The 144,179-nt window shown below is 40.6% G+C and overlaps 1 protein-coding gene and 1 long non-coding RNA gene across 5 annotated transcripts; one reads left to right on the top strand and one right to left on the bottom strand.

The window, feature by feature from the left end:
- The first annotated feature begins 66,502 nt into the window (after nt 1–66,502).
- Nucleotides 66,503–131,435, top strand: emcn (endomucin). 4 transcript variants are annotated; one of them, XM_062982343.1, is made up of 14 exons: nt 66,503–66,768; nt 83,316–83,360; nt 91,956–92,000; nt 93,702–93,746; nt 97,877–97,948; nt 100,188–100,256; nt 106,451–106,552; nt 116,430–116,465; nt 117,611–117,643; nt 121,195–121,290; nt 121,614–121,638; nt 125,298–125,359; nt 126,316–126,389; nt 126,691–131,435. In XM_062982343.1, the coding sequence occupies exons 1-14, from the start codon at nt 66,675–66,677 to the stop codon at nt 126,694–126,696; spliced, it is 804 nt and encodes a 267-aa protein (XP_062838413.1). In that variant the 5' UTR covers nt 66,503–66,674; the 3' UTR covers nt 126,697–131,435. The 4 variants fall into 4 exon arrangements, with proteins under 4 accessions (XP_062838413.1, XP_008116479.1, XP_008116480.1 ...); XM_008118273.3 differs by having other exon boundaries at nt 66,506–66,768; nt 100,185–100,256; XM_008118272.3 differs by lacking the exon at nt 126,691–131,435 and having other exon boundaries at nt 106,466–106,552; nt 126,316–126,607.
- LOC103280188 (uncharacterized) lies at nt 123,950–131,926 on the bottom strand. Its single transcript, XR_010006681.1, has 3 exons — nt 131,562–131,926; nt 124,614–124,747; nt 123,950–124,481 (listed from the first exon to the last, which is right to left on the bottom strand). It is a non-coding gene; the product is annotated as an uncharacterized LOC103280188 (long non-coding RNA).
- Nucleotides 131,927–144,179: the final 12,253 nt, after the last annotated feature.

The raw sequence follows: 144,179 nt of genomic DNA, 5'->3' as shown, positions 1-144,179 counted from the left end.
CATACACTCAAATGACTGTGAATAATAATCAGTGCCAGTGAAGACATTTTGCCAAATGAAATAGGGAATCACAAACATACTTCACTACACACTGAGCAGTAAAAATCTTACATTGCCTACTTGGTTAGGAATCCATGGTTAAGTAATATCTTCAAATGCTACACACCCAACCCACTAACAGCTATCAACCACAGTGAAAGATTGATATCTATTGTGCTGCCAATTGGGAAACTAGGAGAGTAATATTTCCAGCCCTTTCCTGGCAGCAAAAGAAGCTGCAATGATCAGGTGCAGCCTTCTTGTTGTGATTCCTTGCTTGCTTGTGGGCTGGAAACATTCTCCTCCTGTGCTCCAATTGTCAACCAAATAGATATCCACCACTCACTATGGCTGCTGGCTAGTAATGGGTGGCAAGTATAATGGTGACAATAGTATATTATTGAATTCAAGGCAGTTACAAATCTGTAACTCTAGGTTATGATTCATATGTTGAATACAGGATGCCAGCTTCTCTTTGCAGCCTGTCAATTGGCCCTTAGACTGAAGCATCTCTAAAGGCCATCTCACAAACATAAGGAGCATTTCTTAAACAATATGGCCTCTATTTAGGACCACCTCTTTAACTTGTTCTTGTACTTTCAGATTAGAAATAATAGGATAGGACATGATGTATCAGTGGCATATAATTTCAAGAAAGAGAATGTTCCATTAGACAAAGCCATAGGCTGATATTGGGTAGTTATTTTGTTCCAATGGATTTGAATTGGGTGGCTAAAACAGAACAGAATAAAATTATGGCATTTAGACCTTTGCCTTTTAGAGAATAATTTCTGTGTGTTTCACCTTTATGTGCTGAAGTGCAGCACAGCAAAAGAGGAGTTTTAAAAAAGCCAACCTGCAATTATTTCTAAAATACAGAACATATGAGAACTGTGTATCATTATAATCTCTACAAAATGAATGGGAAAGCATTTACCTGGGAACACAGTCCACATAGAGGCCAAAAGACTGCAAACTGCACTGCAACTGATAGAGAAAACAAAAAATCAACTTATCATGTATTAAGAGGACTACATGGGTGTCTGGTATCTACCAGGGTTTGGTTAAAAGGCTCCCATGGATACTAAAATCTATAATGCTCAAGTCTTGTTATGTTCAATGGTATAGTAAAAGGATGTCCTTTATATAAAATAGAAAAGTTGAAGGTTTGCTTTTAGGGGTTTTGTTTTGTTTTGTTTTGCTTTGTTTTGTTTTTTGGAGGGGAGATTTTCAAGACGTGGGTTATTGGATCTGGGGATGTAGATTTGTGGATTTGTGGATTTGTGGATTTGGAGGGCTGACTGTATATGATAAACTGGACAATTTTCTATAAGCAGTTGAATATTTGAAAGGAAGCAGGAGGAATATCTGCACTGTGTTAACTACTTTTCATTTTCAGACACTCAATCCTGAGATTACATTTTGTCACATTTTCTTTGCTGTGTGCCTTTAACAGCCTCCTGTCAGGCAGAGATTTGATAGGTGAAATATTGACCAGCTACATGATAAAGTGATGGGGAAAGTTTTACTTCCTAACATTTTTGCTTGCTGGAAATGCCTTTAAAAATTGCAGGTGCTAGTTGGTAGAAATTTTGCTGGTTACAGGCATTTTTGTGTGGTAAGAAACTCATTTGCCTCTTTTTGTAACTGAGCTGTGAATGTAAGGTCTCCCAAAAATTTCACCCTGATTGTAACAGAAAGGGGAGTGCTAAAGTCACCAAATACTGCCAGAGGTAGAAAAATATCTTCAAACGTTTTTTAAGGATGGATTACACTAGCAGGGCAAGTAGTGATAACATAGCTTCTTTCTCTTTTCTAGTAGTTTCATTAGTGGGGATGTGGGGGCAGGGTATGAACTACACTGGGTAACAGAGTGGGAGACACCAAAATGACTCTCTATACAATTTGTGCAGTGTTTCAGCAGAAATTTATTATTTTTAATAAAAAATATACATGTATTTAGATGTAACCACAAAAACATGTTTGTAAGCAGTTTACATGTACCATATCAATATACCTAAAAGGCTAAAACACTGTGATTTACTCTTTGAACCTCTTAATGCATATGTGCTTTGGTCATTATTACAATGGGGCTTCAAATCATGTTTTTTTGTTTGCAAACAGTCCAAGCTCATGCTGTTGTTCTTGTTGTTGCTGGGTTTTCTTTACAGTCACTGATTTTGGCCCCTTCTACACTGCTTTGAACTGGATTATATGGCAGAGTAAATTCATATAATCCAGGTTAATGCAGATGTGGATAATCTGCTTTGAAAATCTGAATTATATGATAGTGTAGAGGGGCCTTTGCAAAGGATCATTACCTTGACGTGGTGCTGGGGCTTGTGTGCCTCGATGATGCCATGAGCTAAACCATGAAGGGGCACCCAAGATGGGAAGGTCATGGCAGAGAAGTCAGACTAAATACGATCCCTGGGGAAAGTAATGGCAACCCACACCAGTATTCTTGCCATGAAAACTAAATGGATCAGTACAACCAGAGATATGTTGGTATACCTTCAAAAGATAGGACTCCCAGGTCGGAAGATAGTCAAAATGCTACTGGGGAGGAACAGAGGACTAGTCCAAGTAGCCCCAGAGGTGATGACGTAGTTAGCTCAAAGCTGAAAGGAAGGCTAACGGCCGACGGTGCTGGAGGTGAATGACAACTTAGATTTTCTAAAGATCAACACACTATAGGAACCTGGAATGTAAGATCTATGAGCCAGGGCAAACTGGACATGGTTATTGGTGAGATGTCAAGATTAAAGACAGACATTCTGGGAGTCAGTGAACTGAAATGGACTGGAATGGGCCACTTCACAACAGATGACCACCAGATCTACTACTGTGGACAAGAGGAACATTGAAGAAATGGAGTAGCCTTCATAGTTAATAATAAAGTTGGTAAAGCAGTGCTTGGATACAACACAAAAATGATCTCAATTCGAGTTCAAGGCAAGCCGTTTAACATCACAGTGATCCAAATATACGCCCCAACCACAGCTGCTGAAGAAGCAGAATTAGATCAGTTCTATGAGGATCTGCAGCTCCTACTGGATAATACACCAAAAAGAGCCATTATTTTCATCACAGGAGATTGGAATGCTAAGGTGGGTAGTCAAATGACAACTGGGATCACAAGCAAGCATAGTTTGGAACAACAAAATGAAGCAGGACGTAGGCTGATAGAATTTTGCCAGGAAAACTCACTGTGCATAACAAACACTCTCTTCCAACGACCTAAAAGACAGCTTTATACATGGACTTCACTAGATGGTCAACACTGAAATCAGATTGACTACATCCTTTGCAGACAAAGGTGGCGGACATCCATCCAGTTGGTGAAAACAAGACCTGGAGCTGACTGTAGTTCAGATCATGAACTTCTTATAGCACAATTTAGAATCAAACTAAAAAAAATGGGGAAAATACACAGACAAATTAGACATGATCTCACAAATAATCCGGGACTAGATTTAATAAATAGAGTCCCTGAAGAATTATGGACAGAAGTCCGCAACATTGTTCAGGAGGCAGCAACAAAGTACGTCCCAAAGAAAAAGAAAACCAAGAAGGTAAGATGGTTGTCTGCTGAGACACTGGAAGTAGCCCAAGAAAGAAGGAAGGCGAAAGGAAACAGTGATAGGGGGAGATATGCCTAACTAAATGCACAATTCCAAAGGTTAGCCAGAAGAGGCAAGGAACTATTTTTAAACAGGCAATGCATGGAAGTGGAAGAAGACAATAGAATAGGAAGGACAAGAGATCTCTTCCAGAAAATCAGAAACATCGGAAGCAAATTTCAGGCAAAAATGGGCATGATCAAAAACAAAGATGGCAAGGACCCAACAGAAGCTAAAGAGATCGAGAAAAGGTGGTGAGAATATACAAAAGATCTGTATAGGAAGCATAATAATATAGAGATAGCGTTGACGGTGTGACGAGTGAATTAGAGCCAGACATCCTGAGGAGTGAGGTTGAATGGGCCTTAAGAAGCATTGCTAACAACAAGGCAGCAGGAGACGACGGGATCCCAGCTGAGTTGTTTAAAATCTTGAAAGATGATGCTGTCAAGGTGATGCATGCCATATGCCAGCAAATATGGAAAACACAAGAATGGCCATCAGATTGGAAAAAATCAATGTATATCCCCATACCAAAAAAGGGAAACACCAAAGATTGCTCAAACTTCCATACAGTGGCACTTATTTCCCATGACAATAAGGTAATGCTCAAAATCCTGCAAGGAAGACTCCAGCAATACATGGAGCGAGAGTTGCCAGATGTTCAAGCTGTGTTTAGAAAAGGCAGAAGATCGAGAGACCAAATTGCCAATATCTGCTGGATAATGGAGGAAGCCAGGGAGTTTCAGAAAAACATCTTCTTTTGCTTTATTGACTATTCTAAAGCCTTCGGCTGTGTGGATCATAATAAAATGTGGCATGTTCTTGGTGGTATGGGGATACCAAGTCACCTTGTCTGTCTCCTGAGAAATCTGTATAAAGACCAAGTAGCCACAGTAAGAACAGACCACGGACTGGTTCAAGATTGGGAAAGGAGTACAGCAGGGCTGCATACTTTCACCCTCCCTATTCAACTTGTATGAAGAACACATCATGTGACGTACGGGGCTTGACAAATCTAGGGCTGGAGTTAAAATTTCTGGAAGAAACATTAACAACCTTAGGTATGCAGATGATACCACTCTGATGGCTGAAAGTGAGGAGGCGCTGACGAGACTTATCACCAAGGTGAAAAAAAGAAAGTGCAAAAGTCGGGCTGCAGTTAAACATCAAGAAAACCAAGATTATGGCAACTAGACTGATTGATAACTGGCAAAAAGAGGGAGAAAATGTGGAGGCAGTGACAGACTTTATATTTCTAGGCATGAAGATCACTGCAGATGCAGACTGCAGCCAGGAAATCAGAAGACGTCTACTTCTTGGGAGGAGAGCAATGGCCAACCTCAATAAAATAGTGAAAAGCAGAGACATTACACTGGCAATGAAGGTCCGCATAGTTAAAGCAATGGTATTCCCCATAGTAACCTATAGATGCAAGAGCTGGACCATAAGAAAGGCTGAGCAAAGGAAGATAGACGCTTTTGAACTCTTGTGCTGGAGGAAAATTCTGAGAGTGCCTTGGACCACAAGATCCATCCACCAGGAAATAATACTCGGCTGCTCACTGGATGGAAGGACATTAGAGGCAAAGATGAAGTATTTTGGCCACATCATGAGAAGACAGGAAAGCTTGGAAAAGATCATGATGCTGGGGAAAATAGAAGGAAAAAGAAAGAGAGGCCGACCAAGGGCAAGATGGATGGATGGGATCCTTGAAGTGACTGGCTTGACCTTGAAGGAGCTGGGAACGGCGACAGCTGACAGGGAGCTCTGGCGTGGACTGGTCCATGAGGTCATGAAGAGTTGGAAACAATGGAGTGAATGAAGAAGAAGAAGAAGAAGAAGAAGAAGAAGAAGAAGAAGAAGAAGAAGAAGAAGAAGAAGAAGTAGAGGGACTTTAAAGAGGATAGTCTCCTCCTTTATTTTTGCTAGTCTGTCTGGAGAGCAGGCAATGTGACCCTTTCTTGTGTCTATGAAAACACCTAGGTAAACTAATCTCTGAGTTGAGAAGAGATGGTTTTCTGGCCTAGAACTCTACTCAGTTCCAGAGCAGGACACATCCAACAGCATTTGGAAGACCACAAGATTCTGTCATATAAACTAATAGTAGGGTTGTCCCTGATGGTCAGTTATGCCATACGGACATCCATATAAAATCTTTATATGGAATTTCTTGAAATTATCTGTATCTTATTGTATGATTTCTATATATCAATAGTTTATAATAGAAGGACAAGATCACAATGCTGGTACTTATGACAATAGACGGCTAGTTTTTTGTGGTAAACACAACAAATGTAAAGACCTACACACATACACAATTGTATTATTCCTTAGCAATCAAGAGCAGGAGTTACCAGGGACTCTGAACCCACAGAATCACAGTCAAGCTGCCTACTATAGCGTCTACTCACCACAGAGTAATTGCTTCCTGCAGTGCCTTGGTCCCAGAGGCAATCTAACATGAAACGAAAACCCGTTATGCCAATCAATACACAAATCAATACACCTAATTTTCTTTTACTGTTTGTTAATGGGGGAATAAAACAAGTAATTGGATGCCAATGCCAACTAACTGAGCTTATGGCTGCTGCATCCGTTGTCCTACTCTTTATTGTTAGACCGCAAAACAATGTTCTGCTTTTATTGTGGTTGTTGATCAAATCATTTCAATGCAAAAGCACAGAAACACGTCATTAAGAGAGGGGAAAATCCATACCCACCACCCACCTGAAGCCAGTTCACACTTGCATATACATTACTTTGTTAGTCATTGTTTGCTAACTCAATACTTATTATATGCATTGTCAATTAAAACTGAAAGCTGTAGCCTTTGCTACAAGGGAGCTACTCTTAATAAGATCTTGAACATTCAAAGTGTGCCCTTCAGAATTCATTTGGAGAAGCACATACACGCAATCTCTGTAATAGTCTTTTTCTTTTTCAACCTGGCAGGATTCTGGGGCATAGGGCAGAAATCACATCTATTTTACATGGGCCATAGCACTTGTTTGCCACCTGACATCGAAAGTGCAAAATTTGATAGCACCTAGTGATAGTATCTTACACCTGCCGAGATAAAGGACAGCAGCCTTGGAAAAGTTACTGTCCATCAATGAGTTTTTATGCTCTTAAAGGTCACCTTATTTTTGTGTTAACAAAGCTTGACATTTTACTCAGTAAAATAAACTACAGTAAGTCCTTAGTATCTGCTAAGGTGTGGTTCCAGGATGCCCATGGGCACTAAAATACATGAATGTTCAAGTCCTATTACAATTGTATAGTAAAATGGTGTCCCTTATATGCAATGCCAAAAATTAAGGTTTGTATTTGGGAGTTTTTCTCTCTCTCTCAAATACTTTCAAGTAATGGATACAGAATCTGTGGACAAGACATAAAATGCTCTTTCCCAGCTGAAGCAAGAAAGCAAGCTGCTCATGTGATATTTCATCTCTTTTCTCTACACACTGAGAACCACTACTCTAAAAAGTAGTGAATTAAAGCCACAGCCTTTGAAGACAAAATAGTAACTCTATTCTAGGTTTCTGCTGTAAAAGATAGCAAGTTACTAAAATAACGTATTAGAAAAACAGGTCATCTGAAACATCTGAAAACAGAGTTCTCTGTGCGACAGGTTTAAAGTAAAGGAGCTAATAGCCCATCTCTTTCAATCCAAGTCAAGGTTCACAACTCCCAGTTCAGACCCATTACCAGTATTTTAGTATGTGAGACACAGAATCTCACAAAGAACACTACCCACCCCATACAGAAAACAAAAACAATAACCACCAGTGAATAAGCTAATAATTTGCTGCCCTTTCACAACACCCCAAATCTGCTGCCTGGGGCAACTGTTCCTGTAAAACCAAGTCAATATTTGCCAGAAGACTTCATTTTTCATCCCTTTTATAATAAAGAAAGCCATTGTGCAGAACCCCCTCCAGACAATTTATGCTTTTTTATTTCTTTGTTGTGGCTGCCATTTCCTCCTCACAATGTCCTGGAGCAACATTAGGTCTGTGGCCTTTTGTGGAAAGGAAAATAGCAGCCATGCCACCAATATAATGATTTCTGGTGCTACTTGCAACAGAAAAGAAAGTCTGAATCTGAGAGAGAGGGTGAGAGAGAACCATGCAACCAGTCCTTTCCTTGTGGCACCATTTTGGAAGGGGGGGGGGGTCAGGAAAGAGCAGCAAATTGTTAGTTATTTTATGTGTGATTATTGTATTTTCCTGCTAAGAAATGAAGTGCTTGCTGGTTTTCTCCCTCATGTGTCTGGACAACTTAACTGCTTTTCAGTACTCCGTACCTGGACTGAGTGAGTTGGGGACCCATTTGCTCTTCTATTTTGAGCAGAAAAATATTTGTCTGTCTGCTGATGATAACTAGACTCATTGGAAAGAGACAAAATATTTGGTACCCCCAATTTCATGGCCCGCAAATAGACACATCCTATCAAAGATGAACATCTGGACTGTTGTGATCAAGCATCATCAGAGTGTGGTCACAGAGGCAAAAACAATTAACAAGGAGGAACACACAGGCTAGAAGAGAATGTAGCAGTTTACTTTTACTGGAGCCTACTGGGAAAGGCAAAGCTCAACACTCCTCTCTCCTCTTCCATCTTGAGTGCAATCTACCATAGGTAAAGGTAAGGTTTTCCTCTGACGTTAAGTCCAGTTGTGACCGATTCTGGGGGTTGATGCTCATCTCCATTTCTAAGCTGAAAAGCCGGCGTTGTCCATAGACATCTCCAAGGTCATGTGGTCGGCATGACTGCATGGAGCGCCCTTACATTCCCGCCGGAGCGGTACCTATTGATCTACTCACATTTGCATGTTTTCGAACTGCTAGGTTGGCAGGAACTGGGGCTAACAGCGGGTGCTCATTCCGCTCCCGGGATTTGAATCTGGGACTTTTGGTCCGCAAGTTCAGCAGCTCAGTGCTTTAATGCACTGTGCCACCAGGGCCCCCTGCAATCTACCATATGAATCCAATATCTGTGTAGGATATGTTTCTGGACTTACCATGGAACATGAAATTACCGATAATAGCTGACCCTATCGAAATAAATAAATTCAAATGGAAGCATGACATAGAATCACAGCAGAAAATCTGGGACCAACCCACTGTCCCAAGACTTATCCAACATGGTGTATACCAGATCAGCTCCAGGATAGTGGATCAGACAAGCGCCCCTGCCCCTGCAGAGGTGGGAGGGAGTCCCAAGCACCCAGCAGCGCCAAACACAAGGGAAGAGGAGCAATTGCCCCATCCTCTCCTCACTCTTTTCCCCATTCACCCCAGCCAACATCTCTACAGAGGACAGCTGACTGTTAGGACCCACTGCTGCAACATGGAGGAGTGCTGTCCTGTGTTCCCAGACCACCCATATCTTGGAAACACAGGATAGTAGTGAAAATTACATATTTACTTGGGTGCAAATTTGGGGGATATTCTGAATTCTGGGCCAGAATTTGGGCTATCCCCTGACTTTAGTTAATGCAGAACCAGGTCACATTAAGGTGACTTTCCCACACATTACATCAATCAGTTCTGTGCCATTTAGCTGCCAAGGACTATACCACAATAGGTTTCCCTAGAAAGTGCCTAAAGAGAATGATTTTTTTGTATGTGGATAGGTGAAACCATGGATGTTTTCCCCATGGACATGGAGATAATACTATACTTTTGACTTCAGACTGCAGCAACTGAAATAAACTAAAGGCAAAGATGGATGGTAGAGAGAGAATCAAGGATGTTTTAAACGGAGTTTAAAAATAGGATGACAAAGAATAAACCAGTGCTTTTCCTGCCAAACTTAACATTTAAAGGGTATGGATAAATATTTTTGGAGAACCATTTTTTTCCAATTGAAGTCTTCATACTGGCTGTGAACAAAACCATGATTCCAATCTGCAATCATTGATTTTTCCAAAGCACAGCAACCCATTTTAAAAACTCTGGTCCTTTTTCCTGAAAAGGACTATATATTGAATTGGAATGGGAGAAAACCATTGATTATAGGCTATATTAGCAGTAATACTACAGTTGGTGTCTCTTGGAATCTTCAAACACTGAACACCCTCAGCTTTGCTTTCAGCTATTAATTACCCAACCAGTCATTAACTGCTGCTAACAGTTGATTTACAGGGGATTATTGCTTAAATAGCGGGAGGTATTTAAGAACAAAATAAATTAAAACAAAGAACTTCACAAACTCGGGCGTGAATAGGGGACTGCTAGTAACAAAGGCGTCATTGCTACTGCATTGCAATTATATGCTGATAAACAATCATTGGGATATGTTTTTATTTGGTGCCAATGGCATTATGTAGCATGGACCCACTGGCTGTTAAATAAACAACTGGAAAAGAACTATTACAATGTTATCAGAACCCTAGTGGAAGCTACTAGTTTTGCCCTAATGCGTTATCTTTCTTCTGTGCTTCCAACAAGACCTTGAACTGATTCATTCTCATAGAATCATAGTCAGAAGAAACCCTAAAAGGCCATCCAGTCCCACCCTCTGACAAGTGGGAACACAAAACCAAAGTGCTCCCAACAGATGGCCATCCTGCCTGTTTCCAAATTTCTGGAGCAAGAGACTCCACCACTGTTGAACAGCTCTTACAATAAGCATGTTCTTTTTCATATTCAGGCAGAATCTCTTTTCCTGAAGTTTGAATCCATTGCTCCATGTCCTAATCTGTATGTAGACCAGCAGAAAAAAATTCTTAAGTCAACAATGCTTGTTCACTTTTCTTGTTGATAACACCCCAGTTACAGAAATGCATCCAGTTTTGGTAGCAAGATTCAGTTTTGAACTCAGCTTTCAGTGAATGCAAAGACTCAGCCCAGGACCATGTGGCATTAAAATATTGGCTGCTTCACGGGGAACACAGAGGAATGCCCCCTTGCCTTCTAGTGTGACCTCTAGACTTTTATGATGAAAAAGGAGGGCTTCTGAGACTTCCACATTTGTTTAACCACAGTAATGAAATAGCTATCTCAACCACTAAACTGTCCAGTAATAAAGTTTGGCCATAAACCATGTCATCTTAAAGAAAGAGCCACTATAATACAGTGTGGAGTGTAAAAGTCTTCTCTCCCCATGTGATCCTTATCCAAGCCCCCCAACATTTAAGAAAAATATCAGAGACAACAAAGTTTGCTCCAAAAGGCCCAAATTAAGACCCAAAATGCCTCCAAATGTGGGGAACTACCCAATCCCCTGCTTCCATGTAAACATTTAATTTATCGTATCAGAAGCGAATCGAGGGTACATCTGTAATGTGTTTAAAAATACAGAGTTTAAAACTTGGCATTATACTAAATTTCCTTTGACCAGTAGCTGGCCACTTGGAGTGCCTCTGGTGTTGCTACAAGAAGGTCCTCCATTGTGCATGTGGAAGGGTTCAGACTGCATTGTAATAGGTGATCTGTGGTTTCCTCTTCACACTGTTGTGGATTCCACTTTGTGAACTCATTTCTTGAGGTTGATTCTGTATTTCGTGGTGCCAGAGTGCAGTCTGTTCAGTGCCTTCTAAGTCGCCCAGTCTTCTGTGTGCCCAGGAGGGAGTCTCTTATTCGGTATCAACCATGGATTGAGGTTCTGGGTTTTAACCTGTTACTTTTGGACTCTCGCTTGTTGAGGTGTTTCTGCGAGTATATCTGTAGATCTTATAAAACTATTTCTTGATTTAAGGCATTGGCATGCTGGCTGATATCCTAACAGGGGATGGGCTGGAGATGTCATTGCCTTGGTCCTTCCATTATTGGCTGCTACTTCCCGGCAGATGTCAGGTGGTGCAATACCAGCTAAACAGTATAATTTATCCAATGGTGTGGGACCACATCCACTATTTTAACATGGTGAGGTTTGTTTCACACTGGGTATGCATACTCAGCATCAGAGTAGCAAAGCGCAAGGACAGATGTCTTCACTGTATCTGGTTGTGATCCCTAGGTTGTGCCAGCCAGCTTTCGTATGATATTGTATCTAGCACCCACTTTTGCTTGATATTCAAGCAGTGCTTCTTGTAGGTCAGAGCACAGTCCAGGGTAATTTCCAGTTATTTTGGTGTGCTACAATGCTCCAGTGGGATTCCTTCCCAGGAAATATGAAAAATATAAACAGGGGGTTAGTTTTGGTGTGCCCCCCAACTATTTTTGGCTAAAGGCACTGCAGACCCACCACAGTTATGGATCTATTACCAGTGTGATATATTACATCCTCTAACTGTCTTGATTTGGCAGGAAGAATCCCAAACTGTCCCACTTTTTCAGCTGATTTTCTATTGCTTTCTACCTTGCCAAGCATTATTCTATTTTCTAGAATGTCACATCTTCCTGTGGTATGTACAAAGTACAAGTTACAGTTTACTATAGTCAAATTGGCTTTTAGGGAGAGTTTGGATTTGATTTGCACTAGGGGCCTCATCATAAATGCCACTTTGCCTGGCATTTGGGAGAAATGAGAGGGGCTGTGGGGCAAATAATATCTTGGTGATGCTTTCCCCATCAAATGGCTCCATTGGAGCCAATATAATATGGGAAGCCTCCTATGTGATGCTTTCACCCCAGTTGGGGGTGGGGCCTCTGCCAGAAGTCACATGATGACTGGCATGGGGCTCCATCCATTAGATGGGCTGATAGTGTCCTAGGACACTAAATTCACCCTGTAGACTCAGTGATTTATCTTCTTAGCACTCCATAGCATCCATAGAATTGTTCTCCAGTATCACATTTCAAATGAGTTGTGTTTTTTTTCTCATCAGCTTTCTCCCCAGTTTTTGCAACCAACATTGATATGGGAAATGTAATGATGTGGACAATCCTAATCTTAGTGTTCAATTATCTTGACACTTTAGGATCTTCACTAGTTCCTTCATAGGTGACCTTACAGGTTCTAGTATTTTCCTGATTTCTTGACTGCGTTCTCTATTGTCATTAACGACTGAGCCAAGGAATGAAAGATGTTGAACCATTTCTGTGTCTTCATTGGCTACTTTAAAATTATGTCCACTATGCTTAGCCATTATTTTTGTCTTCAAAATGTTCAGCTGTGAGCCTCTCTTTGTATTCTCTTCCTTGACCTTATTCAGTATAGTGCATTACAATGATTCAAATGAGATAAAGCCAAGTCAAGTGTTTCTGTGGCCAGGTCCAACTTCTCCAGTAACAAGAAGAACAGAAAAGTCAATAAGGTACACACCATGGAATCCTAAATACTATTTTGCACCTCTACTGGTGCCTGTACACACATACTCCAAATTTCTTCAATTCCAGCTATTCTCACCACAGCCACTAAATATTATTTTCACTGGAATGCCCAGTAAGCAAGATATCAAGTTTCTAAAATGCCACCTTTCTGTTACTGAATGTGCAAAGAGAAGTAGCCCAGCTCTCTCCTGAAGCTGTTGTCCTGAGAATGAACCCAGAATCACTATATGTAAAGGCAATTAAAAGGGACGGAAGAGTACATACCGAAGTAGAAAGTTTGGTAGGCTCTGTTTATCTGCCCTGATTTGACTATCCTCAAGGTCAAATGAGGTCCACGCAAGGGGTAGGACATAATCATATCCAGACCACTCATTAGCATTTATAAAAGAGCGATTGAGAGAGCGCTCACATAGCCTGCTCTAATTACATAACAACAGAGGATAGCTCTATTACCCACTGACCATGCCGTATGTCCACACAATAATATCTCATTTAGGCAGATTAAGAACACTAAAGTGCAAATTAATATTGATTATTAATCTGAAAGGATGTCACCCCAACTAAATGTCATGTCAATTTTAATTTTTATTTCATCCCCCCCTCCTTGGCTTTGGAAAAAGCCAATGCCCAGAGGGACGAGAGTGAATGTTTTCTAGAGGCAAGCTCTGTGATGTGATTTCCATAAGGGTTGCCTTTCAAAATATATGCTGATAATGGAGTGATGAATTCCATGAAATTAAAGTGAGGGGAATTACAGGAGACACTCAAGTGGGTTTCTTCCCAATTCCCTCCATCTTTTGGAGGCATGTTGCTCCAAACTGTGCATTCATTGTCTTGGAGGGGAGGGCAAGTGGGGAGGAATCACTAAAATCTACAGCTATTTCTATTACCATGGTAACAGCTGCAAGAAACGCTTGCGATACAGTCAGATATAGCCTGAGCCAATGGAGCAAGCACCATTTCTCTTGTTTTTTGTTTTGTTTTTTTAATATATATTTTAAAAAACCTCTGCTACAGATGGATTTGCACAGTCAGCTCCTGATCTGGATTCTCAGGGGTGGGGGAGCACTGCTGGTTTTTCAGCCAATCACTGTAGCTGTGCTTTTAACAGCACTTGTCAAGGGGCCCATCTGGGCAGGTTAGCCTGGTGTAAACCTGGCCTAGAACAGCATACATGCCGAATCTGGGGCTGTTGTCCAGACAGTTTGGGACCACATCAGCTCCACTGGGTGGTCACCTCCTCTGTGTCACCACCATTGCCCCTTGCCTGCCATGGAGCTCTGTCTTACACCTGTGATGTCAGAAAAGGAGAAGAAGGAAAGGCCACATAACTGACAGGCAAGGTCCATACACTGACATGGAATTCTGTGGCTATCTAGGCGTGACACTGGCGGTGATGTGGGATGAGCCATCTTTATGGGGCATCAGGCTGAATAAGACCTAATATTGTTGTCCAGAATGCCCCACAGCCCCATGATATTCCAGATCCAAGCAAATTCCAGAGTATCTCCAACTTTGCTTAAAGCAAGCAGAGAATGCCCAAAAAATCCAGGACACTCATCAAAAGCCACTGTATCTCATGAAGGGTGCCAGCAGTCCATTCATTGTGAGTATGGGTTTTGGTCTGTCTAGACAAGCCCAGAATTAATATAGTATTTGGCTGAGACCTATGGAAAGTTTATTCTACTATTTTCTGTATATTTGAGTGGAAAACCCAAGAGCAGGACAAGGCAATTCTGGTCAGTGGGAACATGACAGAAAAAGTGAGGAGCAGACAAAATTTAGGGCTTGTCTACAAAATTTAAAAAAATCATACTCATTTCATAGCCATTGCAATCTGGATGCACAATGTTCTTGTTTATATGCTTACAATGTAGTTTTCAAAACCTTAATCCAGTTTTAAAAACTTGCCTGTTACAACTCAGTTTTCCAGAAAATCTAGATTTTGTGGCCAGCCCTCCAAATTATAGGCACTCCCCAAATTACAAATGTCTCATAGTTAAGAACAGGAGTGAGGCAACGGGGAGCGAGAGAAATCCACCCCATGAAGGGAAATTCACTCCTGAAAGAGTTATTATGGGGAAAAGGTGTCTCCGCTGAAGCCTTGTTTCTACAACAATCCTCATTTTTCAAAATCCAATTATCACAGGGACAGAAAGTGGGGTGAAATCTCACAGCCAGCAAAACAAACACCGCAGGGATATTAGTATACACACATACACGCACACACGCACGCGTGCACACACACACACACACATACATATACGGCTGGAGTTACACTTAAAAATATACCTGTTCTAACTTACATACAGGTTTAGCTTAAGAACAACTCTACAGAACCTATCATGTTCGTAACTTGGGGAGGAATTAGTGGTGCGTGGAAGAGTTTCATGGTAGGTGACTGGGGCTGGTAGTAACCTGATCATTCCGACCAGGACTTTGCTCTATCCAGGTGTGAATTTTAAAAAAGTTTACAAAGTGTGTTTGCACGGATACTTTCATATCAGTATTAGCATACACCCCACTTAAAAGAAAATACATATATTTGCATGCAAGATGTGATGACAAAGTGGAGCAGCCATGTGGTGTGGTCAAAAGTAAGGTGATTGTTGACTGCCCCTTACACTTTCCCCCTTTCCCATTCTCTCTCACCAGGGGGAAATGTGTGGCCAGTTGTGTGAGATGAGTGTGGCATTAACAGGCATACTTTGGAGTCCATACGGACCAGAAAATGTAGTGCAAAATAGGGGTTTTTTTTGTCAGAGTGGACAAGCCCCATCTCTAGTTCCTCTGCTAAAAGTATCCTTTTTCATCATCACCAGCAAGCAGAATAATATATCTCAGAGAGAGCAAAGCAATGGGTAGAAACAGATTATAACTGACTCTACATAGCCAGGAAGCATTCAAGTGGTGCAATGTTTCATGCTGTGTAGTAATTTACCTGCCACCAATGTACCCACCAGCTGTGTTCCCCACGCATTGTATTTCCAATCCTTTCAGTCCCTAGCATGTAAAGAGGCATAGCTGTTTGAGTGTTGGGTGATGGCTCTAAAGACCAGAGTTCAAATAGCTGCTTAACCATGCAAACCCACAGGGTGATCTAGGGCAAGTCATCCCCTGTCAATGATAGAAGAAATTTCATACGAACAAATTGCCAAGAAAAACCTACCATAAGTCAGGAATTACTAGAAGGTCCACAGGCACCACAAACATCCATATAAATATGGGTGTGCATCTTGGTCTTCCAGGCAATGGGGAATTTTGATTGGCCAGTGCATCATCTTTATAGGTGAGGGCCCATTGGCTTTGTGGCTTTAAATAGAGGAAACAAGAGCTAGCCGGTAGAGTCCTGCGGCATCCTCATGTAATGGGGTGAGTAGAACAAACGCATGCATCATATGTGTCCTGCTAGTGTAGTGATTGAATGAAATGGATAGGATAACTAGATTAGGATTACTTTGATTAGCTGATGAGATAATGTGGATAGCTGTAGCCTGTAGCTCTGTTTCTGCAACTCATACATTTCTTAGCCATCTCACACTGCACCACACTACAACCAATCGCATGACTCATCAGTGCTGCATTCATTCCCTCCTCAGCTAGACCAAGGCAGAAAAATGAGAGAGAGAATGAGAAAAAGGGAAAGTTTAACCACAGTGGAAGGTTCACACGTCTCCAAAATGTAACAAGACATGGAGCAACCCCATCCCACATTTTGGCAATTCAGCAACCTACTTCACATGGCTGCTGCAGTATGATTAGGAAAAAACCTCTGCCTGAAGAGCTACTTCTGATCAGAATAGACAGCACGGGACTTGATGAACCAAAGCTCTGACTCAGTATAAGGCTGTTTCATACATCAGTGTTTTAATTATAACCTGGGGAGAGAAACAAATGGGAAGAAAGACAAGATCTCATTTTTATGGCATTTCAGACTTTATTTTAGACTAAAATGAGGGTGGGGTAGGGCTGGCACTGCCTTTAGGCAGGGTGAAATTGTTGCCTCAGGCTGTAGGAAGAGAGAACCATCGGCCTTGTAATTTGCTTTGTGTGTCTCCCACTAGTTCCACAGATAGTGTCCTGTCACCCAATGGGCTGGAGAAGGTTGTCCAATCACCAGTCCCAAAAATGATCTCATTGCCAGTGTATACTGGGGTTTGGTTCCAAGACCCCCATGGGTACTGAAATCCATGGATGCCCAAGTCACATTATATACAATGTATATAAGGGAAATAATGGTATTCCTTATATAAAACGATCAAATCAAGGTTTGCTTTTTGGATTTTAAAAAATTATTTACAAGCTCTGGGTGGTTGAATCTGTGGATATGGAATCTGTGAATACGGAGGGTTAACTATATAAAAATGTATACTAAAACAACAACTACAGGCACAATAATGCCAAGAAAAAACAGGAGCAATTGTGGGTTTACTGTTTTCAGTAAGGAATCCCCACTATTTTTCATATAAATTAGCACTGCTTTTTATGCTTAATTATTTTAAGTGTATTTTTACATGTAATACAATAACATAGGAAGCTACCTCTGATTCAGTAACATAGGAAACTATTTCTATCTGAGACAAAACACTGTTCCACCTAGGCCAATACTGTTGACTCTGGGAGTATCTCTTAAGGATATCAAGCTGGATTTTTTCTAGCTCTACCCTTGTGTTCTTTGTTAGTATTAAATCCCAGTACAGTGGAACCTCTACTTAAGAGCATCCCAACTTAAGATCATTTTGACTTAAGACCTCAGTCACATAACACATTAAACTCTTAAGTCAAAGCATGACTATACTTAAATTGCTTAAGTTGCTGCCCTGAAAGCTGCCAGGTTCGAATCCAACCCGGGGAGAGTGCGGATGAGCTCCCTCTATCAGCTCCAGCTCCATGCGGGGACATGAGAGAAGCCTCCCACAAGGATGGTAAAAAAAATCAAAACATCCGGGCGTTCCCTGGGCAACGTCCTTGCAGACGGCCAATTCTCTCACTCCAGAAGTGACTCAAGTTGCTCCTGACACGGAAAAAAAAAACTATACTTAAATACATCAAACATGCTTCGGATCAGATGAGATGCATATTTTGGTGCAACATATGCACACCTAAAGTCCATTCACCCCACCTCATTTAGCCCATCTAGGTGGGCCCTCTCTCACTTTTTCTCTTCGAATAAAAATAATTTTAGAAATAGAAAAATACATCCAATTGCACTTTCACAACTCCTCAAAGGAAAACAATCCTTTGCCTCAATATGTCTACTTGACTTCAATTTTTTTAGACTTTCTCAAATATATATAAGCATACATTCCATTGGTTACTCCTAATTAGAGAAGGTTAATGGTGAGTCAATATATAGTGGATCCCATTTATTCAATGGATCTGTTTTAGTTGAGAGTTCACAATAGGATTTAGGCCATTGTTGCCTCTTCTGCATGAAACATCGCAGTAAAGGAAAAACAAGTTGTCGTTAGAGATCAGTATATATTTGTTTTCAGTTCTAGCTATTACAGTAGTTAATGTCTGTCCTGTCCAGAACTGTCACCCTGATTATCTCAGTAATGTGTTAATTTCATAAAGATGACAATTTAACAGGCAGTTTTCATTGGGAGTGGACATGTTAGAACTGTCTAGGAAAACATTACTTCCCATCCCACAGTAAAAGCATTATTTAGTCTTTAACACCATAACTCTTTAAAATCAAGTAGATTTAAAAGGTGTGTTTAAAGCTATTTCTCATGAGACGTTTATATCAACACTTCGTTAGATATAGGTGCAGCCCATACCTAAAACACATCCTCTCCACCTATAGGCTTTTTATCATAGAAAGATGGAGGGTTTTTTTTAAATGCAACCCATACCTAAAACACATCCTCTCCACCTGTAGGCTTTTTTAAAAAATATTAAAACAATTCATTTTGTTAGCATACAGTACGACCCCGATATCTATGGATTCAATATACACGGTTTCCATGCTTCAAAAATATACCCTCTCCCAAAGTGTCTATGGAATTCGCTAAGACTTTCAGAGAAGTCCTATGGCATGCATCTGACCCAGGTGCAATCAAAATATAGGGTTCATTATTATCCATGTAGACACTTGGGTTGTATTATATTGTTTCATGTCATCCTTCAATCATAATCCTATGACCTCATCATATGAGGCTTTTTCTCCATCTTAGGATGTTGCCAAAACGCAGCCAGGGTGGAGCCCGTCACTTGACATATGACTACTTCTCATGGGGCTCTGTCCCGGCTGTCTCAGCAGCATCTTGGTAGCATGTTCAGAGGCTGCCCTGAGAACACAGACGAGAACTACCTGTGTTCTCAGTGACTTAGCCAGGGACAGCATGGGACAAAGACAGGGGCAGATAGTTCAGAAAATTTCCAATCATAAAAATATGTTCTCATGTGTTTGATTTTGTTGTTATTATTAGCTGATGTTTAATATGTATTACGCTTGACAAATTCACCAGGCCATGTCCTCATTGATACCCCCATAACATCACTGGATCATTTTCTAGTTTCCTGAATGTATATTATTCTGACCATGAATTAGATTGTAAGTGTATGTGTGTATATATACATCTGTCTATCTATCTACCTACCTACCTACCCACCCATCCATCCATAGGTGATCACTCATTGCTGAGTATGATAGTCTTTCATGGGTAGCATTTTTGGTTTGCATGGAAGATGCCTGTGTGAGTTTGTTTTATGTATGACCAACACATAGTCTTCACAGAAAGAGGTTATGATCCAATGGCATAGTTACCACGATGACTGGTGGCTTCTCAACTGTTGTAGCCTTTATGTGCCATCACAGTAGTTGTAATATGTACCATGTTATAATCCGCTTGCTCCGGCATTAAAGTCTTTGGATCTTTCTTTATCTGATTATTCCCCTATGACCTTGCCGTCATGAATGGCCTTGATGGGAGTACATGATTCCTGACGACTTCACTTATAGGTTCACTGGAATAATATATTGTATATACATATAATATTAATAATAATATTATAATGGAATACAATATTATACTACTAATAATACAATATAATAATATTAATTATATATTACATATTAAATGTAATATTACTAATAATATTACCATATAATGATATAGTACAATATAGTAATTTAATGCTTATATTGTGCTATGCTAATAATATATTGTATGTGTTGTCGAAGGCTTTCATGGCCGGGATCACAGGGTTGTTGTATGTCTTTCGGGCTGTGTGGCCATGTTCCAGAAGTATTCTCTCCTGACGTTTTGCCCACATCTATGGCAGGCATCCTCAGAGGCTGTGAGGCATGGATAAACTAGGCAAGGAAAGGAAAATATATATATCTGTGGAGAGTCCAGGGTGTGGCAAGAGTCCTTTGTCACTGAGAAGCAGCATTAATGTTTCAGTTAATCACCCTAATTATATATTGTATGTTATATATTGTATATTATTAATATATTGTATGTTCATTTGATTTGTAAGCCGCTCTGAGTCCCCTTCGGGGTGAGAAGAGCAGAATATAAATGTAGTAAATAAATAAATAAATAAATAAACACACAAGCCTGCTCACCACGACAAGGTGATGATCTGGTAAGTGGCTACACACACGCACGCACACACACACACACACACACACACACATCTATATTGAAAAATAGGAGTTGGAAGTTAAACAATTGGCAAATGGGAGTTAATTTTACTAAGGCGGAAGTGTTTCTTCTCTCCCCTATCTCATATCTTCCTCCCTGGATGTACTACTGCTTTAGTTTTGCTCGTTTGATTATTTACTTATGTAAAGTATGTTTTTTATTGTTTTAGACATTTTCATTTATTATTATAATTGGATTTTTTTGTTGAGTCATTCTGATTTTTCATTAAACAAGAACAGGGTATAAAATAGTGGGAAGACAAAGATGGAGTAGGGAGGGTGCCAGCAAAAAGAAGCATGCTTTCTGCTTCAAGGTTATCATCTCAAGACTTATCCAGGAACTCTGAGAAAGGGGGACAAAATGTCAATATTATGAATGATATCAAAAGACAAGGGAGACCTAGGAAGCCAAAGCATTAGTTCCACCCCTCTCGTTGGACAAAATGAAGTAACAACAGTGGACAGAAAATTACTGAATGCATTTGCCATGTGTCAGGTGTCCTGTGGCCAGATCTGATAATGGAAGGTTATCCAGGTGGATTTTATGCAGGGAAAGAGCTGCCATTTTGTTCCAGGATCAGGCAGCAAAATATCTCAGGCTGGCCTTGCAATGAACCAACAAAACTTTACTAAATTTTATTTCCTCAGTTCTCAGGCTTATCAGGGCCAATAAGACATTGATCTGACTCTCAAAGTGGGGAGTTGCAATGTCAAAACAGACCTTGAATTTTCTAAGTTATCATTCCCATTAAGCCATTCAAGAACTATTAATTATCTCTTAGGCAACTTTCTTCCTAGCAGTTCATTTTCTCCTGAAGGCTGTTTTGCCTGAAACTGTAATCTCAAGTCCTTTTTACAGTCAGAAAACTTGACAGGCAACTGAGCATGTTATTAATATATGTAATGGTATCAAATGTGCTGCTTGGCTTGGGGTTTGTCTAGACGGGTGCTTTTATTAAACAGCAGATGGTTTCGAAATGGTTTGCAAGGACAGGGCTAGCTAACCAGTTCTGACTCCTCTGTTTCTCTAATCAGAGAAAACGCAGTGTTTGTGCTGTGTGTATACAGTTTCCCCAACTCAATTAACAAATTCTCTTCCTAACAGAGATGTTATTGGTTGCATTAGGAAAGTAGGTCGATGTTTTTCCTTTGTCTAATATTTGTAAATTTGTCCAAAGAAAAATTAAGCAATCGAGTCACACAAATTGCATTGATTCAGAATCCAGTATCAGGTAATTGGGTCTCGCCAGTTTTTTCAATGCAAGATGGGTATGTGTTATTTAGACAGCTTGATTGCTTGAGCATCCTGTTTTGAGACAAGCGAAGAGAGGGAATCTAGCTATAAATAATAGTAAGAGAAGTAGCTGCACAAACAAATCTCTGTAGTGAATACAGATCCCTCCCCCTCCCACCCAGATTGTATTACTCTAGTCTGAACACTTCAAGGTATTACTGCTTAGTTTTCCAAGTAGGCTGTGCAATGCAAAGCCTTCACTCTTTGTATCTCATCTAATCCGGGCATGTTTACTTGTTAGCAATTGAAATGGTATTCATTAGAGTTGGCTCCTGAGTAAATAATAAGTATGTGTAGAAAGGGAGTATCCCTTATCCAAAATGCTTGGGAGCAGACCTGTTCCATATTTCAGATTTATTTATTTATTGGATTTTGGAATATTTTCATATACATAATGAGATATCCTGGAGTCTAAACATGAAATGCATTTCTGTTTCACATACACTTTATATACCTAGCCAGAAGGTAATTTTACACACCGTATTTTTTAATAATTTTATGAATGAAATAAGTTTGTATCATCAGAAAGGAAAGGTGTCGCTATCTTAGCGACCCATGTGGACAATTTTGTATTTCGTATTATTTCAGATTTTGGAATTCTGGATAAGGGATAATCAAACTGTGCTGGACTGAAGACTTTCATGATCCCTTTTGACAAGGTTGAAAGTTTAGAGTCTGAACATATGAGCTGGAATATTGAATATTGCTTATGGAAGCAAGGGAAGAGAAGCCAACCATATCCCAAGACGTTCAGCTGAATAACATTTGAAAGCAGTTGGATTCCTAAACTTTATTCCTATAGTGTGCACAGTATGCTTCCTTCTGGTGTGAAACATTCTCATTAATTTCAATGGATACAAGCTGACAAGAGCAATTTTTCTGCCATTTCACCTACCTTGAAATGTATTGAAGACCTTGGCATGAACATCATACTTACAACTGACCCGTGCCCCCTCAACCTGCCTTTATAGCCTGGCAGCACCCACGAATATAAAGATGATGGCTAAAAATGTACAATTGCATGATATAAAAGAGTGATTGAGTAACCTTTATTGCCTTCAGAAAAGATTTCAATGTCCTCCCCCCTTTTAAAAACATGCCTCGATTCATGTGGGGGGAAAGGATAAAAGGAAAAGAAGTCGGTAAGAGCAACCTGTGAATTAGCATCATCTTTGTAAAGAAAAAAAATCCATTGTTGCTGAATTTTAAAATCTTGGTATAAGCAGATTAACAGCACTAATTCCCAGCCAACTCTAACTCTCCTTCTGGATTCCCCCACTAGCCGTTACTTGGAATTTATAACGTATAGCTAGTGATGAAGTGTAACATTAACCAGACAATGATACAGGACAATCAAGCACTCTGGAGTTAATACTAGTAATTTATTTAGCACACTTTGCCAGTATGAGTAAATAGATTTTTTTTCCTCCCCGTACAGTAGACCCTAATGACTGATGATAGTTGTGCATTGCCATAGAAACTAGGAAGAGCTCATCCATAAATCAAAGGTTGTAAAGTGAATACACTCAAACTATGTTGTTTGATATTGAAGTCATCCTCAGACCAATTCCTTTGCAAAATGCCCTGTGTAAAAAAAATCAACACATTTTTGTATCTGGTGTTCACTGAAGGAGGATTTATCTGCATAGTGTTCAACAAGACAACTGACTAGATGATGTGAATTTGTAGTTATTTTGCAAATGACAGCGTGAATGACAGCCCAGGCTCTCTGTGGGATGGAAACCAGAGCACCGATGAGTCATTGTGTATTGATGCTGTTTCACACTGGCGTTGTTTGCTGAACATACTGAGTATATGTGTAAATCAATAAAAGAGACACAAGGAAGGTGCGTAACAATTGCCCAGTGTGTCACATCCAGATTCGAAGGATCTCAGGTTCTTTTATCACTCCCTGAGCTTGGACTTGCTTTTATGTTATATTAATACATTTCTATGATCTGGACAGAGAACATTTAGGGCAGTTTTTCTTAGTCATCTTATCAATGTCTCCAAATTCCTATTCATCACTAGCTAGGCATGATGGGACCCATCGTCAAAGATATGTGGAAAGCATCTGGTTGGGTAAAGTGATTTGTGTTTTGTTTTGTGTTTTAAAAAACAGATTGCTCAGACAACAAATATATAAATATACAAAATACTGATTTTTGGAAGTGTGAAATTCTGTGTGCAATACTGAAGGTTTGGGGCTCTCACACAAGGAGAAGAACCCTTCTCTGCTAATGGAAATAAGTCAACCAGGGACTTCATTCCACAAGGGGGAAAAGCGGGAGGAATCATCTTCTTACTGAACTGTTTCATTCCACTGCATTTATAATAAAAATGGATAACATATTCACCCTCATCGCAAGCGGTGTACTTTTGTCCCTTTCTACAGTAATGCTCCGCATTCTGAGCTACCACATGAGTGAGTGTAGTTCCCGCCCACACCACTTCCCTCTTTTTTTTAATTAAAAACCTCAGAATTGTGGAAGTCTAAAATCTAGGTCTAAAAAAGGGGGAAATACAGCAACAGCTAAATGACAATATATTGAAATTGTGCGATTCCTGATAAATAAATACATTTTTAAAATTACGGGAAAAGAATCATCCAAGAATATTACTGGCAAGAGAAGGAGCATCAATGTTCACGTGGAGGCCATGCACAGGAACACCCACTCTTCAGTGTCACTAAAGCAATCTAACATGAGAAAATCTGACATATCCCATCACATGTTAAATTAAGCACCTTCAGCCGTTTCCATAGGAATCGGGAGCTCTTAAACCAATTGCTCCTCAACTCCATAATCCCACATTCTACAGTTTTGAAACAGTTTACAGGTGGAGTCCCATGGGCAAATGGCTGAAGTAGTTTTGCATCATATGATGGGCTCTGTGGGACTCTGTCTGTAAACCATTTCAAAAATGTGTAGAAACCAGTGGGGGGCGGGGGGGGGGGGCGGGAGAGAGATGGTGGATGGGGCCCTGAGTCTGATGAGGTCCCAGGAGAACAGGTCTTCAGCCTCCTCTAGTTTTACCTGTAATACACTTGCTCTGAGGTCTTTTGAGAAGAAGGAAACATGCAAACATGGTTCCTCCCACACTACAAGTAGATTACAGTAAGGAAAAACTTTACTAGTTGAGTCCATTCAGTGCATTATAGAGCTCTTCCAGAGCTCTTGGGTTGTATCTACCTGACTACAAAGAAATAGTTTCTTAAAAGGAAAAATGATAATCTTTTTCTTAACAGTCCCTCCAAAAGGCTTGGTTTAGAACTTATTTTGAGAAGGGAAAGAGGTAAGAGGTCTTCCTAACCACAGTGTTTCCAGCACATGAAACTTCATTAGGGAATGAATATAGTACAACTCACATACCTGTGGTTTAATTCTTCACATGAACTTTCTTGGATTATCAGGCACTCAGAGAGGTCCTTCTCTCTGACCTGTCTTGTTGGTGGATCTTCCCAGCCTCTTTTAGGCTCACTGCACATTAATGCAGTTTGGCACCAGTTTATCTGCCATGGCCTCATGGTATGGAATCCTGGAATCTTAGTGAGCACTCTTTACAGAGAAGACTAAAGGCCTTGTAAAACTCACATGATTCCATAGCCTTCAACCATGGTAGTTAAAGTGGCATCACACTGCATTAATTCTAGTTTCGATTCATACTTTTTTTAAAACTTGAAACACCAATGAGAGTGAGAAAATATAAAATACATAAAATAATAACCTTTTATTTGTAATGTCCACTGTGGTTTGGTTCTAGGACCTTTTGTGGATCCCAAAATCCATGGATGCTCAAGTCCCATTATAGACAATGGCATAGCAAACTGATCTCCCTTATAAAAAATGGCAAAATGGTTCTTGTAAGCCGCCCCGAGCCCTAGGGGAGTGGCGGCATATAAGTTTGAAAAATAAATAAATAAATAAATAAAATCAATGTTTACTTTTTAGAAAAACATTGAAATACTTTGAAGCTGTAGTTCGTGAAATCTGTGGATACAGAGGACTAACTACTGTCCAGTATTTGACCCGGAAACATAGTAACTAAGAATGTGTATGTCTGCTCAGTTTATTGTCTAAGCGATAGCTTTTGAGAAGCAGCATCAGGCGTCTTTGATGCCCGTTCCTTTGGTTCTTTATTTTTAAACTGGATTTGAATTGGGCAGCTCTTTAAATAGAGAATGCCTTCAAAAATAAGACTGTCCTGAGTAAAGGAGAAGACATGCCCACCCTAACTTCCAGAGACCTCTTTTGGCATGTGGAATTGGATCCATTTCTCGATTCTGAAGAAAATGACACTTCTCCAGACATCCATCTTTCTTTGTAGTTTCAGCCCAAAGTCTTTGATGGATTTCCCTATGCTGTTGCTAGGAAACTATGAAGCTGTCTAACAAGGACTGCATTGATGGTGAATTATTATTATTTCCCAGAAAAGCCTGCTTTGTTATGGTAAATGTACTTTCACTAAAAGTGGATGTGAGATTCATTAACAGATTGATAGGAGGGGCAAAGATGAATGCATGTAGTCTACCTGTCAGTCTTTCTGTCCTTTTAAAGAACCGAGTCTCCCATTGCTATAGCCTGATCAGCTAAAGGTGCTTCAATGTGGAGCTCTTTTTGGTCAAATACCAGGAAGCCTGGATTGTTACATTTCACACTTTAAAATCACAGTGTGTGTGTGATGATCCCGATCCAAATCATTTAGGAAAATAAGGACAAAGATAGCACCATCCAAATAAGTGAAACTAACCAAGACGTCATGCCCAGCCCAATAGTGGTAGCAATTCTTTCCTTGAATCTTGATACATGTCATAGGTATTTATTACTTTATGGTAAATTGTTCCAAAAGATCTGCAAAATTATAATATAGAGTAGGAAAAAGTGCAGAAAAGATCAATCAAAATAAATGATCAAGGGATGGGAGCGACTCTCCATGCACATTAAAAAAAATGACAAATTTAGGGGAGACATGACAAAAACATTAAAAAGTTAAGCATTGTAAGGAGAAAGTAAATTAGGGAAAATCATTTTATCATTGTGCTAGAACCCAGGACAAAAAAATGTGTGTGTGTGTGTGTGTGTGTGTTGCATGCTTTCAAATAATTCCTGACTAATGGTGACCCTCAGATGAACCTACCATGGAGTTTTCTTTGCAAGATTTGTTCGGGCAAGTTTGCCATTGACTTCCTCTGAGGCTAAAAGAGGGCTTGTCCACGCTAACTAAAAATATTCCTTTTGGCATCTCATTTTTCTGGTTCACATTGACACTGCAGTGACCCTGTTAACTGCACACACATATCACATGGATTGTGGTAAAATCGGCATAACTGGCCAAAGATTCTCCCCTGACAAATTTACTTCGCTGTTAGAGGGCATTCCACATTTCTAGTCCTTTGCATTATTTCCAGTCACATGGCTATGGATGCTCCGCTTTTTTTCTGTGAATTTTCTATTAAGTGGAGGTGCACTAATACTGGTATAGTGATATGCAGATATCTGCACACACACACCTTCTACCAAAAAAACTGGGAAAGAATCACTTTCTAAAAGGAATAATTACTTCCCACCAACCAGTTTCACTGACCACTAACTTTGCCTACCCAGCAAAGAAATGCCACCTACAGGATCAGCCACATGCTTATAAGTCTCAATTTTTTGTAAAACCTCAAGATAAAAGGCAAGGTATTTTTTTAACAGATTAAAGCCCAAAAATTGCATTACAGTAGAGTCTCACTTATCCAACACTCGCTTATCCAACGTTCTGGATTATCCAACGCATTTTTGTAGTCAATGTTTTCAATATATCATGATATTTTGGTGCTAAATTCATAAATACAGTAATTACTACATAGCATTACTGCGTATTGAACTACTTTTTTGCCAAATTTGTTGTCTAACATGATGTTTTGGTGCTTCATTTGTAAAATCATAACCTAATTTGATGTTTAATAGGCTTTTCCTTAATGCCTCCTTATTATCCAACATATTCGCTTATCCAACATTCTGCCGGCCCGTTTATGTTGGATAAGTGAGACTCTACTGTACAAGTTAATTGTCAAGAATGTCATGTCAGGATTGCAGTGACCACAGTGAATGCAATTTTTTTTTAGTCCATGTTGAACAAGCCCAGAGTCTAGGACCAGTGAGAGTAACTCTATATACCCTGTTTCCCCTAAAATAAAACATCCCCAGAAAATAAGACCTAGTAGAAGTTTTGCTGAATTGCTAAATATAAGGCCTCCCCTGAAAATAAGACCTAGCAAAGGTTTTGTTTGGAAGCATGCCCACCGAACAGAACACCAGAGCATGCAGGATCAGTAGATGTACGTACCATGAAGTGTTGTCCATGGAAATAATGCTAATAACAAGAAATTCTTGATAGGATTCACAGTTTGTCTGGTTATGCTGGTTTGTGATGACAACTACTGTACAGTATATAATGTTCATTTTTTTTGTTCAACAATAAATGTGAATTCTTCTTCATTGAAAAATAAGACATCCCCTGAAAATAAGACCTAGAGCATCTTTGGGAGCAAAAATTAATATAAGACACTGTCTTATTTTCGGGGAAAACACGGTACCTATTAGTAGGGAATTGAGTGGTAGAGTGTAATTGCACTCATGTTGTTTTGGTGGGTTTCCTGTTGGGGCCTGATGTGATATTGTTTGTGAACAGAAGGGTGGGCTAGATAGACTTTTGTTCCAATCTAGCTCTTGCATTCTTATCCAGGTAGCAGGTCGTGGGTGTGCTGACAAGTGGGAACATTATACGCTCAAATCATTCCTTTCTTTTCATAGTCACAACCTAGCTCAGAGGTGCATGTTTTCTGAACAATCGGCTGTTGTAGGAGCCCTTAACATGCTATTATATGAACATGTGAAGAGCACTTGGGATAAGAGAATACCCAGTAAGAAGTATGCTCATCTCCCCACATGCAGCTGAAAATCTGAATTGGCAGATTCAAGGAAGAGGTAGGTTCTTGGACTGTGCATGCATTCACCACTTATAGTCTTAATGATTTTTCTTTGAATTGAAGATATCTGGGCAGGTTTAGTGTACATAACATCTGAAACAGAGAGGAGAGCACAGCTTATCTGTAAATTATGTACTTTGAATCCCCACCGCGAAATAAAGAGACCAGACACAAGATGTAGAGAAATAAATGGGCCATTTATTGACCTAATTATAAAACTGGTAATTGAGATAATTGACTAGTTGTGGGGGAGAGCACTGCGACATGGGTAATGGTGAGGCCAGGTATCTTTTGGGACCACCTGCCAAGCCAACCCCTGGGCGAAACACCTGATCCCGGGGGCACTCCACATTGATGGTTTGCTGTCCCGGCCGGTCATTACTGGAAGGCCGTCCCTGGGCACCTCTCCCCCGGACCATAAAGCCCTCTAGGAGAGAGGCGAACCCCCCAAGGTAAGCCCTAAGGGAGATATTTTGGGGAACCCCCTAAGCCATAGAGCCTACAGAGAAAACCCAAAATCCCCCCTTCACCCCAGTATGGAAGGGTGCCAAGGTGTACGCCAATCTGTGCTGCAGGGAAGTGAATGCAAAGAGGAAGGGGCTACCTGAAGCAAGGTTCCTTTAGCCCCTCCTCTTTGCCAACTGGCGGGAATGCCAGCCGGAACCAACTGGTCCTTCGCGGGGGGGGGGTTCAATTGCTCCCCTCCAGCCCTTCGGTTGGCTCCTTCTGTCTGGAGGTGCGTTTTACATGCACATGCAGAAGACCACAGATTCTAATCCCTGGCATCTCATTTTTAAAAAAATAAAAATCAGATACTAAGTGATGCAAAATATCTCTGCTAACAACCACTGCCAGCAGTGTTAACAGTGCTGCATTAGGAAAGAAAATAGTCTGGACTTAGATAAATCCAATTATAAAGTTTGTCAGTCCTGAGGGAAAGGGTTGTTACTTGTTAGCTCCTTGTGCAGCATCGTTTTCCTAGAGAATCATAGAATCATAGAATAATAGAGTTGGAAGAGACCTCATGGGCCATCTAGTCCAACCCTTTTGAAATCGCATTCAAAGCACCCCTGACAGATGGCCATCCAGCTTCTGCTTAAAAGCCTCCAAAGAAGGAGCCTCCACTGCCGAACAGCTCTCACGGTGAGGAAGTTCTTCCTGATGTTCAGGTGGAATCTCCTTTCCTCTAGTTTGAAGCCATTGTTCCGCGTCCTAGTCTGCAGGGCAGCAGAAAACAAGCTTGATCCCTCCTCCCTATGACTTCCCTTCACATATTTGTACATGGCTATCATGTCTCCTCTCAGCCTTCTCTTCTGCAGGCTAAACATGCCCAGCTCTTTAAGCCGCTCCTCATAGGGCTTGTTCTCCAGACCCTTGATCATTTTAGTTGCCTTTCTCTGGACACCTTCCAGCTTGTCAACATCTCCCTTCAATTGTGGTGCCCAGAATTGGACACAGTATTCCAGGTGTGGTCTGACCAAGGCAGAGTAGAGGGGGAGCATGACTTCCCTGGATCTAGACGCTATACTCCTATTGATGCAGGCCAAAATCCCGTTGGCTTTTTTAGCTGCCGCATCACATTGTTGGTTCATGTTTAACTTGTTATATACAAGGACTCCAAGGTCTTTTTCACATGTACTGCTGTCAAGCCAGGCGTCCCCCATTCTGTATCTTTGCATTTCATTTTTTCTGCTGAAGTGAAGTATCTTGCATTTGTCCCTGTTGAACTTCATTTTGTTAGTTTCGGCCCATCTCTCTAGTCTGTGAAGATCGTTTTGGATTCTTCTCCTGTCTTCTGGAGTGTTAACTATCCCTCCCAGTTTGGTTTCGTCTGCAAACTTGATGATCGTGCCTTCTAACCCTTCGTCTAAATCAGGGGTCCCCAAACTTTTTAAACAGGGGGGCAGTTCACGACCGTTCAGACCGTTGGAGGGCCGGATTATAGTTGGCCACTGAGCAATAATAATAATAATAATAATAATAATAATAATAATAATAATAATAATAATAATAATAATTTAAAAAAGATGATTGGAAGACGACACCTTGGGCCATTTAGTCCAACCCCTTTCTGCCTTTTTGCACCAAAAGCACAAGCAAAGCATCCCTGACAGATGGCCACCCAGCCTCAATGTTAATAATAATAATAATAATAATAATAATAATAATAATTATTATTATTATTATTATTATTATTATTAATAATAATAATAATAATAATAATAATAATAATAATAATAATAATAATAACAATGGTTGTAAGAGAAGAAGAGACCCCTTGGGTCATTTAGCCCAACCCCCTTCTGCCCTTGTGCCGTGGGGGCTGGATAAATGGCTTCGATGGGCCGCATCCGGCCCCCGGGCCTTAGCTTGGGGACCCCTGGTCTAAATCGTTAATAAAGATGTTGAACAGAACTGGGCCCAGGATGGAAACCTGCAGCACTCCACTCGTGACTTCTTTTCATGATGAAGATGACACATTGGTGAGCACCCTTTGGGTTCGTTCACTTAACCAATTACAGATCCACCTAACTGTAGTTTTATCTAGCCCACATTTTACTAGTTTGTTTGCCAGAAGGTCGTGGGGGACTTTGTCGAAGGCCTTACTGAAATCCAGGTACACTACATCCACAGCGTTCCCTGTATCAACCCAGCTTGTGACCCTATCGAAAAAAGAGATCAGATTAGTCTGGCATGACTTGTTTTTGGTAAATCCATGTTGACTATTAGCGATGACCGCACTTGTTTCTAAATGTTTGCAGACCACTTCCTTAATGATCTTTTCCAGGATCTTGCCTGGTATCAACGTGAGGCTGACCAGACAGCAATTATTTGGGTCGTTCTTTTTCCCCTTCTTGAAGATAGGGACCACATTCACCCTCCTCCAATCTGCTGGGACTTCTCCCATTCTCCAAGAGCTCCCAAATATGATTACCAGTGGTTCTGAAATAACTTCTGCTAGTCCCTTCAATACTCTTGGATGTAGTTGATCTGGCCCTGGGCACTTGAATTCATTTAGAGCAGCCAGGTGTTCCTGGACAACTTGTTTCTCTATTTTGGGTTGGATTTCTCCTAATCCTTCATCCATTCTATGTTGCTGAGGTTGAAGACAGCTTTCTTTTTGTGAGAAGACCGAGGCAAAGAAGGCATTAAGCAGTTCTGCCTTTTCCCTGTCCTCTGTCACCATCACCCCATCTTAGTAGATGGGGCTAGCTAGGAATCACTTTTTGGGGGGCTGGCTTCACTTTTGTGAATCTCTGAATTCCCTGTAATTTTTATGCCTTTCTAAAAGCAAACATAAACGTTGAAATAATAAAAATCAGCAGCAAATGTCTCCCACCAAATGTAACCTTAGACCCAGACAAATGTCATGGTCAAATGAGCCACAGTTGTTTAAGGTTTCTAGCAATAGCTAAATTTGCTGCAGAAATAGTCTTTATATACCCTTGATTCCTTATTATAACTGTATACATACATATGCACACATATGGAGCAAACTCCACACACTTAGAATGATTGATTCTGCTGTTTGCCAAAAGAATCACCAGACAGCAGTAGGAAGACCTCCTTGGCTATATCATAGCTTCCTTCCATCTACCATTGAGAGGAAAATGGAGAAGGGGATTCTTGCTTGTGGACCTCCGCCTACACAGTACCATTGATTTGCTAGATACTTTTGCTCAGTGGTAGATCAGAAGCTGGGGAGTGGGCAGCTCCCCCAAGAGTTATCATTAAAAGCTCTCACTGAAGAAGCCAAGCAATGAATCATTTGCCATTAGAAAGTTTCCTTCTTGCAAATGGTGGGAGTACTTGGCAGTTTGATTTAAAAAAAAAAACATACACAGAGAGAGAAATTTAATGTCTGCCAAGACCAAAAGCTCACCAGCAGGTCATACAAATCACCTTGGCAAGGCACTTATTCTGCCCACACAAAATCCAGAACAAAACAGTTTATTATTTATTTTTAAGCTCAGCTAAGTACTAGCACCACCTGGTGTTCTTTGGATGCAGAATGTGTGCTGCACTTTAAAAGGTTTTATAATTTTTTTTTGTTTGCTTCAGCTAGTTCCATTTATTTCATATTTATTGCAAGTGATGCTATATCACTGCCCCGGAGCATTTGAGGAAATTAGAATAGCAGCACTCTCTTGCTAACCGTCCTAAGTCTCAACTACCATCAGAAGAACCTCTGGGTATTCATTAGTGCTAAATGGAATAGCATTTGTCTCTGACCTCCTTCAAACCAGGAATTTGCTCTGCAAAGGTCCTACTGAGTTCAGTTGAGACTTTCTAATAAAACCTCTTCACCATCAAGAACATCAGCAGGGAAAATTTCTCCTTTTTTGTTCAGACATATTATTCTATTATTCTATGACTTTTCTTCTCTTATTTTTATGGCTATTTATACTATTCTAGGAAAATAGTCTTTGCAAAACAATTTATGGCACAATCAGGTTTCAATATAATATAATGAAAAATTATTATAAAAGCTTTTGAAAATATAGCATATCTCAATCTAGCTCAACAAAGACCAAGTACACTTAAAAAAATAACAATGCAATATCAGAAATTAAAAACAGAGTACAATGAAAAGGCCTTCAAGGTCCATTTTGGCAAAAAAAAGGGAAGGAGACTGTAAAACTACAAAACCCATAATTCCATAGCATTGAGCCATGACAATTAAAGTGGTGTCAAATGGCATTAATTTTACAGTGTAAATATGTCCCTTGAACCATAATTAAACCCCAAATGTCTTTCAACATATAACAAAAGCAGTGCTGGAACTGCTCATTACTGTAAATAGTTAATAGAGCCTTATCCACCATTAATTCTTCTAAGCCTTTTATGAATTATGCCACATTATCAGCCGACATTACAAATTCTTCGAGTCCAGTTTATGTTTGGTGTGAAAGGTTATTTATTTATTTTGGCTTGAGGCCTATTGCACGTAATCCTGCTATAAGCCGGCAAGTAAACCAGGTCAGCTTTGCTTTCTGCAGCATGAAAGTGAGCGAAGAGGTATTCCCTCTTTGCTTTTTCACTTTGATCAGCAGCATCCTAGATGAGTCATCTGCATTGGCAAGGAATCAGTCAGAATTGTAATTGTCAGTGATAATACCCCCTATGCTGCGATACAGATGGTGAAGCCACTGACTAGTGTTGGCCAAATTCTGTTCTCATTAAAGTTAAACAGAATTGCATTATGGAACATATGAAATCTTTATCCATAAAATGGCACACCCATGTAGTGCTTTGTTTGAAGAGCTGCAAAATAAAAGAAAGGAGCAGCAAACATGGCATATAACAAAAAACTTGGGGATTTTACACAGAACAAAAAGAAAACAAAGACCTAAAAACAAAGGCAATGGAGGAGTGGGTTAAAGCCTTGTGACTTGAAGGTTGGGCTGCTGATCTGCAAGCTGCCAGGTTCGAATCCCACCCGGGGAGAGCACAGATGAGCTCCCTCTATCAGCTCCAGCTCCTTCCGGGGACATGAGAGAAGCCTCCCACAAGGACGGTAAACATCAAAAACCATCCGGGCGTCCCCTGGGCAACGTCCTTGCAGACGACCAATTCTCTCACTCCAGAAGTGACTTGCAGTTTCTCAAGTCACTCCTGACACGAAAAAAAGGCAATCCAACACAGTTTCTCCATACTCCGATCATGTTTTGTTAGGACTACTCCTATGTATGATATGAGGGGCAGCTTTTGAAAACTGCCCAGTAATGAGTTAGTTCAACTCAAAATACAGCAGCTATTTTGGCCTTCAAGACCAAGTATGTAGATCAGTAGTCCTCAAACTTTAGTCCTCCAGATGTTTTGGATTTCAGCTTTTAGTGAGCATTGCCAATGGCTAGGGTTCCTGAGGATTGATGGCTAAAAGAAATCAAAATTGAGAACTGCAGGTATACTTTTTCCTCCATTCTGGAGCCTACAGACAAGCTCTCCATCCAAACAAAATATAAGACTTGAGAGAGCCTTATAACCAGATATGTCACTTCTATTTCCCCCATAATACTGGTATCTGCCAGAATCCCCCCTTTAGTGTAAATGGGGTTTAAGTTTATTGGCGATCAGGTCTTTGGCATTCTAATGCTCCACCTTTGGGATATTAGCCAACATAACATCTCCTGGCCTGGACCCACTCCCCTTTAACCCAACAGAAATGTTATTCACTGTGTTCCACTCACTGGCAGAACGGACTTCCTTCTCCCCATACAGCTGGAGCCTGGTAAAGTTAGTTAGGAGAGTTATGACCATGGTAATAATGTCACAATCATGACAAAACAGAGATTGTGACTATGGAACAGCTTGTGACGATCAGAATACAGAATGACATTTCCATCAGGTTTAGGAGAGTTGGACCAGGAGAGCTGTAACTAAGTCTGCTTTCTTTTTCGTGGCAAATTAAAATAATTTTCCCCCCAGACATTCAGATCTTTGAAACTATTATTTCTACTTACGGTTCCTTGACTGTTGCCTATCAACCATAGTGATTAATGGTTTATGGCAGTGGTTCTCAACCTGGGCCCCCCAGATGTTTTTGGTCTTCAAATCCCAGAAATCCTAACAGCTGGTATACTGGCTGGGATTTCTGGGAGTTGTAGGCCAAAAACATCTGGGGACCCCAGGTTGAGAACCACTAGTTACAGTAACCTTAATACTGTTACTGCTATCAGTGGGGAAATGCTTTTAATACACAAAAATATTTGTCATTATAAAATCATATCACACACTAACATGTTTGTTCTACATGTATTTTCTCAGATGATGATGATGATGATGATAATGATTAGTAATAGTAGTATATATATATATATATATATATATATATATATATAGGACAGCAGGTTGATCACCAAACTGTAATAATCTTGCCAACTAGAAGGTTGAGAGTTCGAAGCCCGGGTCAGGGTGAGCTCCTGACCTTTAGCCCAGCTTCTGCCAACCTAGCAGTTCGAAAACAAATTTAAGTAGATAAATAGGAACTGCTTTAAAAGTGGGGAGGTATTTATTTAGGCTTGGCATTTCGATCAGAAAAAAGGCGGAAGTTTACGAACAAGAAAGCTCTTGGCAGGGAGATGGAGTAACATCACCGCCCAGTAGCTGAAACCAAGCACAGCCTCCAAAGATGCTGAAAGATGGGAAAGCTTATATACCTCTATCTATATGTTCCATGATCTACCCTGAGTCCCCTTCGGGTTGAAATGGGCAGAATATAAATGCTGCAAGTAAACAAACAACAAAATAAATACATCCTGGTTTTTCTCTCCAAAGGAGATTCAAAGTGGCTAACACTAAAAACCATAACAATGCATAAATTAAAACCTAAGGCATATAAACATTAATATAGAATTAAACACAGAGCTAAATAAATAGTTGAAAGCAATAAAACCATGAAAAAAAATCTGTGGCATGCATTTTCTCATAAGAATTTAATTTTGAAGGAATTTTTCTCAAAAACATATATATTATATGTCTTTTCGAAGTGCTGAACTGCATTGAAAAGGTCAGAGAAACACACAGACTGAAGAGTGACTGTCTACTGATGTGTGTATGAGTTTAGGAAGTGCAAATTAAGTTGGCTCACTTAAAAATGCAGGAGGAACAACATTTTCCAGCTTTATTTTGAATAAAGCACTAACTAGGGAGAAGTAGACAGGATACTCAAGCAGAATGTGCTAATCTTTAAAGCAACTTCATTTCCCCCAAAGCAAGAGTATGCCTTCAAAGTTCCTTCCAAGCCAGCTGCATAAATCTAACTTGGATTCCTGCGCTAAACCTCTTCCTTTCTTGCCTCCTTCCCATGCCAACAGAATTCTGATTGCAACAAAACATAGCTGGTAGGTGTTTCCTAGCTGGTTATAACCTGTGACCTTAATGGCTGAATCTGGAAACATCTACAAAGAAAGAAACACTGATCAAGTGGCATTCTGCTAATATGTACATTTATACTGGCAATCAAGTAATTTTCTCTTAATACTGTACCAAAACCTCCAAAGTTTTAAAATGTTTCTTAAGTGTTTTTTAAAAATATAGTCTGTTTTATTCTAAACTACCAAAAGTATAAAGTTTGTTTGGATTAAAGCACAGACTTTCATCTCCATCTTAGTACTATTTTTCTACCTCACTGAAAGGTTCAGTTTGCCCCAATGTCACTTGTGTTGTAAACAACCTAATGAATTCCCCCATTGCTGTACGCCACTTTGATTCCCATCATGGGAGAAAAATGGGATAGAAATAAATAAGTCAATAATAATACCTTTCTTGCAAGACCCCACATGCACACCAAAGTCCATGAATGCTCCAGTCCCATTATATATATATGTGTGTGTGTGTGTGTGTGTGTATATATATATATATATATATATATATATATATATATATATATATACTCGTACAATGCTATATAAAGTGGCAAATTCAATGTTTGTTTTGTTTTTTTAAAAAATAAAGATTTTGATAATTGAATCTGTGGATGCAGAATCCATTGATATGGCGGGGTTGACAACTTGATTGTACTATCTTCTGTCTTTAAGAAACAGACTGCCTTAGATTGAAAGGTCAACAGTAGGAGTTACTGTACGTCCATGTTCCATTATTAGTGAGAAAGGCCAGAAGTTTAAAACAGCCTGGTCTTCTGGTGTCTCAACTCAAACCAGTTTGCATGACCTTGAACCAAACCTTTAAGAGCTTTCTGATTGTACTACTTCAGAGTCTCTTGACTGCTTCCTAGTGAATCCATGACTTGAGTCCTATTTATAGTACTAACTTCAGCAGATCAATTAAATCAAACATTGAGTGGTGAATTACCAGTTATACAATCCTATTGCTTTCAACTGAAGTTTTGGAGATTCCCAATATGATTCAGATCAGTGTCACCTAGTTATTGCAGGCTATAAATAGTTTTTAATTAATTAAAAACAATTAGTTTTAAAAACAAAATATCCTTCAGATGCACACCCCCAGAGTATCCATAATACGCACAGCAAGTTTCAGGGATCTAGGTTTACTGATCTTCAAGCTCTAGTGGAAAGCAACACAACAACACTGTCATTATTGTCAATTGTTTTGGGAACTCTGTGGTCAGAAAAGTGAATAACTACAAGTATAAAAAACAAACAAATATCAGTGTATTTATCAAACAGATGTTAAAAGCCTAGGACCATGAAACAAAAAGACCCGGCCGCTCTATTTGTCAGTTATACTTGACTCTTTTACTGAAGGCACAGTGATTTACATATAGGTTAATTATAACCCTTCTTTCACCTTTTTATTTCTCAGAGAGGCTAGCAAGTTCTTTTTTTTTAAATCAAAACACTGATTATATTGACATTTTAATGTGACTCTATCATTAAAACTGTGACTGCCAAATGCATATTAAGACATCCTAAGGTTGTGAATTGCATAAAATTGAAGAGCTCCTGTATTATTGTAGAGAAAATAACTGTTGATCTTCAAATTGTTTTCATAATCTACAGACTTACATTGTATATATATTTTGCCCTCTGCATAAATTTGTAACTGGCAATAGATATAAAAACAGGTAAGTATGTGCATGTACGTTTAAACAAAATAGTTGTTTTGAAAATGATTTTATTTTTTAAAAAAAACATAATTCACACAAATGTGACAATCTTTTTTAAACCTTGGACTTTTGCCCTTTTCAGAGATTTTAAAAAAAGATTTCCTGACACATATCTATAGGAGTCAGATCAGAAACATGACAAGTGTTGAAGTATAAGTTGACACTTTTGACAAATGTTTTGGATTTGGGTAGGTCAGCTAAATGCTACGGATGCTCACCAAGCTATCTGAAATTTCCCAGAAGACATTGCTTCTAAGAAATTAATTAGATTTTACTTTTTCTCATACAGCCAAAAAAGGCTATATTGAAAGTGGTTTTACCCATATTCTTTCCTGACAGTATTTTCAATTTTTACCAGCTATTACTCCCAAGGCACTAGGAAAGATCAAAACAGATCTACACCTTCCAGAATCTTACAGCAACATGGCCTATGGGCAGGCGGGTTGGGATCTTGTAGGAGTTGTAGATCAAATAGATAACACTTCCAAACTCTGCATAAACACATGTGAACATGCTACACATTTGACCTGCCCCAATATAATATACAGTACTAATTAATCTTCTATCACCCCCCTTTTTCAGATACCTTGAAAAATGTCCTAATTTCTCTCTTCTCCTGTGTGTGATCTTAGAAACTAACCAGGGTGAGAACTAGTTAGTAACTGTACATCCAGAAAATGCCAGATTCTGTCAACTTAGTTCTACTTTGATCAGAACTCAGCTGGTATACTGTGTTTACTACTGAAGAAGGATTTTGACAAGCTCAAATGGCCGGTTAAGATGATCCTAAGTCTAGAACATGAATGAATTTATTCAGATGGCAAGAAAAAGGATTCTACTTAACCATTAGGAGGAACTCTTTTAATGCACAAGCAGTTTGATGGTGGAAGGTACTGCTTTGGAAAATGGTTGATCTCCTTCTTGGAAGAGTCTACAATCTTATCCTAATGACTGGTGGAGTCGCCACATATTGTGGCAGATACGGCAGTGCTCATCAGGGGCGTGGGGAACCTATTGCCCCACATCGCCCGACTTACCCATAACCTCATCCCATCAGTGATTCCCCCCCCCCCAATTGTTGTTGGTGCAACATGGGAAGCCTCCTGTGTTGCCGCCGCCACATCATATGTCAGTTCTGCTTTAGTTTAGCCACTAGAAGTAGTTTTACATCGTGGAATGGGAGCTGGTGTGCTCTGTCGCTAAACTATAGCTGAACTGGTGTATGCTGCTGACAAAAGCCCCACCTGATGAGGTAGAGATTCGATGGCCACAGGAGGGAGTACTTTAGTTGTGCATTCCTGCATGGCAGAGGTTGAGACTAGATGGCTTTGATCCCTACCTGCTCTATGAGTCTTTGCAAAGGAAAGACCCTGGTACCTGACCCCGGGTTTGCCTTTGACCAGGATGAAGAATATGTTGATATTTCTCCGAGTCAGTAAGACCCGACGAATTTGCAGCTGCCACTTGTTGACGATACACAGCCAGCTCTAATTGAAAGGGAGAGTGTTGCGGATAACTCTACTCCCTTGCCAGATGTCTTTAGCTCACCGGAGTCTGTGTGATGACTTATGGGCCATGTAGTCCCGTTCCTAGTACTGTTGTGACAGACGAAGAGGAAAACTTGGGTTTCCCACCGTTTCTGCCAGATTTGGAGCCTTTGCAGCTGCAGGATGTTTGTCCACAAGAAGTCAGCCAAACAAGCCTTGTGGAAAAATCTCCCCCATTTTCTCGCCGCCTTTATTATAATCAAGATAGGCACGCTCGGGAGGCGACTCGCCGAAGTGCCCGGATAGCTGCCAGGCAATTAGATGATTAAGTCTATTTCCCTTGGGAAAGTTTAAGGAGTCTCGCATCTGGACAGTATAGGTTTCGGTTCTTGTTCCCCAGAGAAAGTGTGCTTTGGCGGGAAACAAGATCCTATATAGATGTTGGCCACAAAGGATTCCTTGCGGAGTCAATTCGTCAGCTTCGGGAGTAGATTGTGTGTGGACTACGCTACTCCAGCTTCCAGGACCTTGCTCTCGTTCCAGCCCTGCCTTGTTCCCCGGACCTCGCCACGGATTTCGCCACGGACCCTGTTCTTGCTCCTCGCTTCTTGTTGCCTTGAATCAAGCCTTGTTTGCCAAGAATCTAGTTTGCTCCCCAGCCTTGCATCAAGCTCCATGGACTAAAGGACCTTGTCATTTCCCCTCACTTTGCTTGGCAAAGTGTGTGTTTCGGTTATTGGATTACAACTTTGGACTTTAATATCTCATATTGGACATTGTTTTCCTGGACTATATTTGACCTTTCCTGAAAGGTCTTCTTCTGAACTATATTCTACACTTGTTTTTATTAACTTTATATATTCCCTCAATAAAGATATTAGATAGATTCTGGCCTCTGTGTATGGTTATTGGTGCTCTGCAGCCTGGGTCCTGACAGTCTGTGTCCTTCAACCAAAGAGAGTATGTAAACAAACAGAGATCTGAGAAACAAGCGCGGAGAAAAAGTGCCCACTTGGCTGGGCGTAGAGACTCTCTCTAGAGGCCTTTCCCTTGGGAACTTTGGGGAGGAAGGCCCCCCCTTTGGGGGGGGGGAGACTCTGCACTTCAATAAAAGTTTCGCTCCCAGTAGTCCCCTTGCGGGGTCAACATTGCTCAACTCTAAGAAGGTACATTCGCCTCCAGTTTCCAGCCCCTTGGCTCAAGCGGCTAGCAGCTGCCTTGACTCACGAGTAGACCCAGATTTAAATCTGCTTTCCTGTCATTTCTTGAACCAGGTTTTATTTCCATGATCTCAAGTTCCTGCCTTGCTTCTAAGAACTATTCTTGAACATTTGGACTCCGTTCATGTGCCTAGCTTGTTGGTTTGATTCCCCGCTCAAAGGCTATCATTAGTTTTGAGTGTGTTTTGGTTTCTAGACTTTGGATTCTAATACTGGACATATTCCTCGACATTTCTGGACTATCTTATACCTTTTCTTAAAGGCCTATTGCTTGCTCAACCTTTCCACCATTTCATTTTTGGATTACTATTTGCTTTAATAAAGATATTAAAAGATTATTAGTCTCTGTGTTGGTTTTCAGTGCTCTCGCTGCCTGGACTGCAACATTGCCTCTGAATAAAACTTGCCAAAATGTTACAATAGGACACCACAAGTCTGAGCTGACTTGAAGACACATAACAACAAATACAAATGTTGTAGCCAGCCCAGTCCCAGGCAAGGAATTCCTTTCAAAAGATGGGAGAACAGATGACAGTGATAGAGTGACCAACCCAAGTAGCTGGTTCCATACCAGCTTCTTATTTTGCTATGCTACAGACACACATGTATTATGAAATACTGTTCAAAGCACGTTTCACAAAGCTTTGAGCTTCTTTTGATGTATATTTGTCTTGTACCTTAAACAGAGGATCTTTAGGGGTTTATTTCCAACATAAAATATTTATCCTCCAAATATCAGCTAAGAATGAATTCCTTAAATGTGAAACGATATGGGGAAAAGGCACAAGGCATGAAAGAGAATGACAAATATGAGGTTTACATGAGGAACCAATAGCTAGCAGAATGCAGAGACTTGTGATGGTGAATAGAGAGAGGAGATGGGAAATTAGCAGAATCTACAAAATGGATGCATAATACAAGCAACTAATGTGACCTTTTTCCTATTGAAATTATATTAGCCCCCCCCCAAAAAAAAATTGGAGACAACGCACATATTTTCAAATCCCCTCCTATCACTATATCCTGTCCCACATATATGGTTCTTAAGAAACAAGCCAATCTTAAATTGATGGCAAAATGGGAAAAGATTACAAGGGCAAAGAAGTCAAAAACTGAAGAACTTATTCATATTGGTTTGAAAAGACGCCAAAAGATTAATAGTGCATATCAGGGAATGCAAGCTCAAAACCGGAAGCATGGAATAAGCATAAGGAACACCAACTGAAAGAGCATCACACCATCCAAGGCCAATTTATTCCCTCACTATTGATCATATGGCTGGCTGTTTCATTTTGACCTCAGAAGAAGCAACCTTGCCAATATGTGCATTGTCTTTTTAATTGTGAGGACCCCACTTATCTCCTGCCTAGGCTCAGCTGGGAAGCAAGTGGCAGCCCCAATGCTCTTTATTATTAATGAAATACGGTAATAACTGGAATCAACAAATATTGAAAATACACCTCAGCAAGTAGCACAGGATGTTTTTTTCAAAAATGACAGTGCTTGGATTCATCAATCTGCCACTCATCAAAGTCTTCTCCTCTTCCCTGTTTTTGCTTTCTACTCTTCTCAAGCTCTAGAAATGGTGACATTGTTTTCTTTTATATGAATGAAACTTTCCAAGTGATTCTGTCACCTGCCATTTACTGATCCGGCATTCAACAACAGTACTTTCAACCTACAGTCCAACGACATAGGCCACATGCTTCTCACAAATGGCTTGGCAGCCTTAAAAAAACTCAACAACTGGTGTAATGTGGGAGTATGGACTGAGACTACACCCTTCAAGAGTATCAAGAAAAGTTCTACATCATTAAAGGCAGATCTATCCAGGTTGCCCTGTGGTCTTTAGAAGCATTGATCCAAGGGTCACAGAATATAGCATTTTCATGCTAGCTATGCTTACCTGGCATGGAGTCCAAGCAAATTCAACAGGATACGTTTCTGAGTATTGTTCCCTAACACTACATTCCTTGTTTTGTAATTGTGATTGTTTACATGAGTATTTTTAGCAATCTACTAACCTGGAGTCTGTCTGTAAGTTATTCTGGTAGTTCCTTCTTAACTTCATTGCGAGTATGTCAAATTGGGCAGTGGACACATGACCCCAGCCTGTTTCTTTTTGTTACTGGATTAATTATCTGAACAGGGAAGGACATGACCTTCACATTATATTACTGAGAGTTGTTGTTTTCATCAGAGCTGCCATAAGAAGAAATAAACAACTTCCTCAAAAATGAGAGGAAGTGAGATGAGTAAAAAAAAAAAGAGTTTGTTCCTAAAAATATTTCAGTGTTTATCAGGCAAATGTCTGTTCAATATTTTTATATAAACAATTCTTTATTATTGAAAATTGATATTATAAATATGGCCTACAATTGTGTACAGCAAACACACATTTCAATGGGATTTGAGTGAGCTAATATGAATTAAGTTGTGACCACGTTTTTGTTCAGAGCTTAGAAAGTTCTGCTTTGGGCTACTATACCCACAATTTCTTAAGTTTTGGTTTTGTTACTGGTTCTGCTGTTTTCTTAAAATCCATGTTGACGAAATGGAGGACCAGTTTTACTACCTCCATAATTGGTTTTGCTATATTTTCTAGGCAGTTTGGGGTTTGTTTGTTTGTTAATGTATATTATGTTCCAGGCCAAAAGCTTCTTTGGACATGACAACTTCAATGCGACACAATTCATTATTCAGTTCAGAAATGGAAACTAAACTATAAATGTATATTCCTTAAAACCAGATTCGATTAAAATAATTATTTAAGGTCCATTCAAAAGCCCATAAAATTGAAGCCATGCCTACATCTGTAGATATTAAACTATACAAATATGGCCACCCAAAAGAAGTCCCTGCTAATCAGTCTAATTCACTTTGATGGTCCGTTATAACTTATTATATGTATGTTAAGACCCTGGCAGATTTACGATAGTGCATACCACATTCAAGCATATTATTTTAGGCACCCCATGTGTGAGGGGATACAGCTAATGATATTTTCTCCATTTCTCAATGTTGTGCAGGGTTGAGATCCCTGAGTGCCTTTATAATTACATGTATTCTTCAGATTCTGTTCTGTGCAGTGCTCACACTTACTAACAGCATTGATTAAATGCCTTTCCATAAAATGCTGAAGGCAATACATAACAAAATCCAAAATACATGAGTACACAGTAAAAAATACCAAGATTATGTGACTCATATATGAGTACAATAAAAATGGAAACCAAATTAAGCTATGCTCATTAATTATAAGGTGTACTTAATAGATGTGATTCCTTTATCTGCCAATTAAACACTGAGGGTGATGAGAAACTATTAGTCCACCTAAGGAGGAATACATTTTCTAGCAAGTGAAGCAATAGACGATCATATGAGATTGAACTCTAACTCCCCCCATTCCCTGCCAGCATAGTCAATCTTCAGGTTTGAAGGGAGTTGTATGACAATATATTGAGCCCCAGATGTTGTCCATCTTTAATATAGTGGGTGGTGCTTCTACCGTGGATGTGATGCGTTGTATACTACTGGGACATGTCACACCACAGAGTGGAATGAAACAAAGATAATCATGCTGTATTTGAAAGCCTGAATAAGGAATGAAATGGTATAAACAAATATTCGAAAATTCACAGAAAATGCTTTAAAATGCCTAGGCGGGGATTTAATAGAACATGATCACCATTTTATAAAAAAAAAACCTTAATTTAGTTTTGTTATAATTGTATGGAAAATATTAAGTTAATGTATAAATTAAGAATAGTAGCAAAGTGTCTGAACAACAACAACAAAAGTAAAAAAATAAGCAGAAAAATGAACAGTAAAGAACATAAGACCACAATAGCTGGGAAATATGTTCTAGGCACATAGAGTCATTTTGAGATCCAAAATGGATTTTTCCAATATGTAAGTTGAGGAATCTGTGGGCAGTGAAGGGATGCTTCTTCTATAAGCAAATAAAACGAATGGCCACCAAATTGTCTTAAATATGTCCTTTGCAATGTGTCCACATGTTGTTGTTGTTGTTGTTGTTGTTGTTTTAAAAAAACTGATTTTGATAATTATATTCTTCTCCATCACTACCATGATGTATTTATACCCCCATCTGTGCAATCAGGCCTTCAATGAAAAGTGTCTGAGGTGGGGTTTTAACACAGTTCAGTGCTGTCCTTTAATGAATTTTCATGTTTTTAATATCTAATGTTTTAACTTTAGACATTATTTAATCATTTTAAATAACTTACATGTATATTTTTATTAGTGACCATATAGTTTCAGCTACAGCCAGTGTGGTGTAATGGTTTAAATTGAAGACAAGGATATTAGGATGCCAGGGTTCAAATTCCTGCTTCGACATGGAAACCTTCTGGGTGCCCTTTGGGCAAGTCATACTCTCTCAGCCTCAGAGGAAGGCAAAGTCAAACTCCCTCTGAATACATCTGGTCAAGAAACCACATGAGAGGTTACATAGGTCAGAAATAACTTGAAGGCATACAACAACAGCAGCAAAATGGGATCATGTTCTGTGTGTTCTCCAGTCCTCTATCCAAAGCTCAACCATACGGTTCACAGCATGCCTAGGTGTCCACCAAGGAGCCTCTGTGCACTGCCCAGTTGCGTTATCAGGAAATGAGCCTTCAGCCAGTGGAAACGTGTGTCGCCAAGTATAACATTCCTAAGTAAATATGGAAACAGAGATCATTGTTTATGGCTCACCTATTCACCCATCCTAGTTACAATGCCCTGCAACTTCCAAAACTCTGGGAAACTGGAGGTGAAAAGTACACAGGGGATTGCACATTTTTGTCTTTTCAGCTCCCAACGAAGTCGCAGGCTGGATCAAACCCCAGTTTCATCCAACCCAATGGTTTTCAAATGTGCTGCACTAGGATGATAGGGGTTGCTTTCTGACACATCTAGATAACACCAAATCCATGCCAACAAGCACACATATATACTTTAGCACAGGAGTGAACAAAGTAAGGCTTCCAGGTGTTGGACTGTAATTTCCACCAACTCTTTCTAGCATTGGGCAAGCCACTCCTGCTTTAGTGGACGAGAATGGAGTGATAATGGGGCCAAATGATTTCCCTTCAAAGAGGAATGAGCTAATGCCCTATGTCTTTCCTACCATGGCCTCTCTGTTATTTTCTTCAGCTTCTTTCATGCAGCTCTGTGGAGAGAAACTCGTCCGAGAAAAACAGGAAGTATAGGAATAGCTGTAAATATTGTTATATTTGGGAGTGTACACTGACTCTAGCAGAGTGTGGAAAAGTTATTTGGAAAATGACTCCCTGTATACACTAACCAACAATGGTCAGTAGGTATAATTACTTTGATGGTTGCAAACTAAGTTCAAAGTGTAAAAGCAGTAGCACTGGAGATTGAACAGGAGCAGGCAAGATCTTGCCCTTTCCACTATACTCAGAGAGAAGCAAACCGCAACAGCTTTTCTTAGCTTCTGTGTTCTTCCTCATTCATATCTTTTGCCATCTTGACTATATTCTGATGTTAATTGTCCACATGGGTCCTATGAAATGTTGGAAGGTATTTTAAGCTGGAGAGGCTTTGTGTAGCACCTTAGTGGCAGACTGCATCTCTGTTGTCTGTGGACTAGCCTGGCTAATAGAAAGGTTTCTCACCAGAAGGTTGACTATCAGGTAATGAAATGGCCATTGCCACTGCAAATGTGTGAAATAGTTGAGATCAGAACCATCCCACCAATAGAACAGCATGCATTTATTAAGTGTTCCTAAAACATCGCTCCATGCAGTCATGCTGGCCACATGACCTTGGAGGTGTCTTTGGACAACGGCGGTTCTTTGCCTTAGAAATGGAGATGAGCACTAACCTCCAAAGTCAGACATGACTAGACGTAATGTCAAGGGAAACCTTTACATTTACCTTTTAAAACTGCAGCCCCAGCCTCCATCTTTTTAAAAGTTAGTTTTTTAAATACAGGTTGAGTTGCCTTCAACTGAAAATCTGAAATACTTCCCAAAACTGTTTTGTTTTGTTTTGGGGTTTTTTTTTGGGGGGGGGGGGGGGTTGCTATCAGTCAACCACTTCCACCATTGAGAAAAAGGGGACTAGTCATACATACTATACCTGCTTAGTTTTTTCTGCAAGATGCCCTCATTCCACTGTCAAAAATTTCATGGAGTAGAAGAGGGTGAAGGAGGAGACTCTGCATACACAAGGCCCCTGTAAAAAGCAGATGTCCCAGATGCTTCCATGCGTACCTTCAACCTGATCAATGGCACCCTCGAAATGTCTGTGAAGGCAAGTGACCCTTGGCTTCTTCCCGTATAAGCATTTTAAACTTGTGCCCTTTGTTTAATCTCTGTTTTGTGTATTTTCATATATATTCTATACAAATACATTTTAATACGTATCTTTTATAAAATACATTTTCATATGTGTATTTGTGGTATTTTTACAATGTGTATGTTTTAATTATTCTGCAACCCACCTCAAGCCACAAGGAGAGGCGAGTAAAAAATAAAATTATCATCATCATCATCCAGCCAAGAGGAAACAAAAAATACTTTGGTGGGGGCAGGATTTCCCCACTCTTCCTGGCTACTCTACTAAAAGGCTAGGAAGTATATTGAAAGTCAGCAAAGAATCTGGGATGCCTGCTTTTTATAGGGGACTTGAGTAAATGGCATCCTCATCCCCTTCCTCCTCCTCTCTTTCATCATCAAAAGGGCCATTCGCGCATTCAAATTTCTGACATTGGTGGAGCAAAAGCTCCTTGAGGAAAAAGCAGGCACTGGATTTATGACTAACCCTCATTCTCTGCACCTTCCCCATCTCTCATTCAATATGTATATGCAAATACAGCTACTCCAAAATCCCCCCAAAAAAGAAATCCTAAAAACTTCTGGCTGCACGCATTTTGGATAAGAGAGACTCAAGCTGTATCTAAAAACTGTGCTGGGCTTAGACTTTGTAAATGAATGTGCAAACCCGGACATGATTTAAGTTCCTCTTGCAAAAATGTGGTACACGACTGCAATACTGGAACCCAAGAGTGATCTTAGCAGGTGGGAAGAAAGCAAATCAGTAAATCAGAGAAGCTTTACTGTCCTCAGACTGCCTGCCTGTCTGCATAAAGATTTCACCAACTTCTCTGCCTTGTAATTGATGTACAGATGCAGAAGCTTCGAAAAGCCCTCTGGCAATTTTTGCAGAGTGGGAGCTCTATTTTTAAATCTCTCTTCTGTGTGTGGTGACTGGAAAGAAATGCCATTCCCCCATTTGTGTGCGAGGTCCGATTTTGCTCAATTTCCGTCCAAACATGAGAGAGTGTTAATTTGTCCCTCAGGCTGATCTGTTTTAGAGCTATATTCAGGTGTCTTGTAAATGGATATGAATTCATTATGAGCGAGGAAACAGGGAGGGGTGTTCTCCAGAATGCATGGTACCTTTCTAACATTGGCAGCCAAAGCAAGGAAAATCATACCAGATCAGCGGCAGTCCTATTGTGCATTAATTTTCTTTAGTTGCATTATTTCTACATTTATATATACCCATATGACTCACATGGTTTGGTGGTTCAGAATGTTCTGGCCACTCTTTCTGGGTTCCATTGCTGGGCCCTTCAGAGGAAGCAGGAATGAGCAAACAATGAGATTGACGTCAGGTTGACACAGGGTCAGAACCAACCGGAGTAGCCAAGTAGGCCTCCAGTTGGGTACTCGGAGTTTAAGCAACAACCCTGATAAGCTCTTGGCAGTTGCTTACTGAGCACCATCCCACCTGCCCTTCCCGTATTGTGTTTTGTTATGGTATTATACTCATGTCACTATGTGTTTCATGTATTGTCACAATTTGGGTTAGCATGGGTCCTGAATCTGGGGCGTCAATTAGCAGTGTCCCTTGGGCATTAGTAAGGAAGCTTCCTTAGGGAACGTGGGGTATGTGTGGTGAAGGTAAGTCTGGACTTGGACTCGGTGTCAGATGTCTTAATGCCATCCTCTGGTGGCAAAGGAGATTATCATCAGTGGACTTAGGCCAATATAGTTTCTTTCGTGTCATTCATAGAGTTCCAGCAGTAGGCCAGAGCTTCAGGTTCATCAATCAGTAGGCGATTGGTCAGTGCCTGGATCTGTGACCTACATTATTCATTCAATCTGATTAAAGCTTTAATCAATAAAGCTATGCACTTTTTGTTCCATATTGTATTGTGCATGTAGGAATCTTAGAATCATGTAGGTGAATCTGCCCTGAACATGCAACCCAATATTCCTCCAAAGAAGAATACAGCACACACTGGACCCTTGATATCTGCTGGGGTTTGGTTCCAGGAGACCAGGGCTGTAGCCAGAAAAAAATTTCGGGAGGGGTTTTGAAAATTTCGGGGGGGGGGGTTGAACCCCTGACCCACCCGCCCCCCGGGTTCAGACCTGTCAATATCTGCTTGAGATAGTGCCTGGAGGGACTCTTAATGTTTTACGTCTCATAGACTTAGCATGGGGATTTGGTTAACCAGTTAAAATTCATGAGTAAACCAGGTTTTTTTTTAACCTGAAAAATTTCGGGGGGGGGGGGGGGTTGAACCCCTAAAAAAAAACCCCTTGCTACAGGCCTGCAGGAGACCCTCATGAATAGCAACATCTAAACACAATCGTGCCAAATAATTGTGATTCCATTGTCCCTCTTCTGTGTAATCTCAGAATTGTTTTTTTTTTTAACTGCAGGACTTAGAATTCCTTAAACCAGTCTTGCTACTGGGAGATTCTGGGAGCTGCAAGCTAAAAATAACAACTTGTTCAAACTCTGTGCAACCCTATACAAGTTTACTCAGAGTCCTACTGAATAAGATTACAGGCTAGTTTCCAAAGCTCGGGTTTCTATTTTAACCTTATTAACAATTAAATAAGTGTTTTTCCTTTAACTGAGTAAATAAATAAGACATTGAAGGAAGTATGGCTTATTCTCGGTAGTACTGTAATTCTATCATTTTTAAAGGTATAACAAGGCTCTTTGAAGTAGACTTCGTGTCAGTCACACAAAGCTAACTACTAGTATCTTACTCTTCTTCAATCTTAGGCAGTAGTTAAAGAAAGTCTCCACTGCAGTTTCTCAGACAGTACTGGATGTCACATAGCCACCAACTCAAATTTCTCTGTGCAGTGAGGCAGTATGATAAAACTGGAATTTGGACAAGGAATACATTTGAAATAGGTTGAAATTTGACATCAGACTTTAATAAGAGGATAGCTAATGAAATATTCCAAAAGTATATCAAGTACTGCAGGTTTTCCTATTAGCTATTTAGTGGACTTATATATTCTGGGAAGCAAGCTTTAAGACTAGGCACCTTAATTGGTAGTTTAGAACATTGATCAACCATCTATTTTGGTGGACCAATTTTAATTGATAAGATTCCTTTGCCTGTGCAAAGATGTTACTTCCAGCAGTAAAGTAAACCAGCAAGTAATGCACCACATCATCTGTACTTTGTCGCCCAGGATAGTCTGAGTTCAGAGAAGTTACTTTGTGGACTATTCCTCCTAAACACTGTAGTATTCTGAGAGCTGTGTTCCAAAAAAAAAAAAACTTGTCCAAGTTGTACATATTAGCTTTTGCCACAGAGGCATCATAGCTTAGGTCGACAATAATGTTTTTACTGAGTGCCATGTTTAATTTTTTTTCTAATTTGGAATTTTTATTATAAAAAATATGTTATTGTCATTTTATACTTTTGATATTAGTGAAGTAGTTGTGGCATTGAATATTTGCCATTTATATGTATGTTAACTACGCTGAGTCCCTCTAGGGAGAGAGGGCAGTCTAGAAATAAATTATTATTATTATTATTATTATTATTATTATTATTATTATTATTATTATTAGCCTTGGGACCTCACATGCTGCATTCTTTAATGCAATAATTACACTTTAAATGCCATGACAACATGCTAAGAAACCCTGGGATTTACAATTCAGGAAAGGGTGTTTAGAATTATTAACCAAAGAGCTCTAGTACTTTTTTGGTACAAACCAAAAAAACCCATGTAGTCATAGAATGTTATCAAAGGACTTCATCCCATAAAGGAGGGAGGGAGAGCAGGTGGAATCATCTTCTTTGTGTGGAGTTTCATGGGGTGCCCTCTTTAAAGGAGACAGAAAATTTACTCACCCCATCACATGGGATCGCCTCCTCCTCTTTCTAAGTCAACCGTTTCAAAGATAACAGTAGAGTTTTTAAATTAGGCATCCTTTCCTTTTTGAAACACCGCTTTCCATGGGATCGTTCCCCTTAAGCCCCTACACTAAAGGAGACAGGCACACTTTTTAAAACACTTCTTTCAATGGGACCCACACTGACTTTAAACCACTAATGGAAATAGAAGGAGCATTAGCAGACCACCCACATGAACGCCCACACTGAAACATCATAAAATAAACAAATCCATCACTTCACACCACAAGGAAAAAATACCCATTTGTAAGCATTCCTGTGCACAGGGAAAGGAGTGGAGTCAGTTTCTGACCATCGTAGAAATCCTCCTATTCTACATGCTGCAAAGCATGAGCAACCACTGGAAGCACTCCTGCATTGTTTGATGGGTTCCATGGGCGTCCATCTTTGAAGTGTGTAGAAACGGGTAGAAATGAAGGGAAACCTATAGCTGAGATTCGTAGTTGTTATAGTGGAAGATCATGCTATAACTGTGTGCTGTGAAAGGGCTCCTTGCTATAATATGAGAGACTGCATTACCAAGGAGGACAAATGTTTGTTGCCAGATGAAGCAGGAAAAAATACAGTTGGGTTTAGCTCCAAGAGCACAAATTTGCATGGATAGTAAAGGGACTCCTGGATAGTATGAACAATTTAAAAATAGAAACAATTATGTAGAGTAATGATAGACTCTTTCTTGCTAGAAGTCAGCAAGCAGAGTCAAGGTAACTATTTGTTGCGGATTCCCATGGGTTGCCAGGGAGATAATAAGGTGGAGGAGAGCCAGATGGATTCCCACAAAGCAGTGGTTCCCAACCGTTGGTTCTCCAGTGGTTTTTGAACTTCAGCCTCCACTCCCAATTCCTAACAGTCAGTAAACTGGATGGGGTTTTTGGGAGTTGAAGTCCAAAACTGGAGGATCAAAGGTTGGGAACCACTGCCATGGAGACTACAAGAGCCATTCCAAAAGTGTTTTCCATTGGGCCCGTAACACACGCACAGACAGACTTTTCAAGGCATTGCTCTTATCCTGAGATTCTTCCCCAATGCTCTGTTTCTATATTTCCATCAAACAGGACTAGACAGCCTAGAAGCAACTGTATATAAATAATTTGTGCATTCTGTTTTTCAATAATTTCTACACCTTTTTTTTTTTTTTGCTTTCTTGTTTAAACTCACAGGGTATAGCATTTGACAGCCAGAAGTCAGGAATTCTCTCAAACAGGAAATGATTCCAGCATTCTTTCTCCTTGCCCATGTGTACGTCATAAACCAAGACTCATATCAACATCCTAGCAATGTAGATAAAAAGGCACCACTTCCTTATGTCTGCCACAATTAATGACACTATCAGTTGTCTTTCCTTTAGTTCAATGAACATTCCAGTTTTATATGAGTAAATACTTTTTTCTGTAGTTACTATGTCACTGAATGTCTGTATTTGCTAATCCTTTGTGTTATCACAGAGAGAGGGTTACACAGAGGTCTACTGACAGTCACGTCTTGACTTAAAGTTGCATCTACGCTGTAGAAGTAATGCAATTTGACATCACTTTGGACCTCTTCACCGGGGGAGGGGGGGGTCTGTTTTTCCATTTGTTGATGGGGCCTGGGTGGGGCCCGCCAAGCATAATCATACAACACTGGCTTTGCCTCACTCACATTCTTCCCATAGTGGAGGGGAAGCATCACAAGATGTGTCCTCCTCCACAACGGAGTGGAGAGTGTTTTTTGGGTAGCCTTGATGGAGCTACCTGCACTTTCCTCTCCTTTTCCCCATATGATGGGGGGAAAGAGCGATGGGGCAATGCACTTTGCTGCCCTTTCACCCATCTGATGGGGCCGGGCTGTGGCGCAGACTGTTGAGCAGCTGCAATAAATCACTCTGCCCATGAGGTCATGAGTTCGAGGCCAGCCCATGGCGGGGTGAGCACCCGTCAATTAAAAATAAAAAATAGCCCCTGCTCGTTAATGACCTAGCAACCCGAAAGATAGTTGCATTTATCAAGTAGGAAATAAGGTACCACTTATTTAAAAAAGTGGGGAGGCAAGGTTAACTAATTTACGACCTGGAATGAGGAAGTGCCGTCAGAGTGGATGATGAAGCAGCTGCTCCCCCCTGTGGCCAGAATCGAACATCCCCTCAGGAGAAGGTTAACTTGCCTCTGCGTCTGTCTGTCTCAGTCTCTGTTTGATGTGTTTATGGGCATTGAATGTTTGCCCTATGTGTGTATAATGTGATCCACCCTGAGTCCCCTCCAGGGTGAAAAGGGCGGAATATAAATACTGCAAATAAATAAATAAATAAGGACAGGGCACCAACGTGCCTTGTCCTGTCGCCACTATATGATGGGGGAAGGAGGGAGGGTGCGTGGGCACAATGAGGTGCCCTACATACCTTCCCTTTCACCAGAAACTGCTGAAAAAACACTACAGACCCAGGGTGTGTGTGAAGAGGTCCTTAAACTGCCATGGTTCAATGCTATGGAACCTTAGGATTAGCAGTTTGGTCATGCACCAGCACTCTTTGGCAGAGCAAATCAAAGCTATTGAAAAGCTAAAGTTCCTCTAATTCCATAGCACTGAGCTATGGCAGATAAAGTGGTGTCAAACTACATTCATTCTGCAGTATGCACCCTTAAAATAAACACTAAGATGCATTATGCTGATTCCAAATCTTCCTTGCATAACACGAATAACAGCTCATTTGTATTCAGAGATATAGACATGTTAGTCTGGATATTTATTGACTGACTCTGTGTTCGCCAGGAAACATCAAACCACATGGCCATTTGAACTTGGGTCTTTCAGCTCCTTCTCTTTAGTTCCCTCACTCACAAACAAAGTCAGTACCAGTTGAAATGCTTTGAGGTAGAAGTGTTCCATATTTCATTTCCCCCCAGATTTTAGAATACTTGCATAAACATAAGGAGATATCTTGGAGATGGAACTCAAATCTAAACCTAAAACTCACTAATTTATTTTATTGTGTTTTATTTATTGTAATATGTCTTAAATTGTTGTATTTGTTTTGTTTTTGGGCTTTTGTCCCGTATTAGCCGCCCCGAGTCCCTGTCGGGAGATGGTGGCGGGATAGAAAAATAACGTTACTTACTTACTAATGTTTCACATTTGTTATCTGCACATAACCTGAAAACAATTTTATACCAAAAAATTTTAAATAATTTTATGCCTGAAAACAAGTTTACTTACATTGAACCATCAGAAAGCAAACATGTAACTATCTCAGCCAGCTATGTTAACAATTTCAGATTTTGGAATTATGAATTCTAGATAAGAAATGAGTTTGAGACTTGTGGAAAGGTATGTGGGGAAAATTGTTAATTTATCATGCATAATCAAAATATAGTCTGGTCTATCTAAACCTGAAAAAGTAATATATGCTGCTAGTTGTGAAAAGTATCAGGCTAAGACTTCCAATATTCAGAAAATGCTTCCAATTATTCACCTACTTGGTGAACTGTGTATCTGTTTCTTTTCAGATAGCACATCTCCCCCCCCCCCCCCCCATTCCTATTGTCGGCATCTCACTTTCCAATTTATATAAGACATATAAAGTAGGATGAAATACATTCCAGACCACGGAAAGCTATCAATTGTGGCAGTAAAGTAACCGGCTGAAAATCAAAAGTGTTCAGGGTGACTTGCTGAAAGCCGATATTTCAAATTACTCATAGAAAGGTTGAAAGTACAGGTGATTTTTCACCCATACATGCCTCTAGTAATTTATTACAGTGCTGGACATCTCATAGTAGCAGTATATTCCTGCATGCACTTGTCTGTTCTTTCAGAGTTTCTGGCTCACTAAGCTTAGAAAAGAACGTATAAAACCAAGCTGCAGGGCAGAAAAAGGAAATAAAGACAGAGACCTTAGAGTTAAGTACTTAAAAACCAAGATTTTGTTCAGGCGTAAGATAAAGAGCCAGCCTTCATCTTCATCACCCTTTTACTTGTATTAGACTCTGGTGACAAGAGAAAGGAACAAGTTCTTTCCCCAACATATACATAAGATATTGATAGCCATACAGTTGAGGAAAAGATCCAGTCATCTGTGTATGTGCCTGACAAAAGCAGCAATTCTACCTCCTGGACTGCTTCTTTTCTTGTGCATACACATGTATGTATAGAATACAGATGTGCATTTGAATGGCATCTGAGATAATCAGGTAGTTCTGCCCATTTTGGGCTCTGCCCCTGTCTTCATTGGCATACAGTACACAGCAAGCTACCTGTTTGCCAGTTAAAATATTTCTCCCTCATCTCAAATTAATATTCTTTAAATACATACACATATATATGCAGAATATTTTGCCTACTATAGATATTACATAGACATTTTATGAATGGAGAACTTCTTTGTCGTTGAAACACTACATCTTCCTAAATGAGCTCACCCAAGTTTTAAGAAATTTTGATGTTTTTTCTCAGTCCTACCCTCACCCCCACCCTCATAAACACATCTGGTGGCAGTACACTGTGTTGTAACAAATGTACTGTCTGGTGTAACCTCATTCAACTAAGATAGAAGAAGCCTAAAAGAAATAATTGCATTAATCTCTTTCACCTTTTTAAAAAATCGTGTAAGAAGTGACTTGAGAACATACTTCAAGTCGCTTCTGGTGTGAGAGAATTGGCCATCTACATAGATGTTGCCCTGGGGATGCCCGGATGTGTTGGCTGGGAGGCCTCTCTCATGTTCCTGCAAGCTAGAGCTGACAGCCAGGAGCTTACCCTGTCTTGCGGATTCAAACCAACCACTTTCAGTTCAGCAGTTCAGCCGGCACAAGAGTTTAACCCATTGTGTCACCACGACTCCTTTATGTTTTAGCATAAAAAGATATAAGAGAATTCTGTAGAACCTTTGATGTTAACTGAGAAAAAAAAGGTTGCAAGGATAAGCTTTCAGGGACAATTTATTGGCCCAGAGGCACATTGCTCCATGCATCTGGTGAAGTGCATTGGAGTGAATGTGGACGAAAATGTATAAAAGGATGAGTGAAATGATATAGGGCCTAGAGTAACCATCTTACGATCTTGCATTTCACAGATGAAAAGGGGGACACATGCAGCCAAGGAATATCAATTGGTTGTCAAGATAGCAAAATTTCTTAATGGATAAGAATATATAAGATAAGAAAGCTGTAGCACTCTACTTTTGTTATGGCCTACCCTCTCCTCTCTTCTACCCTCTGATTAAATTGAGCACAAACTACTGTACTTTTGCTCTTTGCAGTAATTAAGGAAAGCTGAAGACAAAGGAGGAAAGTGGAAGGAGTGACATTCCCTGCTCAGACAGCAAGGAAGATGAGCAGGTGGAAGAGCCAGTGACTGAGCTTGCAGCAAACAACTCCCAACAGTTACCTAACCTGGTGCCTTTGCAAGTTCCAGTAGTTGGATCTGAAGCAAACACCTCTCAGCAAGTTACAGAAAGTCCAGACATACTTACAGCATCACAGAACATCTGGAAAGGGAAGTTCTCTAGAGGTCACAGTGCCTTTATGAAAAACACTGCTTAATCAAGGAGCAGCTGAAAAGTTGACACCAGAGCTATAAATCAAGCAGTTGAATAACATTTGTCTGCTGTGGACAAACATTCATCTTGACCTGACTTCCAACGCCATTTGTGGGTTTGATCTCAGACCTACTATCATCATTCTTCTGTCTCAATCCCAAGCAGACTTATTGATTTGGTTTCCTTGACTTCAGACTGTTTAAACCTTGCCTCAGTTCAGGTGTCTCTTATGTTCTGAGAGTTTGTTTTGTTTGAACAAGCCTCTTGAACCACCCTTGAGATTAGGACAAGGACAGAGATACTGAGACCTTCAAAAGCAGCCAAAAAGTGTGTATGTGTCTTTTCAGGTTGCCTGTTGATTTCTACCAACTCCATGAATTCCATAGAATTTTCTTACACAAGAAATACTCAGAGGTTGCTTTGCAATGTCATTTCCTAGAAATATAACATACAGCACTGATTTCATTGGTGGTCTCCTGCCCACATGTTAACCAGGACTGACCCTGCTTAGCCTCCAAGATTAGACAGGAGTTGGTGCCTTTAGGGTATCTAGGCCCATGACAAAGCATTAATAAGGACAATTGGAGGAAATGTAACTGTGTAACCAAAATGCTGGCTGACAAGGCTCTCCCTTGCACTTTTCAGTCTTGTGGCAGTAGTAGACAAAGTACCATAGGAGGGACCATTTTTAGAAATGTGTATATGCATTAAGCCTTAAGTGTTAGCAAAAACAAAGTTTCCTTCCTTTGAGACACTCAACAACCTGCAAAAGTGAACTCCTTCGCTTTCTCATTTCATGTTTATGAAGGGACCCATTGAGACACAGAAGCTTTAGAAATATTGGAATCATAATTGCTCAGAATTCAGTACATGCTGTTTGAGCAAAAAAAAAAAAGGCAACATTTTCCTCTGTAATCATCATTCTGTCTTCCTGGATATCTGAGAAACAGGGTGTTTTGTACTCTGAACGACAGATAATTTAATCCATTCAGGTAAGTGTGATAACAGTACATTATAGACCCAAACCTATCATGTGTCATTACAAGAGCTGGGGAAGCTTCCATAATAGCTTCCTCCATGGAATGTGTCAAACTCATGAGTTAACAAAGGATGGATAGATGCCCCAAAGAGAAGTTTAATGTGGTAGAAAAGTAAAGCCAGTGAGTAAGTGATCTTGATGTTAAATGAATTAACTGAGCCAAATATTCTCTCTCTCTCTCCTTGCATTATAGTTCTGCTCCTTTTGCCCTTAGGATATTTATGTAGGGCTAGCTAGGGCAGGCATGGGCAACCTTCGGCCTTCAGGTGTTTTGGACTTCAAATTACTAACAGATGGTAAGCTGGCTGGGATTTCTGGGAATTGAAGTTTAAAACACCTGGAGAGATGAAGTTTGTAAATACTCTAAAAGGGTCAGAACCCATCCAGGGCTTTTGAGAATTCGCAGAGTGTAAATGTTTGGGTGTTGTGCTAGTGCAGTGGTTCTCAACCTGTGGGTCCCCAGGTGTTTTGGCCTACAACTCGCAGAAATCCCACCAAGTTTACCAGCTGTTAGGATTTCTGGGAGTTGAAGGCCAAAACATCTGGGAATCCACAGGTTAAGAACCACTGGACTAGTGGATTTCTAGTGGATTTCCACTCACCCATGGAAATCCAGTAGATGAGCTTGGGCAAGCCATACTTTTTTAACCCCAGAGGAAAACAAAGACAAAACCTGAACAAATTTTGCCAAAAGACATCCCCCCCCTCAATTAGCTTTGCCTAAAAGTTTCACAATTCAAAGACACATAACAGTGAAGGATGTATTTCAGAGGAAGGAACTGGCAAAATCACCTCTAAGTATATATTTCCTAAGAAAACCCTATGAAATTCATAAGGTCACCATAAGTCAACAGATTAAAGGCACATTTACACACAAACTAGTGTCGCAGCAGCATGGATTTAGACAAGAAGATTAATGGGGTGAAAAGAACTGTGGTAATTTAGTCCAACCTGACTTGCCTCAAATGAAAGCCCTTTAGGCCTCCCATCATCTTGCTGCTCATGCTGATGAGGACTGTAGTACAAAACATTTTGAGGAGCATAATGGTGAAGACAGCTTGTTGGGGAGATCTGTAGCCAATTGGCTCTCAATAGCTTGTGCTCCTTTCTTGAAAATATCAAGTCATACCTTCCCCATCTCTACTGCGGATGATGTATTCTAGGTCGGCTTGTTTCTGTGAAATGAAAGAAAGGAAATAGGTTGCAGTTAAAGATAAGAGAGAGATGAAAGTTTTATCTGCAGTATAACTTTATGGCAGCTTGATCCCACTTTCAATATCAAGGTTCCACTCTAATGATTCCTAAGATTTGCAGTTTGTGGAAGGATTTAGAATTGTTGCTGTTCCAGAAAGCGGACTAGAGCCAACTGCAGAGAATTCTAAATGTGTTCCCAAACTAAAAATCCCAGGATCTCATCAGGTAGAACTATGAAGCTAAAGTGGGATCAAGCTGCTCTAAAGTTAGGTACAGATTTCCTCACAGAGAGCTATGTTTCAGCTTCTGTAAGCTAGCAGCATTTGGGATGCAGGAGTACCTCCTTGAATATTTGACGTGGGGCAAAATCATTTCTCACTTGTTCATGTTAAGATAAATCTAAAACATGTTCAATTCCCAGGACATTATCTTCCCCAAAGGAAACCAAACCTAGGTAAGCACTGTACTCTTGGGACTTTATTTTTTGTGCCATTCACATTATCTAAACTGTCTTGCCTTGCTAAAGGAGAAATAAATGAGAATAAGAAAGGTTGCCTGGAAGTTTTTGCATTTCCCCAGCAGTATTGTCAGCTGCCTTCTGGGAATTTACATCAAGAAGATTCTACAAGGCAGACAGAAAGGGTGGGGGACCCCTTTACTACTCCAACAGAAAGTTCTCCCATAGAAACCAAAGCTTGAGTGGAAAATTCTTTTTTGGACTACAACTTCCAGAATCTTTAGTCAGCAGAAAAAGTTCATATTGGGGTGTGTGGATCAGAACATTTTCTGATTTTAAGAACCAAAAAAGTGAGGTGTTTTGGAAATGGATCTCCTCTGTCATGTCTACTTTGGCCTTAAAGATCAACCTAGATTTGATACATCATTTAAGCAGCTGATCTCCACCTGCAGAGTCGATGTTAACGAACAACTGCTTGTGGGAGGAGGAAAAGAGAGAAAAGATGGAGAGTTGCTCACTCATCATGATCAACAGATCAATAATAAGAGAGATTAAAGTACACAAAGGAAGTGAGGATTTGATAACAGCTATATGAATAAATCAGTTTTTCTCAGCTAGAATGAAATTCTTTCCCTTGGATTGCCTTGCAGACACAGCAAAATTTTACCCTCGAGGCAAAGGAGGTCAAAATTATTTTGCGAAGTTCCAGAAGTGCAGTCATATTGTAGATTCTGGGGTGAGGGAGAGAAGGCGACAAAACACAGAAATTATAAAACAGGTTTCCCAATTGCTCTTGTTCACAGAATATGGCTGCTGGCAGTAGGATATTGGAATGCAAATAGGGGAGTATCTCTAGAGAAAGCAGGAAAGAAGAATAAAAAAGATGACCCAACAAGCTACTCATTTTCATCAGCAAATAAAATTATTTCCAGGGACTCTGAAGGCAAGATAAACAGCAACACTTCAAAGAAAACATCTTTTGGAAATGCAGTTTAAAACTTTGTCACCTATAGGCAGCTTCTTTGGAAACATTTGATTGAGCTGATACAAGGACTTCTTTGCCATCTATACAAAATGATAATGCTTGGGAGAAATGTGTAATTTGCTTTTTGTATGAAAGTGAATGAATTGTGATTTTCTGGTAATAAGAGCCATGATATATAGAGAATCTTGATTCTGGTTCGCCTTTACAATGCCATTTTATAAACCAGGACTATGGATTTTACTATCGACAGGATTCCTGGGACTAAACCCCAGTAGCTACCAAGGACCCACTGAATAATCAATGAGATAATTATCACAGATAAATCCTAACTGATAATGAGTAAGTTGGCACAGGACAGGTTTAATGCCAACACTATTCTTTCTTTGTGGCAATGACTGACCCATTCACCATATCAGTGGGCAATATTTCTTTGTAGTATAGATTATGTAGTCTATGAACATGTTCATACATGCAATGAACATTTGAACTACTGAATAGGGACTGGTTGAGCATCAGTGGATAGCCTTGACACACTGCTTGAATAGGGAATCCACAAAATGGAGAATTCATTGCTGCTATGCCAGGATTACATTTCAAAGTGCTTTTCACAGCTGTTGCAACATGTACCATGTTGTTGTCTGCCTGCTTTGCTGTTGAGGTCTTCGTGTCTTTGGATCTTCGGATTGTGCTTGGTCTGGAATTGGATCATCCGCTGTGGCCCTGACACCCAGGGAAATCCCCAGGAGCACATGTCTCCAACAGTTTCACCCACAGGTTCATTGGAACACATAACCACTCACCATGACAAGTGGCAATCCATCGATTCCTGTCATACAGGAATACATTATCAAAGCACTCCTGATGGATGGCTTAATGTTATGAAATCATGGGAGTGGTCGTTTAGCTATCTTTTGGAGTGTACACTTTTGGAGTGTAGTTGTCCTCCAGGACCATCAACATTTTATTCAGGCATTACTTACCCAATCTGAATTAAAGCATAAAGAGGGGATTGTCTTGCTGTGCCCCACCACCACCACCACCACCACCACCACCAGTCAGTTTCCTTATGTGAAGAAGGGCAAGACTGAAGAGGAGGCATCCTGTTTACATGGAGAATCTTCTTGTGTGCAAGAATCCTGACTATCTCATGCCCTTGCTCTTGTGGAGAGAAATCTCTTCTCTTCTGACATGCATTTTTCCACTTGAGGACAGTGAAATGGAGTCAGGCAAGGCTAGGCACTCCCTTCTCGGTGACTCATTCTGACTAGGTAACACCTGAACAAGGCTAGAGCCATGGTGGGAAGGCTGGAATTAAGTAGCTTGGAAATGAAAGTGTTCCAGTGAGTCATTCAGCTGTCCTTCAGCTGAACAACAGGAAGAATAACAAACTCCTTCATAGGAAATGGTGTGGGATCCCCAGCAAATGTGTGTTCCCTGTATTGTGAGTTGAGCACTGGCTAGCGTCAACACTTAGAGCTGCCTTGAAAGTACAATCCATCAATTCAATCCTCATTCAATTCCTTTTCTCTGGCCCTGACAGTGTGCATACTTTGTGTGGCAATACAGTCAGTCAATTGCCCTTGCTCTCTCAACCATTCAGTCTTTAAGTTGGTTATATATTTCTGAAATCACCCAACCAAAACTAGGTATTTTTAAAGTCATTTTAATATTAAGAAAAGTAAGTAAGCTCTTTAAGCTCTTTCTCTCATTCTGTTGTACTACATAACTTTTAACATACATTTTAACAAATTCAACAGATGCAAAGCCCATGCATTGCCCTATTATTGTTCCTACACACAAGTCTTTGCTGACTCCCATATCCACTGTTCAACTTTTTCTGAAAATAAAAGGACACACCTACATGTTTTGTCTTGTCCAGATTTTAGTGCACAAGCAGTCTAAAGTCCACGACAACAAAACTTTGCACAGCCAAGAGACAAATCTGATAGGAAACATCCAAACTTAACTCTGAGAACAAAAGCCAACATCAGAATAAACAAAGTCCTACCAGAGCGTCAGGAAAACGTACTGCAAGGGATCCAAAACCAAAATCCAACAGCAATCCAGGACTGAATGCCAACAAAGCCAAATAATTAAAATGTCAAGAATCTAAGAATTGCAGGAATGCTAAATGCCAGCAGTCCAAGTATGAATACACTGCTCTTAACAGTATCTACAACTTCAGACTGGGAGTGCATCTACACTGTAGAATTAAGGCAGTTTGACATCACATTTACTGCCATGGCTCAATATTGTGGGATCCTGGTATTTGTAGTTTGGTGATAAACTAACACTTTTTGGGAGAGAAGGCTAAAGACCTTTTAAAATGACATTACTCATGATTCTATAGCATTGAGCCATTGCAGCTAAAGTAGTATCAAACTACATTAATTCTACAGTGCAGATGTACCCTATACAAGCAATACCAAAGCTCCAATCAAGTTCAGCTGTGCTCTGATCTAACAGATGTTTTGGACTACAACTCTCAGAAGTCCTAGCTAGCATGGTCAATGATCAGAAATAAAATTGCTTCCTGGAAGTAAAGGAAGGGCTTCCTTGAAATGATCAATTAAAATGATATTTGAATGAAGGAATGTATTGTTCCAGGAGGGTGGGGGGAGAAGGGAATAGAGAAATATTGTTAGTCACAATGTGGAATTGGCATTGTTAAGAAAATTAAGCAAATAACATTCTCTTTGTACTATGAAATAGTTACTGAAATTGACATTATTCTACCTGTGTTTACAATTTAAATTTTTTTAAAATGAATTAAATCAAATCCAGATTATATGCTTTGAACTGGATTATATGGCCATTTAGACTCATATGATCCAGTTCAAAGCAGATAATGTGGATTATCTGCTTTGATAATCTGGATTATATGACAGTGTAGAAGAGGCCATATTCTTCCCTTCCTTTCCCTAAAATGCTAAGACCCATCCTTCTTGCCTACAATCAAATAGACAGTTTTGCTTCTGTCTGATAATTATTTCCACTTGTAAATAATATCCAGCGTATTTTTTCTTTCCTAGACATACGCACATACACATGTTATCCACCAGAAATACATATATATACAGTACTTGAGATTTTATAACTGGATATGTAGTTTTTGCAACTTTTTCAAAAAAAATGCAACCTTAGCAGTATTAAAGATTACAATAACAGAGAACTGTTGCAAAATAACAAGAGAAGCTTTAAGTGAGGTTTGCAACTATGTATTTTGACAACACAAGCAATCCTGTGTTGTGCATAGATGACACTCTGAACATCTTACATAAATTTGCAATTTCAGTGGAATTTGTAACTTTGATAAAATCATTATAATAACCCTTATCCTTCTGTACACACGTATTTATTTCACCCTAATAATAATTATAGTTGCTATTAGCGGCTTAAAGGTAGATAGATGATAGATAGATAGATAGATAGATAGATAGATAGATAGATAGATAGATAGATAGATAGAGATATACACACATTTGGGACATTCCACAAAGACACACACAGAGATTTGCGTAACTTAGGAGAACAGGCAGAGTGAATTCTCCACCCAAGAAGAAAAGTTTGAGAGAGAACATAATAGCCATGTTTAAATATTTAAAATGATACTGTATTGAGGACTGGGCAAGTTTGTTTTTTTGTGCTCTAAAGATTAGGATATGGAGAGATGGATTCATACTGCAGGAAAAGACTCAGCCTAAAAGCTAGTGGGGAAATCCAGACACTGCCTTGAAGTGTGATGGAGTCTCCTCTGGAGATTTTTAAGAAGAAGCTGGATGACCATCTGTTGGGACTGCTTTGATCATTCCTGCATAGCAGACAGATGGATTAGGTGGCCTTTGTGATCCCTTCCAGTTCTGTGATTCCATATCCTCCCCTTGCCCTGGTTTCTGCTGCTTTCAATAGGAAAGGAAGGATGGCGGAAGACCATTCAGATCAGTGGTTCTCAACCTGGGGTCCCCAAATGTTTTTGGCCTACAACTCCCAGAAATCCCAGCCAGTTTACCAGCTGTTAGGATTTCTGGGAGTTGAAGGCCAAAAACATCTGGGGACACCAGGTTGAGAACTACTGATTCAGATGATGAAGAAGCAGAAGGTCTCAGATTGGATGGAGAAGGAACAAGAGTGAAGAATTAGCTAATAGTTCCCATCCACGCCACCCTCCCCCCCCAAAATACCCAAAACAAGAGAGAGAGATGCACATAACCCAAACTTAATGCATGGATGTGATTAACAATATGCCACTCTAAAACCTCCAGAATCCCCAGCCATCAGCCATAGTTGATTACAGGGTTCTGGTGGTTGTAGTCGAAAAAGTAATTAATCTCTGAACATCTGGCCTCAGAGAGTCTTTGTGAGTAATAACAAAATATTCCCACAAAACCTGACTCTTGCCCCTCAAATCACAGTACATCGTGATTTTACAATCTGTCGCACAAAGCACAAAAGCTGAACACTTTGTGCACTTTACTGAGTTGTGTCTTAGTTTAAATGTTCTCTTCATATCACTTCCATCCCATCCTTTTCATTCCCACTGCTGCTTTCAAATGACCTATGATTTGGATCAAAATGTGATTTGTGCTTCGATAGATATTGGCTGAGCTTACACAGTCTTTTGGAAAATTAAGGCTTGGCCCTTAACACATGGCTTCTGGTTTGCTTCCTGTGAGACAGCCAAGAGTATAATCAGTGCATGCATTTCAAATAATAAAAGATGCCAAGGAGACTGAGTCACTGTTTCCCATTTAATTAGACCGAAGCAGGATGTGTGGCTCATAAACACATACTGGGGGAATTGATATGACACAATTATTCACAAAGCCTCATGAGTCTTGGTTTCCCAGTATCTTGTCTCCAGATTTCCAGTGTTCTACACACGGCATGAAAGCTAGCATGGTATAGTGGTTTGTGCACTGGACTATGACTCTGGCGACCAGGATTTGAATCCCCACTTGGCCATGAAAGGGTGACTGTAGGCATACCGAAATTTTGCTGAGAAAATCCTGTGATAGGGTTGTGTTAAGATCACCATAGGATGGAAATGATTGGAAGATATGCAAGAACAACTGGCAGTTCAAAAGACAGTAAGAGTCATGTTGGATGGTGAACCACAAAGTGGGTTGTAAAACAGCATATTGTTCCTTTCAAAACTAGACCAAGTGACAGCCTTGTCCTTAAGACTAACAAATGCCCTCAGCTTTTGTGATTACAGTAGATGAATACAATGGAGGTTGACATTCCACTTTGGACTTCTACCAAAGTGGGTTTTGGTTCACAAAATGTAAGCCATAAATGTGCTACCACAACCATTCACAGCAGAGCTGGTGGTGGCTAGCATCCCATGTTAGTGGGATGGTGAATCAACTTGGACTTTAGTCTAAAGTTTAAGAAAACTGTCCAAGGTACTGACCCTTAGTCCAATAGAAGATAGCCGTTTCCTTTAAATCTGAAACTAAAACCCAGATTGGAATCACCATCTAGTGACACTGGAGTTGCTAGTTCTCCCTGACTATGGTTACTCAGAAGTATGTTTCATTGAATTAAAAACAATTTGCTCTTTTAGTAAAACACACCAGGTAACACCATTCATAGGACTGAACTGTTAGCCTGAAGATGCTTTGTACTGTTTAATAGCAAGTGACTTTTTCATCATATACACTCTAAGAGAGAGAAAAACTTCACATATGAGAGCAACTTACAGCATCCAATGCCCTAAACTTGAGCCCTATGGTGTACACAGATATTTGTGTAATATAAGTATGTATGTGTATAAATATACAGTATTCCCCAAAGTCTTTATAAAAGCCTGAATCTGATTCCCTTCGAAAGAAAACTCTGCACGCTTTGAAACTTCTCCTGACCTCTGAGGCCGAAGAAGAACAAAATAAAGTGGTAACAAAAACACGGCTGCCTGCCAACAAAGAAAAGGAGTTCCTGTTGAAGGGCTGAAACAATAAATCTGCTCCATGCGGAATTCCCAGAGGGAGTCTGTCGTGTTTCCTCCCGTTCTTTATCGAGATCCCCAAAATAAGTGGGAATGGGCAGCGGCTGTTCAGTCTTTTCTTCTACTCACCTTTCCTGACGATTAATTGGAGGGCCTGCTCATACTCAACAGACAAGAGAGTTTTGTGCCCACCTTGGTGGCAGTTGTGGAAAGGAATATGCCTGCAGGACAAAGAATAATGGCTATGATGCTTTTTGGAACAGCCCTCCTTTCTCTGGTTTTCTTCAGCTCCTGCAGTGGAGATGGTGGTGGTAAGGACAGAGTTCTCTTGGCTACTCACTTAACTAGCCTCTTGGGGATTTCTTGCTTTTATATTGCTGCTTCCTTCTCACTCATTACCACAAGGGCAGGATTTGGGTTGGCTGCATGTTGAAAGGAGAAGGAAGAGACAGATAAGCAAAACCATTCTATGACTTCATTCACAGACAGAGTATAAATACGTAGATAGATAGTGCTAGCGGCTCATGTTTGAATCTTTCTCTTTTTGATGTTGTTGCTGTTGTTGTTATAGCATGTGGGGATCTGCAGAATCAATTATTTGGATTCTTTCCAAAATCTAGAAACAAGTGAGGTATCATTGAATAATATGGCATGTTCCAAGCAGTGTCACTTTGTGCAATTCTGCTTTTCCACACTCTGTCCAGATAATAAGGTGCTACAAGTTAAGAATAAAACTGCCTGTTTAGACAGCAGCTAGCTTCGTTGAATTCACTGGGTTCCATAATGCAAGAAAGATGGGATATAAATAAAATGAAACAAAATAAACTTAGCAAAGGATCTCCACCTGAGTAAGCATGGATAAGATTGTACTGCAATGCAAAATGTATATATTTACACAGGAGTGAGTCTCTTTTGAGATCTATAATATTTACGCCCAGGTAACTTCGTATAGGAGTAGTAGACAAGTTGCAAAGCAAAGATCTCATTATAATTTTATTTACCAATGTATTTATATGAAACAGAACAGAGGGTGATTCATTCATTATCATTTATATTTTCCAATTTTATTTTTAATTTTAATAGTAAAGGTAAAGGTTTTCCCTTGACATTAAGTCTAGTCATGTCTGACTCTGGGGATTGGTGTTTAACTCAATTTCTAAGCTGAAGAGCCAGCGTTGTCCATAGATACCTCCAAGGTCATGTGGCCAGCATGACTGCATGGAGCGCTGTTACCTTCCCGCTGGAGCGGTGCCTATTGATCTACTGACATTTTCATGTTTTCGAACCTCTAAGTTGGCAATTTTTATTGGAGAATAAAAATTGTAATGCAACACAGAGACATGTCTTTAAATTGCTGTCCTCTGCAAATTGTTGCAGAATGGGATGGTATTGGTAAAATGCTGTGAAATACAGCTAGAACTAATTCTTCCTTTCTTTAAAACTCTTTCCCCTGGATTGCAATGATTAAAAGTCAAAGACATATACCGTTGGTCATGCCTGATGTACCGTAATATATCTCACTTTTCTGTTTTATTTATTTTTATATATAGTCAGTTGTAGTTCAAAACTAAGAATGTGATTAAAATGGTGACCAAAGAATAGCCTTAAATTTGCTGGAGGAAGGAGGAATTTGCTACTATTTTGTATCTACAATAGACCCTTGGTATCCAAGCTACGCACACATACATGTTGGATACCAAAATCTGTGCTTAGTCAAGTTTCAGTATATACAATGGGATAGTAAAATGGTGCCCCTTATGTAAAATTGCCTTTTAAAAGAAGATGCATACTTTCCAATAGGTATTATAACATGCTAGATGATAATAATAGGCTTCTACATATCAAGCTGCTCAGTTCTGACAGGTTGCCCTGTATTTAAGTGATTCTGTAATCATAGGTATCACGTTGACGTCTTTGCGGTCGGCTACTTGTTAGGAACTCAGATAAACAGCACACTGCTGTGGCCTGTCTCACATTCTCCTTCTGGCTCATAGCTGTTCAGAAAGCAAAGAAAATAATTGGTATTGTCACTATGGCTGGCATTATCACTGAAGTGTCTGCTTTCAGTTCTATGTTGTATCAGCACCAAATGCTGAAAATCTTTTGCAGAACCCAGTTTCTGCTCTCTGACAATCTGACAATAGCCTTGCTGCCATTGTTGAGTTCTGAATGAACTGTATGGAATTTCACAAAGAAAATAGAAAAAGATCAATAGTGACAAACTCAGCTCTGCACTCTGTTTGTCAGAAAGCAATGCTGACAGAGGATGCCTACAGAGGATGAAATGGAATTTCATGCCATTTCTTTGTTCTGCTCCAAAGCCAATGGATAAGTGGCTTTAGGACAAAGATATACATAAGAATTACGTAAATAAATATACACACACATATGCCACCAAAGTGAAGTGTTACCTTTACAATTTTACCTAATGTTCAGAAATACCTTAAAGTCCATGAGATCACGAAAAATCCTTGATAAATTATCGAGAATATTTGCTATTGGATATATCTTCGGGCATCGATCTACTGTTGCATGTATGGGTGTGCATTAGCATTAGACAGACCAGAGACCAGGTAATTAATCAGAGCAATTAGTTTTGTAAGTGATCTTGCAACAGCAGTTCATTTATATTCCTAAAGATTCTTAGGGCATTGCCCAAATGGTACAAGTAAGTGTGACGGTACTATGTGAATTTAGTGTGGACCCCATAAATATATCTCCAGGAGATATATTTGCATGGGGATTTGTTTAAGTTTCTGGTGTTTGTTCCTAGATTTAAGATGTGTTTGCACTGTTGAGCAACTGTTTTCAAGTTGGAAAGATAGTAACTTATTTGTGCTGTCTGAAGATGGGACTTGTAGACCAACAAATCTGAAGGATAGCTGCTTGGAAGAGAAGGATATCTATAGATGATACAGCACAAGCTCACCACTTTTCCTAGCAGTTTCTGATATGCACAATTTGTTTGAGCCACGTGGGATTGCTTGAAATGAGCATTCTGTATCTTTGGAAAGGTTGCTTGAACTCCACTAATGGCATCTGATCTATGTTGCTCTGGAGCAACCTGGCAAGTGAGTGGCTTGACTTTTGTGGTGAGACTTGGACAACCCAGTATTTTGATTCCCATGAAATTAATGTTTGGGTTGATTTGGAGGCAATGTCCCCTACAATCCTCAAAGCACTCATAAATGTGGAAGTTTTCTTCCCCAAACTTTTTCAGACCCTACAAAAACCCCAAAAGGAAAAAAAAAACAGCAGAAAATTGATTGAAATGGTACCCAAAAGTGATGTTATGTTACTACTGGTGCATCTGGGGTTGACTACTAGGAAGGGCTAGCAGGTGAGGCAGTAAGGCCCCTTCTACACTGCCATATAAAATCCAGATTATCTGCTTTGAACTGGATTATGTAGTACTGCAAACTCATATAATCCATTTCAAAGCAGATAATGTGAATTATCATCTTTGGTAATCTGGATTAATTGACAGTGTAGAAGGGGCCTGAGTTTTGAGCTGCCGCATAAGTATGTAGAGTGTGTTACTTATTTGGACTACAGTTGCCAGAATCCCATAGCCATCATGGCCACTCTCAACACCTCAAAGTAATTTTCCCAAACTCTAGTCATCTGTGTTCAATATGAAGGGGGGGGGGGTTATATCTGCCTTATTCTGAAGTGAACATGCATATAAAGCCCAAAATCAATTAAACATCATTGTCATACATCCTGCAACTTCTTTGTTGGCACACAGAGTCCAAGGCATATTAAAACTACTTTAAGAATAATCCAGTACTTGAGACATACTGCTAGTAATTTTAAAAAAGCATCCACACAATTACCCTAATCCTATTTGTGTTGACCCAATGGCATCTTCCATACTTCTCATGAATTAGAGATGAAAGTAACCTGACCTACTTAAGCAAATTATCCAGCTCTTTGAAGGGCAGGCTATTTTTTTCTACTTCCCATAAAAATATTTTCCAGAACTTTTTTCAACCTAGATTTTTTAAAATTTTTGTGTAAGATGTTAATGGGAATATGGCTGTGTATATTTTCCCATCTAGTGGCTCAGTGCATGGGTGTTTTGGCAATATGTTGTTTAAATAAATGCTACTGTTTACATAACATTATCTTGTTGCTCTGGGTTGTCTTCATTCTCCCCACCATCTCTCCTGAACAATATATTGGCATTTGTTAATTGTTTGGGGGGGAGGGGGAGAGAGTACATGTTTAATCTTGTTTTAATTGTTTTTGATTATTTAATCTCTTTTGGGAGCCCCCGATGGCGCAGTGTTAAACCCCTGTGCCAGCAGGACTGATGACTTGAAGGTTGGGTTACTGACCTGAAGGTTGCCCATTCAAATCCAACATGGGGAGAGCGAAGGATCAGCTCCAGTTCCATGCGGGGACATGAGAGAAGTCTCCCACAAGGATGGTAAAAACATTTTTAAAAAAACTTTCCAGGTGTCCCCTGGGCAACATCCTTGCAGACTGCCAATTCTCTCACACCAGAAGCGACTTGCAGTTTCTCACGTCGTTCCTGATACACACACACACAAAAATCTCTTTTTAACTTTTGTATTTTGCATTTTTAGCTATGTGTTTATAATTTGTTATAAGCTGTTCTGAGTCCCAAACAGGAAAATACATTATTATTATTATTATTATTATTATTATTATTATTATTATTATTATTTTATGACATAGCAAACAAGATAGATATGCTGGATTTCGTATCACAAAATCACAAGTCAAACACTTCCCAAGTGTCTAGGACTGTGTGATGTATTTTCGGATGATGCGTGCAGATCCCAGTAGGGTGGCCTTTTGCAGTTGGCAGATCGTGATTTTGTCAATGTCTATTGTTTCCAAATGCCGGCTGAGATCTTTCGGCATGGCACCCAATGCGCCGACCACCTGCACTGGTTTCTGCCATAGTCTTTGAAGTTCAATCTTGAGGTCCTTTTAGCAGCTGAGTTTTTCCTGTTGTTTTTCGTCAATGCGACTGTCACCTGGGATGGCAACATCAATGATCCAAACCTTTTTCTTTTCCACAACTGTGATGTCTGGTGTGTTGTGTTCCAGAACTTTGTCAGTCTGGATTCGGAAGCCCCACAGTATCTTTGCGTCCTCATTTTCCAATACTTTTGCAGGTTTGTGATCCCACCAGTTCTTTACTGCTGGCAGGTGGTACTTGAGGCATAAGTTCCAATGAATCATTTGGGCCACATAGTTGTGCCTCTGTTTGTAGTCTGTCTGTGCGATTTTCTTACAGCAGCTGAGGATATGATCAATGGTTTCGTCGGTTTCCTTGCACAGTCTGCATTTTGGGTCATCAGCTGATTTTTCAATCTTGGCCTTAATTGCCTTTGTTCTGATGGCTTGCTCCTGGGCTGCAAGGATCAGGCCTTCTGTCTCCTTCTTCAGGGTCCCATTCTTGAGATGATGATGATGATGATGATTATTATTATTATTATTATTATTATTTACTATCCCTTCACAACCATAGAATCATAGAATCATAGAATAGTAGAGTTGGAAAAGACCTCATGGGCCATCCAGTCCAACCCCCTGCTAAGAAGCAGGAAATCGTATTCAAAGCACCCCCGACAGATGGCCATCCAGCCTCTGCTTAAAAGCCTCCAAAGAAGGTGCCTCCACCACAGTCTGGGGCAGAGAGTTCCACTGTCGAACAGCTCTCACAGTGAGGAAGTTCTTCCTGATGTTCAGGTGGAATCTCCTTTCCTGTAGTTTGAAGCCATTGTTCCGTGTTCTGAACCCCATGACGTTCAGCAGAAGAAAATGCCTCCACATTAACATCTGCTGTCAGGGATAGTTGTCTCATTCGACTAAGCAGTAGTGCCAGCATAAAAAGAGAATTCAACTCTTGTGGAGCATTCTTTCTCAACAGGGACTTGCAGGAGGAGTCCTAGGGTCCCAGACAATTAACTGGCATTCCTTCCATCTATCAATATGTTTCAATTTCTCATGGGAAATTGGGATTCTGAGAATCCTTAGCAGAAAACAAACTCTGATGTGAAGTCCCTGGCTCCATGTCTTCCTGTTGCAGAGTAAGCTTTTTCACCATGGGTAGGAAGGGGAGATGAACTTTGAGGAGAACCAAAAGGAACAATGTGTCGCAGAAAGCTGCTCTACCTTGGGTTTGCTTCCTAGAATTCAAACAAAGTGTTCACTCTGCCCTTGTGTATTAGCTACTATGGCAGAGCTTTACAAACATTTCATGTTGGTGACACACCTTTTTAGACATGTATCATTTTGTGACACAATAATTAAGTTTTATTAGCAAATCAGAAGTTAAACAAATCCCCTTATAGAAGATATGGACACATGCATAAATGACAATAATGAAATAAATGTATGGGAACACAATATATCTCATGAAAACCTTTTTAAAATACATATTTTGTTGCTTATTTTGCATAGACTCAGAAGTTTCTCATTCACACAACACACCTACACACTCCAGTCGACACACTAATGTTTGGGAAACTCCGTACTATGCAGGACCATAACCAGAAAAAAAATTCTGGTGGGGGGAGGGATTGAAACTTTTTTTTAGCAAATCATGAAGAGTCGTTCCATAATGCAAAATAATTTAGAAATCAGGCTCCATTGGTAAACTTCAGTGGATACTCAAAACAGATAAATGTCAGTGGACACTCATGGGGATTAGGTTAATCAGTTAAAATTCATGAGTAAACCAGGTTTTTTAACCTGAATTTGGGGGGGGGGGGGTTGAACCCCTACCCCATCCCCTTGGCTACAGCACTGGTATTATTGTATACTCATCCAAATTAGGAAAACAGGGATCACATTCAGTCTATTAGCCCATCATTGATCATGTGCTACAGAGACAGAAAATGTCCCTAAGGGTGAAATCATTTCCATGGGGCGATCAGTCCATTTTCAATTTCCCCATCAACTCTTCATGAGTTGTTGTTTCTGGTTCTGCCTTTCTAGTATCTTCCTGAAACACAATGGTGTTCAATGCTTCAGTTTGGGCCATCAGAGCTTCATCTTTGTGGCAAAAAGACTGCATTCAAGGTGGACTTGCCATCAAAATAATCTCTTTCCCACAGAAAGTGTCAGGCTCTATTCACTAATCTCTTGTTAGCTTCCAGGAATGTGTCAGTAGCAAACACTGTGGGTGTAGGTGTGGTTGCAGCCAGCATATGAAAGATAACAGGATATTCTAAAAATAAGTGCATTACAGGAGCAGCTGCAGTGACCCTCTTCATGCAGTACATGGCTAAGTCACGTTCCTCCTGTTGATGTTAGACACGCAGGTCAAGCCAGCTACACACAAGGAAGGGATTGAATAATGCAAAACCAAGAGTGGATATTATTTGCTTTAGTACAGAAGAGCAGGTTTCTTCCATCTCACAGGAATTATTGAAAATATAGAGGCTTTTTTGCATTTACTAGTTTATTAACATAATCAAGTTCACTGCTATGAAAACTGATAGATGAAAAAATGTACAAACTATAAACTTCATCCCATTATTTGCTGAAAGCAGGTGGAAATGCCTTCTTTCCTTGGTGTTTCATTCCGTAGCATTTAAAAACAGATCGTATCATTTCTCAAAACCTATTACATGCTCTTATTTCAGAGCCTTTCTCCTAAAATCCTTTGTTTTCTGAGATATCACATGAGCAAGTGTAGTCCCTGCTCACTTCATATATGTTTGTGTGTGTGTGTTCAAATTTAAGGTAGAAGTATGATGTTAGTATACTAACAGGTGTCCCCGGTGGCACAGCGGGTTAGGCAGCTGAGCTGCTGAACTTGCTGACTGAAAGATTGGTGGTTCGAATCCAGGGAATGGGGTGAGATCCCACTGTTAGCCCCATCTTCTGCCAACCTAGCAATTTGAAAACATGCAAATGTGAGTACATTAATAGGTACCGCTTCAGTGGGAAGGCAATGGCGCTCCATGCAGTCATGCTGGCCACATGACCTTGGAGGTGTCTATGGACAATGCTGGCTCTTTGGCTTAGAAATGGAGATGAGCACCAATCCCCAGAGTCAGACACAACTAGACTTAATGTCAGGGGAAAACCTTTACCTTTATGACGTCAGTATTAATTGTTCCAGGGCTTTCTACTGACTGCCACTTTGGTAAAAGAAAAAGAGAATTTTAAAAGGTGGCAAATGCACAATTTCAAAAGCCAAGAAGACAGCAAAGTAGAGATCTCTAAAAATTGCACTAATTCTGCTGAATAAATTAATTTTAAACATTACCCTGCAAGAATCATGCAGCAGGATTTTGGAAGATAAGTGGGGCATCCACCACCCATAGGAATGCCCATTCACCTGTTTCCATACAAATCATGAGCTCATAAGATGATTTCTCCCCATCTCCTGGTCCCTCCATTTCTAAACACTTCTATAACAGTATACTGACAAAGCATCATGGATAACAGGTGGAAGTCAAGGTGCTAATCAAGGTGATTAACTACAACATTCACACTGGCCCCCAACTGACAAAGAGTTCTTCTCTCACCCTGGACTTTCCACAGATATATATAAACCTTCCTTGCTTAGTTTCTCCATACCTCACAAGGATGCCTGCCATAGATGTGGGTGAAAAGTCAGGAGAGAATACTTCTAGAACATGGCCACACAGCCCAGAAAACATACAACAACACAGGTGGAAGTCTGTTTGCATCATATGATGGGCTCCGTGGTACTTTGTCTGCAAACTGTTTTAGAACTGTTTTGAAATGGTGAGGGAGATTGTGTGTAATGAATCCTAAATAAGGATGTAGTTGCAAATGCATTTTGTTTACCACCAATTTACCTGGCCTGCTGTATCTAGAACTAGTTTTCTACAGATAGCCAAAGCCAGGTCTGGATGCTTGGGCAAGTGGTGCTCAGTGGCTTTGGCATAGGCCCACTTTGTCTTTCAATACTTGTAAGAAAGCACTTTGCGCATGTTCAAAAACAGTGGGCTCTCAGTATCCACTGGTATTTGGTTCCAGGACCAACGTACAATTTCTCTTGGACACTGGCTTTGGAAAAGGTTATGAGTATCCAGTCAATATTCAAAATAGTTGTCCTTTTTGTCCCTCAGTGATGCAAGCATTGGCCTCTTATCTCTCCATCAAGGGTGGAAAGAATTACTCATTCTAGTTGCAAACTGCCTCTTTCCCTGAGAACAGTTGGCAGGAAACGCCAAGTTCCTGAACTGGCATTGTAAATACGTTCAGGAATTGGGAGTTGTGGTTTGAATCTGTATTTGGAAGGCCTATTTGTGTCTTAACAAAAAATGCGTACAAACCTAGAACAACATTTGTTCCGGGAATATTTTTAAAACAGTGTGTGCATGTGTTCTGTATCATTTATACACAAAGACATACACACAAAAACACACAAGAGTCAGCTATTCGTATCCACGGATTCGGTAAACACAAATTCAAACATTTACAGCTTGAAAATATTTTGCCACTGTACGTAAGGGACATCCTTTGTTTACTCCATTGTATATAATAGAACTTGAGGATCTATGGATTTTGGCATCTGTGGGGTGATTTTCCTTTCTATAGGGCAGGAGGGCTAGAACCAAACCCCAGTGGATATCCAGGGTCCACTGTATCTGGAAAACTCCATGTGACAAAGTTTCCCTCCTGTTGAGTTCAGATTTTTTGCTGACAATGGCCCATCTACTATCATTGATTGGATCCAGTTTGTCCCTTTTCTGGTAGGAAAAATTTGAAATATCTAGTTCTCTATTCCATTTTCTCCCCCATAGCTATGGGTCTGAATAAGAGACTCTTATTCATGCAAAGTATATGTACACCACTCAACTACTTAAATCCCATTAACTTGCAGATACACACTAGCCTGGGTTGGTGAGCAAACTGTTTGGTCACTCTGGAATCGCATCATGTTCTTTGCCCACCCAATATCCCTAAACATCTCCTCCTGTAGCACTATATACTTTCTGAAATAAGGTTTACCATTTACAATGCACATTGCACTGAAAAATTCAGACCTATCATCATTGCCAATAGACTTTTCCTGTGTCTGGACTCTTTACTATAATTTGCTTTTCACACTACGATAACTGCCATATATACCCTTCACACAGTAAAGTCAATATGCTGAGCACAGGGCCACTTAAGTAGATTTGCTGGAAATAAATTATACCAAGCCTAACTATATCGCCTAGCTGGGTTTTGGCCACATGGTTTACTTCTGCTTAGAGATGAAGGTCCAAGAATAAGTTCCCACTTAAAAAACCAGCCAATTCCTGTTCTTACTTTTTTAAAAGGCAGGTTTTAATACATAGGAAGCAAACTATTCTAGTTTTTGCAAACTTGTTATCTTTCTAAAATGTACTTACCATAAACCAACTGGCTTATCCCACGGCTAGGAAATGTTACCCTTTTTTAACTACACTTCCCAGAATTATCTAAAACTGGAGGATTCTGGGAGATATTGTCCAAAAAGCAACTTTCTCCCTCCCCAGTGTTTTTTTCCTCACAAATTCAGGAAGTGATGAGCTTCACCCTCCAATAATACTAGGATACCAGAAGCTAACAGTGTGTAATCCTGAAAGATGGAGCTGAGTGGTCGAAATATGTTTCCTGGGAGCAAGGAGAAATAAGAGAGACAAATATCCCTCTTTTAGAGCTTTTGCTTGCTCAAGAGGCTTTATATTTGACTGCCCCATGGCCAAACATCAATTTGATTTGGAAATACATTAAAATATCAGATAACTCTAGCAATCTCATCTTCTACAGGAAACCAAACACAGGTAAATCCTGCTCCAAAGGGACTTCTCAACAGTGAGGAATATTGAAATGCATGGACAATAACAATATGTTTTAAAGTAATATTTGGGGAAATCATCAGTTTTGATAGGGAAAATATCAACAAAAGGAACTAGCAACCAATATTGGAAGCTAAGGGAGACTGTCAATGAATCCCACGTACTGCAGGCTATATTTCTGAGGAAGGAACTGGCAAAACCACTTCTGAATATTCCTTGCCTAAGGAAACCCTATAAAATTCATGGGTTCATCATAAGTCGCCTGGTGACCTGAAAGCAAATAAAAACAGATATCCATAGGTGACATCAAATATCACACTATGAAAGTCTGTTCATGTACCCAAACATATTCAATTCTGCTTGATGATGCAGAAATCAGTTCCAGTAATCTATAGAATATCCTGATATTTCTAAACAAGTAGAATCATAGAATCATAGCGTTGGAAGAGACCTCACAGGCCATCCAGTCCAACCCCCTGACAAGAAGCAGGAAAATTGCATTCAAAGCACCCCCGACAGATGGCTGTCAGCTCACCACAGCCGCTCCTGAATGAACACACAAGACTCTCTGTGATATCACCAGAAACTTTTACTGTAGGAAACATGAACATCAGAAAAGCCAAGAATGGGATACTACGGCCAACCCTCCTTTATATACCCTCCCCCTCATTTGAACAGTCTCTTCCCGCTCAGTAAAACCCCGCGCAAATTCCCCGCCAAGTCCAGCAGCCGTTTCTTCTCCAAGTCCTGAGCCGCAGGTGTCTTATCAATGTCAGTGACCCTGAAACTCAGAGCCACATCCAGGCTCTAGTAGCAGGGTTCTGACATGGCGTCCTCCTCCCCTTCATCCTGGAAGGAAAAGATTAAACACAACTATTGTTCTCCGCCGTCCAGAGTTCCTTTATACTTTTTTAACAGGCTGCAATGGAATACCGGGTGTACCTTTCCTAGGTCCTTGGGTAGCCTCAGCTCATAGGTCACTTCGTTTATTCTTTTTGCTACCCTGAATGGTCCTATATAGCGTGGAGCCAATTTCTTGGATGGGAATCCCAATTTTAGGTTTTTTGTGCTCAGCCAAACCAGATCTCCTTCGCCCAATTTGTCCCCCTCTCGGCGCCTACGATCCGCAAAGAGCTTGTACTTCTTTTGTGTTTCCCGCAATGCCTCTACCACGGTTTGCCACCCTTGCTTGATTTTGGCCGGCCATTCCTCGTCGGTCTGGCCCTCCCCTTCCTTCCACTCGGGTAGCCTGGGGAAAGGTGCCACCTCCTGTCCGTATACTATTTCGAATGGGGCACGACCTGTGGCCGAATGTACGGCCCCGTTAAAAGCCATCTCAGCAAACGGTAGAAGGTCCGCCCAATCATCCTGTCTATAATTGGTGTACATCCTTAAGAATTGGCACAGTGTCTGTTGGGTACGTTCGACCCCCCCGTTGGTCGCGGGATGAAAGGCCGAGCTCAGGTTCCTTTCTGCTCCTAACAGCTGTAAGAATTTTCCCCAAAATTTTGCAGTAAATTGGACTCCCCGGTCGCTAATTATTTTGTCGGGACACCCATGTAGGCGATATACATGCTTCACATACAAATCAGCAAGTTTTTCAGCTGAAGGGAGTTTTGGCAGGGCCACAAAGTGTGCCTGTTTTGAGAATAGGTCCAATATTGTCCAAATGTATCTGTGGCCTCTGCTGGGGGGTAGTTCGCCTACAAAATCCATTGCCACGCATTCCCATGGCCTCATGGGCTCCACCACCTTCTGCAATAGCCCCTGGGGCTTCCCCGGTGGTGTTTTTCCCTCTGCACATAATTCACACTGCGTGACGTACCCCCTGGCGTCTTTCCTCATTCCGGGCCACCAGCATTGTTTGGCCAACAGTTTAATAGTCCTGGTGGGGCCTAGATGACCCGCACCTTTGTTATCATGGTACTTCCTTAACATTTCTCGTCTTAAACATTCAGGGATATACAATTTCTTATTTACAAACACCAAATCCCCACACAATTCTCCCTTTTCTTTGTTAGTTTGTAACCATTTGTCCATTCCATACGCTCGCTTCAACTCTTCCTCCCATATTTCTCCTCCCCCCGTGGAAATGGCAGTACGTTTGTTTTCTTTGGCCGCTTGTGCTCGAGTTAGTACTGCCAGGCCCCATTGCTTATCTAGGAATAGGCTCCCTTCAGATTCCTGAATTCCTCCCCCGTGCTGAGGCATCCGAGAGAGAGCGTCAGCGAGTATGTTATGTTTCCCCTGGAAGAATCTGAGTCTGAAATCAAAACGGCTGAAATATTGGGCCCATCTAATTTGCTTCGCCGATAGTTTACGAGGGGATCTTAGATACTGTAAATTTCTATGATCAGTCCACACCTCAAACGGTGTTCCACTTCCTTCCAGAAAGTGTCTCCAGCACTCTAGTGCTTTTAGAATAGCTAAGGCTTCTCTCTCCCAAATTGGCCAGTTTTTTTCTGTATCGCTAAACTTTTTTGACAGATAGCCACATGGCTTCAGGTTCCCCCCCTCGTCTTTCTGTAGCAGAACTGCCCCATATGCCCGGTCTGACGCATCGCAATGTAGTACAAAGGCCTTAGACATATCAGGGTGCTGTAGGACAGGCTCCTCAGTAAAACGCTTTTTAAGGGCTTCGAAAGCTTCCTGGCATTCTATTGTCCAGGTCAGTTTGGCCCCTGGGGCCTTCACTTTGGCTGTTTCTCCCCTGCCTTTAGTCTTTAACAAATCCGTTAATGGCAAAGTGAGGCGCGCAAAGTCCTTGATAAATGTTCTATAGAAGTTTGCGAACCCTAGGAAGGATTGCAGCTGCTTCCGTGTTTTGGGGGCTTCCCACCCCCTCACGTCTTCTACCTTCGCAGGGTCCATCGCCACTCCCTGGGAGGAAATCCTATACCCCAGAAAGTCTATCTGGTCTTTATTGAACTCGCACTTGGCAAGCTTCGCATACAGTTTTGCTTCTCTCAACTTTTGCAGGACTTCCCTGACTAGTTCTATGTGTTGCTCCTTAGTCCGAGATATTATCAATATGTCATCTAAAAAAACAAAGACTCCCTTGTACAACAATGGATGCAACACTTCGTTGATTAATTGCATGAACGCGGCACCTCCGCCGCACAAACCGAAGGGGAGCACACGATAATTGAATAATCCGAATGCACAGGAGAAGGCTGTCTTCCACCTGTCCTCTGGTTTGATCTGCAATTTATGGTACGCTTCAATTAAGTCCAATTTAGTGAATATCTGTCCCTCCGATAACTGGGCGATCAAGTCCTTCACTAAGGGTAGGGGGTATTTATTTACAGAACTGATTGCATTCAGGCCCCTGTAGTCAATGCAGAGCCTCAGCGTTTGGTCCTTTTTCCGCCTGAACAACACAGGCGCCCCTAAAGGGGAATTTGAAGGCTCTATGAAACCCCTCGCTAGGTTTTTATCAATGTATTTTCTCAGTTCCTCCTTTTCCCTAGCCGACATTGGGTATATTTTTGCCTTGGGAAGCTCTGCTCCTGGGACTAGCTCTATCTTCACTTCAACTCTCCGCTTCGGTGGGAAACTGTCTGCTTCCTTCTCATCAAATACGTCCACAAAATCCCGATACTCTGGGGGTAATTTATCTGCCAGTTCTGCTATCCTGATAGAGTCTTCCTCCCCCCTTTTCCCCGGCTCCCTCTCCACTTCCTGGCTCCCTTCTTCCAACTTCATCCTGAAGATCATGCTCTTATCCTCCCAGTTGATTTGCGGGTTGGCCTGCCCCAGCCATGGCATGCCTAGTATAACATTATAGCTGGCTATTTGTGATATCACAAATGATACCTTTCCTTCCCAACTCCCTATCTTACACTTTACATCTTCGGCACTGTACTTAGCTAATGATCCCGATGCTGTGGATCCGTCCAACTGCGAAAAAGCTATTGGGGATTCTAGGTTCGTTCTTTCGCATCCCAATCCCTCGGCTAATTCAGGGGAGATGATGTTCCTGGAACATCCACAATCCACAAATGCTTTGCAGGTTGCTTGTTTGCTGCCACTTTCAAGCTGAATGGGGACCACTATCATGGCTTTGTCCTGACTTACCAACCCCCCCGAGTGGTGCCTCATCGGTGGTTCTTCCTCGGCGCGTTTCCCTGCCACGGCTCTTGGTTTGGGCGGGCCTCCGCCTTCCCCTTTTCTCTGCCAGCACTCGGCAGCCCTGTGGCCCAAACGGCCGTACACGAAGCAGCCCCTCCTGCTGGTGCTCACGTTCCCTGTCGGCTCCGTTCTCCTCCCGGCTGGGGTTGATCCCTCCTTCCGGCTCCCCTCTTTCATCTGCGGCCGCTGCTGTAGCCCTCCTCGGTGCCTCCTCGCCTGGGCCAGCGATGTCTCGATGCGCCCCGCCAGCTGAATCCATCCGCGCAGTGTGTCAGGCTCATCACGATGCACCGCCCAGGAGAGGATCTCCCGCCTGAGCCCCTCTTTGAAGAGTTCTATCTTTGTCACTGCAGACCATTCCGGCACCTTTTCAGCGAGGCATTGGAACTCCTCCGCATACTCAGATACCGATCTCTGCCCCTGGGAGACGGTCTTCAACTTCTCCCTCGCCCGGATCTGCTCCAGTGGATCTCGGAAACGGGTCTCCAGGGCCCCCATAAAGCGTCGGAGTGACCCCAGACATGGGTCGCGCCGCGCGTGCAGTTGAACGTACCAGCTGGCCGCTCCCCTCTTCAACACTGCACCAATGGCCCGTACCCGGCTGGATTCCGTTCTAAAAGTGTGAGCATTGTCCTCCATATAGCCCCTCACCGTGGTCAGGAAAAAATCCAGTTCAGAGGACTCTCCCCCAAACTCGATCCTTAGTTCCTCTCGTCTCGGTAGGGGTCCCTGTGGTGGCAATCCCCAATTCTCCGCCCGTCGCAAGCCCCCTTGCGGACCAGTGGGCCCCGCTGCTGCTTCTCTTGGCCCTGTGCCACGCCCGGCATTCGCCAGGGGCACCAGGGTCTCAGCTGGGAGCGTAGCCGGGATTCTCGGAGGCTTTTCCCCTTCGTCGTCACTCTCCTCCACCCGCGTCAGGCTTGTTTGGATCTTGGGCCGGGCACCGGGCTCCTTTCGCATTTCCCTTCCCTTCGGTGCTGGGAGGTCTGCAAAGCCCTGGCTGCTTCCCATGCTCACGTCCCACATTGAGCTAGCCCGAAGTTCCCTTCCTCTCTCCGGCTCCGCCAAAACCGCCAGGCGCTCCATCGCCCTCGACATCACTGCCAGGGTGGTCTCCATCGCCGACATCCTCTCCTCCAGAAACACCATCCTTTGCGGGCCTGGGGAAGGTGAACCTTCCTCTCCTCCGGTGCTATCTCCCCGCACCACTCCGCGCCTCTGGGTTACCCCATTTGGCTGGGCATAAGCGGTGGATGACGCCAGGGCCGCCAGCTGGTGGAACTCAGCGTCCGGCTCGGGAGTGGCCCTTTCCGACCTTCCTCCTCCTGCGCCCAAGAGCTCTTCATCCTCCACTTGCATGTTACACCTCACCGCTACAGCGGGATGGTGTCCGAATTCTTGGCTTAGTGTCAGCTCACCACAGCCGCTCCTGAATGAACACACAAGACTCTCTGTGATATCACCAGAAACTTTTACTGTAGGAAACATGAACATCAGAAAAGCCAAGAATGGGATACTACGGCCAACCCTCCTTTATATACCCTCCCCCTCATTTGAACAGTCTCTTCCCGCTCAGTAAAACCCCGCGCAAATTCCCCGCCAAGTCCAGCAGCCGTTTCTTCTCCAAGTCCTGAGCCGCAGGTGTCTTATCAATGTCAGTGACCCTGAAACTCAGAGCCACATCCAGGCTCTAGTAGCAGGGTTCTGACAGATGGCCATCCAGCCTCTACTTAAAAGCAGCCTCCATCACATAAGTAAAGGCTTATAATAAAAAGGGGTAATCAATAAACTATCAAAGCAAAGCATGGTCAACTGTTCAAACAGCTGTTTAGCAGAATGGTTCCTATTTCTATCCCATTTCTTCTACTTCTATGCTAATTAATCCTTTGATACAAATTGTTGAAAACAATAGTCAAGACTCATGTTTTCCTTTTCAGCAATGGGAACATCTGGAACAACAAGAAGACCTGCAACATCTACTGGTAAGAAACAGCTTATCATCTTTTTTCTTTTCTTTTTTTTTTAATTTTTATTTATGATTTTCAAATACAGTGCACCATTAAAAACGGGGATAAGTGCAAAGACATGAGAACGTAAACAAAGAAAATATATATATATAGACACTCATAAAGCCAAAGGGAAGGGGAAGTGAGGATTATCAGTCTATAAACACACACACACACACAAAAAAAAAAGGGGGGGTCAGGAACAAGGATAGGGGTTAACAATCACAAAAAAAACTCAGGGAACATTAATCTAAAGGGAAGTATATACTTCCATTCTTACAAGAAATTATTATTTAACACTGTATTTAAAACTATCAATTTCCAATTTATTTATTGTATTTTTCCCATATCTTTATTAATGCTGATCTAATAAAGTGGTTACCAATTTTTTTTCAATTTTCCTTTTTTTGTAGCCAATATATGCATGCCAACCTCGTCGTAAATCCATTCCCTCCAATGTTAGTATACTTTCGTTTTCTAATGTTGCCCAATCTTTGATCCACTGCAACGCACATGCTTCAAAATATAATTGTAGGTTTGGTAAACCAAAGCCTCCTCTTTTTCCCAAATCTGTCAAGGTATTGTATTTAATTCTGGGTTTCTTATTTTTCCAAATGAATTTCATTAATTCTTTGTTCCATTCTTTGAATATGCTATTATTTCTAATTATCGGTAAGTTTTGAAATAAATACAGTAATTTGGGAAGCACATTCATTTTTATAATTGCGATACGACCTAATAAAGAAATATTCAAAAATTGCCATTGTTGTAAGTCTTTCTTTATCTCCTTCCATTTTATCCAATAATTGTTCTCCAGTAATTTGGCATTTTTTGATGAGATCCAGATACCTAAATATTTCAATTTTGTCACAAATTTTATTTCTGTCATCTCTTGTATTTTTTCCTGGTTTTTCTTACTAATATTTTTTGCAAGCATTTTTGTTTTTTCCTTATTAATATAAAAGCCCGCTAATTGACCAAAACTCTCAATTTTCTGGATCCATTTTTGAATTTGATTTTTAGGGTCTTCAATTATACATAATATGTCGTCCGCAAAAGCTCGAGTTTTGAAATCATAGTTTCTAATTTTCAGACCTTTTAATTGTTCATCGTACCTGATATCTCTAATTAATATTTCTATTGCAAAAATGAAAATTAAAGGCGAGAGGGGACAGCCTTGTCTCGTTCCTTTACCAATTTTAAAATCTTTTGATTGTTGTCCATTTATCAATATTCTAGCTTTTTGTTTGTTATAAATTGACTCTAAGGCATTCAAAAAGTAATATCCTAAATCTAGTTCTTTCCCTAATAATTTAAAAAAGTTCCAATTCAACTTATCAAAAGCCTTTTCGGCATCCAAAGACATCAAAATTACTTCTTTTTGGTGGTGTAGTTCATAATATTCAATAGCGTCAATTACACATCTAAGGTTGTCCTTTATATTTCTTTCTGGTAAAAAACCATTTTGTTCTTTTCCAATCCACTCATTCAAAAAAATTTTGAATCTGTTAGCTAATACAGTCGTAAAGATTTTATAATCCGTGTTAAGCAAGGAGATAGGCCTAAATTTACATGTTTCCAATTCCTCTCCTTTATCTTTAGGTATAGTTATTATATCCGCCTGCGACCATGATTCAGGTATTTTTTTCTCTCTCATAGCTGCATTCATTATTTTCACTAGCCAGGTCATCAGTTCATCTTCCAGTACTCTATAGAAATAAATTGGGAATCCATCCGGCCCAGGTGCTTTGTTCGGTTTCATTGAGTTCATTGCTTTTCTAATTTCTTCTTTTGTTATCTCCTTATTTAATAGTTCTCTTTGGTCATCTGTAATTTTCTGGAGTTTTTGTGCACCGAGGTATTCCTCGATTTTCCCCTGATTTATGTTTTCTTCTTTATATAAATTAGCGTAAAACTCCTCAAATTCATGAATAATATCCTTATCTGTGGTAAGAATCACATTTCCTTTCTTTATATTTGTGATTGGTTGTTGTTGTTTTTTCTTTCTTATTTTACATGCTAGCCATGCTCCTGGCTTGTTAGCATTTTCGAAATTATATTGTTTTATATATTTTAGTTGGTTGCGGTTTGTTCCAATTCTAAATTTCTTTTATTGTTTTGCAAGGATCTAATTTGTTTTACTAAGCTGGTATTTAACGGATTTTCCTTTAGCTTTTTCTCGGTATTATTTAGTTCTTTGTTAATTTTATTTAATGTTTGAAATTTCACTTTGTTTTTCTCAGCTTTTTGCTGAATAAGGTGTCCCCTAATTACCGCCTTGTAAGCATCCCAAATTACCTGGTCGCTAATTTCTGGTGAGGTGTTAACCTCAAAGTATTCATTTGTCAATTTTTTATTTCTAATAATGTCTTCCTCTTTTTTAAGTAAATTATTATCCAATCTCCATCTTTGACTTTTTTTCTTATGGTTAATTCTCATTATTATTGGGTTATGGTCCGATTTGTCTCTAGGTAGTATATTAATTTCCTCTACTTTTGTACATAATGTTTTTGAAAGCCAAATCATGTCTATTCTCGACCAGGTTTTATGTCTATGCGAATAGAAGGTGTAATCTCTTGTTTCCCTATTGTTCATACGCCAAATGTCTTTTAAGTCAAATTCTTCTTTTAAGTTCCTAAAATTTTGGGGAATTTAGTCACTCTACTTGTATCCAACTTCAATTCCATTATTCCGTTAAAATCTCCTAGGATAATTAGATGGTCAAATTCAGTCTCTGAAATCCTTCTTCTCAGTTCCTTTACAAATTTAGTCTGTGGCCCATTAGGAGCATAAATGTTACAAATAAGTTATTTTTGCTGGTCAATTATAATTTGAACTGCCACTATTCTACCTTCTTGATCTTTGAATTGTAATGTTGCCGGGATATCATCCTTTATGTATAATACCATCCCTCTTTTTTTAAAAATATCTGATGAGAAGAATTTTTTACCAAGTAATTTGTTTATCAGGTGTGAACCATGTCTTTGGGAAATGAGTTTCCTGTAAAGCAATTACATCAAATTTTCCTTTTTTTAATTGAATCATTATTTCTTTCCTCTTGCATGGTGCATTTAAGCCGTTAACATTATTAGAGTAAAATTTTAATTGTCTGATAAGGTTACCTCTATCCATCTGTCGTTTCGCCTATTTCTTTTGCCTCCTGTAGTTTCCTTTCCTTTTCCATTTTTTCTTCATCATTAATTAAATCCACCTCATCTTCTCTCTCACATTCTTCTTCCTCCTCTTCATCTCCTACATCCAATGGATCTGAGGTGGTAATGGGAGCTGCCCCTTTGTTTTCTTTTTCCTCTTTTGGAGATTGATGTCTCGCTCTCTTTGGCTTTTTTCTTTTAGCTGATGAGGGAGGAGACTCCTCCGGCGGCTCATATTTTTTCTCTTTCATTAGTTTCTGGTAGAAGTCTTTGGCTTTTTCCTCCGAGGTCAACCAATGTTTCTCACCATACCACGTCACCATTAAGCCTTCGTTCCTCTCCCATCTGAATCTTATTTTTTGTCTCTTAAGTTCATCTGTTAAGAAAAAGTATTTTCTTCTTTTATTCAGGATCGTTTGGGAAAATTCTTTTAATACAATTATTTTCTTTTCTTTGTAGTAAATTGGATTTCTGTTATTATTTATCAAGACTTGATCTCTGACTTTTTTCTTCACAAAGTGTATAATAGTATCCCTTGTAGCCCGATTTCTTCTAGAAAAGTTTGTTTGAATTCTATACACTTTGTCTGTTCCATTTTCCACATATTCTTCTTCCCTTTGAAGAAGACCTGCAATCAGTTTTATTACAATTCTCCTGATATTTTCACCTGATTCTTCTTGAATATTTCGGAATCTTAGTTGAAATTCTTTCTCGTTTAATTCTATTTTTTCCTGTAATTTTTCCATTTTAGCATTTTTGTCTTCCAGTCCATCTACTTTCTTTTGTAATTTAGAGTGTGATTTGGAAAGTTTCAAATTTTCAGATTTCAGTTCATTAATATCTTGATGTGTTTTTGCCATTTCCCTTTTCAAGAATCCAATTTCTTCTTTAATCTCTTTCTTCATTTCTAGCAATTCCTGACACATTTCTCTCTGTTGCAGAGATTGTTTGTCCAGTTTCAATTGTGATTCTTTTTGGTGTTCAATCTGCTGTTCAGCTAGTTTCTGAATTTCACGCAAGATATCCTTAAGATTCACCTCCTCCGTTTGTGAGAATCTTCTTCCAACTCCCAGTCCTTTAGTATCTCTAATGTCTTTTTCAGTTTTTTGTCTGGCCCCCGCCATTTTTTTAAATTTATTTCTTCCTTTTATCTAAATACAGAGCCACTTGTAATATACACTATTTATAATTTAATTATAGATTTTAATTGATTGCTTCGCTCCGATCGTTATGAGTTGATATTTAAATTGGTATGAGGTTTATGTGTATATGTGTAAATATATATTTAATTTTAATGAGTTAATAAATTGAACTACGTTTTATCTAAATTAAATAGTATAGTAATCTCAAGATCTAATATAATATAAATTCAGACTTATTATTCCACTCCCTTGCTTACTTAATTAATTTAAGTTTAAATTTGGTCAAGATCTATCTCACACATTTAATTCAGTACTTTGATTTAATCAATTTATCCTTTCCCAAAGTCCTTCCTCTAGTCTTCTTTGTAGGCGTCGCTTCTATCTTGACACTCGCCGCTTCTCAGTAGTACACTCATCCACAGTTATTCTTTGTAGTCGATCCTTCGTTATTCTGTCTTCTGCTGTCAGTTCTCCACCAGGCCGATCGTCCTTTCTTTCCTTCCCGAAACTTTATTATTATTTTTATTGTTTTTATTTTATAAACCCACTGGGACTTCCGGTGGAGCTTCATGGCGGCAGGACGGACTTGCTGAGAGCTCTCAGCAAGCCTCCGTTATCAGAACGATCGGGTAGAGCCTGGGCTCCCCTCTTCTCATGGATTGATATGAGAAGGGACGCAAGGCCCGGAAAGCACCGTTGATCCGAACCCTGAAACTCAATTGGGGTGAACGGGTCCGGTAGCCGAGGGAGCGTGGATCGTGATAAAGGCAGCGGGCATTGCGCCCGCATTAACTGCAAGCCAAGCTCATCTTATTTTAATAACGCCAAGGAATAAATCTTAATAGCTGAGAAGGGAACTGTGAGTAACGAACAATTGAAAATCTTTTATTTAATGAGTGATTGTGAGAGACCGAGAAGAAGAAAGGGAGAGACCCCAAGAACACGCTGTTGATCCGACCCTCAGGAGAAGTTCCGAGGGGGACGGGTCCGGCTGGCGGGGGCATATCCAGTCGGTGCGAATATCAAGAATTAATTTGACTTTTAAAGGAAAGGAGGAAAGAAAAGAAAGGAAAGATTTAATTAAAATTTGGACATACTTGGAGGATAAAAGAAAATAAGAGAGTAAAGAACCGGTGGGGCTTCAATTAAGGCTTAACGGAAAGTTTAATGGAAGAAGAACCCTCCAGAATATCATTGATTGCAATCAATGTGTAAATATTGTCGATAATTAATTAGAAGGGATTCGAAATGGGAAAAGATTGAACCAACCCACTAACCTTGGAAGGAGGCTTGTTATGACTAAGACCTCACAGCGCAGATAACTCTCTGTCTGGAAAACTATGGAACGTTAAAGGGCCCAAGAAGATCGGGAAAGGCAAAGGAAGGGCGGAAGTAGCTTGGTGAAGCGCAATGCCCAAGATGGTGTATCAACCAAAGAAGCCCGTGGCTCTAGCGCTCCGGAAGTGAATTACTGATATACCCGGGAGAACGGAACATCAGTAATCTGTGCTGTAGAGTCAATACTTATCATCTTTTTTCTAATTATCTCGTGAGAACAGACCCTTCCATAGAAGTAGCTTTCTATTACAAAGAACATCATCTTTCAGGTTTTCTGTAAACTATCGTAAATTTCTAAAATGCATGCATTTATTGCATGAATCATGCACAGATATAGTATAAGTAACACCTGATTTGAGAACTGTATACGTGAAAGGGACCCAGGAGTCATAGGAGACAACAAGCTGAAGATGATTCAACAGTATGATGCAGCAGCTAGTAAAAAAGCCAATGCAATTCTAAGCTGTATCAACAGAAATATAGTGCCTGTCTATACTCTTTTGCTCTGGTCAGAGCTCTGCTGAAATATTATGGGAATCACAGTTCAAGAAAAATATTGCCAAGTTTAAAAATGTCCAGAGAAGGGCAGCTAAAATGGTCAAATGTCTGGAAAACATGTCCTATGAGGAGCAGCTTAGCGAGATAAGTTTGTTTAGCTGGGAGAAGAGAAAGTTAACAAGTAACATAATATCCATGTTTAAAATGCAAAAAGTTGTCATATTGAAAATGGGCCAAACTTGTTTTCTGCTGTTCTAGAAACTAGGACAAATAACAACAAATTCAAACTAGAGGAAAAGAGACTGCATTTAAATATTAGGAAGAGTTGTTCAACACTGGATTATGCTGCCTCATGGTATGATGGAATCTCCTTCTCTGGAGGTTTTTAAACAGAAGCTGGATGACCATCTGTTGGTACCGCTTTAGTTGCTTATTCCTACAAGGATGATACAAGTGGTCTCCTCCAATTCTATGATTCTCCTTGCAGAAAATTCCCATCAAAGTCAAAATTTGGTGAAGAGCCAATTCACTCTATAATCTCTGTCTTTGGTTGATCCTCAGAGCCAAGACATTATGGCTTGGAAAATTGGCCATTGGAAAAACCTAGGTGAATTCCTAAGACACCATCTTCACTCCACATATTGCCTTCACTTCACATATTGCCTTAAATGGTTCCAGCCCAGCTTACCTGTCCGAACGTATCTCCCTCTATGATCCACCTCAGAGATTAAGATCTTCTGGGGAGGCCCTGCTATCAGTCCCACCTCCTTTGCAGGTGCGGTTGGTGGGAACAAGAGACAGGGCCTTCTCAGTGGTGGCCTCTTGTCTGTGGAACGCCCTCCTTAGTGAAATTAGAGCAGCTCCCTTCTTCCTGACCTTCAGGAAAGAAGTAAAAACATGTTTATGGGACCATGTTTTTGGATAGCAAGTTTTAGTGCAATAAGAGAATAAGGAATAGTGAAATGAAATATGGAACAGCCTTAGATTATGATTTTGGACAGCATAATTTTAATAATTGGTTTTAAATGGACTTGTTTAATGTTTTTGGTTTTAATTGTAACTGTTTATTTTATTGTTTCCATGTTCATCATATTTCTGCCTATCTGTAAGGCCTCTGAGTCCCCTTAAGGGGAGAAGGTCAGGATACAAATGCAGTAAATAAATAATAAATAAATTCATTTTGAGGACAGAGCAGAACCCAGGTATTAAAGCAACAGGTAACTTTTAACAGAATTGGCCTCTGCCAGGAGGCATATCCTAGGAGCTCCGGTTTACATTCTGTCAATGAAGCATACTGCTTAACAAAACTGAATATGATCTCATCCATTTTTTTAAATGATTTTAATAAAATAAAAAATGACTATATACACATTTTAAAACACACTGGAATATTCAGGTCCTTAAAGTTAGAAAATAGCATGGAACGAAGCTACATATGTATCTCATTGAGGGGTATACTATTCAATAAGATTGGGCTCATAGAGAACATCAACCAAGAATTCACAAGAATTTACTGGCAATCATTTTTTTGGATTTCAGTATTTATTTATTATTTATTTATTTATAGCATTTATATTCCGCCCTTCTCACCCCGAAGGGGATTCAGGGCGGATTACATTACACATATAGGCAAACATTCAATGCCTTTTAACATAGAACAAAGACAAATAAACATAGGCTCCGAGCGGGGCTCGAACTCATGACCTCCTGGTCAGAGTGATTCATTGCAGTTAATTGCACTGGCTTGCTCTCCCGCCTGCGCCACAGCCCGGGCCCAGTAGGTTCATATGGATACAAATAAGCCAATCCAAAAATATTTCAGAATTTCCAACTAGCAATCAACTTAGGGCTCCGCTATGGTTAATCCAAAGAGCTAGTATGATCAATGTGTTTCTTGGATTGTTAAACTAGAGACCCCTTTATACAACATAATACCTGAGCTGTGATTTCATTTTAACTGCTGCTTCCATCTTCTGAAACCCCTGGATTTACTTTTTATGAAGGAGTAGTTAGAATTCTCAGCTAGAGAGCCCTGGTGCTTCACCAGACTGCAAACTCCAGGGTTTCATACTATGCAGGCATGGTAGTTGAAGTGTAATCATAATGGGTATGAGAGTGAAAGGGCTCTCAGACCAGGCTTTTCAGTTAAATCCATCTTCCATGAAGCTTCTCAGGTTCCCTGGGCAACTCATTATCTCTCACATCAATGCGCCTCACAAGGTTGTTCAGGGCATAAATGATGGAGGAGGGCTTTCCTATGTCCATGATGAGCTATAAATAATGACGGAATTCCTTAACAAAGTAATGACTAAAATATAATTAATTGATTAATCAGTCATCCTTAGATGACTGATTTATTGATGGTTAGAATTAATTTGAACTGCAAGAATAAAACACAACTTTCAATGTTTAATTTTATATATATATATATTTTTGCACAGAACCTCCCAAATCAGTACCAACTTCACCAACTTCACCATCTGCAGGTAAGCACTCAGGTTCAGAATTGTTTAAAATAATAAACCATGTGAATATCTAAATTTAGCTAAATAATTGTGTGTTGCTTATGCCAGTTTTGTAACTGTCCAACTGTTTGTGGCTAGAGCCCTGTTGATGAACTACATTGCCATGACTACTCTGGCATAAGTAATGATGGTAAAATGAAGAAGCGTTGGACAAGATCTTGGGTAAATAGAGTGACCAAAGCCAGCAGATTTATGTCTGCTTTTTTCTGATGCCATCATTGTAGAACCCTGGGAAGCACGGAAATGCTAGCATAGACTGCCATCATGTTAGTAACTTATACATGCACAAGTGCAACTTATGTGCATGTAAGTCCCATTTTGGATGGGGTAAAAAGCACATTTGCATTCTCCAAAATTCCTCCATGGCCTAGCAGTTCTATACCCCTAGAAGGGGTCCTAGCTGCTGTCGTATACCATGAATATGACATTTTTCTGAACTCCTTAACTGACTTACAATAATTGCCATAATTGTTTGCCTCCCCCATCACTCCATTCCTCACTAGTAAGTGATGACTGCCATGTAATGGAAGGATTCACCACTGCATGTGTGTGAAACTGCACAATGATGTAGGATCTCATCCATAGTGTGCCAACAGGACTGAAGTCCAACTGTCTACCATCCGAGCAAATATCCTAGGGAATAGGTTCACTTAAGTAAAGGTAAAGGTTTCCCCTGACGTTAAATCCAGTCATGTCTGACTCTGGGGGTTGGTGCTCATCTCCATTTCTAAGCTGAAGAGCCGGCGTTGTCCGTAGACACCTCCAAGGTCATGTGGCCAGCATGACTGCATGGAGCGCCATTACCTTCCTGCCGGAGCGGCACCTATTGATCTACTCACATTGGCATGTTTTCGAACTGGTAGGTTGGCAGGAGCTGGAGCTAACAGCGGGCACTCACTCCGTTCCCGGGATTTGAACCTGGGACCTTTCGGGCTGCAAGTTCAGCAGCTCAGCCCTTTAACGCACTTCACCACCGGGGCTCCTAGGTTCACTTAGATTCATGGAACTTCTATTCCATTTCTAAATTTGTCCTTTGGACATAGAAATGTTAAAACATTTCACTGAATGTTGTGATGAAAGAAAAACTTGAAACGAGACTGATGGTATAGGAGTAACTTTTTGTGAAGTTAAGATGAAACTGAAGAGGAGCAGGAGACAAGCATCAGATGCGAAGCATGACAAGGAGCTGGGGGTGGTGTCATTGTTTTTACTAGTGTGGACTTGGAAAAATATGTACAGTTAGAAAAACTGATCATGTGCAGCTGGAAAAATGGAGGTGGTGACTAGAAATATTATAAACTATTGAATAGAAAAGGCACACTGTGGCCACAATCCTGTAACATTTGATGATCTATCAAAACTTACCACCATGTAAGTTTTAATCATTAGCCAAATGTTTCTCCAGTCACACAACCATGGAATACTGTGAGAGGGCTGAAGTCTTATTAGTAAGAGTGGACCTATGGTCATCGTAGAAGGTGGAAAGGAATGCCTTCCTCCACTTTGACCAAAAAAAGAGAGAGATATACAGCTCAAAATGGGAGATTTACTACAATGAGATATTATAATGTTCCAATAGGCAATGAATCAGTATCTTTCAATCAGCTTTCCTTTAAAGCAAAAGGGTTATTTTTAATTATATTTTTCTCTGTCCCATAACAGGCAGTGTATCCCCTGCAGTGGCTGGAAAAATGTCTAAAACTACAGGTAATTTCCTAAAATATTGAATTTATTTAGGTAGGTGATGATTAGAAATCCACTCTTCCATTAGTGCATGCCAATAGCATTCAGTCTAGTTTTCTACAAATACAGTCAGTCACCCACATTCACTGGGGTTAGAAGATCCTGCAAAAGTGGGAAAATGAGCTAAAATTATCATTTTTTCCCTCAAAGTCCTTCGGTGCAACTCTGGGATATATCTCCAGTGGAAGCTGACCATAAAGTCACACTGGATGACATAGAGGTTTCTAGAAAGACAATTTTATTCAAATCTGCAAATAATCTAATCTGCAAAAATTAAATCTGCAAATGTGGGGAACTGATTATAAAAGTCCTCTTTAATTCTGAAAGCTCTTCCTGTTGTTAATTACTGGTGAGCTAGACATAACTTGCATTTAGAAGTGTAAATATTCGCCCATTTAATCACCACAAATGAAGATGGATAATTGATAATGTCCACAGTTTTTCTCTCTTGTGGAGAAAGCATATACTTCTGTGTAGTTCTCACCCAGTATCTGCTCATCCTAAAGTGTACTGCACAATTATTCTGCATAGAAATATATAGAGAGGTGTCTTGCATGAAAATTGTGGCTTTTTCTGAAAAAAAAAACACAGCTGAATTTGCAGGACTGTTGAAATTCTGCTTTTTGCACAAAAAGGCAATTTTGTACAATAAAACTTACACACACAAAAATATTGTGCAGCCTCCCCAGCAATATTTCAGAAAAATATATGTAATCACATAAGGGTATTATGCGAGACTACAGAGATATATTTTGAATATATAAACAGTATATTCTGAGAGAAAGAAAGAAAGAAAGGAACAGCAGTTTTACAATCTTGAGCAAACTAATCATGTGGCTTCTTAAAACAGGAGGCTTTTTGCCCCAAAATGTGGAGATTTATACAACTTCTTCCCCTTCCCATGATTCTCATGGAAAGTGCCAATCTGTATTTCTGCACAGAATAATTTCCTGAAAAACTTCAGGATGCACCAAGTGAAACCTGCACAAAACTGTCACCCTGTGTCATTTTAATTGATTAGGTCTCTGAGTGTCAAAATGCCCATTTTCAGCAAGGAAACAAGTCACAATGAATGTTATTTCCACCTGTGTGTTGTATGCACCCCTTGACTTGTTTTTGTGACTTCTGCTGCCACCAATTTCAAGTGTGATGTAAATAGTAATACATGTACACATTTGTAGTACAAAGCAAGATATGATAGGAATGTGCACCTTTTCTGCAAGCTGATTAGCCATTCCAAAAACTAATCACAGAAGTGTTGTCGAAGGTTTTCATGGCCAGGATCACAGGGTTGTTGTATGTCTTTGGGGCTGTGTGGCCATGTTCCAGAAGTATACTCTCCTGACGTTTCACCCACATCTATGGCAGGCATCCTCAGAGGCAAGGAAAGGAAAAAATATATATCTGTGGAGAATCCAGGGTGTGACAAGAGTCCTTTGTCAAGAGTCCTTTGAGGCACAAGAGGTTGTGAGGCATGGATAAACTAGGCAAGGAAAGGAAAAAATATATATCTGTGGAGAGTCCAGGGTGTGACAAGAGTCCTTTGTCAAGAGTCCTTTGACAAAGGACTCTTGTCACACCCTGGACTCTCCACAGATATATTTTTTTCCTTTCCTTGCCTAGTTTATCCATGCCTCACAACCTCTGAGAATGCTTGCCATAGATGTGGGTGAAACGTCAGGAGAGAATACTTCTGGAACATGGCCACACAGCCCGAAAGACATACAACAACCCTGTAGTCACAGAAGCACTTTTTTGTCCCCAAAACAAGGGTCACATTTCCACACAGACTTTATTTTAAAGGCAAATTTGCAACTTAACTGCTAGTTTAATTGATTGTAACTACTGTAGTTAGTTCCTATCTCTCTGTGTGCTCAGTTTAGCTCAGTTCAGTGTTAAAAGGCAGGTTCTAAAATAACTGGTCATTTGTTTATTTAAAACATTTTAACATCTCATTTCACCATAGAAAATGGAAGTATGAATCATTAAATCACTGCAAAACCAAGAAAGCAGTCAATCAAGTTTTCAAAGAGATTTAGACAATGATCCTTTATACTCACTTAACTAGGGTATGGCCCATTGGGTCCAGTGAGGCTTACATCTGAGAAGACATGTTGTTCTGTGAACTTTGAATCCTAGATATACATAATATGTATTATCAGGAAATAGGTTTCATTGAACAAATTGAATTACAATGTAGTTGGATGGGAAAAGTAAATATCCAGGTGAATGAAGATGCTTTTGTCAGGGCAGTGTTGGTGCTGGAGGAACCCTTATTGTTTGAGTATTGTTTGAGTGCATGATGGTAGGTGACCTCTGCCTTTGTTGAGAACTTTGATTTCTGGAGCATCATTTTAGTTAATTCTTAAGCAGAGCCGGCCCTAGGTATTTTTCAAGTGTAGGCGAATAGAATTTTGGCGCCCCCCCCCCCAAACCAATCATTGAAAAATAAAAGCTTTGGATAAGTGAAAATATTGGATAATAAGGAGGGATTAAGGAAAAGCCTATTAAACATCAAATTACATTAAGATTTTACAAATTAAGCACCACCATCATGTTTTACAGGAAATCAACAGAAAAAGCAGTCTTAACTGTGCCCCTGTATGTTTTGCGCCCCAAGCAACCGCTTAATTCACCTCATTGTTGGACCGGCTCTGTTCTTAAGATATCCTTTCCAACTAAACATGCTAATGTTGGAACTTGAGCTGCCTTCCTGTACTGCCTAAGAAAAAGGAGGCATTGACATCAAAAACAATTTGGCTCTGTAACTGCAAATCAGATTTGGAATGATTTCCTCAGAGTGCCATTTACTCATCTCCAAGTGATTAATCTTGCACTACTGCCTACCAATGAAGCTCTATTATGCCTTGGAAGAGTCTCCCACTAATGAAGGTGAACACTTTTTCATTTTCCAAAATGCTATAGTGGCATATGCTAATTCGTTTTTGCAACTCCCCTGCAACTTAAGTGAGCAATAACATCATGATTCCTCCTTTATAGAATTAGAAAAGCCCAAAGCCAAATGCAAAGGTTGCTGAAAGTAAAGGAGGTAATGAAGACTGTAGATCAAGGATCATGAGCAGATGGACCTCCTGCTATTCTTAGCCTTTAACTCCCATCATTGTTAGATTGTGCAATGCTGAAGAGAGTTGTACTCATCCAATATCTGGAAGGCCACTCCTTCCCCACTAATGATGTATACACAGGGGGTTCTTTTCCTAATTAATTCTGACCTCAAACTTGTGCTGCTGTTTCTCTGAGCAATACAACCATTTGCTACAAAAAACAACAAACACTGAGTGTGTTATCCAGTCTAAATCAGTTATATTTTGGTACCATTGAAACTGATTTGAAAAGTTCGTGTTCACTCTTAAGACTCCGAATATTGTGGGATCTAAGCACAACTAATTTGTTCTGATTCCATTTATTTGAAATATACACCCTACAGCGGGATCACAATTTCCCTTCCAAAAGCAAATGCTTTCTAAAACATAGTAAATATTTGGTAAATGGAAAATATTCAATAAATCAATTCATGACGATGAATGCATGATCAATTTCACAATGTTCTGAGGCAGCCTGTAGCCCCCCAAGAGTTTTTTTTTGGGGGGGGCCAAACTCCCCCACCTTGTTTCTCTATAATCATTCCCTTACTGGCGAAAGGCTGAATTTACTTTACTGGAGTCCAACCTCTATGAATTTCCATAGACCTTTTAAATAAATAGAAGACTCCTTAATTTCAATTTGTTAGCCCATATTGTGACCATCAAGGACTAATATCACCTCTTATGATGGTCAACTATTGTTTACCATCAAGTTAACTTTGGCCTATGGTGACCCTGTGAATGAGAGACTTCCAACAGCTCTGGTCATCAAATGTCCTGCTTAGGAACATGTCTTCATCGATTGCATCAATCCACCTGTAGTATGACTCTTATCCTCTTTCTGTACTGCCTTGCGGTGACCAGTAATTCTATCATATTAATATGAATTTTGAATTAATTTCTCTTAATTCATAAACCAGAATGGTTCTTTTTTATATTTACCTGATGGGGGAAAACCTCATCAAATGATTAATGCACTGTGTCTTTCAGATAAGATCACAACAAATACATCTATTTCTTCAGCAAACACAACACAGTCAACGACCCAAACTCCAGCTAAAGGTAAATATTGTGTTTTCCATTTCTACTGCTGAATTTATTATATCACACCTGCTTACTTAAGCAAAATTCAGTTAGAGATTATACTTGTGTAAGAAATCTTCTAGAAAGATTAGAAAGCTATCTCACGTAGCATTTTGATGCTCTTTAAGTTTATAGTGACCTCTGGATATGGCTCACAGTCTTCTCACTTCACTTGCTATCTCATGCTTCGAAGGAGGAAAGCTACCATGAGATGAGGAAGGCTAGATGGAAGGAAATCCTCTGTATTAATTTGAAATCTACTGCTCCACGGTAACACTAAAAATGGGAAGAAAACAGATTCTATTAAAACATTGGGATAAAATTTCTGATGATAAGAGCTGTTTGACATTGATATGAACTGTGCCTGAGGGTAGTCCATTCTTCTTCACTGGAGGTCTTTCAATAGAGGTTGGATGGCCATATCTCAGTTGCTTATTGCTGTGTGACAGAATGTGGCCCTTGTAGTGCCTTCCAACTCTGATTCATCTGTTTGCAAAGAGCTGTTTCATTGGCTTTCTTGCAGTTCAGTATGTTACATCAGCCAGCATTCTGTACTTACCTCAGAAGCATCAATGGTGAATGGGTGAAGTGTACAAATTATATACTTTTCTTGTCTTCAAAAGATGCAGTTACACCTAAAGGGCAGCCCAGTTAACTATAATGTTGGAAGCACAAATTTTATTTTATGCTTCTTTATAGTTGCTCAATAGTGCTGCTGGTACTGCAAAAAGAAATCAACAAATAGAACTTTGCTGAATTCTTATGAATCTATAATGCTGAACTGATGCTGTGGGCAATGAAGATGTGGTTTCAGTTTTGCTTTGTTTTGGATTTTTGAACTTTCCTTTGTTCTCTTGTTTTTCTCCAGAGATCCCAAAGGCAGGAAAGAAGCCAAACAAAAGCCATTAATTTGACTACTTTTCCTTTAGGTCAGAGAGCAGTTCCTAACTAAAAAGGACCACTAGAGCACATGCACCTGGAGTTAACCTGTACTCCAAGTTAAAGCTTGTGGCATGCAGGCAAAGCCAAATGAGCAAAGACAGATCTGTCTCTATTGCTCAATTTCATCAAGTGGCCTGAATCACTATTTGAGGTCAGGTACTTCCCTGGTTACCACTGGCCTAACTAGAACAATACTGGGAAGGCTGAGTGAGTGTGCTTAGAAGCACAAATACTCAAACTGCACAGTTATTGCAGCCTAATATCACTGTTGTATTGTATTAATATTGCACATTTTCCCCAGCACAGGATCCCGGATTGCTTGCAAAAATGAAACTAAAGCAGAGCTAAAAATTGTATTTTTTATTTTAAAAATGTTTTAGAAGATAAATTTTAAAACAATTACACAAACAATTATATTAAAGCACAAAATTAAAACAGTTTACAACATATTTTAAAAGATAGAAGCACATTTCAAAGCCTGTTACATGTCCATTCTGCTATATGAATTACCGGTAATCCAAAGTCCTGCCAAAAGGATAGGCCTCGGCCTGCCAAAAGGAAGAGAGCAGGGAGGGGAACAACCAGATCTCCCATGGGAGGGAATTTCTTAGCCTAGAGGCTGCCAAGGAGAAAGCTCATCAATTCTGTCCATCATTATCTCCTTCCCCAAGAATGTTAAAAAGCATTCAGGGTTGTGTAGAGAGATATGGCCTTTAGATAACCCAGATCCAAACCATCTAGAACTTGCCATAAGGAGCACATTTAATTCTAATGGAAGGCGACAGGAAGCCAGTGAAACTATTTAAACAGTTGAATTATCTATTCCCCCATAGGCAGCCAAAGTCAACCGCCTGGCTGTTTTGAACTTAAGGCAATGTACCCCTGCTGCCAATCATCCCAAATGGTGTCCGGTGTCTCACTTCACTAGTAGCCAAGGCACCCCTTTGGATGCTATAAACTGTCATTTGAAAATGATTTTCCAAATCTAGCTGTAGTGGATGCAACTGGAGAATAAGAATCTCTGAAAAATATGCATCCAAACCTTGATGGCATGACATCCTTAGTTCATTTAAGGCAATATGCAGAGAGTCTGTCTGGAACACAGGGTTGAATTTGCAGTGCAAATGCAGAACAAATGAGGTAAAGGCAAGGACCTGAGGTGGTTCAGAAAATAGCTCTGTCTGGCTTCCCCATGCTTGCGTGTAGATTATCCCCTTGACAAACATGTTTTCAGCACAGAATTTAACACACTGTCATTTATCCTAAATATCAGCAGGAGGGGCTGAATCATTAACACAGACGCCTATGACTGCTTCAACCCCCAATGTAACTCTATCTGCCAAGGGTAAGACATCCACTTTCTACTCTAATTCATAAGAGAGTGTCCACAATAGGCTTATTGAGCAGTGATATAATGTTTTAGAGTGGCATTTTGATTCCTATATTGCAATGTCGTCTTATAGCCTGAGGTCCCCTGCATGCAGTTGATCTGGAAAGAAAGTTTTTTATTATTATTATTATTACTGTAGTGGGTAGGAAAAAAATCCAACTACAAATCTCAAATTGAGAACATAACAAGCCATGAAATTTGTCTTGGGGGAGAACCAGTTCCAAATTGTTAATACAAAAATAGCTACTTTTCAGCCTAGCCCTGGGATTATTTTATTCCTTCTGAGAAAGGAAATGTACAAGGTGCAGTAAGGAGAAAAGAAGTTTGTGTCTTATTGTGGCTAAATGTTGTGACTAAATGTTGAACTGGAGTTTGAATGGGTCCCAGTCCCAAATGAACCATGAACCTTACTTGGGTGACTTTGGGCCAGTCCCTGCCCTTTTGCCTGACCTACCTATCTCTTCACTTGACCTGCCTCATTCCCTGTTATAAGGATAAGGGAAGGAGAAAAGAGCATGTAGTCTGCCTTGATATTGTTATGGAAATAATTACTGTATATATACTCATGTATAAATGTAAACATTTTAGTCAATAGATGAACACAACACTTCTGGGTTGACTTATCCATGGGCCAGTTGTACCCTAGAACTTATAAAAAAAAAGGAATGATCCCCTTCTCTGAGTAAAGCAATGAAACATCCCAGGAGAACCTAAAAGAAGCACTCACCCACTCTGCTTTGTCTGCTATGGCACTGTTTCTGGACTTTGTAAAAGCCTGGGTGGGAAAATGGGAAAAAAGCTCTTTGTCCCATTCCCTCAAAGAACACTGATAGACTGGAGCTCAGCACTTCTTTGAGGTTTTCGCCTTTTGCCACTCAAAGATAAAACAAAGATAGTTTCCTTTTTTGATAAGAACACTGTACCTTAATATTCATCAAACAAAGTAGCATCTCTTTCTCTGAGTAGTGGCAAAGGGTCACTCGAAAAATGGCAAAAATAGAATTTAGGGGCAATTGGTCGCTATATTGATGCTTTACCCTCTCTGCCGAATGAGCCCTGACTTTTTTATTTTTTTATTTATTTACAGTAGTTATATTTAGATCTTTATTATCTTTCATGACTTCTGTTGTGAGCATGTGTGCATTCCTGAAGACAATGTGTGCTTGCAGATCACAACAGAGAAATAGGGCTGCTGGGACATAGAATATAGTGCCACTAAACCATGATTTGGGGCAGAAGGTGGAGCTGAGTCTACTGCTCAATGTCTGCAGGATTTGCAATAGACTTACAAACAAGGGCTGCCAATACATTTCAACAAGGGCTGCAATTTTCCAAGTGTTTAAACAGCAGTGGAAAATAAATGATGCCTTCTTCTCAACTCCAACTGGAGGATCTTGGATTTCAGTTCAGAATTGTATTAGAGAGGGGAACTAAGTGGATCTTTGTACCTAAAGACAGTCCATGTCTGCAATGAGTAAGCCTACTCTAGTAGCGATCATTCAGTCTACTAGGGTACCATATAATCAAAATAAAGCCATATTTATACAAAATTTCAGTCTGACAGCCCTTTGAATTTCCCGCCCCGCTCCCCCGCCCATCTGATCGCTGATAGGCTAGAAGGTTGAACAAGGCGGGCTTTCGTTTCCCGCCTTGCTCCGTTGGCCCAATAGGAAGCTGCCTTTTGCCTCTACTCGGGCCAATCAGGAAGGAGAAGGCGGGAGTTGTTGAAACAATGAAGTGACAGGGCAGGAAATATCGGATTAATTCCTGCTAGACCGATTTCTAAAGGGATTAATGGCAGCAATCAAGGATGTCCGAGTTTCTGTCACATATACAGATTTTAGATATGCCGTGGGGTGTCAGAGGTGGAAGTAAAAGATGGGTGGTGATGAGCCATATTTACAGGCTCCGCAGGGCGCCTTCCTGAGGTGTCCTGGATTTTCCTTTGGGTGAGATATGACAATGTTTGCCTTGGGGCGAATCACCTTTAGGTCAATACTCCGAATTCGGCGACTCAAGCCCTATATTGTCCATGCAATCTGAATTTGATTGGGTTAAGTGGTGGCAGATTATCCTTTTGTTTTTGGGAAGGGAAGCCTGGGTCATAGGAAATGGGATGGGTTCTGGGGTTCAGGTTGAGTTCAAAATATTTCCTATTTGATTTCATGACTTGACAATTATATGAAATAAAATGAAAAATAAAATAAAGTTGGAATATAAACCATGCTGGGAAAAATACATATTTTCCGGGGATCCCAAAGAGTACAAATACATATAGGCAGATAGATAGATTTCATGGAAATAAGGGAGAATCCATAAAAGTGAGTTACATTGCATAAAGGGGAATCACGAATGATATAAACAATTGAAAATATTTGATAAGAACGAAGTTCATAACATCTGGAGAACCCAGCATGGAAATTCATAAAAGTGGAGTTTTAGCAGCATGATTTTACAATTCATGAAGTTGTTATCTCTTGCCTCAGAGTGCAGGGATAATCCACAGTAAACTCCAGTAAAAAGTCTCAATCACCTTCTACTATAAATATATGGAATATAGAACATAAAGTCTTGATTTTTGAACTATCTTTTACAAAGTCCTGGGGGGGGTGGTCACCTCGATCACATTTTCCCCCCTTCGGGGCTTGGAAATGGCTATGAACACTTCCAAAGCCCCGACATTTCACTGCATGCAGGGCCTCTGCCTTGGTAGATCAGATTGTGACTTTTGTTGGAGGGCAGGAGCTTGAAGAGGTGAAAGCTGAGGTTCAGTCAGTGGTGGGTGATCCCATGGTGTTGAAGCAGATGTCCCTTGGTCTGGAGTCATGGGAAATGGAGCATGAAGGTGGAGGTGGTGAGGGCTGGGGATGATGGAGGCTGTGATGCAGTACTCCCATTTGGCTGCCTTTTCTTGGCTGCAGCTTGGCCCCCCCTTTGTAGTTGGCAGCTGGGGGCAACTGGGCACAGCTTCTGCGCCTCACAGCACGGCGCCTCCTGGTGACTGCAGGCAGGTCCAGCACTCCAACAGAGGAGATGGAAAGGAGAGAGTGCCTAGGGAAACTAAGGACAGATTATAAGCCCCCCCTCCCTCCCGTGGTGGGGTTAGTCAGGGAAGTCACTCATACCTTGTGAGGGCTCCAGCAGTCCTGGGGTCCTTCTTTGGCACAGCTCGGGTGAGAGTGGAACATCCTTCCCTCATGGTGGTCACTGGTAGAATACTGTTCACTTCTTCTGGGACATCTCCTGCCATGGCGGCCAATTCTGTCCCCTGGTGATGTCATGAGGGCCTCCTTGGCAGCATCCAAGGCAGACCTGCACTCAGTAGCCCCTTGCCAGGCCAGCTGGAGGGCACCATACGGTGGTCTGGCCATAAAAGCCTGCCATGTGCAAGAATCCTTTCAGCAGTGTCTTAGTCTCTAGCCCCTGAGCCAGGCAGATGGGGCTGCTTCCCCCGTGGGGGTCTCAGATCAGCCCCAGGTGGGGCTGTCTCTTCTGGGTGACTGGGGGTCCGGGCTTACCCTCACAGGACCATCTCCAATGGCCTCTGGGTTCTAGCTGCTGCATGAAATCCACAGCGCACTCTGAGAGCCCCTACCCAGGTCTTAGAATTGTTCATGGTGGCAGGTATGGATTATGGGTCTTGCAGTCTGGTCTGATGTCCTCAGTCAGGTGGTTGGGTCCGGTCCTCTGGATCTCTTCAGCTGTGCCTGGAAGGTCCCCTGGACTCTAATGCCCTCCTCATATTTAAAGGCAGTTAGAGGGATTTTTAAAACATTCACACGCATGCACTCAGGGAAAGGGAGGGAGAAGGACCTGAAAGGAAGAAAGGAGATTGTTGGGGAACTGTGGAGAGTGAAAGAGTGCCTTTACTATAAAAGTAAACCAGGATTTTGACTGTATGTTTATAAGGAGAAATGGGATGCTGGGAGTCCCCTTCACAGGGGAAGGAAAGGGGGGGGGAGAAAGCTTTGAAAAAGGAGAATGTTGAAGTGCATTTTGGCCTAGGAAAACATGAAGTGGAAGAGAGAGAGAGAAAAAAACTCACATATAGAAAAATAAATCCATTCTTCCACCACCACCCCTTTCTCCCTAAGATAAGGGAGGTTTGAGGAGAGAGAGACAAGAAAAAGTTAAAACCACAGAAGCAGCAGGATTTCTCTGGGGGGGGGCACAAAATATTAGGGCTTGAACCCTTGAAAATAGGGAGGTGAGATGGCACAGAAGAAAAGGGAGAGAGAGAGAGCATAGCACTAAGCTAGTCCATTCCAACCCTCCTTCCCAGAAAACTATATATCACTGGTGGCTTTTAAGGCAAAGGGATGAGTAGAGAAGAGTTTACAGCCCACACATTACATAAACACACAAAATTTAATCAACACTTTTCTGGGAGTCCCCCTCCCCTACCCAAATCCTTTGCCATGCTTCCCAGATGGGAGAGAAAGAAAAGGGGAAATTAAGAAACAGAAGCGGCTAAAGGAATGCCCCCCTTCCCCCCATTTGTAAGGACCAAAGGAAATATAAGACAACACTGAGGTAAAATCTTAGGGAACAAAGGGAAATAAGGGATTTTAAAAGGTGAGAAGAGAGGAAGGAGAGGAGAAATGGATTTGAGATTTGAGAGAGAGAGAGATTTTCACTCAGGCCGGGGAAGAGAGAGAGAGAGAAAAGAAAAAAACCAATCAGGAAGGAGAAGGCGGGAGTTGTTGAAACAATGAAGTGACAGGGCAGGAAATATCGGATTAATTCCTGCTAGACCGATTTCTAAAGGGATTAATGGCAGCAATCAAGGATGTCCGAGTTTCTGTCACATATACAGATTTTAGATATGCCGTGGGGTGTCAGAGGTGGAAGTAAAAGATGGGTGGTGATGAGCCATATTTACAGGCTCCGCAGGGCGCCTTCCTGAGATGTCCTGGATTTTCCTTTGGGTGAGATATGACAATGTTTGCCTTGGGGCGAATCACCTTTAGGTCAATACTCCGAATTCGGCGACTCAAGCCCTATATTGTCCATGCAATCTGAATTTGGTTGGGTTAAGTGGTGGCAGATTATCCTTTTGTTTTTGGGAAGGGAAGCCTGGGTCATAGGAAATGGGATGGGTTCTGGGGTTCAGGTTGAGTTCAAAATATTTCCTATTTGATTTCATGACTTGACAATTATATGAAATAAAATGAAAAATAAAATAAAGTTGGAATATAAACCATGCTGGGAAAAATACATATTTTCCGGGGATCCCAAAGAGTACAAATACATATAGGCAGATAGATAGATTTCATGGAAATAAGGGAGAATCCATAAAAGTGAGTTACATTGCATAAAGGGGAATCATGAATGATATAAACAATTGAAAATATTTGATAAGAACGAAGTTCATAACATCTGGAGAACCCAGCATGGAAATTCATAAAAGTGGAGTTTTAGCAGCATGATTTTACAATTCATGAAGTTGTTATCTCTTGCCTCAGAGTGCAGGGATAATCCACAGTAAACTCCAGTAAAAAGTCTCAATCACCTTCTACTATAAATATATGGAATATAGAACATAAAGTCTTGATTTTTGAACTATCTTTTACAAAGTCCTGGGGGGGGGGGGGGTGGTCACCTCGATCACATATGGAGGGTTTCCATGGAGCCATCTGTTATTGACATGGAAACTCTACATAGAATCAGGAGGGTTTGGGTTTTATCAACAAAAGGAGAAAGCTACCATGTGAAAGGGGTTTGTGGAGGAATGTAGCAATGTATTGGCGCTAAGGCCCATTCTATAATAGCTCCATTGTTGATGCGTTGCCATTATAACACTGCACTTTCTTGTCCATTCCAACTGTGAAATTACCTTTCCCCATTTCCGAACATTCTGCACTTTGCCCTAGATCTATGAATTAGTCTCCTGTTTTTAACATTTTATGCTGCATGTTGATTTTAATGACTGTTTTTACTGATGCTGATGTTTTTATTGGGTTAATTGTGTTATTGCTCTGTTATTGTTATTGACTGTTGTATCGGGCAAGGCCCCATGTAAGCTGCCCCGAGTCCCTTCAGGGAGATGGGGCGGGGTATAAAAATAAAGTTATTATTATTATTACTGAAGTCTGCTTATGGCAAAGCAAAGCAAACTTTAGAACAATGTTGTTGATTGTACATTTTAGTTATTTTTCTTACAGAACACCTTAACAAGACAATGGATAGGCCTGACACTTTAAACAGTACGATAGACCCATCACAGAAGGCAACTGAAGCAACAACAACAAGTAAGTGGTGACAGATTTCCTGCTCCTAGGGGAAATAACAGCATATTACAGTACAACCCCTGTAACCATAGCTACAATTCCATTTATCCACATCTGATATAAGATGTCCTCTGTAGGCATGTTCTAGGTCCACCAGCACAACGTAGTAGTACTTTTGGAGCAGAGATCCTTCATTTCAATAGGGGTCACTATTATCTGCAGGTTCGTGTATCTACCTAATTTTTAATAACATATCCCTATGGATATAAAGGTCGTACTGTGGTTCATTTTTGGGTCATCTGTTGATTCCTTGCTACATTTATTCTCTTTTGCCAGATGGCTAATTGTGATCATATTTCTGGGTGCAATACAAAGATTGAAAATACTTTGTAATGTGAGCACAGCAACAAGTATTATATAGTTTTTCATCCCTGTTTCTCACATGTGGAAGAGCAATTATGTTGGCTGACTGAAGGGTGGTTTGGGGAATGGAAAGTAATCATCAACACAACCTTCTTCCTGTTACACAAAGTTCAAGGTCTCGTGCATGAGTGTGGACTTCCAAACAACGATAACGATGCCAGATGTGGGTGAAAAAAATAACACAAGTAACAGAAAGATGTGTGTGGCTGCTCCCAGACTCTGGAAGTGCCTTCCAAGGGCCCTTCCACACAACCATATAACCCAGAATATCAAGGCAGAAAATCCCACAATACCTGATTGAACTGAGTTATCTGAGTCCACACTGACAGGTATTCCAGTTCAATGCAGAAAATGTGGGGTTTTATTGAGCTGTGTGGAAGGGGCCCAAGAAAAACAGATCTGGCTCCCTCCCTGTTGTACTTCCAACATTAAGCCAAGCTCGTTGCATTTATGTGCGTTTTGGAATTTGGCGGAATGCTGAGATAGACATATCTTTCATGAGATATGCTGTATTACTATGTGCTGTAAATAAAAAATATAATTATATACTACTTAAAATTATTTGTTTTGATATCAAATTTATAACTTTGTAGCTTCATTTGTACCTTTCTTTTTAATATTGTTGGGAACCATTACCAATTTTTTTCACCTAGCACACATTCACAAGCTAAATACCCTAAAGATGCCAGACTCTGTTTGATCTTGGAAGTTAGCATGGTCAACCCTGGTGAGTATTTTAATGGGAGACCACCCATGAATACCAGGTTCCATGATTCTATCTCAGAGAAGATTATGTCAAAAACACCTCTGAGGTCCCTTCCGCACAGCCATATAACCCAGAATATCAAGCCAGATAATCCAACAAAATCTGCTTTGAACTGGAATATCTTAGTCCACACTGCCATATATTCAAGATCAAAGCAGAAAATGTGGAGTTTTATTCAACTGTGTGGAAAAGGTCTGAGTAGTAATTACCTAGAAACCCCTGTGAAATTCATGAGGTTGCATAAGTCGTCAAGCAACTTGAGGCAAATGTAAATGCATACATGCAAAACAGCAACACTGAATTGGAGAACCATCTGGGGAAGAGCTGCTTAGGGTCCCAATCCTGAGGAAAAGGTGGGGATTCAAGATGTGTTGGCTCTTTTCCTTCTTAATGCCCCTGTACAATAGATCCTGTCCAAATCTTGGAAAAGTTGCTTTTTCAGACTTCAACGCTCAAAATATGTCAGTCAGTATGGCCATAAAGACAGGGAGTTTACTTTCAAAAAGTAGCTTGTCTGAACTTGGGTCTTCCCAAAGAAGTTTATCTGGACTCATTTCACACAGGTTTACTCCTGACATCTGGAGAAGGAATATAAAGCAGCTTGTAATGTTTTGAAGGCAAAAAATAAATAAATGTGGGCCAGAATCCTGTATGACTATTATGAATGTTTAACCTGCACTTAACAACTTATGACTGTTATGTATTCACAACCCCAATCTGCAGCAGCAGCAGTGATCAATGTGGGTCTGTTTCCCCATTCTTTGGGAAGCAGCTGGCTGCCATTTCCACCCACAACTATCTTGCAAGCAATCTCCAGTTTGAGGGACCCTGATTCTTCCTGCCAGAAACAACAGTGGGGATTGGAGTGGGGTGTAACTGTGGTGCTTAGGCATATAGGAGTGCGGGCAACGTTTTTAATTTACTTGCCATGATAGCTCCACTTTTGAGCAATCAGAAGTAACAGAATTGTTCTGATTTTAAGACTCATTTCATTTCGTTGTCAGCCAAAAAAAGAATGAAAGAAAAAGCACAAATGAAAGACTGTTGAAGTTTATTTACTCAAGGGCCATTGGAGAATACGATAAAGGAGATTCTATGGTCTCTTTCTTATGCACCATCTGTTTGCCTGTTAACTCCCTACTAGAATAAGACAATTGAAAATATGCATGCTAGCTATGCCAAAAAATGTTTTCCCTCACCTCCCTCCATAGTTCATTGCCCAACAACAACTTTTTACACACAAGATTGTCCTTCTCATTTTTTAGCAATTGATCTGGACATTGTCCCAGAATCTGCTTGCAAGGCATCTGCCCCTGTATCTCACAGCTACCCAAAGGATACTAAGACTGGAAAGAATTGGGGAGTCATAAAACATGAATGATAGATCTGTCAATCACTGTCTGTTTCTTTGGCTTTCTCCACTGATGAACCTGATGTGGCACAATTGCTCACTGCATGCTGGTTTCAAAAAGAAGTATTCAAGACCAATGGTGCTATTGACTAAATATGACAGATCACTGGTTCAAAGAAGGCAAAATGGACAGAGTGGCAGAAGTGGGGAGGAGTCTTTAGGAAGAGATTAGCTTTGATGTTTTGGCAAGAAGGATCTCTTGCTGGGCAGGGAGCAACAAGGGCAGAATGACTGCAGACTTGAGCTGTGTGAGGCCAACTTCCAAGAAAATGAAGACAAGGAGAGACATATTTCCTACTTGGGATCACTAAAGGAAGGGTGCAACTAAATGTCCCATCTTAAAAAATGCAAGAGCTGCATTGTCTAAACTGGATTTTGATAACCAAATTATATATGAGGACAAACACAGTTTCTTCATAACACCATGTGATAATGTAGCTTGGTTTTGTTTTCAGAATCTTCCAGAATATTTGAATACATTAACAAAAAGATATATCATGAATGTTATTTTTTTCCAGGTGACAGTTTGGAATTTGGGTCAACAATAAAGGGATATATTCTAGGTCAACAGCAATCACACTGACTGAAAGCAGCTCTTTGGAGTTTTCATTTAGGGATAATTTAAAGATGTCAAGGGGCCCTTCCACACAGGTCCTATATCCCAGGATCTGATCCCAGGTTTTCTGTTTATCTCAGATTATCTGGCAGTGTGGACTCATATAATCCAGTTTAAAGCTGGCTTTTATCAGATCCTGTGATATAGGGCTGTTTGGAAGGGCCCAAGGATTGAACTTAAGGATCTCGTATAGATAAGCTTTGTAGCCCACTCAGTACATTGCATTATACCACCCTTAATAGAAATAAAGAAAGCCAGGGCATAGCTAATGACTAGTTTACATATAGATAGTCATGCTAGTCTGTTGCAGTAAAAGAAGATGCAGCAAAAGAAGATGCAAATGCATTTCTCATGATGTCATGAAATATAGTCCACTTTATCAGAAACAATATAGTCTCGAATTTCGAGTATATCTGCAAATTATATGGTTTCAGTTGCAGTTGTAAACAATGAAAACAGAAGAAAATTAAATGCAGAGACCACTGAAAATTACATCATTAATAATGGCTATTCACAACCTTGCTGCCAACATAACAATTCTGACACCAGAGATGTGTTTGCACTGTCCAATTATATCAGTTTGATACCACTTTAGCTGTCTTAGTTCCAGCAGGATAGAAATAGATCTAGACCAGCTTCAGGGACAGATACCTTTGTGGCATTCCCTGGTAGCAGGGGAAGATGGCCAACGTGGCTAGAAAGCCCACGTGGTCACTTCCCCATCATCCTGTAGCATCCAGAGGCAGGCCAACTCCATTTCCAGCTGTAACCAATAAAGATGTGTCCTTGGATTTTCCAGTTATATCTCTGTGGCATGCTATTTCAGAGGTGGAGCGGTTTTGCCCTATATATGCATGCAATTCAGATGAAAGGAATGTGCTTCTGCCAAAGGAAACACAAAAATGTATGACACATCAGAAGTGATGAGGCCAAACTTATTTTCACAGTATTATCGCACCCCCCCCCTCCACACACTCACACCCACACATGTACGTATTCTTATAGTGTTCCTGGTTTTTGATACATTAGTCAATTATAGATCACAAATAGTACCAGTCACTATCTTGTTTCTGCTAGCTATATATTGTAATATATGTGAAACAGAGGCTCATCAAAGCCAGGATTGGAAAAAAATGCATGTATCCATTCATCTCCAATATGGAAACCATGGCAGATTTCAATTGAGGTCAAAAGAAAATTCAACCTACCCAATGTTTTTTTTTTTTTTTTTAAAAAAACACCAACAATCATATAGAAAATAATGGATTATGATTATAAAAGTCTACTATGTACCATTAAAAGATACTTCATTATGGTCAGCTAGCATCCAAAAGGCCATCCAAACAAAAACTTGTAGTGGGATTCTTTGGATCTCAGTGTTGTCAGGCTTATAGGAAGAGAGATGATCTACCAGATAGCTCAGACCTAAGAAATATAGGATTTTACAGATCATAATCAACACATCGTGTACAGAAACAGACTGTCAGACAATCCCTTGCTATAGAAAAAATGCAGTTTTGCTCTGCAGAATCACTGGATAGTAAATGACTTCAGAATGTTCATTTTGTTGTAGATCAGTCTGAGATTGATAGGTTCACTGATGTTTTAGAGAGGATTGTGGGATTGCCTGTGGCACGAAGTGATGAAGATTTCAGTCAAAGGAATGATGCTTCTGTCAGTGAAAAAGTTGACTGGGAAAGTTCAGGCCCTCAAGGTCAGGCAAAATAGCCATAGACATTAGATAAGGAGGAGTCCAGCAGAGAATTGAGTGATACAGAAGTCTCCCAGGAAAAAGCACCTGGAGATAGGGAAATCAACACAGCCTTTGTTTACAGGTCAGAGCAGACAATAGGCATCACAGGGCAGAGCGTTTGTGTGGGAAAGTTGGGAAAAGATTTCAAGGGAGACTAAATGCTTTCATGGGTGCCTTTTAATTGGCAAGTTGTTTACTTTCAAGTTAATTTAGGCAACGTAACGTATGGAATAAGAAGCTAGGCCTGAGTTCCTGGTTCATGTTTCAAGTCAAGCCTTTTGGTTTTGGGATTCAAGTATCTTGGAATTTCTTTGTTCCTGTTTTGTATTCATGATCAAGTTTTACTAAGGATACCTTTTGCTTGTGGACTTAAGATGTTCCTTGTGATTTTTGGCTATTCCTGGACTGTTAGTACCTTTGAATCTGTTTGAGACCTTTGGATTCCTATTGGATTATTGCTTATTGCTAAACCTTTTTGGATATACCTTTTCTTTCTCTATTCCTGCATTTTTCCTATACTTTTGATATTTTACAATAAACTGCTTATATTCTGGACTCTTGCGTGGTGCTGTGGTCTTAGGGGTATCCAGGTCTGGGGTGTCCAGAGTCTCTCGACAGAAATTTAAATTGATACCATACTATTGAAATTAGGCCTGAACTTCTATAGGGTCACATACAGGTTGTCTAATGTAGTATGTTCCAACAAAACCACTTGCAGCTGTTAGTAACATATAATAAATATAGCATGACGTGTTCACTGATTTTACTTGTCTATTTCTAGAATATATGTAGAAATATTATAAGAAAACAATGAAGAGATTAAGAGATAAAAACTTCTGCACATCATTCTATAAGAAGCTGACTTGTATTATCACCAATACATCATAATGAGGCACACTGGATTTCCTTTTAAATTACACATGATATAAATAAATCATATAGAAAGCCCACACCTCTATTAAGTACAGCAGAGGGATTTTTGACTGGTAAGAATAATTTGAGAATAAATAATAGAAGAACTAATGCATTCCTGTTGACAGATTTCTTCATGATCAACAGAAGGGAACATGACTGCTATATCTCATTGTTGGGGACAAATATAATTTAATGATTTAATGGAATACTATATGAGTTGGGAGTTCCTGGTTGCAATTACATTACATCAATGAAATCATGGAACCATTTCAGGCAAAAAAACAATTTCGCTGTCTTAACTTTCCTATTTAATTTCTAAAAATTGAAAAATAAATATGAAACAGCCCCATTTAAACAATATGAACCATCAAACAACAAAGCTAGCACAAAACAGCACGATACATAAACAGCATTAATATGTGTGGCTTCCCAACTCCAAGGGTCTTCTTACTAGATGCCTTGAATTTGAGACTTTTTGGATTTTAGGACTATTCGAAGGGCTTCTTCTTCCTGTTTTTCTATCAGCAGAAAAAAAAATGTGAATAAACAGGCTTTAAAAATAGTTTGATGTTAACTTTACTTTTATTTATAATGTTGATTATGTATGTTTTACCTATATTGTAATCATTTTAGTTTATAAACGGTCGCAATATTGAGAGAATAGATATGAATAAGTATTTTACAGTTGCCCCTTCATATTTATGCAATATAGGTTCTGGGAATGCTAATATCCATGGATGTCGGTTGCCAGCCGGGTTCTGGCAGGTTGGATAAGCCGGCCTCCCAGAGGACCTAAGTGTCTTAAAGGGCTGATTGTATGGGAGAAGGCGATCCTGTAGGCAACCTGAACCCAAACTTGTAGGGCTTTAAAGATCATAACCAACACTTTGTACTTTGCCTGGAAACCAATCATCAACCAGCGGAGTGACTTTAGTATAGGAGTGATATGCTCATTTCTGTATGTTCCTGTGGTTTAAACTACTTGGAATTTCTGAACTTGGTACAGAGATACAGAAAAACCATGTTACATTATGTTAAGTTTGTCTTCATTTGCTTTTAATTACAGAGTTTATGGTATAGTATTGCATGGGGTATAGTATTAGGTAGGACTATTTTTAATAGTAGCTCTCAAGCAACCAGAAAGAAACTACATTTATCTGATATCTACCAATCCCTATGCCAGTTAACCAAGAGTCTACTGTGCATGGTGTAGTAGAATGGTATTTCTCATATAACATGGCAAAATCAAGATTTGCCTTTCAGATTTTTCAAAATATTTTCAAGCCATGAATGGTTGAATTTCTGGATGACAGTTCTGTGGCTATGGAGGGCCAACTGTAAATAATGATTATATAATCAAAATAAAATATATCGACAAGTTCAAGCAAATACTGGTTTGCTGCTATACGTATATGTTAATGCAAGTGTGTACTATATAGTATACTTGCAATTGTAGGTTGTGGTTGTATTTCTAAATGCTTTTAAATATATAGCAAACGTTTTCTCCTAAAGATTGAGGGAGCAACATATAAACTTGAGAATAAATTCCATCATTTCAGAAAAGAGTGCACATCTTTTCAACAGCAAATATTTTCCCCAAAAAGATTGGAGTGGACAAGGGGCAATGAACAGAAGAAGAAAAAGAACGGAAAAAGGGCAAAGGCATTTTTTATACTAAAAAAGTCAAAAATGTCACTCAGTCGAAACTGTTTAAGTATGTGGAAAAGTTCAAGAACACAATAATGAAGGCTAGACTGTTTTTGACAGAATGAACATGACAAGGCAGACAGGCAGAATATTGCTAACCAATATAAGCTGAACATTAACTCAATAAATTTCCACCTGGACCAGGAATAAAAGATCTACTTTTAATGAGAACTGCAATAAATTTGAAGCAGACCATAAGAAAACCTCCGAAAAGTATTGGCTAGACTTTGTGCTAGTATTAAAAGATTAATTTTATTAGAAGAGAGATTGCTCAGCGTATAAAATATGAAGTTCAGATACTTTGTTTTAATCCAGTTTAAATATCTATGTAGCAAACCATTCTTAAATGGCATAAAACCAAAAGTTTACATGGAGTGTAATTAGATCAGATCTAAGTGGACTCGATTAATATTTAAATTGTTTTGGATTGGTTCCTAACCTAAAGGTTGCTTCTTTTTGGGATTTAGATATTTCCCTTCAGCTTAGATATCACAGGCAAACCATGGGCCTCCAAAATTGTTACTCAAGTTCCCATTGGTATCAGTCAACATGGCCAATGACCAAGTATGAGGGTCAAGTACAATGGAAGTCCCTCAGAAATTGGGTGGCAGAAATGGGCAAGCCTAACATGGGGTTTTCTGTGGCTGAGAGTGGCTGAGTTGTCTATGATCACCCAGTGGGTTTCTATGGCCAAGAGAGGAATCGACTATTCTAATTTTGAAAAAGGCTATCCTTATAGTTGGGCATATTACCAGCCATCCTAGGTGTACATGTTTCCTTTAGGCAAGGTTAATTCGGAGGAAGAGGGTTTGCACTAAAGTTCTGCATTCATGCTGTATGTTTTGTGTAGTTTCATTTGTGTCATCTCATTTTTGTATTTGTGTCCCGTTAAAGAAAATGGGCCACCTATATGACACAAATTTTCATCTGGCTAATGAAAAACACGAACATTTTCATACAATTGGAGGCTAATCCCCCCTCAGTTTTTGGGCTAGAGGGGTGAAAATTGCCACACACAGAGGGCATTTGAATCCCTTTTAGCCCACCAACTTTTAAAACATTTGGATCTTCCCCAGAGTACTATTGTTATTAATAATATTATTACATTAACCCCCATTTCCACAGATCAGATCTAAAAGGTAGGAATTTCCCTCTCCCAGGCTCAGGTTAGATTCCCAGATTCTTCTATCTATATATATAAAAGAGTGATGGAATCCCGGCGACCAACAAAACAACAAAACTAAACACCCCACAACCTCGAAAATTGACAGCATGACCCCTCATTCACGCCTCTAGGTTGATACAACAAAAATAAAATAAAAATAAAGTCCTAATTAGAGGGTGAGGAAGAATTGTTTTTATCCAATTGCTGCCAGTTAGAAGTCTAAGCTCTGCCCACTTGGTCTCCTAGCAACCCAATCAGCCCAGGGGACCGGCAGAGTTAGGTCTCACTTAGGCCTCTTCCACACTGCCTATAAAATACAAATTATCAGATTTGAACTGGGTTATATGGCAGTGTAGACTCAAGGCCCTTCCACACAGCTATATAACCCATTTATAATCTCATATTATCTGCTTTATGAGCACCAACCCCCAAAGTCAGACACGACTGAACTTAATGTCAGGAGAAAACCTTTACCCTTTACCTTAACTACCACCAATTCCTCAATACTTTATTTCCCATAACACCATACTTCGCCACAGCAACGCGTGGCCGGGCATAGCTAGTATGTATATATAGTATATAGTGTGTGTGTGTGTGTGTGTGTGTGTGTGTGTGTGTATATATATATATATATATAGTATTAACACCCATTGGTACACATCAGCTGTAAGCCCTCTGTCAGTACCAGTTTATTGTTACAGGGAAGAAATGAAAGGAAAATGAAAGCAAGCATGATGACTGTGCAGCTTTCAATTTTGTGTTGCCTCTCATTTCCTATGAAAATGTCATCATTCGTTTTGTGTAGATAAACGGTCAAAACGAAACAATAACACAAAGGAAGCAAAGCAAAAAAAATGCACACATCGGTAGTTTACACAGTTGAATGTTTCATTGGATTATATAGTTATAGTGCCTGCTCCTGGATTCACATGAAAGTCTTCACAGTGGGAGGGGTAAAAAAGACATCAGCATTTGTACTCAAAATTTCAGTCTTGGTATTTGGAGTGTGGTGGTACTGAAGGAGATGAGAAAGGTACTGTTGTGTTCCAGTGCCTTCAGACCAGTATATTCAAGTATCAAGTGTAATTTCTGTAAAGCAAAAAATATTCCAGTGTATAAGTATTTCCATGTCTTTCTTATAGATACCACAGAAAAAAGGGAGGATCAATCGCCTACTGGTGAGTAAATCTGGTGTGTTCTGTCCCTTCCTAAAATGACTTAAAACTTACATTTTAATGTGGCAGTTTGCTTCCAATGTGGCCAATGGCATGCGAGGGAATGTCTCTAGACTGAATCTCTTCCACAGCTGCTCATCTTAGGACTTTATCATATCAGACTGTTACCTCATGGCATTCCATGAGGTATTAAGCAAATAGAAGTATACAGTTATTGGAACTCCTCACTGCCTTTGCACCATGATAGCACTCTGTTGATGTGATTTCCCATGATCAGTCTTCTGTATAATCTTATTCCTGCCTGTGTTCACCCTGTTCAGCATGCAAACTGTATTTCCCGCTACAGTAGAGTCTCACTTATCCAAGCTAAACGGGCCGGCAGAAGCTTGGATAAGCGAATATCTTGGATAACAAGGAGAGATTAAGAAAAAGCCTATTAAACATCAAATTAGGTTATGATTTTACAAATTAAGCACCAAAACTTCATGTTATACAACAAATTTGACAGAAAAAGCAGTTCAATACGCAGTAATGCTATGTAGTAATTACTGTATTTACGAATTTAGCACCAAAATATCACGATGTATTGAAAACGTTGACTACAAAAATGGCTTGGATTATCCAGAGGCTTGGATAAGCGAGGCTTGGATTAGTGAGAGTCTACTGTATTTTTCTTCTTTACTTCTATTTTGCTGCAACTGCACAGCCACACAGTTTTGGTATTCTTGCGAGACCTTCCTCTTCTTTGCAATATCAAGGCTGCAGTGGGGGGAAATTATTGCAAAAGAAATAATGGCAAAACAACTGTGGTATTGGCTTCATTGATGGGTTTTTCTCATGAATGAAAAGAGATGACCCAGTCTCACTTCAAACGTGATGCAACTGTAAGACAGACACGGCATCGTACAATCAGCCCTATCCAAAGATGCTTTATCAACCTCGTGTATAAGTTTTTCAGTCTATAAAAATTATGAGGGATGCACAGATGATGATGATGATGATGATGATGATGATGATGATGATGATACTTTATTTATACCCCGGCCCATCTCCCTGACCGGGAGCAGCTGACAACAAATATTATGCTGAATATGTGTTCATTCATTCAGATATCTGTGAGAATCTCTCTACTGTTTTCCTCCTTATAGATAGCAGTGCAAAGGATGATTCTTCATATAGCAGTGAGTAAATTCCATGTGTCCTATATGTCCTCCCAATTCCCCATTCATTGCTTTTACAAGCTGTTTGGCTGGAAGGTTGCTGCTGGAATGAAATTGTCAGCCTTGTCAGGGACTGCTGGACTAGAAACCTAATCTGGCTGCCTGTCTAGCCCTTTCCAAATGGGAGAACAGGATATAATGAGCTCAGACTGACATCGCTTTCCCCTTCAAGCTGCAGAATTCTTCCTGAGGGCTGAGGTCAGTGTGATATGTGTGAATAGGCAGAACCACATCACCCTGACAGACAGAAAGACAAGCTTGAATAATAATAATAATAATAATAATAATAATAATAATAATAATAATAATAATAACAACAACAACTTTATTTTTATACCCCGCCCCATCTCCCCGGAGGGACTCGGAGTGGCTTACATGGGGCCATGCCCGACATAAAAATACAATAACAGCAATAAAACAGTAAAAACAATTTTTCACATCAATAAGACATAATAATAATAATAATAATAATAATAATAATAATAATAATAATAATGTGCCGATCACCACCGGGACCACCGGCAGAAACCAGTGCAGGTGGTCCCAGTGGTGATCGGCACATTGGGTGCCGTGCCAAAAGATTTCAGTCGGCATTTGGAAACAATAGGCATTGACAAAATCACGATCTGCCAACTGCAAAAGGCCACCCTACTGGGATCTGCACGCATCATCCAAAAATACATCACACAGTCCTAGACACTTTGGAAGTGTTCGACTTGTGATTTTGTGATACGAAATCCACCATATCTATCTTGTTTGCTGTGTCATAATAATAATAATAATAATAATAATAATAATAATAATAATAATAATAACAACAACAACAACAACAACAACAACAACAACAACAACAACATTTGGCAGGGTATGGGCAAGGAATTTGGAGTATGCTGCTTTCTGATGTTTTTTTTTTAAAAAAATGATCTTTTAGAGCAGTGGTTCCCAACTTTTTTTTTTACCAGGAACCAATTGACCAGGGACAACTTTGACCAGGGACAACTCTTCAACATTAGTACCAAAAGGGTTACGATTCAGTTTTTGGTCAACTTTAGATTCGGTTTGGTTATTTGGGATGCTGATTCAGAAAATTGCATTGCAGAAAATTGCCGCCGGGTGAGTCTTCTCTGCCCTGGCCTGAGAAGCCTCCCAAGGTCGAAAAAGCATTGACAAGGGCGAGGACAATGCGCTGGCATTTACGTCTTCCTTCTCTCCCTCCTTCTCTCTCATGCTCTCCTCCAACAGCAGCACACTCCTCCGGCGCCAATTTTCCCTGTATCTCTCGTGGCCATTATTTTAGGTCCCCACATGTCGGGAACCACTGTTTTAGAGCCACAAACATTTGGGTGCTACACTTAATGATATATCTATAAGGGGAGGCCAAAATGAGGACACCTCCCCACAATAATAATTCTGGGCCTTCCCATGGAACCTTTCTTCTTCTCAAATTTCTAGCATTGCTGAGATTGCAAAAGTGAAAATTGCTCACAGCTCTCTTTCCTTTGCTGTGTCCTCACTATCTTGGTAATTGTCCCCACTTTTCTTGCATTTCTCAATATTCAGTTGAAGTTTTAAGTTACTTCAACACTACTAATTTGGGTACTGAAGGAAGATTTCACAGATGGAGGAGAAAACCTTATTTGAAATGCCAAATTCTTCATTCTGCACCCCATAGTTATACCACTGACTGTATATGAATCATAAATGAACAAAATAAGCCTACCCAGAATATACCCAACTGGTATATTCTGTGTAGGTATGTTTTAGTACTTGATTTCTACAAAGGTTACTTTCAGGCTGCCCGCATGTGAATGTGTTTGTAAAAATCCTTGTACTTTACTTGCTGTGATCCCAAATTGTGAGGATATTTCTACATGGTTTACAAAGCCAAATGAAATCTATTTCTTTTGCAAAAAGAAGGCAGAAGATGCCAAAATAATTAAAAGTAATTCTGCATAGTTTAGTATTTATTTCTTTATCCAGTTGGTGAGCTGTCTTCCAGAAAGGTGGCCACTTACAGATAACCCCACCCCTACATACAATTTGCAACTTTAAATGTTTGCTGTAATAGAAATATACTACATCTTGTCACAGTGGGGAAGTCAGTGACATTCACACTTCACAATTATAGCTCTATATTCAATTTCAATTGGAATGGCACATTGTGTACAATCCTGGCTCAGAATCAGGAATATTCCTTCCTTCATTCCCAAGATCCCATTGTATGTTGCTATTACAGTTACGGTGGGAAATAGTGCTGTAACTATGCCATGTGAAAGGGCTCTAGAGACATATCTACACAGGCAGTTTAAACCAGGGCATGTGAGAATCTGCCTCATAGTGTCCACATTATGCACGGCCCCTTCTTGTCCCCAAATTGGGACAAGGCTACTTACTGTATATTGGTGGTAGTGGGTCCAGCAGCAAATAGCACAAATGTTGGAAGACAGCTTACACATCTGGCAGAGTAGTTTCTCTCCTGACAAGAATGACTTTTTCTAATATCCCCCTTCTGAACACAGCTGTTGTGCTGCACACCAAAACCAGTGCAACAGTTCATTACAATGCAATGAACCATCAAGAACAAGCCATATGTTGCTAATATGCTTGTTGATCTTTTCTGGGGTAATACCGTTCTTAATTCAGATGTGAAATGTGTTAGACCACTTGGCTGTGTATGTATGTGTATGAATGTATATGTATGTATTTGTGTGTATATATGTGTGTGTGTGAATGCATGTTTTATATGGTACATCTATTTCCTACAGCATACTTTGGATGTAAAGAAAGAAAAAGGTTAGCTTTTCTCATAAAGGCTGTAAGCCTGCCACTTAGTGGTCATACGGGAATATAGAAAATCTATCCGACTGTGGGTCTTCTCTGCTAAAATAAGGAGTGGGTGGGCAGAAGGGAGAGTGAGGTCTCTGACCTGTTTGCCCTAAAATCGGAATGATTTGCTCTAAATTAGCAGCAAGAGTCTCTATTTCCCCTTATCATAACAATAGTAATTTTAGGTCTAAATTAGACATTAGAATGCCTGACCTCTAGCAACCTAATGTTGAATTACGATATTCATATATGCAAGCCAGGGTTGATGGGGTTGAAATACAATTGACCCTGCTTCCCCCAAAAAAGATATTTTGCTGCTTGGGGGAAGAGTCAAGATGTGTTACCCCTCTCCAGTCATGTTCAGAAATGAATTGGCTGATGAACCTCATTCTAACAAGAGCAGTGGAATAAACACCTGAAAGTGGCAAATTAATTTAGGAAATGCCAAATGGGCATACACAGCTCTATTTGTCACAAAAAGTGAATGGATGAAATACTTAGTACTTCCAGTTGAGTCAGTTGCCTCACTATGCCTAACAAGAGGCCCAATTCTAAATTATCTTTTCCTTGCTGTTGATAGTGGTCCAAAAAAGCATTGAAATTCAGCTTTTTGATATTTAATTTAATCTCTGAAAAAAATGCAAAATAGACATTGTGCATGAATAAATTTTCTCTGTTACATGCAGGTATTCTTTTGCCAGTCATCATCGCCTTGATAGTAATATCCCTTGTTATTTTCCTCCTGATGGCTTTGTACAAAATATGCTTGAAGACAACTCCTGGTATTTATTTTATTTTCTCTTGTTTAAAAAAACTGCTTTAAATGTATTTTAAATATCCATTATCATTATATTATATGTTATCATTTTCGATACAAAATACTTTGAACTGACTGGGATTTTTCTGTGCGGGTGCTTTGATTTTTTTAATCTGATGTTTAGTGTGGATACTTCTATAGTTTGCATTTGTTTTTTAAAAAATAATGTATGTGTGCTTTAAACCAAAAGTGAAGAGTCTTTTCTGTTCAGGGGGAAAGAGTATGAAAAGATAATTCCCTGATATGTCATGTTGGAATGACAAGACAATCTGCTTGTTTTCTTTTCAGAGAGACAAGAAAATGGAACTGAACAGTAAGTTGCTTCCCTTTCCTTCTGTCCTTTGTGACCAAGTATACACTTTTCCTAATGTTTTCCTGAGAGAGATTGGAAAGAGAAACAGCAGAATTGGAATATATCAGTGAACTCCAGTATACCAACAGTGGGTTAAACAGAGACCATGGTGTCTTGGCACACTGCATGTATCATATTACCAGTTCACATCCCAGTCTCATGAGGATCCTTTTGGCCAATTCTTCATGTCTCCTTTCTGGTTCCCAGTTAACATCACACTACAATCCAATAATTTTTTCCATCATTTGTGTGGTTATCACTTATTCTGACTTTAGGCAAGATTTGTCTCCCCCTCCCCCCCAAAAAACCATAGTTAATACGGGAGTTGTTACCCCCTTCCCATACCCACAAGTCAAGCATTTCCATAGCTATTCACACAGTCTACCTATAAAGGCCTGCTCCTAGGTACTTCACTCCATGTCTCTGAGGAAGTAGGCCTTGGGTGGATTAACACTGTAGAATTCTTGTAATTTGACACAACTTTAATTACCATGGTTCAATGCTGTAGTATCCTGGGAGCTGTAGTTTTGCAAGATTTTTAGCAAAAAAATTCCATGCCATTTAGCCATGGCAGTGAAAGTAGTGACAAACTGCATTAATTCTGTAGTCTCCATGTACCCCTTGTCCAATGCTAAAATCACAACAGCATGGTAGTTTTCTATGGATCACATCACAATGATGAGGCCCCCTGCATCGATTTGCCAGCCTCTGTGGTGAATCAGTGGGGCAATTCTGGCACCCTGCCTCGTCGGCAGTGACATTTCCCCATCACATATGGGGAAGCATCGCCATGTGGCTTCCCCCACACTGAACCCGTGGTTTCAAATGGAACACGGGGGACACACCTCCCCCGTTTTCCCAGCATAACATCATATGACACTTCTGCCCCACTTGAACCACGGAGCCTTCCAGAAGTGAGGCTATATTTTGCAATGGGTGGCGTGGGGCTCCGTGGCTCAACTGAAGCAGAAATGTCCTACGATGTTGAAAATCAGGAGTGTGATGCAGTCGTAAATCTTCACCTATGCAATAAACATGCAAATTTGCTTGAAATGGAAAAATATATAACACATTGTCAAATGTATTGCTATTTGCCATCACATGGCTCCAAGTGCAGCTTGCATATATCTCATTTTGTTCACAAGCCTAATAGTTTTATAGCTGGTTACACAAACAATCTTTTCTGCCACTTTTTGATTTTAATTACCTTTGTTAAAACACATACTCTCCTAAAGTATCATTTTTATTTCAGACCCAGTTTTCACAAAATCTCTTGGAAATCTGAAAAATTTCTCCTTCCTCTGAAAGTTTCTGTTCACAGAAAAAGGTGGTTCATTCTAAGGGCCATCTGCACACAATCCTAATTGTAACAGTATACATCCTGTGGCAATGCAATTGGTGACTGTACTCACAGTTTGGTCTCATTTGGATCATAAAGTTTCAGCACAGTGACAGCTCAGAGGATTTATTTCTTTCATTCCTCTGAAAACAGTCTCTGGTTCAAGCAATATCGCTCTTCCATAACTCATGCAATGGCTCTAGCAATCAAACAAATTTGGCAGGTACCATCCCAGTTAGTTTATTCTTGCCAAGATAGCCCAAAGTTCTGGAACAGAAGGAGGTGTTTGCACTTCTCCAACAGACCATATGTTATCTTGACTTGTATTTACTCTGCCCTCCTTTCTCTTCTGTTCCAAAAATTCAATTTTGTGTGAGCAGAAGTTTCATTTTACTCCATTAAATCTAGACTTAATGAAGTCCAGATGGACTACCTTGAAGATTTCAACATATTTCTCTACTGTTGACCCAGATACCAAACTGTCATCCATAAAAACAATAACATGTTCAGCTTCCCTTTATAGCACCTTCGGTTACCTCTGGAAGATATTTGAAGTACTGGGGTGAATCCAAAAAGGCAATCATTTAAAGCAGGGTCTTCCAAATGGTGTTTCGAATGTGCTCAGGTTGGCCTTTATTTCAGCTAGGGTAATGTTTTTGCCAAACTGCACTATATCCCTGTACAATCTAGGGAATGTGGTTGCTGTTTATAGGTCCATACACAATATTCACCTAGAAAATGCATCTTTATAGGAAGGTCAAATGCAATCTGTTAATCCTCTCTGAAAAAGTTTTCTTCCCTTAGAGTAAACCCAACTAAACTAAGGTTGACATCTTAATCAAGATTTGGAGTGTAAAGAATGCTTGTGATTTGTGTTGCCTCCAATAAGAAACCTATAGAAACACCTTCATAAAGAAAATTAAGTTTTCCTAATTTCAGGAAATTTTGTGAAATATTTATTTTATAGAATCATAGATGTTGGAAGAGATCACAAGAGCCATCCAGTCCAACTATTTGAGGGAAAATAGTGAAAAACACAGGAATCGGGGCATTTGACACAAAATACCATTTTCTGCACAATTGTAGGAGTTTTTGCACATAATTACAATATGTAAAGGCACTGAGAATGTGACAAAAACTCCTATAGCATTATCTAATGGGGAAATAATTTTTAAAATATTCATTCCAGCTGAAAATAATGGGATAAGCAAAGATTTACATCTCTAGCCAAGATGCATTGGCTCAATTGGAGGAAGAAGAAATCAATCTGTTCCTTCCAGCAGACTAATTCCATTCCTGTGCTGGGACAGAGGAGACATGCTTGGTACTGGGGAAATTATTTCTCTTTTTCCCAGCATGGAAATGCAGCAACCTGCTTGGGAAAGAACTGAGCTTTCTGTCTACTGCTCCTCCATCTGTAGTTTGCTTGGCTTCATTGCTGGAGGGGAGTCTTCTGTCATCTGTTCTGCATGAAAACATAGTATGAAACAAACAGTGTGATGTGGCAGCTGAAAAAGCCAATGCAATTTTAGGTTGCATCAATAGGAGTATAGTGTCTAGATTGAAGGAAGCAATAGTGCCACACTATTCTGCTCACCTAGAATATGCTGTCCAGTTCTGGGCACCACAATTCAAGAAGAATATTGACAAGCTGGAAGGTGTCCAAAGGAGGGCGACCAAAGTGGCAAAAGATCTGGAAGCTGTGCTTGAAGGGAGTTGGATATGTTTATCCTGGAGAAGAGAAGGTTAAGAGGTGATATGATAGCCATGTTTAAATATATCAATATAAATATCAATATTGAGGAGGGAGAGAGAGTGTTTTGTGCTGCACCAAAGACTAAGGCATCCAAAGGAAAAGATTTCATCTATGGTAGGAACTGTTCCAGTGTCTCAATGTGTAGCAGATTCTTCTTCTTTGGAAGCTCTTAATATGAGACTGAATGGTAATCTGGGAGCAGAATTAGTTTGGACAGGATGGCCCTTATGGTCTCTTCTGACTCTGTGATTCTGTGATACACTGCTTGGGAAGAATGGGACAATTTTTGCCCGGAGTTGAAGCCAAGCAAATTGTCCATGAAAAGAAACCAGCAATCAGACAGCACAATTGGGATCTATGACAAAAGGGAGGAAAGACTGCAGTCTGGAAGGCACCCTGTTTCAGCTGAACTCAAACCACAGTCGATTACATCCCACCTCCAAACTAGAAATGTTCCTCTTTCAGAAATGTTCTCCTTGGCATTCATGACTTTTTTAATGTTAGCATTTTGGTATGTCCCAAAAGAGCCCCATCGGATAAAGAGAATGTGAAACTTATCTCTGTTAAGACAACGTCTCCAGAAACTGGTAAGCTATACTTGCTTATTAACAACTGCTCTCTGAAGTTACCAAGAAGTGGAAACTGAGTTTTAAAAATATTCCTCTGCGTGAAAAAAAACATCAAATTTTACCAATTCTCTTGGCCTTAATAGTTGACCTATGTAACCGAAAGTGCACACTGTCACTGTTCCAAGACTTGAAAATGTTACTCATGACAGTTAAAAGTCCCACTTCCAACAAGTAACATTTGCATGCTGCCTTTTAAAGAGAGAAAGAGAGAGCTTCTGAGTTATCTTGGAAAGTTCCACATCTTCCTCCCTTCCTAAAAGTTCTTCTTTTTCAGGAAAAAGAAAAGCCCAATAAACTCATTACGGAACAATGTTGCATGCATCACATATTATATCTGGAAAGCATCTGAGTCATAACCACTTGAGGAACCTGATTTTTCTTTTCCCTTTCATATTCCAGCTAATTCAATTCGTATTTAATATACTTTTCACCGCTGGATTTTTGAAAGTTTTTAATACATTTCCAGCTCATATGCTTTTCCATAAGTTTTAAATCCACTTTTGCCTTGAGTTGTGTGATATCCCATTTTTCAGTTAAATAGGGCTAAAAGGAAAGGCTGTTCTGCCTCCAAATATTGCTTGGATGCTTCTTTTTGAAGTCACATTCACCTTTATCTAGGGCAGGGCACTTGTGTGGAGTCAGAGGGTCCTTTCTGGTTCCACAAAACCCCACGTGGGCTACAATGTGTCACATTTTCAGGAGCAAAAGATGATGTTCCATTCACATCCAGACAATCTGGGGAACTATCTTTGGCTGTTCTGGGAAAGCTAACTGGCCAACTGGGGTATTCTGAAAGTTGTAAACCTCCTCTTCCCCCCCCCCCAAAAAAAATGTTTACCTTTGTTTGGCTTATATATTAAACTCTGATGTCATTATGTTGTTGTGTCTAATTAATTGACCCTTTTCTTTCTTAGGAGAGCAGTCTTCTCAAGGGAAGAATAAAACTCGTCAGCATAATGATTCCTCTTCACACTTGAGCAACAAATGTGTACGTTCGAAGTTTTCTGTTCGCTAAGCACATCATTAATATTTCTTTTTTTAATATACACACTACAAAACATTTGGTTCAAACATTGCAATTTGGCATAGAACAATGGAGGAGTAATTCTATAAGCATTACATTATCCTACATTTCTTTGTTGTAGGAGTTTGCATTAGGAACTTTATAATGAAATCTACATTGCAATAAAAGTCAAATTATTTTTATATCTTACTCTGGTGGACCTTTGTATAAAGAATACAGTATAATTATGTTGGGATAAATATCTTGAAACTTTATTGCGTTTCAGGTGTGAAGAATTCCTGTTTTATTATTTCCCCCTGGAAGAAACCCAACCACTGACCAAGGCATGACTTTCTCAGCTGTGTGATTCAGTGCCTTCTACAAACCTACAGGCAGAAAGTGCACACTTACATCTCCACAATTTGTATTTACATGTCCATGTTTTCCCTATAGGTCTCATGTTTTCCTTAGAGAATTATCTTGGAATCGTTTTGAAAAAAATATCTTTTGAGATCTCTTTTGTATTTTTTCCCTCAGTGTCTACATAACTGGTGTATAGTACATATTTATTATTTTCTACGTACATAAAAACAATGTAATATTCACATCTTACAAAACTAAGGTAAAAATCATTTGATATGTCACTAATGAAGCTGTTTTGTATATAAAATATTTTCTATCTGTAATGGAAGAAAAATGTTAACATGTTTTCTTATGCTTCCAATAAAAAAAATCATACCAAACTCTCAAAGATTGGACCAAATAGAGACAGAGATTCATGCTAGACTAGATTGTCATTTTCTACCTGCAGCAAGGTGATGGTTGCCTCAGGTAGCAAGTTTCAAGTATGAAAAATTAACATTTTGGGCTCTTCCTTACATCACTCAAACCCATGCCGAAGTCTTCACACAAAACCCAGGGAGTGTTGTTACATTCAGCCACCATGAAGCCCCTCAAAAGAATCCCTTAAAAGTTTTTTTAGAAAACTTACTTGGCCACCACTATGGTTGTCCTCGCACCCTCCTGTTGCGAGGAAATAATGTGCCAGGAAGAGAGGTGAGGAGCCTCAGTGCGAGAAGGAGCATAATGGCAGCCGGATAGTGAGGGGGGGGGGGGTTTGCACTTAAGAGCTTATTTCAGGGCTTGGGGAAAAGGATGGGTGTTCTCTCGTTTTTTCGGGCTCCTGGAAGCCGAAAAACCAAGATGGTTGTGTGAATTGGGCCTGGGGATTGCGTGATGCAGTCCCCTGGCCCAATCCACACAGAGTCCACACCTGGCAAGACCGGATCTTTGTTCCAACTTAATTTGATTTTACTGGAGGCGTTGTTTGGATGTCTCTGGTAAAACTGCAACATGCCCCGATTTATGGGCCTGCCTGGATAGGCCCTTTGTTAGTAATTTAGGCCAGTGTTCCACATCATCTGCTTCATTAAGTAGCTAAGTATACTCAACTAAGTAATTATTTTCCAACCTGACATAAATATCATTCACTCATGTGCTTATGGAATACAGTGTTCCCTCACTTATTGCGGGGGTTACGTTCCAGGACCACCCACAGTAAGTGAAAATCTGTGAAGTAGGGACGCTATATTTATTTTAATATTTATACATTATTTTAGTAGTTATATATTATTTTAAGTCTTTATCAACCAATTGTGTGTTGATAAAGTGCCTCTTGGACTCCTTTTCTCTCCCTTTGGCTTCTCCTTCCTCCCTTCCTTAGGCTATTAATTAAAAAATTTTATGATTTATAATATTCTTTTACAGTTTATTGAAAAACCGCAAAAGAGCGAATCAGCAAAAAGCGAACTACAAAGTAGTGAGGGAACACTCTAGTTACAAATAACCAGGTAACATTTTCATATTCCGTATTGATACTTAGTAATGCTAGTGACACTATTGTCACAATCAGAACTCTCCGCCACACTCCCATCTACTATACTGGGCATCTGTTGCATGGGGAGAGGGAAGTCCATTCTGCTAGTGATTGGAGAATGAATGAATGAATGAATGAATGATGTTTCCATGAGTTTGAAAGTGGGGTCTAGAAGAGGTTGTTTAATACTGTTTATATTTAATCATGTTTTAATGTTTGTATATTTGTATATTTTAAATGGTTATGCTAATGCGTTTATGTTAAGCCGCTTTGAGTCCCCTTCGGGGGAGCTAAAGCAGGGTATAAATAGAAGAAGAAGAAGAAGGAGGAGGAGGAGGAGGAGGAGGAGGAGGAGGAGGAGGAGGAGGAGAAGAAGAAGAAGAAGAAGAAGAAGAAGAAGAAGCAGCAGCACCATCTCACCTATTATACTCGATATCAGCTACATGGGGAGAGGGAAATTCATTCTGGCGAGTGATTAGAATATAGGTGAATGATGTTTCCATAACTTTGATGGGCAAGGGGAAGAAGCTAAGAGAGGATACTTGTTTAAGAACACTTACTAAACAAAGAGTAAAGCTATTAAGGAACTAGACAAGATCTTGTAGTGTAAATATGTATCATAGAATATTAAAGTTAGGATCATCCATGCCTATTTCATATTTACCTCCTTCAAAAATACAGAACAAGTAATGGGAAAACACGAAAAGGTGACAATTGAAGAATCCAGCACCTAGATCGTATTAATTTCTACCTTTGTAGAAGGACAATTTCAGGATAAAAATCTCCTCTGAAAACATCCTTATTTTTCCAAGCACAGAACTACATAAGATAGAATTTCTAATAGTCATTTTCAGCTTGCACAATTCTGCATTTTCAGGTAAATATTTGATGATGATAGCTACATGGGAAGCAGAACTGCTTAAGGCTTCTACTCTCCTGTTACGGTGGGAACAGTAAAGCTTCCTTTTTTCATAATCTGCCTCTCTTTGCACCAATGCCTTCTAAATGGAAAAGGGAGAGAATGCTGCTTTGTACTGGAAACTCTTTATCCTCTGTCACTTTTCAACTTACTTGTCACTGAGCTTCTTACAGATCTCACATAAAGGGCAAGCATGCAGCAATTTTCAAATGGCTAAAGGTAATCCATATACTTTATACTTTCAGGCAACTTTGTTGTTCACCAAAAGCATTATGAAACAAGGATGCAAAACTGGAAAGGTTTTCTACTCTGGTCTGAACTAATCATTTCAATGGAAACCAAACCTTATTTAAGGGATTAGAGTTTAAGGAGGAAAATATTTGATTCTTAGGACATTTCTGCTGAAAGCCAGGTATCGTTGTACTCAAGTTGGCTTTCCAAATGTTCCAAAAAGTGGAATATCTACTTGCTGGAATGTTGTTCTGTATTCAAAGACTGGTACAAAATGTCTGGATCTCCTACATCATTCTAGAATGCCTTATTTGACTCTCCTGAACATTCATCTTAAAGCTCTTCAGTGTTTCTGCCATATTTCAGAAGCATGTTATATTTGCCCAATATAGGATACTTTCAAATCATTCTGTCTCCTATCATTATGCCAAATCTTGGGTGCCACTAGAGCAGGAAAAGGCAAACTCTGGCCCTCTGCTGTTCAATATTGTGGGAGTTGAAGTCCGAAACACCTGGAGGGCCAAAGTTTGCCCATGCCTGCACAAGAAGCAGATCACCAAGTGGAATCCAGTTTAAAAAAAAACTGTAGACTTCCCAAGGGCAGGCAACTCATACATACTTTCAAACATGGGTACTGTTCCATTATCTAGGTGGCCACCAGGGGTGCTAAAGAAAGAAAGATAGTCTGTTTTAGGAAGGGAGTTGAAGGAAGAAAACCATTTTCCCAATTTTTGCTGGTTATTCCCCTTCCCTACTTCCCATTTCATAAATGAGGGTTGTTTTCACAACAGAGACATGGGGAGGGGGGGATAACAGGAAAACTGTTTTCCTCCTTCAATCCATCTCCTGCCCCCCATAAAATGGACTATCCTTATCACTCCGGCAACCCCTGGTGGCCTCCGCCCAGATAATGGCACACTACCCAAAAATCTTCCAAACCAGAAACCACCTCCATCCACATTATCTCCATCTTTACAACCTCACTTAACCAGTTAGCAAGCAGAAAAAGACCAGGGACATTTTCCCACCAGCATTATAGAATGGAAGCCATGATTTCATTTGCTCCTGTAGATTTCTGGGAAATGTAGTTTAGGGAAGTTGAGGATCTTTCGATAAGAATTCCAAAGGCTCTGCCCTAAACTACATTTCCCAGAATTGTGTAGGAGCAACTCCAACTATTGCCTCCATTCTATAACACTGGTGGGAAAACGTCCCTGATGATCTTTCATCCCATACCCTTTTATCTTTAATCATAGACCTTTCTAAAAAGCTTAGCAATAAGAAAAAAATTTTGAGGGACCACACAACTAGGGTCATCAATTCAAGATCATCCTGGGTGCTAAGGTTTCCAGACCAAAAACTGAGGAAAGAGGGATGTCTCCTGGTGAATTCATCATGCATTAGGTGCCAACTGTGAACCTATGAACCCTATGAACCCGCACGTTCTCTTCGCTCGTCAGGGGAGGCCCTTCTCTCGCTCCCACCACCCTCGCAGTCACGGTTGGTGGGGACGAGAGAGAGGGCCTTCTCCATCATGGCCCCCCGGCTTTGGAACTCGCTCCCTAGAGAGATCAGACAGGCCCCTACCCTCCTATCCTTCCGGAGGAGCTTAAAAACCTGGTTCTTCCAAAAGGCCTTTGATGTTTAATTGTTGTTGGATTGATCTATCTGCCCATTCTATAATAGCCCCATTCTTGATGTGTTGCCATTGTTATACTGCATTTTATTGTCCATTTCAACTGTGAAATTACCTTTCCCCATTTCGGCACATTCTGCACTTATTTGCCCGGGATCTATGAATTAGTCTCCAGTTTTTAACATTGTATGCTTCATGTTGATTTTAATGATTGTTTTTTACTGATGTTGATGTTTTTATTGGGTTAATTGTGTTATTGCTTTGTTATTGATATTTGATTGTTGTATCGGGCAAGGCCCCATGTAAGCCGCCCCGAGTCCCTTCGGAGAGATGGGGCGGGGTATAAAAATAAAGTTGTTATTATTATTATTATTATTATTAACTGTAGCTGCCCACAGATTGTCAATTAACTACATTGAGAGAGGGAAGGATTATTCCTTCTCACTTACTTAAGGAGACCCACAAGGATCATTTACCACTAGCCTACTTACTCACCAGAAGTAGAGCAGAACGTGTGTCCTCGTGCCACAAGGATTGTGTGGAAACGAAAAAAAAACTAACTAAACAATAGAGATGTGCTTTCAGGACTTAATTTGTTCTGTTTTCTATCCTGGCTTTCGTCGAGGCCCTGATCCGTTTTCGTCTGACCTCCCGAAATTTGTTTTGTTTTTGTTTTGTTTCATTTTTTAGAGGGGGGGAGGCGCCAGCCAAGGCAACAGCACCAGCCAACACCACTCAAATGCCCGGTAAGGAGCTGGGCAAAGGGAGAAGGGGGAAGGCACAGGATGACCCAGCCACCCCAAACCTCCCCCTGGCCAGGCCTGTGCACGTAGGCCCAAAGCCTGCACCCATAGGCCTGAGCGCCCGAGCCTAAGGGTGCAGGCTTTGGGCTGGGCCTAGCCGGGCCTTGCAGGGCCTACAGCCGATTGCCAAATAAGGAGTTGTCCTTACTCGGCAATCAGCTGTAGGCCCTGTGAGGCCCGGGTGCAAAGGCCCAAAGCTTTCGCCCATAGGCCCAGGTCTATGGGTGCAGGCATTGGGCCTAAACATCTGCCCTGTGGGGCCTGGGCACATAGGCCCAAAGCCTGCTCCCGTAGGCCCAAACCTCCCAGGCCTATGGGTGCAGGCTTTTGGCCTACGCACCCGGGCCCCACAGGGCCTACAGCCGATTACCAAGTAAGGAACACTCTTTACTCTGCAGTTAGCTGCAGCAGGCCCAGCGAGGCTCAGTTGATTGCTGAGTAAGCTTTGGGCCTACAGGTGCAGGCTTTAGGCCTACACACCTGGGCCTTGCAGGGCCTACTGCTGATCGATCTGAAAGGCAGGCTTGGTGCCAATATGGCTACAACCTGCCTTTCGTTTCAAGTCAGTTTTTGTTTTGTTGGGGGTCTTTCTGTTTTGTGCCATCTGAATGGACGATACAAAGCAAAAACATGAATAAAACAAATAAGACAAACATCACGCACATCTCTACTAAACAAATCCAGCTGCAGTATACAGACCACCCGACTATTAATTTGTTCCTACCTCATATCAGGCATCCTTAAATCAGGGCATGCAAATCCTTTGCTCTTGAGCAAAGATATCTGCCTATAAGTTAAAATCAAAAAGTCCATTACTGCTGCTGGAAAATGTGACTGGGGCCCCTTCCACACAGCCATATAACCCATAATATCAAGGCAGAAAATTCCACAATATCTGCTTTGAACTGGGTTGTCTAAGTCCACACTGCTATATATTCCAATTCAAAGCAGATTATGTGGGGTTTTATTCAGCTGTGTAGAAGGGGCCTGAGCAAAGAGGAAAGACAGGAGTTGTACTAGGCAAAACTGCTTTCTTGCACATTTGCACAGTGATTTTGGCCAAGACATTAGGCATGACAGTTACACAAAATCTGCATTGTAGATATCTATGTCCTGCCAGATATATAAGTGACCTGGCAGTGTTTGGCCTTGCTTTTCAAAGAACCATAGTGACAAAGTGTGGTAAAAAAATCTTTGCTTTCTACCAAATTGCTTGCCAAGATCCTATATGGTTCTCTGCAGCAAAAAGTCAGCTTTGTTACAGCCTTTGATGCACAGCTCAAAAAACAAATGAAAAAAGTATGAATTGTTCATGGTTTCCCCTTCATTCTCGTTGTTGGCAAACCTAATTATCACCACCAGCCACATTGCTATATCTTCCTCATCCTTCCTTCTAAACAACCACGTCAAAAGCCCATGGGTAATTTTACAATAGATGAAAGGTGTGTCTTTGTATGTGTCGTCGCATTGTCAAGGAAAATGGTTTGTTGTGACAGTAAACCTCATTTTCCTCTGATGACTTCAACATTCAGACTTTTGCCAGCTGTATCTTCTTTTCAGTTGAGTACAATGCAAGGTTAATGTCTGTATTAGTTAATCATCCCAACAAATAAGTAGCAACAATATCAGCAATTTAATGTTTGACTTCCCTGAAAAACTGGGCCACTGTTGCACTAAACTGAACATGTTCCTGTTATACACTAGATGGAGCAATAGACAGGCTCCAACTTATAATTCAGCAGAAATTGCTAGCAATTCTCCCATTTTGATATTATTCCTGAGTTTTGCTATTGTGTATTCCAAGAAAGAAACATTGATTTTGACTTTTATATATATCTAAGGTACTGTATACCACTGGACTACATTGGGTAGATGGAACAGAAATACAGCTACCAACATTCCTTTTTTGCCCTCACTGGTAGGTTCAAAAAAAGATTTTAAAGCCCACTTGTTTCAAATGGATTTTAATCAATGTTGTTGTTTTGAAATTAGTCATGTTGCAACTTTATTGGTGTAGCTCTGGGAATGTTTTACAAACTGACTACAGTGTTCCCTCACTACTTCGCGGTTCACTTTTCGCGGATTCACTGTTTCGCGGTTTTTCAATAAACTCTAAAAGACTTTGCGGATTTTCACTTATTGCGGGTGGTCCTGGAACCTAACCCCAGCGATAAGTGAGAGAACACTGCATTTTTGTTTTTATTATTATCTTTGAACTGTAGACTTTAGTTATACTATTATATTGTGGTTTTGATACTTTTAATTCTTGTGCTTGGTTTGCTGCCTTGGATGGGCTTTACTCACAAAGGTACTCTGCAAATATTTAAGCAAACAAAACTACAAATATGCAAGCTAAGCAAGGAAATGTACTCTGACACCAAACAAATGCTGCTTCTCTTTAAAGTAGGTGCGAGCATTAAGAGCAGAGCGCTGAAAAAATGCTTTTAGGACTACAACTCCCAAAATCCCCTATCGGGCAGTAGCCATGCAATTCTGAAAACTGTAGGGTTTTTTAAAGCTATATATAACTCTTCTAAGCCCTAAAAAGAAGTGGAATAATTTTAAGATTGCTTGTTGCTAGCCAGCGACATCAAACAGTGGTTTTGTCTTCCCTTTATTAGAAGCCTAGAATACATCTCAGGCACCAGATCCTATCAGTTCCTGGAAGCTAAGCACCATGTAAATGCTTGGATACGGATCTGCCAAGGAATACCAGGGGCTATAGACTATATTTCAGAGGAAGACAATAGCAAATCACATCTGAGAGTGCATCTACACTTTAGAATTAATGCAATTCTTGGCATTTTTAACTACCATGGCTCAATGCTATAGAATCATGGGAGTTGTAGTTTTGCAAGGTCTATAGCCTTGTCTGCCAAAGAGTGGTGGTGCCTCACTAAACTACAATTCCCATTATGCAGTGTAGATGCACCCTGAGTTGCCATAAGTCCAGAGGCAACAGTGAAAACTGCTAAGAAGGTGGAATAAAGGGAATGCTTATCAAATTTGCAGATGACGCCAAATTAAGTCATAAATGAATTGAAGGCAGAAACAACAACAATATCAACAACAACAAAGACAGGTTAGAGAGATGAGTCAGAAGTAACAAAATAAATTTCAGCCAGGGGAACTGTAAAGTACTACATAAGCATTTTTCAAAAATATTTTTAAAAGAAACACAATCAGAATATTACAAACTGTTTGAATGCTACAGAACACACTCTTTCCATTCATCATATTATCACCACAACAAAGAAAAAGGCAGCAAGAAATCAAATACAGCATGAGCCACAAGCACTTGAACTTCTCTGACATTTAGTGAAGTAACATCCGATAACTCTAAAAGGAACTAAATGTTACAGTTTTACTCTACTCTAAATGCTATAATCCATCATTAAGTTATTGTCATGATATAGCTTAATTTTATTTAATAACCAGGGGAAGGGATTGATTGCAAGTAATTCGTTTGATTCCCCACTGAGCCATGGAAACCCACCTTGGGTACGTCATGCACTCGCCAACCCAGAAAGCCCTGTGATAGATTGACTTAGGGTTGCCATAAATCAGGAACAAATTGAAGGCACACAACAAATTAATTATTTGTAACAAAGTGCTTTCCACAAAATTGTGTCACAACATCATTCCCATAACAATATGGCCACAACCCATGTTTACTTGAAGGCATGTTCCATTGAGGCCTTTCATGTGAATATTCATAGGATCAGGCTGCTTGCTTACACTGAATCCCACAGTGAATCAATCCTCTTGAGAAGATATTTCCTTCCCATCAGATATTATCTGCCATGCCAACAAGATTTTTCTCCATTAATCATCACTTAAACAAGAGGGGGGCATATAGTTCAAGTATTTTGGCACATGCACATCTCTATCGTGCCATTCCAGAAAAAAAAAATCCTGATCTTAAAGAGCTCCATGTGTTAGTAAGATTCTTCCAGAGCAAACATTTTACAATAAGGCACCTGTTTCAGGAAAACATTCCACTAAGCTTTTCTGGCTGCACTTTCCCAAGCATCTGTTAGAAACTGACAATTCTATTTGCTTTCTCCACTAGCATCTCCATGCTGATTTATTCTATGTACTTTATTTCTATGATCATGCTAATATACATCTTAAAGCCTTTATTAATCTAAAAAGCAGATAGGGAGCTGGCTTCCACTCTTCATTTCGCTAACAGCTGTTTAAAGAACATTTTATTCATTTGACCTGATTGTCCCCAGTAATCTCTTTATTTAAGAGTTGTAAAAAGAGTGCAGAAAAGTGACTACCACTCCCAGAATCTTCCAACTAGTATGCCCAGTGCCCATGTTGACTAGGGGGTTGTAGCCCAAAGAGTCGCTTTCAAGGAGTCCAGTGAATCAATTTTCCAAATGCTGATGATGACAGAAACAGATAAAAGCTATGCAAGAGGACCTTTGACAAGATTCCCCATCGTATTCTTGCAAGCAATTAGTAAAATTAGGGTTAGACAATGCTACAGTTAAATGAATCTGTAATTGACTAAGTGGCTGTAACCAAAGGTACTACTCACCGATGGCTCCTGTTCATACTGGAGATAAGTTATTTATTTATTTATTTTATTTACATCATTTTTACCCCGCCCTTCTCACCCGGAGGGACTCAGGGTGGCTTACAACAGTCGGCAAATTACATTGCCCAAAATACATTCAATAAAACAATGATTTGTGGAGTACCATAGGGTTCTGTCGTGGGTAAGTTTTATGCAACATCTTCATAATGACTTGGATAATAGAATAGAGGACCAACATGTTTAAATATTGCAAAAGATATTGTATTGAAGATGGGCCAGCTCCAAAGACTAAGAACAGCAATGTCTTCAAACTACAGCAAAGGGCAATTTTCTGATGGTAACTGCTGTTTGATAGTGTAATTTGCTGCCGGGATGTGTGGTGAAGTCTCCTTCTCTGGAGATTTTAAAACAGACTAGATGGCAAGTTGTTGGGAATGCTTTGTATCCTTACATGGTTGTAGATTGGACTGGAGACCTCATCAGACAAGGCATGGGAAGTGTCCTAGGAAGCTTCCCTGCCAGTCCAATGATGGATAGGTCTGCTGTCTATCCCACAATGCCACTGGCCCCATGCACAACTGGAGTGGAAGCAGGGCCGGCCCCACTCATGCGGCAGCTGACGCCGCCGCCTCGGGCGCAGGCCCGGGGGGGCGCCGTCAGGCTGGGCGGGAGGCGGGGCACCGCCCTGACGGTGCCCCGCCTCCCGCCCAGTGCGCCCTGGCCCGTCTGGCCTGCTAGAAAAGGCCAGACGGGCGAGCGGGGGTAACGTGGGAGGCGGGGCCAGCTCTGACGCCGCCCCCCCCGCCCAGCGTGCCCTGGCCCCGCCTCCCACGTTGCGTGGGGCAGGGCCAAGGCACGCTGGGCGGGGGGGGGGGGAGCGGCGTCAGAGCTGGCCCCGCCTCCCACGTTACCCCCGCTCGCCCGTCTGGCCTGCTACACAAGGCCAGACGGGCGAGCGGGGGTAACGTGGGAGGCGGGGCCAGCTCTGACGCCGCTCCCCCCCCCCCCGCCCAGCGTGCCCTGGCCCCGCCTCCCATGTTGCGTGGGAGGCGGGGCCAGGGCACGCTGGGCGGGGGGGGGGGGAGCGGCGTCAGAGCTGGCCCCGCCTCCCACGTTACCCCCGCTCGCCCGTCTGGCCTGCTACACAAGGCCAGACGGGCGAGCGGGGGTAACGTGGGAGGCGGGGCCAGCTCTGACGCCGCCCCCCCCGCCCAGCGTGCCCTGGCCCTGCCTCCCACGTTGCGTGGGAGGCAGGGCCAAGGCACGCTGGGCGGGGGGGGGGAGCGGCGTCAGAGCTGGCCCCGCCTCCCACGTTACCCCCGCTCGCCCGTCTGGCCTGCTACACAAGGCCAGACGGGCGAGCGGGGGTAACGTGGGAGGCGGGGCCAGCTCTGACGCCGCCCCCCCCGCCCAGCGTGCCCTGGCCCCGCCTCCCACGTTGCGTGGGAGGCAGGGCCAAGGCACGCTGGGTGGGGGGGGGGAGCGGCGTCAGAGCTGGCCCCGCCTCCCACGTTACCCCCGCTCGCCCGTCTGGCCTGCTACACAAGGCCAGACGGGCGAGCGGGGGTAACGTGGGAGGCGGGGCCAGCTCTGACGCCGCCCCCCCGCCCAGCGTGCCCTGGCCCCGCCTCCCACGTTGCGTGGGAGGCAGGGCCAAGGCACGCTGGGTGGGGGGGGGGAGCGGCGTCAGAGCTGGCCCCGCCTCCCACGTTACCCCCGCTCGCCCGTCTGGCCTGCTACACAAGGCCAGACGGGCGAGCGGGGGTAACGTGGGAGGCGGGGCCAGCTCTGACGCCGCCCCCCCCGCCCAGCGTGCCCTGGCCCCGCCTCCCACGTTGCGTGGGAGGCAGGGCCAAGGCACGCTGGGCGGGGGGGGGGGGAGCGGCGTCAGAGCTGGCCCCGCCTCCCACGTTACCCCCGCTCGCCCGTCTGGCCTGCTACACAAGGCCAGACGGGCGAGCGGGGGTAACGTGGGAGGCGGGGCCAGCTCTGACGCCGCCCCCCCGCCCAGCGTGCCCTGGCCCCGCCTCCCACGTTGCGTGGGAGGCAGGGCCAAGGCACGCTGGGCGGGGGGGGGGGGAGCGGCGTCAGAGCTGGCCCCGCCTCCCACGTTACCCCCGCTCGCCCGTCTGGCCTGCTACACAAGGCCAGACGGGCGAGCGGGGGTAACGTGGGAGGCGGGGCCAGCTCTGACGCCGCCCCCCCGCCCAGCGTGCCCTGGCCCCGCCTCCCACGTTGCGTGGGAGGCAGGGCCAAGGCACGCTGGGCGGGGGGGGGGAGCGGCGTCAGAGCTGGCCCCGCCTCCCACGTTACCCCCGCTCGCCCGTCTGGCCTTTTGTAGCAGGCCAGACTCAGCGGAGGTTCCTCCAGGCCGCAATCGCGGCCTGGAGAAACCTCCGCTGAGTCTGGCCTGCTACACAAGGCCAGACGGGCGAGCGGGGGTAACGTGGGAGGCGGGGCCAGCTCTGACGCCGCCCCCCCCGCCCAGCGTGCCCTGGCCCCGCCTCCCACGCTGCGTGGGAGGCGGGGCCAGGGCACGGGGGGCGGGGCCAACTCTGGCCCCGCCCCCTCACTATTCGCCCTGGCCCCGCCTCCCACGCAGCGTGGGAGGCGGGGCCAGGGCACGCTGGGCGGGGCCAGGGCGCCGGTGGCGGGGGCGCTTTTCAGCGCCCCCGCTTTACATCAAAAAATATCTCCGGCCGGCCCTGAGTGGAAGCATCATACAACACTTCCCTCCCTTCCCTGATTTGCTCTTCTGCCCCTCTGTTTCTTTGGTAAAGTCATATCTAGCCCTTATGATCGATTTCATATCTATGATTCTATGAAGTGATTTAGGCTCCTTCCACACTGCCCCTATATCCTGAGATCTGATCCCAGATTAACTGACAGTGGAGACACATATAATCCAGTTTAAAGCAGATAATCTGGGATCAGATCCCGGGATATAGGCAGTGTAGAAGGGGCCTTAGACTAAGTGGGGAAAATATTGATTTATCTGTCTGCTCTGATCCTTTTAACTGAAAATGCAGAGACTGAATAAAGAACTATGTAAAGACTTCATCCTACTGACCATGTCAAGTTTTTGGAAGAGTAGGTTTACCCTACAGCTCAGGCATACTCCGTTTGAAATTAAATGGATGATTTTCCTACCTCCATCAAACACTAGTAAATTATCCATTTTATTCAGGAGTTCTCTGTTGATTTGTTCCTGCCCACTGTCCCTCCACCATTTTCTTGATGAAAAGAAACGTCTCCTCTCCTGGACTATGATTTTTGTTCCTGGATTATAAATAGCTGTATCATAAACACACGGGAAAAGTTTATTAAACTGCAAAAACTTTGTCTTTGCAGGAGGGATATCCTGCTATAGCACATTTTGCTCTAGTTTCTCAATGATTGAATATCTTGTAGAATCTCCACTAATTTAACATAGTTTGTGGGCACAAAAACAAAGTTTCTGGAGCACAACTACTACTTTCAAAGTAAGGACTACACCATTAAAAGGGAAACTAGGAACATATTTTCTTTATTATTTTATTTATATGCTTAATTATTACATAGTTTATATTGATGTATGACATTCTTGAGTTATACTCCTTCCTATTTATTATGACTTGCTTTTATTTGATTGGTTTGATTGTTATGTGTTTTGTTATTATTTATACCGTTGTTTTGTTGTAAGTCACTTTGAGTCCCTTTGGGAGATAGGATGGGATATAAATAAAGCTTCATTCAGTCATACATGCATATATACATGGCAGAAGGAAGGGGGTTGGACTAGATGGCCCTTGGGGTCAACCGAAGGAGGGGGGAAGGAGGCATCTGGGGACGCTCCCTTCGCCCCATTCTGGTGATCCTACTCTTATTATTTTTATTTATTTACAGCATTTATATTCTGCCCTTCTCACCCCGAAGGGGACTCAGGGCGGATCACATTGCACACATAAAGGCAAACATTCAATGCCATAACATAGAACAGAGACAGAGACAAGACGCAGGCACGGGCTGGCCTCGAACTCATGACCTCTTGGTCAGAGTGATTTGTTGCAGCTGGCTTGTTATCCAGCCTGCGCCACAGCCCAGCCTACTCTCTCTCTCTCCTTCCCTTTGTTGAAAGAAGGAAGGAACGAAGGAAAGAAGAGGAGGAAGAGGAGGTAACACATGGCACACACAACACAGAGAAGGAAAGAAGGAAGGAAGGAACCCAGAAGGTGCATGAGACATAAAGGAACACAACAAACTGCCTATCTTCTCTTCTCCATGAGCAAAAGGTAATAGTGGAGCTTTTTCTCAAAGGGGCATTTCAGCTCCTCACACAAGTTGCATAATTATATCATTTTAAAGTTGAGAACGACTAACACCATCACATGACAGAATTGGCCATTTTGCCCATCTCTATCTGGATAATTTACCAAAAAAAGTCACTTGTCAACCAGCTTAGAAAACATCTCAAAAGATAACCCTATGCAACATTTTTTAAACATCAAGATATCTCTGCCCTACACTTGAGACCTACATCATGTGATGAACACAGTAGGTTGCCGTTTCTTAAGTGAGTGGCTCAGTAGTTTTTAATGAATGTGATGAAGTTGTCTATGAAGTGTGTGCTTTGGTTCATCCATAGTTATGAAGTGGCATCAATGAAGCACTACTAAAAGAAAGGCACAACTCATACTTCATCACTGGCCAAGAACAATGATACTGTTTCATATCATCTTGCAACAATATAACACTACAAAAGACCACAAAAGATCTAACTAATTGTCAATATTGATATGAATAGCTTACTCTTTTAGGTGGATCACTGGAGAGTCGTGGAATAGTACACAGAAAGCCCTCATGTTTAACCCAAGAATGTGTATGGGACTGAGGAAGATTCTTCTCAAAAACCTGGAAAGCTACAACTGATCAGTATAGATAGTGCCAGGCTACATAAACTAATGAACACAGTCCTCTTCATTCTTAATGACCTAGTGCCTCTCCATGACAGCTGTTGGTAAAACCTACACATCTCCAAGAGCAATAATGTAATTTCAACGCAAGCAGATCCAGCAATGAACATGAGCAAACATCACAAGTCAGAAAAAAAGATCAGGAGGAGGTAATTATTTTGGACTACTGCCGGTACTCCCAAAATCGGACTAATTCCAAGCTTGAAAAATAACCACAAAGTTCACTTCTCTAAATGCTTATGATTACCAAAAGGATTTCATGTTTGGCCAAACAGATGGCTGTTTTTCTTCTAATTTCTTACCAGAAAGTGTCTAGAAAAGGGAAGAATAGCTGGAAAGTCCTAGTAGTATTTCTCAAACATCTTTCATTATGTTGAAATGAGACACCTGACCCATTCTGTTCTTCTCAGTAATAGCTTTGAGGATGTGAGCACTCGTGTATAGTTGGTATTCAGAGCCAACTGTTAAATCCAGCCAAGCTGTAGCCATTATGCAAATGCATACTCTCTTTGCTTAGTCTGGTCTGCTGTGGAAATAGGCTGTTTCCCACTGTTTTTGAAGCATTGTTAATTTTTCTAGAATATACACAAACAGCATATCTGATGGATTGTACCAAAGATTAGTGAATGGGCAGTACTAAAGAACTGGACCATGTGGAAATTTGAATTCACCTCTGTTCCCCAGACTGTACAGAATGCAGAGAGTGGAAATAGAGTGGGTTCAGTAATATCAGAAAGAAAGAAAAGGTTATTTACTGTTTCACTAAAGCACAGAACAATAGCATTTTAATTATCTATTAAATTTAGTAAGGAATGTAGGCTGTGATTCTATATTATCTACCTAGACATGTAACCACTGTAGTTGTGTACGTTGTGTAGTCACAGTAGCTGCTGCCTGGTAAGTGAGGGATTTGGAGACTTTCATAGTTCCCATATATTGCAGTGATAATGCATAAGCTCAAGGTGGTGTACATGAGTCTCAACTCTCCCCATTTTGAGAGGATATACATTTACTTTATGAGGTAGGATGGGCTGAAATGTAGTGCCTGGCCCAAGGTTATCCAGCCAGCTTTGAGGCTCGGTGGGAATTTTAACCTTGGTTTTACCAATTCGAGCCTAGTAGTCTAATCATGCCAACTGTCCATTTGGCTGTTGCCTAGAACCCACCAAAATATAAATAAAAATCCCAGTCTACAAAAAAGAGAGATCCAAGGGAGAGGCAATAACTCAGAGATACCATAGAATTTCCATTCAGAAAACCCCCACTCTGAAGAATCTACTGTCAATGAGTTCATATTCTACTGAGATAGGTTGCCCAACTCATAAGTAATCATAATATGCATCATTGGGCAGAGCTAAATGTATTTAAATATACAGGCAGTCCTCAAGTTACGAACAAGATAAGTACTTCATGTTTGTTCTTAAGATGGATATGTCTGTAAGTCGGAACAGGTACATTTTCAAGTTTAACTCCAGAGACAGAGAGCATGCTTTGGGTGACATAGAGAAGGGTTAACTAACTCTGCTGTCTCTTCAGAAGATTTTACCTCACTTTCTGTCCCTGTGATAACTGGATTTTGGGGAAAAAATGTTTGTTATGGAAACAAGAATTGTTGATAAAACTTCAGCAGAGATACCTTTCTCCCTTGCTATTTCTCCTAGGAGAGAATTTCCCTTCCTAGGTGAAGATTTCACTCACTTCCTCTTGTCTCACCTCCGTTCTTAATTATTTGTCATTAACATATTTCCTCACAAAATATACACTTACAAATGAATTACAAATTAAAATATGCATTTTCATACACTATGAGCAAAGAACTGCATCACAAAATTCAAGAAAGTGCAAAACATGAAGAATGGGTATGTTCTGAACTGCACATTAACTGAGATAATGTAGATCAGGTCTGTTGCCTTCAAACTGCAAAGAAGACCTAATCAACAACCTCAATTGCTCCATCTAATGTCAGACTAGTACTGAGCAAACATTTTGGGAAGTATATATATGCTTTTGAATTCACTGCACAGTGGCTGTAATAAAAGATGGAGCAGAAGATGATTCATCTCTGCAACAACTACTGGCAATGTGAAACTATTGATTGTTGTGTGTGAAAGAAATTTTCAATTAAATTTCTCATACTCTGGCCTTGGCAGCTGGTTTAGAAGAAATTGCTTGCCATTATGTTGATGATACAGCTGTTTTTCAGCCAGCAGGAGTCTGAAATTGCTGGCGTGGGTTCACCAAAGTGATGGTCTTTGTTCTGTAACAGAGAGCTAGTGTAAGTGAGGACAGAAGGGTATAGCTTGGATCAACTTTCCATTCATGAATGGAACTGAGTTTGCATTTGCAAAGTAGCAACTTCATCAGACAGCAGGAGGCGACGGCACTCCGCTTCACTGCAAGGCGTGTGGGATCCGGAGCCCCATGCCTTGCCTTGCATTGCCTGCCGGGAGGGCGACCACATGGGGGAAAGCATGGAGCATGTGTGGTGCGCACTGCTTCCCCCTATAGATACAGGAAACACAGGAAGCTTCCTGTGTTGCTGCAGCTGCATGCCGGTTCTGCTCTCCTTCACTCACAGAGCTGGCACGACGTTATCTGATGGGAGTTGGCTGGCTCCATGGGTGACTGGGGCTACATTGGTGTATGCTGCTGATTCTAGTCCTGTATGACGAGGTCGTTGATTTTCTTGCCTGTCCCCTCTATGTTCCCACCTGCTCCTGGAACCGGGTCCCTTGGGAATGTGTGGGATATTGGCGTTGCAAGAGGACAGTTGAAAAATAATCCTATTTCAAATGAATGGAAGATCTGG

Source organism: Anolis carolinensis, chromosome 5, assembly GCF_035594765.1.
Source record: "Anolis carolinensis isolate JA03-04 chromosome 5, rAnoCar3.1.pri, whole genome shotgun sequence".
NCBI lineage: Eukaryota > Metazoa > Chordata > Lepidosauria > Squamata > Dactyloidae > Anolis > Anolis carolinensis.
Note: the sequence above shows the minus strand (reverse complement) of the source record. Positions and strands in the feature narration are given on the sequence as shown.

Excerpts from the sequence above, each read along its gene's own strand:
- emcn (XM_003225725.4), top strand. The coding sequence starts at position 66,675 with ATGCCTGCAGGACAAAGAATAATGGCTATGATGCTTTTTGGAACAGCC. Across the intron at positions 83,361-91,955 it reads AAGACCTGCAACATCTACTG|AACCTCCCAAATCAGTACCA; the intron begins GTAAGAAACAGC and ends ATTTTTGCACAG. Across the intron at positions 121,291-121,613 it reads ATGCTTGAAGACAACTCCTG|AGAGACAAGAAAATGGAACT; the intron begins GTATTTATTTTA and ends TTTTCTTTTCAG.